General features: G+C 40.1%; 1 protein-coding gene, 1 long non-coding RNA gene and 1 pseudogene across 2 annotated transcripts; 1 reads left to right on the forward strand and 2 right to left on the reverse strand.

Annotated features, from left to right (window-relative positions):
* Positions 1-8,366: 8,366 nt before the first annotated feature.
* Positions 8,367-40,375, reverse strand: LOC149119561 (uncharacterized). The gene is made up of 4 exons (XR_016227784.1): positions 40,106-40,375; positions 37,794-37,870; positions 37,608-37,695; positions 8,367-8,597 (listed from the first exon to the last, which is right to left on the reverse strand). It is a non-coding gene; the product is annotated as an uncharacterized LOC149119561 (long non-coding RNA).
* Positions 40,376-50,112: 9,737 nt separating this feature from the next.
* Positions 50,113-72,182, forward strand: LOC100350780 (fas apoptotic inhibitory molecule 1 pseudogene; annotated as a pseudogene).
* A 44,053-nt stretch (positions 72,183-116,235) lies between these two features.
* Positions 116,236-118,643, reverse strand: LOC100351036 (serine/threonine-protein phosphatase 4 regulatory subunit 3B). The gene has a single exon (XM_051827649.3). The coding sequence runs from the start codon at positions 118,576-118,578 to the stop codon at positions 116,236-116,238; it is 2,343 nt and encodes a 780-aa protein (XP_051683609.1). The 5' UTR covers positions 118,579-118,643.
* Positions 118,644-144,179: the final 25,536 nt, after the last annotated feature.

Here is a 144,179-nt window from a genome sequence, read left to right on the forward strand (position 1 = left end):
CTCATGTCAAGAGTCTCGGGTGATCACTGACATAAAAAATAAGAGTGTTAATTGTTAAATCAACAACAGGAATCACTATGTACTTGCTCCCCATGTTGGACCTCTGTCCTTAGTGAGGTGTACTATGAGAATTAACGGTAAAACTTGTCTTCAAACTGTACTTTATACTTTGTGTGTCTGGGTGCAAACTGTTGAAATCTTAACTTAGTATAGAGTTGGTCTTCTGTATATAAAGATAATTAAAAATGAATCTTAATGAAGAATGGGATGGGAGAGGGAGTAGGAGGTGGGATGTGAGTGGGGGTGGAAGGGTGGGAATGGGGGGAAGAACCACTATATTCCTAAAAGCTATGCATAAGAAATTTGTATTCATTAAATACAGACCTTCTGGAAACAAAAAAAAAATTACATGGAAATAAATCTTTAGGAATGATTATATAACCCAAGTATTATCCTCCAAATAAATTCTTTATTTACAGTAAAAAAAAAAAGTTACATGCTCTATACCCCATTGCAGCTAAAGACTTGATACTAGCAAAAAAAAAAAAAAAATTACTTACTCAGGAAGGATGATGTATTTAACTTTCAACTCATATTCTGTGTCCAGCAAAATTATCCTCCCAAACTGAGAAGGAAATAAGGCATGAACACATAACTGAATCCAAGATAATATGTCATTGGCCAAATCACTTTTTCAATGGCAAATGACTAAAGCAAAATGTTAAGTCATATTGTAGATATAAACTATACAATAAGAACACAAAGGAAAGGGTGAATAGAAGGAATTGTAGTGTTATGAGGTTACATATATAGGAAATGATACCAACTCTGTATACCATGAAAAAGGAAAGAAATTAAATACCAATCCCTTGATTAACCACAAAACCTAATGCAAAAATTACATAATACTCCTATTAGAATTACTGCAAAACCAAATATCAAAAATCTTATTATCCACAGTAATACCCACATTTACTTGTTTGTTTTCCTAATAAATTGACCCTCAATAATATAATCTGTCTTTTGTCCATATTTGGTACATGTGTGAAACATTTATGGAATGAATAAAACAATTACATTGAAAGAAACTTAAAACGTTTTCATATGATTGTATTTGAATTTGCTGGTTAAACAAGTTATCCTTCTCCCTCTTTTCCTTCTTCACCCCTTCCCTCCAGTCTGTAGGGTTTCCCTCAATAAACTCTTTCCCTTAAAAAAAAAAAAAAAAAAAAAAGGAACTGAATAGGAGCAGGTGCTGTGGCATGGCAGGTAAATCCAGTGCTTGCAATTTCAGCATCCCATAATGGGGGTCAGTTCATGTCCCGGCTGTATCCAGCTCCCTGCTAATGCATCTAGGAAAGCACCAGAGGATGACCCAAGTACTTTGGCCCCTGCACCCACGTAGGAGACCCAGAAAAAGCTCTTTGGCTCTTGGCTTCCGACCAGCCCAGTTCCTGCCATTGCGGCCATTTGGGGAGTGAACCAATGGATGTTAGAGTCTCTCTCTCTCTCTCTCTCTCTCTCTCTCTCTCTCTGTAACTCTAACTTTCAAATAAATAAAAATATAATCTTTAAAAAGTGAGAGAATAATGCGTCATCAAAAGCCACAATAATTTGAAATTTAAAAAAAAGGAACAAATGCTGGCAAAAACAGATCCACTTTTTTAAAGGACATTTTCCTGAAAAAATATTGTTGGATATATACTTCATTGAAGAAGCTGACATACTCATCCCTGTATCTTGCCCTGAAAGTGACTAGAAAACATGTGGATGTCACACACAAAACAAATATGAGACTGAAAAGTGGACTACTAGGGACCTCAGGACCCAAATAACATGCTGGAAGTTTTCTCATTTTTAAACATTTTACATTGTTTTTGCTTCATACATCTGACATCTGGAGGTGAAGAATCAGGGAATCCTGAAACACCAAAGAGTATAGACAACAAAATTTGAGGTCAACAAAGCCCACTGTCTTGAGACAAAAACACACAAATACACAAAAACTAGAAAAGACACAAACAGTACAGAGAACATACGGACAATAACTTCTCTACTCTAGCCAAACACCATCCTCTTCCACAGCATTAAAGTTCCAAAGGAGACACTGGATATACTTCACCTCAAGTGCAGTCACCCCAATAGCCCAACTTATTGAGCATGACCATAAAAATTATGATTTGGTTACACCTATGCAATTTAAAATTACAATGAGATACCTTTCTACACCTAAGAGCAGGGTCCAATCAAAACTATGAGCGTACATCAAAAGATTTATGGAAGAATGAAATCAAAAGGTGAGTTTATGTGGGTGCAAAAAATTTGAAACATACACACAGCTTTTATATAATACGCATCTCCACTAATTTAAAAGAAAAGCTTCATATACACAGATTAACATTATCTGTTAATTCCATTCCAATGAACTTTTTGAAATATCCTTGTATTGACCATAACTAGTATTTGCAAGCATATATAAGAACTATGATTCTCATACAATGCTAGGAGAATGGAAAATGGTATAATCACACTGAAAAGCATTTTAACATCTTTTAAATAACTAAAGGTGTATCTATCAGGAGATCCAGCCACCCCATTTCTTCATGCTTATCTAAGAAAAAATTTAATGCATACACTATGGGAAAGAAGGAAGGGCTTTGGTTTATATAGGAAAGATAAATAAAGTTATAAAAGGAAACTTGAGCTCAAGGATGAATATATACATCATTTTCTTCTGATGATTTTGTGTGTGCATTTGTATTCAAGCCTCTATTACTCATTTTAAAGTGTAAAGGTTATTTAAACAATTATTTAAATGTAAATTCAATGAAGATATTAAAGTTTGATATAATAATGTATATATAAAGGAAAATTTGAAGCAATAAATACAAAATATAAAAATACTGAAACTTTGTAATCAGAAAATCCATTTCAAAGGGTCAGTGTTTACTAGATATGTTAAGACATCACATGGGAAACCAGCATCCCAAATCAGAGTGCCTGGTTCAAGTGCTGGTTTTACTTCTGATCCAGTTCTCTGCTAATGTGCATCCTGAGAGGCAGCGGATGATGGTTCAAACACCTGGGCCCTTGCTACCCATGTGCAAGACTGGGATTGAGTTCCAGGTCTTGGCTTTTCTATGGCTCAGCCCTGGCTATATTGAACCAGTAGATGGAATCCCTACCCCCCAAAAAAATTAAAACAGAATTTCAAACAATATCATATATTGTGGTAAATATTGAAAACCTCCCCCTGAAATCAGCAAAGAGCCAATAAGCCACGAACTACCAACAGTTCTAGTCAGCATCTCAGAAAGCTCATAGCCAGGGCAATAAAGCAAGAAAAAAACTTGAAGATTGAAGGGAAGAAATTAAATTACCATTAATCGTAGTTTGCATGTTTATGTTTCCAAATTATATACAAATAACCTATAATATTTTATAATTAAACTGTGAATTCAGTAAGATTGCAGGATTTGGTATACTCTTTAAACAGTGTTTTTTCTAATCAATTGTTATTATTCATTTATAGATATCATAAGAAAGAGCACTAAAATATACACAACAAGGTTATATTTTTAAGCTTTCCTACATAGTTACAAATAAAATTGTGAGATTTAACTGATTACTGTTGTCATCTTTTGTCTTATTATATCAACAGAGGAAACAGAATATAATAAGCGTTACTATCCATTTGACATTTAATTCTACTGGAACAATAAAAAGAGCAACTTCTGTGACAATTTTAATTACGATTTCTAGGTTAATGATCTCATTGACTAATTAGAGGTTAGCTTCTCATAAACGACTCACAGTTAAACTATTTCCTGCTATATCTTATATTATTCTTATTTTACTCCTTTACTTCCTTTCTAAGCTTTCTGTCTCTAGAACTAGCTTCTTATTACATTTTGCATTTTCAAAAGCAAAAGTTATTGGTAACATACCATCATTATGTGATTTTTAAGTATATCTTGTCTTACACAGAAATATTTTGTACACAGTGTAAAATTTTCAAAATAGCTTATATGTATTCCTTTTCAGAAGTAATTACGATTAGCAGTGAAGTGTATATATGATTAGCAGTGAAGTGTATATATAAAAAGATTTAAACATGGACATTTATTTGCATGAATGACATATTTACATAATCATACACACATCTGTCAGTAAATGATAATTCATTTTTTAAAATTAGCAATATATCTTGGAGATGTTGTCTGTAAGTATTTTACATCTACCTGAATGGCTGTAAAACTGCATGACATTTATACTATACACAACATAATTTATGAAAGGATATCTGTTAAAACTTTGTTTTTTTCAAAACTCTATTACCATTTTATACATGCTTGATAACACAGTATTTTGTTATTTAAATAAACTCAAACAAGGTACTCATATTTAAAATATTAATTTCTCACTTATAATTTATATATTATTTGATATATACTGATAAGATCTGTTACATGATCTATCGTTTCATAATTTAAATTCTATACCCAAATTATACATTAACCTTTTACACATATACACACATATTCATGTATTTACATACAAAAAAATTCTTGTTGCTTGTTGTATCATACATATAGGTATCTGCTTATAAGAAAATAGAATATTTCCCTATTTTCCCCTAAATGAAAACTAAAATTTCTGAACATGATAAATAATGTGAACCAAAGATGATTCTGAAAAGTAGAAAGAACAAAGGTGACTGACTAGGAACTTCAGAATCAAGGGAAGAGCACACTAGTGTTTCCATGTTTTCCTAGGTCTATCTAAGACTTAGAGTAGGAAAATCCAACAACTTGAAAACACAAAATGATGCAGAAAAGTCAAAAACCTGCTATCTCTAAACTAGGAATGAAGAAGGGCACTGACATAAAAGACAGAAAACTTGTAGTCCATAATTGCTCTATACCAGACAAACACTATCCTCATCCATACCAGCGGAAGCCCAGTAGCGAAACTAGACTACCACCAAGGGGTGATCCCCAAACTGTTCCTCCCCATGGTATCTACTTTTTCCATGGACTGGGCACCCCTAAAGAAAAAGAGAACTATGACTAGATTGTACTTACACAACAGATATCAGTGAGATACTACCACACATCTATTTGAAAGCTACAATGAAGAATTACAAATGCTGGCAAGGATATAGAGCAATTGAGACTGCTGACAGGATGTAAAACTTTACAATCACCTTACAAAACCCCTTGATGTACTGGGGCTGGCATTGTGGCACAGCAGGTTAGGCTGCCATTCTTGGAAGCTCTGCTTCGGATCCAGTTCCCTATTGATGTGCCTAAGAGTACTTGGGCCCCTGCCACCCATGTGAGAGACCCAGATGGAGTTCCCAGCTTGGCCCAGATCCCACCATTGAAGCCTTTTGTGGAGTGAAACAGCAGATGGACGCTTTCTCTTTTGCCCTCTCTTTCTCTCCCTCACTCTGTAATTGCCTTCCAAAATAATATTTTTAAAAAAACTCTTTGCTGTATTTTGATGGAACCTAAAGGTACTCTTATCATGTTATCTAGCTGTATCATGCATTCAAGCTCATCCAAGAGAATAAAAATATAGGTCCACATGAAAATGCATACAATTATGTACACACTACTCAAAAAGAGGAAATTCTAGGTAGAAACAGTAGGGTGAAATACAAAGTTGTACAAGGAAACTAGAGTGGGGAGACAGATATGTACATCATGTTGCTTCTAGTGAAGTTTCCACAAGGCCACATATCTATGTTAAAACTCATACTGCTCAAGATAAAACTGCAAAATTTACGTAGCATCAGTTATGTTTCAATGAAGCTGCTACAAAATTGGAAATACATGTTTAAAAGAATATCTAGGTGCCGGTGCTGTGGCGTAGTGGGTAAAGCCATCACCTGCACTGCTGGCATCCCATGTGGGTGCTGGTTCAAGTCCCGGCTGCTCCTCTTCCACTCTAGTTCTCTGTTATGGCTTGTGAAAGCAGTGGAAGATGGCCCATGTCCTTGAACCCTGCACCTGCATGGGAGACCCAGAAAATGTTCCTGGATCCTGTTTTCAAATTGGCACAGCTCCAGCCACTGAGGAGTGAACCAGCAGATGGAGGACCGACCTCTCTCTCTGCCTCTCTTTCTCTGTGTAACTCTTTCAAATAACATGCAAAAATGTAAAAAAAAAAAAAAAAAGTTAATGTGAGTACTCGGTACTCGATGAGTACTTTTAGAAAAAAAAGAATATTGATAGCAACAGATGCACAATAGTAAATCCTGAAATTTGTGATAAGAAAATCCATCTCAAAATATCAAACCACTACTAGAAATGCAACAAGAAAATTAAGGTCTATGAGTGATATAAAATTAAAAGAAAAATAAAAAAGGAAGGAATAAGGAGGTTGGGACCAAGGGAGGGAGGAAAGGTAGGGTGGGAAGTATCATTATGTTTTTAAAACTGTATATATGAGGGGCTGGTGCTGTGGCATAGCAGGGAAAGCTGCCGCCTGCAGTGTCGGCATCCCATCTGGGCTCCAGTTTCGAATCCCGGCTACGCCACTTCCTATCCAGCTCTCTACTATGACCTGGGAAAGCAGCAGAAGATGGCTCAAGTCCTTGAGCCCCTGCACCCACGTGGGAGACCGAAAGAAGCTCCTGGCCCCTGGCTTTGGATCAGCGCAGCTCAGCCGTTGTGGCCAACTAGGGAGTGAACCAGTGGATGGAAGACCTCTATAACCCTCTCTCTTCCTCTCCTCTCTCTGTGTAACTCTGACTTTCAAATAAATAAATAAATCTTAAAAAAATACTGTATGTATGAAATTTGCTGTTTATATAAACAAAAATTTTTAAATAATAAATTTAAAAAGCCAGGTGAACCAAAGTATGTGTCATGCACTTTATTACATATGAAATGGAGGAACATATAAACAATAAGCTTCTAAAAACAGGAATACAAAGAGAGCAATGAAAATTTAAAGCATTTTTTTAATTTGGAGAAGAGTTACATAAACCCCTGGAAGTCAGAAGAGGATGAAGAGAGGAGGGAGGGAAAAGAGGAGGCTGGGAGAGGAGCAGGAGGGGGTGGATGAGGAAAATGAGGAAAAGGTAGATGGAGAGGAGGGAGGAGGGAGAAAGGAGAGGAGGAGGAGGGGAACAACAGGATGAAAGAGGGGGAAGCAGAGAAGGAGGAAGGAGAGGAGGAGGAGGAAGAGAATTTCCAAAATAGCACATCATATCATATCCTGGTATCACATAACATTATTTTTTAAATAATTTTATACTAAGAACTTTGATATTATACAAAAAGAAAAAATTTCACTGCAAACACAGTGTAACAACAACAAAACCTAGAGAACCTCAATTGTCCCGTATCTTATAAATAAATAAATAAATTCCTAAAAATGGATCCCATGTGCTTGCACCTAAAGCCATGAAGTTTTTCAAGGCATAGGAGAAATAATAGCAGATTTGCCCAACCCTTTCCTCATAATGAAACCAGGAAAAACACACCCTGAAAACTGTGAGAAACCCATAAAGTTTACATCAAAATAATAAAGAAAATAACAGATCTCTGGCTCAACCAGCCCTGACACCCTCCCCTATGCCCCAAATGCAATCTATGTTTGACAAACAGATTCAAAGTTACTCGAGTTATATTTTATGATCTCTAAGAACATATTCTAATGGTGCAAAATATTGGTATCAAACACCCATAACTAAGTAAAGTGCAAAATCATGTCACCACCATAAGAAACAACCAAAGTTACCATCCAATCATACAGAAAAAAAAAGTCAAAATAAAAACAAAAACTACAGCAAAACCTCTAATGGTAAAATATTTTAAATCTCATGAAGCTCATGTATTGGAATTAAAAAGTAAATTTCAGCTGGCACCGTGGCTCACTTGGCTAATCCTCTGCCTGTAGCGGTGGCACCTCGGGTTCTAGTCACGGTCAGGGTGCCAGTTCTGTCCCGGTTGCTCCTCTTCCAGTCCAGCTCTCTGCTGTGGCCCAGGAAGGTAGTGGAGGATGGCCCAAGTGCTTGGGCCCTGCACCCCATGGGACACCAGGAGGAAGCACCTGGCTCCTGGCTTCGGATCAGCGCGGCACGCCAGCGGTAGCAGCCATTTGGGGGGTGAACCAACGGAAAAGGAAGACCTTTCTCTCTGTCTCTCTCACTGTCTAACTCTGCCTGTCAAAAAAAAAAAAAAAGTAAATTTCACAAGATTGGATTCCACAAAGTGAACTATTAATACATTTTTCTACAAACAACAATCATTATCTTTTAATACACATCATAAGAAATGACACAAAACTGCACTACAAGGTCGTATTTTCCAACTTTTTCATATACTAAGCAAGTAAAACTTGAGTCTTAACTCTTTTTTTTTGAGATTTATTTATTTTTTACTTGAGAGTCAGAGTTACACAGAGAGAGGAGAGGCAGAGAGAGAGGTCTTCCATCCGATGGTTCACTCCCCAATTGGCCGCAACAGCCGGAACTGCACCAATCCGAAACCAGGAACAGGAGCTTCTTCTGGGTCTCCCATGCAGGTGCAGGGGCCCAAGGACCTGGGCCATCTTCTACTGCTATCCCAGGCCACAGCAGAGAGCTGGAAGGGAAGTGGAACAGCTGGGACTAGAACCAACGCCCATATGGGATGCCAGCACAGCAGGCCAGGGCGTTAACCCACTGCACCAAAGCGCTGGCCTGGAGTCTTAACTCTTGTTATTGTTGTTTTTTCTATCATGGTAGCAGAGATCCCAAAATCTAAGAGAAACTTTTATATACACTTGAAATTTAATTCTAGCAGAAAATTTCAAGATGATTCTTTGTACCATTTAACTAATGGCCCCTTGGTTAATAATCTTACTAATTAGGAGTTTAATTTCACAATTCAGTAAATCTCCAAAGCTTTGTCTAACTTCTTATTTAATTGTGAACTATTTTAACTTAAAAAACTAAACTACAAATGTTTTTAAAAATTTACAAATATGTTATTACTGTCTTTTTTTAGTCTATATTTTATTATATTTGGCATATGTAATGTTTAAAAGTTTCAAAAATACTGGAATGCTTACAGTAATTACAATTAACTGTTAATTAGATACATAAACAGTTGCGAACATATAAATATATTTATAAGAATAATATATTGGGGATGATGCTGTGGCATAGCTCATAAAGCTTCTGCTTGCAGTGCTGGCATCCCACATGGGTACTGTCCATTTGAACTTATTTTTTTTTTGATAGGCAGAGTGGACAGTGAGAGAGAGAGAGACAGAGAGAAAGGTCTTCCTTTGCCGTTGGTTCACCCTCCAATGGCCGCCGTGGCCGGCGCGCTGTGGCCGGTGCACCACGCTGATCCAAAGCCAGGAGCCAGGTGCTTCTCCTGGTCTCCCATGTGGGTACAAAGCCCAAGGACCTGGGCCATCCTCCACTGCCTTCCCGGGCCACAGCAGAGAGCTGGACTGGAAGAGGAGTGATCGGGACAGAATCCAGCGCCCCAGCCAGACTAGAACCCAGTGTGCTGGTGCCGCAGGCAGAGGATTAGCTTAGTGAGCCGTGGCGCTGGCCTTAACTTATTTTTGTACATCCTTTTACTGATGGTATTAGTTTCACTTTTAAGTACACTATCATTTAGAAGCTGGCACCATGGCGCAGTAGGTAATCCTCTGCCTGCAGCGCCAGCATCCTATATGGGCGCCAGTTCTAGTTCCAGCTACTCCTCTTCCAATCCAGCTCTCTGCTGTGGCCTGGGAAAGCAGTAGAAGATGGCTCAAGTCCTTGGGCCCCTACACCTATATGAGAGACCGGGAGGAAGCACTTGGCTCCTGGCTTCGGATTGGCACAGCTCCGGCTACTGCGGCCATTTGAGGGTGAACCAATGGATGGAAGACATTTCTCTGTGTTTCTCCCTCTCACTGTAACTCAAACTCTCAAATAAATTTAAAAAATCTTTAAAAAAATAAGTACACTATCACTTAAAATATTTATTAATTTTTCATTTTATTTGAAATACATACACACACAAATACACACAGACAGATATCTTCCATCTGCTAGTTTATTTCCCAAATGTCTGCCACAGTTAAAGTTGGGCCATGATAACACCAGGATCCCAGGACTCTCAGTGCATTTCTCCCACATGGGTGGCAGGGACTCAAGTACTTGAGCCATCACCTGCCACCTCCCAAAGTGAAATTAGCAGGAATTTGAATCGGAAACAGTAGCTAGACTTGAACCAGACACTCCAATATGATATTCAGGTATCCCAAGTGGCAACTGAATTGCTGTGTCACACACCTGCTTAAGTATTCTATCATCTTGTAACTACTTGCAACACCAAAATTATTACAAATTAATCTTATCTATATTTATATATACACACACACACACACACACATATATAAACACATGCGATAAACAGAGATAGATTTATAGCAAGATAGAGATACATAAACGCTCATTGATTTCACTTACGTTCTGTATATTGCAATAAATTCTGTAATTGACTTTGATATTTATTATGTTTGCAATTAAAATACATTTTGCCATTATTTCTTCCTGTATTGTGCATTACAGGAAGCAATACTATATAACTCTAAGTAGAACACAAAAGGTAAACAACCTGAATACCAATCCCTTGAGAAATTCATAAAAATAACATATATAGTATATAGTAACATTCTAACTCCTATTACTGAATAACAAATTACTACAAAATTATCTTCTTTTATATGTTCTATATATAATTATCAATTTTCTCACCAGGTTTTATCTCAATGTAAATGCAGCAAATAAACCACACCTGGCACATGCTGAGAACTGGATGAACATTCATGAGATGAATAAAATAATTAGATTAAAAGAAATTCAACAAAATGATAGCAAAAAGAAATCACTGCTTATGAAGATCATTGTCTATAAAAATTTAGATGCCTATTTCTGGGAAGATGGAGTACATAGACATTTCCTATTTCTCTCTCTAGGAACAGCTAAAAATGTTGTTGTTGGGAGCAGGCACTTAAGCTTGTAGCTTAAGATGCCAACATCCTGGGGTTGTGGTGTTGTGCTGCAGTGGGTTGCTTTAGACGCCTGCATCCCATTATCAAAGTGCCAGTTCGAATATTGGTTGCTCTACTTCTGATCCAACTCCCCACTAGTGTGCCTGGGAAAGCAGCAAAAGATGGCCTCAGTACTTGGATACCTGCCACCCATGTGAAAGACCAGACGGAGTTTTAGGCTCCCTGCTTCTGCCTGGCCCAGTCCTCGCTCTAGCAGCCACTTGCTGTGAGAACAAGCTGACGGAAGATCTCTATCACTCTCTCTCCTTCCCTCTATCCTTCTTTCTCTGTCACTCTACCTTTCAAATAAATAAATAAATATTTAGGGAAAAAATGATGCATGTATCCTACATCACAGTGTTTGATTTCAATTCCTGGTTCTGACTACTGACTCCAGCTTCCTGCCAATGAAGACCCTGGGAGGGAGTGGTGATCACTCAAGTCATCGATCGGGTTCTTGCCATGGAAACCTGAATTGAGTTTACAGCACTCATTTCCAGTATTTGTGGAGTGAACCAATGTGTGACAGCTCTCTCCCATACCCTGCCTCTCAATAAAATAAAAAAAAGCTTGATATTATATATAAAGCAAACATAAGAAAGCCCTGAAAGGTAGAAATGAAATGAAAAACTGATTAGGGACCTCGAGACCAAAGGATGGTGTTTGTCTTGTTTTTTCTTTGTTTGTTTGTTTTGGTTTGGTTAGATTTTGCCTTACACATCCTCTATCTGTAGCTGAAGAATCTGGCAACACAGAAATGTCAGTGTGTCAACCAAAAAAAAAAAAAAAACTCAACAAAAACCTGCTTTCTTTAGGCAAAGAGCTAAGAATGGGACAGTTTGATGCTACAGAAAACTTTTAGGCAATGGTCACAGGACTACAGCCAAACCCATTCCTTGCTCATGTCAACAATTTTCAGTCTAGATTTATTCCCTTCCCATGTTGTACAGTTACCTCAAACTCCCCCTAATGTCACAGACATGTCATTAGACAGGTGACTTTCATCCCTGAGGGATGGGAAAGAGAGCTCCCCTCAACACTGTGTAATGGATGTGCAGCTGAACAGGATATGGGGAAGTTTCACTTTCACCCCTCAAAGTGATGAGATGCCTCTTTCCTTGTTTATGGGGTGGTGTCTGAGAAAGCCAGATGGAGATTAATGATTGCAATGGACTCCTCAAAATTCATGTTAAAACCCCAGCCCCCAATTCGATCGTACTGGGAGATGATATTTTCGGGAGATAATTAGGTCTGGCTGGGTTCATGAGAATGGGGTCCTCATGATGGAATCAGTACCCTTATAAAAAAATAGACACCAGAGAATTAGTTCTCTCTCTCTCCCCCACTCCCTGTGACAGTGAGAAGGCAGCAGCTGTCTGCAAGCCAGAAAAAGAGCCCTCACCAGAACCTGACAATGTCAGTACCCAGATCGTGGCTTCCCAGCCTCCAGCACTGGAAGAAATAAATTTCTGTTGCTTAGGTTACCCAGTCTACAGTATTTTGTTATGGTAGCTTGAGCTAAGATAATGATTTTCACCATGTCCAAAGGAAAGCAGAGAAAGGACAACAGAGAAAGAAAAAAGAACAAACAGAACAAAGTTAAACGGCAGAATTAAACCTAACATTTTGATAATAACATGAATGTAAGTGATGTACATACACCATTTTTAAAAACACACATTGCCAGAGTAGATTTAAAAACCTGACTCAAGGGGCCGGCACCCTGGCTCGCTTGGTTAATCTTCCGCTTGTAGGCCGGCATCCCATATGGGTGCCGGGTTCTAGTCCCGGTTGCTCCTCTTCCAGTCCAGCTCTCTGCTGTGGCCAGGGAAGGCAGTGGAGGATGGCCCAGGTCCTTGGGCCCTGCACCCGCATGGGAGACCAGGAGGAAGCACCTGGCTCCTGGCTTCGGATTGGCGCAGCACTGGCCGTAGCAGCCATTTCGGGGGGTGAACCAATGGAAGGAAGACCTTTCTCTCTGTCTCTCCCTCTCACTGTCTAACTCTGCCTATCCAAAAAAAAAAAAAAAAAAGACTCAATTATTTGCTGTCTATAACAAATACTTTAAATACAATGATATGGGCAGATTGAAACTAAAAGATGAGAACCATCATGTCAATAATAAAGAAAGCAAATGGCTATTTTGATAACAGATAAAGTAGAATTCAGAGTAAAGAAAATTCTGAAATGAAAAGGCACTGTGATATATTAGGCTAAGCCTCAGCCTGTGGCATTGGCATCCCATATGGGTACCGGTTCATGTCCCAGCTGCTCTTCTTCTAATCCGGCTCCCAGCTAATGGACTGGGAAAGCAGTAGAAGATGGCCCAAGTCCTTGGGCCCCTGCACCCACATGGCAGACCCAGAAGAAGCTCCTGGCTCCTGGCTTTGGATCAGCTCAGCTCCGGCCATTGTGGCCATCTGGAGAGTGAACCAGTGGATGGAAGACCTTTCTCTGCCTCTCCTTCTTTCTGTAACTCTACCTCTCAAATAATTTTTTTTAAAAGGGGACATTATATAAGAGTAAAAGGGTCAATCCAATAATAAAACATGGCAATCCTTATTGTGTATACTCCAAATAACCTCTCTGCAAAGTATGTGAAACTAAACTGATACACCTGAAGGGAGAATTTGTATTATAACTCTGGATTTTAACTCCCCTTTCACAACAGCTTATAGAACTTGGTAATACCACCTATCAAAAGGTTCTAATCAATATTAACAGAACAACATTTTTCTTAAATTTATTTGAAAGGAAGAGTTACAGAGAAAGGAGAGACAGAGAGATCTTCCATTGATGGTTCACTCCTCAAATGGCCACAATGGCTGAGACTGGGCAAGGCTGAAGCCAGGATCCAGGAGTCTGAAATACTATCTAGGTCTCCCATGTGGGTGGCTGTGGGGAGCAACTGGGAGCAACTCGGACTAGACTAAGTTACTGGAATTAAGACTTATTCTATGCATCTGCTCTCCCACAATATGGCGCTGAGAAGGGAGAAGCAGCTTCTACACAGCTGCTTCCAGTTCAACCAATAAACAGCAGGACCTGCTCCTGATTGGAGGAGAGCAGCGTACTCGGCGTGTGGGCAGCCGAGTTGGGATTGGCGGAAGAGGACTATAAAGGAGGAGAGAGACAACATGCACCAGGAACATCTAAGGGGAACATCTATCTGAAGGAACACCTGTGCAGCCCCCGAGAGAGCCGGCCGGTGGTGTGCTGCTCCCCCGCGGAAGTGGGGAAAGTGGCCAGGGGGAACCGCCCTTCCACGGAGGTGGAAGGGACGGTAGCCAACCCGGGAAGAACCAGCAGCAAACCCGGGGAGGGCCGAGCAGACAAAAGAACAGCGCAGGGTCTTGTGTCGTTCCTCCACGAAGACGGGGAGCGACATAATGGTGCCGTGACTCGGATATGAAGCCTAGGCAGGGTTTAGTGTCGTTCCTCCACGAAGAGGGGGAGCGACAGGTGGCAAGGGCCTAAACACTTGGGCCATCTTCTGCTGCATTCCCAGGCACATTTACTAAGGAGCTGGATGCGAAGTGAAGCAGCCAGGACTTGAACCAGCACTCATGAGAGATGCTGATACTGCAGGTGGTAGCTTAACCTGCTGTACCACAACATGGGCCCCAACAGAACACTACTGTTGACAGCAACAGAATACTCATACTTTTCAAATGCTCACAAAACACAACAACATAGACCATACTGCAGGACAGAAAGCATATAAAATTTGTTCTCCCATCATCACAGTGTAGTTAAACTGACAATCCCTATCAAAAATGTAAAGGAAAATCCCTCCAAATCTGTAAACAAAATAAACAACTTTAAATAATCTAGGAGGAGCTGTTGTGGCCCAGTGGGTTAGGCTGCTGCTCCTGATGCCAGCATTCTATAATGGAGGGCTGCTAATGCACCTGGAAAGGCAGCAGAAGGCAGCCCAAGTATGTGGACCCCTGCCACCCATGTGGGAGACCCAGACGGAGTCCCTGGCTCCTGGCTTTGGCCTGACCCAGCCCTGGCTATTTCAGACATTTCGGGAGGGAGCCAGCAGAGCAGATGGAAGATATTCTCTCTCTCTCTCTCTCTCTCTCTCTCTCTCTCTTTCTCTCTCTTTCTCTCTCTTTCTCTCTCTTTCTCTCTCTCTCTCCTTCATAAGTAAATCAATAAATAATCTATGCATCAGAGAAGAATTCTGAAGGAAAATAAAAACATGCACTGAAATAGAAGAGTATGGTAAAATTTCAAATTTTAAAGCAGAAATAGAAAATGAACAAATAAAAGAGGAAGAAATACTTCCCAAATAATTTTATGGACCTATTATGAATTTGATAACAAAGTCAAACAAAAAAGTACACACACAAAAAAAGGCAATTACAGACTAAAATCCATGAAGACAGAAACAAAATCCTAATAAAACAATGTGCAAATAGATTTTAGCCATGCAAAAAATACACACCATAGCCAAGTGAATTAATTTCAAAGATACCAGATTGGTTCCATATTTGTACACCCATGTATTCTACCATAACAGACTAAAGAAAAAGAAATCACAGGATTGTCTATCAATAAGAAAAACACAATTCAATATCCATTCACTGATTTAGAGAAAAACTCATAAAACAGGAACATAAGAAAAACTTTTTAGACTTTGTACAGAGCATCTAGAAAAATCTGTAAATGTACTTACAGTAAAACACGCAATGCTTTCCTTCTTAGTCTAAGAACAAGGATTGTATATCTCTAGCCTCTACTCTTTTCCAACATAGCACTGGAAGGTGTGCTAGTGCAGTATGGGCTAAAAATGATATTAAAGGTATACACAAAAACAGAAAGATTAAAAAAAAACATACAAAAAATGAGCCCTATTTGCAGATGACATGGTATCTACACAGAAAATCCTGAGGAATCTAAAAAATATCCCCTAGAGGCAATAACCAAGTTCATCAAGGGCCTACAATACAATATAAACATACAGAGGCAGGCATTTGTCACAGTAGTTAAGCTATTGAGAGGCTCAAAATCCATGTTGGATTACCAGTTCCAAGTCTTGGCTACTCCACTTCCAATTCAGCGTTCTGCTACTATACACCCTGGGTACAGTGGTAGATGATGACTCAAGTACTGAGGTCCCTGCCACCCACATGGGAGATATAGATTGAGTTCTCAGATCTTGGTTTCAGTCTGGCAAAGCCCTGGCCATAGTGGGCATTTGAGAAGTGAGCCAGTGTGTGGGAAACCTCTTTCTCTATTTCAAAGAAATAAAATAAATAAAAATTGAACAAAAATTAAACACACAAAGTCAGTTGTATTTCCATACGCTAGCAAAGAACATGTTAAAAAAATGAAACATTGTGAGGGTAAATCAGATGAAATATGAGTAGTTGTTATATGCTAAATAAATAAAAAATAAATGTAGAGAAACATTGTGTTCATGGATGGGTAGACTGAGTGTAGTTTTCTTCTCCCCAAATTGATATACTGATTTAAATCATTACAAAAAATTTTTTTTTAGATACAGACAGTCTGGATCTAATACAGTATGAAAAACACAGAAGCTAGAATAGAATTTTCTTTTCTTTCTTTCTTTCTTTCTTTTTTTTTTTTTTTTTTTTTTTTGAAAAATAAAGTTGGAGGGATACTCTGCTTCCTGGCTCTGCTCCTAAGAGCAGAAGCCCTCAGGAAGAGACCAGGGAAATGACCAAGGACAAAGATAGGGGATCAAGATGGCTCAACAGAGAGGATCTTCACTTATGTGAGCCACAGAAAAATACCAGAACAAAGGAAAGACTGCTTTCTTGGGAGACTGAGGGAAAACTTCAGTAAAGAAGCAGAGAACTACAGCAATCCCACTACTGGAATTCATTTCCAACAGACATGAAATCATTGTGTTAAAGAGATACCTGCTCCATCATGTTTATTGCAACACTGTTCAAAATAACTAAGATATAGAATCATCCAAGGTGTTCATATTAGATTAACAGATAAAGAAAATGTAGTATACATACACAATGAGATACTATTCATCCATTTAAAATCTGCCGAAATCCTATCATTCCCAGCAAAATGGATGAAACTGGAGAACATCATGTTACATGAAATAAGTCAAACACAGAAAGACAAATACTGCATGTTCTCCCTCAGAAGCAGAAGCTAAAAATAAAAAAAAATAAAAAAAAAACAATCTGAACACAGAATGTTGATGGCTAGAGGATGGGAGTGATACAGCACTTGTATAAAAAGAATTGGGGGAAGCTGGGTGTGGCTCATTAATTGTAACAAACGTTTAGGATTAATATATAATGTTAGTAATAGGGGAAGCTCAGTGTGCTTTACAGATTGCTACATTATATCATACTAACATAAGATATTAACAATAGGGGAAGCTGGGTGTCAACTATAAGGGAACTCTGCAATACTTCACAATTATTGTTTTGTAAATTTAAAACTATTCTGAAATTAAACATTTTAAAAATAGAAATATAACTGAAGAATCATAGTACCCAATTTCAATACTTTATATATATATATATATATATATAGAGAGAGAGAGAGAGAGAGAGAGAGAAATGAAGAATGTGGTATTGGTGGATGGATAGACACACAGAACAAAGGAAAATAAGAACTCAATAGCCCACAGTAAGGCTAACTGATTTTTCATAATACTGCAAAGGCATATTAATGGAGGAAAGTGTAATTTTTTCAATAAGCAGTGCTAAAGTAACGATATCCAAAGGCAAAAATGTCACAACTTATGGAGAAACTAACTCAACAAAGATCATAAATTCAAATGGAAAAATATAAAAAATGAGGAAGTCTATGGAATCAGTACAAGGCAATGAGTCCCTAGACTTAACACCAAAAACATGATCCATAAAGGGAAAAACTGAGGAACTGAGCTTCATAAAAATAAAGAAAGAAATGTGCTAGTCACAACGTTTCATTTCATATTAAGAGAACAAAAAGACAAACTACAGACTGGGAGAAAATATTTTCAAGCCATATATCAAAACCAGCAAGAATTCTCCAAACTTGAGAGTATAAAATAAACGATCCAATTTGAATATGAGAAAAACAAACAGAAACCTCACTGTAGAGGACATGCAGATGGCAGATGAAAACAAAAAGGTGTTCAACATCATAGCAATCATATAAATACAAATTAAAACCACAATGAGATATCATTTCATACACATCTGAATCACAAAAATAGGAAGACAGTGATATCTCTACATGCCAGCAAGGATGTAGGCAAACTGAGTCACTTATACATTGCTGGTGGGAATACAAAACGTTGCATCACTATGGAAAACAGGTTCCTAAAGAAAAACTAAAATTGCTAATATAGCAGTTGTTCTCTCAGACCTTTATCCTAGAGCAATAGACTTTACACACATGGAAACTTGCAAAAAAAATGTTCAGAGAAGATTTATCTACATTAGTCAAAACCTGGAAACAGCCAGAAGTTCCCAACTGTGGAAGTGATTAAACTAAATGTGATGCATCCACACTATGAGACACTATTTAGCAAGAAAATGGTTTAACAAATTATTGAAAAATGCAAAAAAAAATGGATAAATCTCCAGCAAATTTTACAGAGCGAAAATAATAGTACATGTAGTATTATTCCATTATGTAACATTCTTATAAAAAAATATGTATGGAGAATAGATTATTGGCTGCTGGAAATCAGGGGTGTGAGGGAAGCAGCAGGAGTGGTAGCACATGAGCATGCTTTAAAAATGTAATAAAAAGTACCCTTGCAATAATGGAAATGTTATTTATCTTTGACAGACCAATGTTAATACTCTAGTATAAGTATTGCACTATAGTATTGCAAAATGATTTAAAGGAACTGGCAGGAACTGAATAAAGAGTACATGGGAGATCTGTATTATTTTTCATATCTTCAAATGATTGAAGAATTATCACAAGATTAAGAGCAATTAAACTACTTAAATGTATTAATAGATAAATTTATCAAGAATGAGGCAAATAATCTATAAACTAAAACATATTTTTAGAACGTAGTGTTTGTGAAAATATCTTCTAGTAACAGTAAACTAGACACTTCAGTTCAAAGATTATGCTGGAAAAAATAAATGAAAGGAACATGAAAAATTTAACAGCCATCACAAACCCAAAGGAGCTCACATAGTAGGAACAGGAGAAGTCCTAGTGAGGAGACTCAGATCTGGTATCCTTTTACCTCAAATAGTACGCTACCTCCAAGTGAGGATAGGGAATGAAGATACTAAGTAGAATGTGGTAGCTGCAAAGCTACTGCACTGACCCAAGCTTCTAGCAGCTTTATCAGCCTAAAGAAAACAAATTGAAGCTCGTGACCTATCATGGAAAAGGAATTCTGGAAAACATCCCAAGCGTTCATATGACGCCACCAAGGCGCTGGTCTCTAAGTGACAATATGAATAGAACTATCCTCCCAACCTCAAAAGGATTCAGTCTGATTCTGATGAGTTGAACTGCATCCCAATCCCCACATCACCGCTGCCACCAAATAACTGTTATGGAGAAGAAAGAAAATCATCCAAAGTCTTATTAATTCTACAGTAGTCCCTACACAAATTACTGCCTTCAATAAAAAAAAAAAAAAGATCATAGATGCAAAATATGACTAGGAAGGAAAGGACTGGTTTCAGGTCTGTGACCTTTTTTGGCCATTTACTGGGTTGCCTGAAAGTGAAAGAACCATGACTTGATTTCATCCATGCAGTTTAGAGTTACATAGAGAAGCCCCTATCAGAAAGACTACATTATAAAATAATGATCACACATAGTATTGCTAAGGATGTAAAACAAAAGTGACTCTTGCATATTGTTATTAGGGTATAACAGTCAATAAAAAATGTGAACCCTTTGACAATTTCCACATTTAATTGAAAGATACGCTTAATAGGTGATTCATCTAAAAGATCCCTTAGTATTTAGACAAGAAAAATATACACAAGATACATGCTCATATAAGGATGTATAATTAATGTACATATCACCAGAACAAGGGTTTGGGGCAGAAACAAGAGAGGGAAATATAAAATTGTACAAAGAAATTTGAGTGAAGGGATGGATGTGTACATTATTTTCTTTTGCTGATGGTTTCACAAATATGACAGTAACTCAAAAAGTTCAGGGAAAAATGAAGGTAATACATGGGGCTGGCACTGTGCTGTAGTAGGTTAAGCCTCTGCCTGCAGTGCTGACATCTTACATTGGTGCTGGTTTCTGATCCAGCTCTCTGCTTATGGCTTGGAAAAGCAGCAGAGGATGGCCAAAGTGCTTGAACCTCTGTACCCACGTGGGAGACGTGGAAGAAACTCCTAACTCCTGGCCTCAGATTGGCACAGCTCCAGCCAATGCAGCCATTTGGAGAATGAACCAGCGGATTGGAGGACCTCTCTCTCTGTCCCTCTCTGTCTCTCTCTCTGTCTCTCTCTCTGTACCTCTGCCTCTCAAATAAATAAATCTTTAAAAAAGGTAATACACAGTTTCCATTGAGCACATTCATCATGAACCTTTTAAAGATCTGCATATATGTACATATAAACATACAGTGAATCTGCTGTAAAGTATAATATAAACCTAAGTATGTCCTGAAAGTAAAAATGTAAAATGGAATTCCTGGAAACTCATGATCTAATAAAGTACCAAAATAATGAACAGAAAAGTAGTAATTTAATACCAAAGGTTTACACAAATGAAATAATATAGATCTCTAGGTTCTTAAAAAAAGCATTTATTTATTTGGAAGTCAGAGTAACACAGAGAAAGAAAGACAGAGAAAGGTTCACTCCCACAATGGCTGGGGCTGGGGCTGGGTCAGGCTGAAGCCAGGAGTCAGGTGGCTGGTAGGGGCCCAAGCATGTGGGCCATCTTCTGCAGCTTTCCTAGGCACATTAGCAGAGAGCTAGATTAGAAGTGGAGCCGCTGGAAGTCAAACCAGTTCCCATGTGGGATGCTAGCTTCACAGGAGGCAGCTTCACACACTACACCACAATGCCAGGCTTTGACTTCTAGTTTCTAGCTGATATGTAAGGAGTAGAGTTTCCACTCTTATACATATAACAAGAAAAAGTTGAAGAAACTGAAAATCAACAACTGTTGTCAAACTATAAAAAAAAAAAACAAACCTTACATTACAGAGTTAAGTGCATCCCCAAATACTAGCGAGACAGGCAAATACAGAAAATTACAGCTTACTGGAGGAAAAGGCCAGGGGAAGAAATCCACTACTGGGCTAGTATCAAAGTCAATACAATGAAAAGAACTTCACGTATCAGAACTGATTTAAGAAAATATGGTCCATGGAAAAGGCCAAGATGGCGGAATAGTGAGGGCGCGCACCGATAGTCCGGGAAAATTTAGTTTAATAAAAGGGGAGTTACGGTAGCTGCAGAAAATAGAACCAAAAAAATTGCAGGGGAAACCCTTCTGGATGGAGCAGGCGTGAATCGGAGGATCTACTGGGAGAACAAGGTCACCCACCACGCGGAAGCCAAGTCGCGGGACCCAGCCGCAGAAGCCCCAGGGTCTACGCGACAGTGCTCCAAGGGGAGTGCATGCCACACAGACAACAGCGGGGAGACTTGGGACGCTCAGGGCTCCGAGTCCACACATCGGCGCTGGAAGGGGAGGTGAGCTCAATAACCCGAGACATTGGTGGGGAACCGGGGGTCAGAATCTAGAGGGGGGCCGGAAAGTGCAGCAAACTCACTACCAGAAAGAAGGAAAAAAAAAGCTTCGGGGTTTCTCTTCCCCCTAACCTTGCAAAGGTTACAAGGCTGCAAGGCTCAAAGAATTCCCAAGAGACAAAGAGCAGGCCTCCTCTTTGGATTTACATATCAATGGGGGAGAGTTAAGGAACTGAGTCACTACAATTCAGTAGCCTAGGCAACCCAGTGGGAGTCCAGAGGAGCCAAAGACTGGAAGCTAAATACCATCAATTCTGCACAGCCCTGCCCTGCGGTGTTACTTACCCCCTGAATAAATAAAATAAATAAATAAATAAAAAGAGAGAGATTTACCACGCATAACCTGAGGGTGTCACCTTTGCACACCCTTAACCTGGAAGAACCAGGCAGAGCTCTCAGGCCGCACCCATCTCAAGCCTCCAAGGCTCCTCCAACAGCAGGCAGTCCACTTAACACGGACACAGTATAAAAAAAAAAAAGAAAAAAAAAAACGCACAGTGACGCAAGAAGAATTAACTATGCCGAGTAACAAACACAGAAATAGAGGGAGCAAGATCAACGATGACACTATGATGCCTCCAAATAAGCAAAACACCCCAAGCCAAGAGTATGAAGATGATGAGATAGAAGAAATGCAAGATACGGATTTCAAAAAATTTATGATAAGAACATTTAGAAGTTTTCAAAAGCAAATCCTTGAACTACAGAAATCCTTAATGGACAAGATTGAAAATCTCTCTCGTGAAAATGAAATTTTAAGGAAGAGTCAAAATGAAACTCAGAAACTAGTAGAACAGGAAAGTGTAATAGTCAAGAGAAATCAAAATGAAATGAAGAGCTCAATAGATCAAATGACAAACACATTAGAAAGCCTTAAAAACAGAATGGGTGAAGCAGAAGAGAGAATATCGGACTTAGAAGATAGAGCACAGGAAAACATACAGTCAAACCAAAGAAAAGAAGAGGAAATTAGAAACCTAAAAAATATTGTTGGGAATCTACAGGATACTATTAAAAAAACCAACATTCGAGTTCTAGGAGTTCCTGAAGGCATGGAGAGAGAGAAAGGATTGGAAGGCCTTTTTAGTGAGATACTAGCAGAGAACTTTCCAGGTTTGGAGAAGGACAGAGATATCCTAGTACAGGAAGCTCATAGAACCCCCAATAAACATGACCAAAAGAGATCCTCACCACGACACGTGGTAATTAAACTTACCACAGTGAAACATAAAGAAAAGATCCTAAAATGTGCAAGAGAGAAACGTCAGATTACTCTCAGAGGATCTCCAATCAGACTCACAGCTGACTTCTCATCAGAAACCCTACAAGCTAGGAGGGAATGGCGAGACATAGCACAGGTGCTAAGAGAGAAAAATTGCCAGCCCAGAATATTATATCCTGCCAAGCTCTCATTTGTGAATGAAGGTGAAATAAAGACCTTTCATAGCAAACAGAAATTCAAAGACTTTGTGGCCACTCGTCCGGCCCTGCAAAAGATACTTAAAGATGTGCTACACTCAGAAACACAGAAACACGGCCATCAATATGAAAGAAGGGAAAGGAAGAACACCTACCAGTAAAAGAGCATGGGAAGTTCAAAGCATATACTAGAAAATATTTCCGGGAAAATGGCAGGGCAAAGTCACTACGTATCAATAGTCACATTGAACATTAATGGTCTGAATTCTTCAGTTAAAAGACACCGTTTGGCTGACTGGCTCACAGAACACAACCCAACTATTTGTTGCCTACAAGAAACACATCTCTCTAACAAAGAGGCATGCAGACTGAAAGTGAAAGGTTGGAAAAAGATATTCCATGCCAACAGAAACCAAAAAAAAGCAGGTGTAGCCATATTAATATCAGACAAAATAAACTTTAATACAAAAACTGTTAAGAGAGACTAAGAGGGACACTATATAATGATTAAGGGTTCAATTCAACAGGAAGATGTAACTATTATAAATGTATATGCACCTAATTACAGGGCACCGGTCTATTTAAAAGATATGTTAAGGGACTTAAAGGGAGATTTAGATTCCAATACAATAGTACTGGGGGACTTCAATACTCCACTCTCAGAAATAGACAGATCATCCGGACAGAAGATCAACAAGGAAACAGCAGATTTAATCGACACTATTGCCCAAATGGATCTAACAGATATCTACAGAACTTTCAACCCTACATCTACAGACTTCACATTCTTCTCAGCAGCGCATGGAACCTTCTCTAGGATTGATCACATACTAGGCCATAAAGCAAGTCTCAGCAAATTTAAAAGAATTAGAATCATACCATGCAGCTTCTCAGACCACAGCGGGATGAAGCTGGAAATTAGCAACTCAGGAAACCCCAGAAAGTATGCAAACACATGGAGACTGAACAACATGCTCCTGAATGAACACTGGGTCATTCAAGAAATCAAAAGAGAAATCAAAAACTTTCTGGAAGTAAATGAAGACAACAACACAACATATCAAAACTTATGGGATATAGCAAAAGCAGTATTGAGAGGCAAATTTATAGCAATAGGTGCCTATATCAAGAAATTGGAAAGGTACCAAATAAATGAGCTTTCAGCGCACCTCAAGGACCTAGAAAAACTGCAGCAAACCAAACCCAAATCTAGTAGGAGAAGAGAAATAATTAAAACCAGAGAAGAAATTAACAGGATTGAATCCAAAAAAACATTACAAAAAATCAGCCAAGCGAACAGCTGGTTTTTTGAAAAAATAAACAAAATTGACACCCCATTGGCCCAACTAACTAAAAAAAGAAAAGACCCAAATCAATAAAATCAGAGATGAAAAAGGAAACGTAACAACAGACACCACAGAAATAAAAAGAATCATCAGAAATTACTACAAGGACCTGTATGCCAGCAAACAGGAAAACCTATCAGAAATGGATAGATTCCTGGACACATGCAACCTACCTAAATTGAACCAGGAAGACATCGAAAACCTAAATAGACCCATAACTGAAACAGAAATTGAAACAGTAATAAAGGCCCTCCCAACAAAGAAATGCCCAGGACCAGATGGATTCACTGCTGAATTCTACCAGACATTTAAAGAAGAACTAATCCCATTTCTTCTCAAACTATTCAGAACAATCGAAGAAGAGGGAATCCTCCCAAATTCTTTCTATGAAGCCAGCATCACCTTAATCCCTAAGCCAGAGAAAGATGCAGCACTGAAAGAAAATTACAGACCAATATCCCTGATGAACATAGATGCAAAAATCCTCAATAAAATTCTGGCCAATAGAATACAACAACACATCAGGAAAATCATCCACCCAGACCAAGTGGGATTCATCCCTGGTATGCAGGGATGGTTCAACATTCGCAAATCAATCAATGTGATTCACCACATTAACAGACTGCAGAAGAAAAACCATATGGTTATCTCAATTGATGCAGAGAAAGCATTTGATAAAATTCAACACCCTTTCATGATGAAAACTCTAAGCAAATTGGGTATAGAAGGAACATTCCTCAATATAATCAAAGCAATTTATAAAAAACCCACAGCCAGCATCCTATTGAATGGGGAAAAGTTGGAAGCATTTCCACTGAAATCTGGCACCAGGCAGGGATGCCCACTCTCACCACTGCTATTTAACATAGTTCTGGAAGTTTTAGCCAGAGCCATCAGACAAGAAAAAGAAATCAAAGGAATACAAATCAAGAAGGAAGAAGTCAAACTATCCCTCTTTGCAGACGATATGATTCTGTACTTAGAGGATCCAAAGAACTCTACTAAGAGACTATTGGAACTCATAGAGGAGTTTGGCAAAGTGGCAGGATATAAAATCAATGCACAAAAATCAACAGCCTTTGTATACACAAGTAATGCCATGACTGAGAAAGAACTGCTAAGATCAATCCCATTCACAATAGCTACAAAAACAATCAAATACCTTGGAATAAACTTAACCAAGGACGTTAAAGATCTCTACGATGAAAATTACAAAACCTTAAAGAAAGAAATAGAAGAGGATACCAAAAAATGGAAAAATCTTCCATGCTCATGGATTGGAAGAATCAACATCATCAAAATGTCCATTCTCCCAAAAGCAATTTATACATTCAATGAAATCCCAATCAAGATACCAAAGACATTCTTCGCAGATCTAGAAAAAATGATGCTGAAATTCATATGGAGGCACAAGAGACCTCGAATAGCTAAAGCAATCTTGTACATCAAAAACAAAGCCGGAGGCATCACAATACCAGATTTTAGGACATACTACAGGGCAGTTGTAATCAAAACAGCATGGTACTGGTACAGAAACAGATGGATAGACCAATGGAACAGAATTGAAACACCAGAAATCAATCCAAACATCTACAGCCAACTTATATTTGATCAAGGATCTAAAACTAATTCCTGGAGCAAGGACAGTCTATTCAATAAATGGTGCTGGGAAAACTGGATTTCCACGTGCAGAAGCATGAAGCAAGACCCCTACCTTACACCTTACACAAAAATCCACTCAACGTGGATTAAAGACCTAAATCTACGTCCTGACACCATTAAGTTATTAGAGAACATTGGAGAAACCCTTCAAGATATTGGCACAGGCAAAGAATTTCTGGAAAAGACCCGGGAGGCACAGACAGTCAAAGCCAAAATCAACTATTGGGATTGCATCAAATTGAGAAGTTTCTGTACTGCAAAAGAAACAGTCAGGAGAGTGAAGAGACAACCAACAGAATGGGAAAAAATATTTGCAAACTATGCAACAGATAAAGGGTTAATAACCAGAATCTACAAAGAGATCAAGAAACTCCACATAAACAAAACCAACAACCCACTTAACAGATGGGCCAAGGACTTCAACAGACATTTTTCAAAAGAGGAAATCCAAATGGCCAACAGACACATGAAAAAATGTTCAAGGTCACTAGCAATCAGGGAAATGCAAATCAAAAGCACAATGAGGTTTCACCTCACCCCGGTTAGAATGGCTCACATACAGAAATCTACCAACAACAGATGCTGGCGAGGATGTGGGGAAAAAGGGACACTAACCCACTGTTGGTGGGAATGCAAACTGGTCAAGCCACTATGGAAATCAGTCTGTAGATTCCTCAGAAACCTGAATATAACCCTACAGTTCGACCCAGCCATCCCACTCCTTGGAATTTACCCAAAGGAGTTTAAATTGATAAAGAAACAAGCGGTCTGCACCCTAATGTTTATTGCAGCACAATTCACAATAGCCAAGACCTGGAACCAACCTAAATGCCCATCAATGGTAGACTGGATAAAGAAATTATGGGATATGTACTCGTTAGAATACTATACCGCAGTAAGAAACAATGAAATCCAGTCATTTGCAACAAAATGGAGGAATCTGGAACACATCATGCTGAGTGAAGTAAGCCAGTCCCAAAGGGACAAATACCATATGTTCTCCCTGATCGGTGACAACTGACTGAACACCAAAAAGGAAACCTCCTGAAGTGAAATGGACATTATGAGAAATGGTGACTTGATCAGCATAGCCCTGACTGCTAATGGACAACTTAATACATTATCCCTCATAGTATTTTTTTTTGTCTGTTCTACTTAATATGACTGGTTTAATTCTGTAATTATCACACAGTTATTCTTAAGTGTTGAAAATTAACTGAAATGTGATCCCTGTTAATCATAAAAGTGGGAATAAGAGAGGGAAGAGATGTATAATTTGGGGCATGCTCGGGCTGACTTGCCCCAATTGGTAGAGTTGGAAACATACCAGGGGATTCCAATTCAATCCCATCAAGGTGGCATGTGCCAATGCCATCTCACTATTCCAAGTGATCAATTTCAGGTCACAATTGATCATAATGAAAGGACTAAGAGTCAAAGGGAGCACATAAACAAGTCTAGTATCTGCTAACACTAACCGATAGAATAAATAAAGGGGAGAGTGATCCAACATGGGAAGTGAGATACTCAGCAGACTCATAGAATGGCAGATGTCCTAAATAGCACTCTGGCCTCAGAATCAGCCCTAAAGGCACTCGGATCTGCCTGAAAAGCCCATGAGAGTACTTCAGGCATGGAAAGCCAAGACACTCTGGCAAAAAGATCTCTGTGAGTGAGATCCCAGTGGAAAGAACAGGTCTTCAAAGAGGGAGGTGCCTTTCTCTGAAGGGAGGAGAGAACCTCCACTTTGACTATGACCTTGTCTAAACAAGATAAGAATCGGAGAACTCAGAGGGCTTCCATAGCCTTGGAAACTCATGACTGGTGCATAGGGAGATTATTGATGCCATAAACAGGAGTGTCAATTTGTAAAGTCAACAACAGGAGTCACTGTGCACTTACTCCTCATGTAGGATCTCTGTCCTTAATGTGCTGTACACTGAGGCTTAATGCTGTAACGAGTACTCAAACAGTATATTTCACTTTGTGTTTCTATGGGGGTGCAAACGATTGAAATCTTTACTTAATGTACACTAAACTGATCTTCTGTAAAAAAAAGAAAAAAAAAAAAAAAGAAAGAAATTATCAATTCCCAACTTGACTCTCACTGGGATTAAACATGACAATAGGTCTGATCTGATTTCATCATCATTTAAAAGAATCATCTATTATTTTTCACTTTATGTTTCTGTGTGGGAACAAACTGTTGAAATCCTTACTTAAGGTATACTAAGCTGATCTTCTGTATATTAAGATAATCGAAAATGAATCTTGATGTGAATGGAAGGGGAGAGGGAGTGGGAAAGGGGAGGGTTGTGGGTGGGAGGGACGGTATGGGGGAGAAAGCCATTGTAACCCATGAGTCGTACTTTGGAAATTTATATTCATTAAATAAAAGATTAAAAAAAAAAAAGAAAATATGGTGTATGTGTGTACACACACATATACACATGATGGAATATTACTCAGTCATAAAAAGAAATGAAATCTTGACATTTGCAACAAAATGGATGCAAGTGAATATTATGCCAAATGAAATAAGACATACCCAAAAGGAAAAAAATCTGGTAGTTAAATATATACAGGTATACTACTATAGTTATAATGATCTGTTATTATTTTAAAATTTACTACATATGAATGAAATGGACATCTCATTTCATTATTGTTTATAATGCTTGCCTATATTCCTGGTCAACTATGGTCATAACTTTTTACTTGTTGAATTCTTTACTTAGTGGAACACTAAGCCTTTGACTATAACATAAATTAAAATTAAAAATGTTATCTCCAACAATAAGAAAAAAGAAAGACAGGAAAGAGGAAGGAAGGGAAAAAAGGAGGAAGGGAAGTATCATATTCTTAGAATTGTATCTAGGAACTACATTTAATGTGTTCTCACATTAACACAAAATTGATGAGAATTGTGTTATAATTATCATGCAATTGCTGTGACCCGAAGAATCTAATATATTAATAAATTTCTTTTAACAAAAAGAATTCTCTAGGGAAACTCAAAGCAACAAGGGAGAAAAACGAAGAAACTAGAGGAAATTTTGGCCTATGACAACCACAGCTATAGTGAACAGTAAATACAATCTAACACTGAGCCAATAAACATAAAACTTAATTATTTTTACGAAATATACTGTGTCAGGCTTTCAAATATAATATAAGGCATGCCACTATGCTTTGGCTTACATAAAGCATCCCACTCCCAACTAGCTCAAGAGGTTAAACCCCTAATAACCAAAAAAAAGTTTGAGGAGATAAAGCATCAAACCAAACAAAATTAATTTGGTTCAGATATTTGGGAATTTTCCAACTACAAAGTTAAAATAACTATAATTAATACACTAAGAAAATTTTCTCTAATGGAAAACAGAGAATATGAATGAGTAGATGGGTAATGTAAGCAGAAGGACACAGGTTTTAAGTAAGAAGCAAAAGAGGGGCCGGCGCTGTAGCACAGCGGGCTAGGGCCCTGGCCTGGAGTGCCAACATCCCGTATGGGCACCAGTTCTGGTCCCAGCTGCTCCTCTTCCGATCCGGCTCTCTGCTAGGGCCTGGGATAGCAGTGGAAGATAGCCCAAGTCCTTGGGCCCCAGAACCCACATGGGAGACCTGGAGGAGGCTCCTGGCTCCTGGCTTCAGATCGACTCAGCTCCAGCTGTTGTGGCCATCTGGGGAGTGAACCAGCGATGGAAGACCTCTCTCTCTGTCTCTCCTCTCTCTCTAACTCTGTCTTTCAAATAAATAAAATAAATCTTTTAAAAAAAGAAGCAAAAGAAAATGAAATAACATGAGATCAGTGAGGTATTCTTTTTAAAAAATTAAAAAGATGAAATCAATAGATCTAAAAATTTTTATTTTCACAAAGGGTTAAAAAATTTCATCAGCCCCCAGAAAGAATGATCAAAGGAAAAATCAGTATCAGCAAAATCAGCAATGTAAAGGAAATCTTCATATCATGGAGACATTATATAATCATATAGCAAAAATCATGCTAATAAACTTGGTATTGCACAAAATGGATAAGTTCCAAGAAAACCAAAGCTTACGATATCAAGAAAACAGGAATCTCAATTGCACTCCATCTCACAAAATATTGCCTCTGTATTATAAATGCATTATATGCCTTGATGCCTGAAATCCTGAACTTTCCATATGAGAATGAAATAACAAAAAGTAAAATCACTTCGCATGTTTTATATAGCCCTTGTAAACATTACACCACAATGATAGGGCCATTATAAGAGTGTGTAAATCTGACTTTCAAATAAATAAATAAATCTTTAAAAAAAAACTAAAAATGAGAAGAAAAAATTAGCCAGAAAAAGTTAAAAAAAAGATGGCTGTTTTAAAAAAATTAAAACAGCAGAAATAAAGCAGTAACCTTCCAATAGTGAAATTAAAATAAATAAATAAATAAAAACAAAATTCTTTACCCACCAATATTGTCTTTGAAAACAGAGTGAATTAAGACACAGCCATGTTAACCTGACATAGTTTGTCCTTGTCCAAGCAGTAAGATACATTGCTATATGAAGGCTACTTTTTGGTATTTTTTTTAAAAACTAAGTCCCTGAAGTAAAAATGGTAAAAAGTATTTTAGACATAAACTATATAATTTGAGAAATATATAATTGAGAAATAGTAGGTTAAGCCACTACCTGAAATGCCACCATCCTATATGAGCCCCAGTTGCTCCACTTCTGATCCAAGTCCCTGCTAATGTGCCTGGGAAGGCAATACTTGCATCCCTGACACCCAAGAGGGAGAATGAGATGGCTCCTGGCTCCTGCCTTTGGCCTGACCCAGCCCTCGCCCTATGGGAGTAAATCAGTAGATGGGAGATCTTTCTCTCTCACTCTTAAAAATACATAATTTTTTTTTGACAGGCAGAGTGGACAGTGAGAGAGAGAGAGACAGAGAGAAAGGTCTTCCTTTTGCCATTGGTTCACCCTCCAGTGGCCGCTGCGGCTGGTGCACCGCGCTGATCCAAAGCCAGGAGCCAGGTGCTAACGTGCCTGGCTAACCTGCCTGAGAAAGCAGTGGAAGATGGCCCAAGTACTTGGGACCCCGCCAACTACCTGGGAAACTGGACCAGTACAGGCCCAGCCTCGGCCACTGCAGCCTTTTGGGAAGGTTTCTCTGGGTCTCTCCCTCTCCCTGTCACTGAGCTTCTCAAAAAAAAAAAAAATTAAAAAGATAAATTATCTGAACCAACTTAAATTTTTAAATAATATGTGAATAAAACATTTTACGAAAGTGAAAAAGGTAAAGAGACAAAAACGGGTTCATCTTATGGTAAGGTTTCATAAAATGGCACTATTTTAACTGTGAATGGACAAAGATAAGCAAATAACTCATACACTCATCACTAAAGTAACCAGTAAACATCAGATAATCCATAAGAAACCTTATACTTACTACTGCAGTACACACACACAAACATCTTCTTTATTATACTCTATATTTGTTCTCTCTCCATTGTATTGTACCTCAGTAATGAATCTATGTGTGTCTAGCACATGTAGTAAACTCAAGAATCATCTAGACAATAATTTTTAAAAACGGGGTGGACATTTAGCCTAGCACTTAAGTTCCATACCTGAGTACCTGGGTTCAGTAATGGGCTCCAGTTCCTGACTCCAGCTTCCTGCCAGTGAAAACTCCAGGAGGCAGTAATGATGGCTCAAATAACTGGGTTCCAGACACCTATGTAGGGGACAGTTCCTGGCTCCCAGTTTCAGTCTGGTCCAACCCTGGCTATTGCAGGCATTTGGGGAATGACTCATCATCAGATGGGATCACCATCTCTCCCCCACTTCTCTTTTTCTTCTTCTTCGCTCCCCCAACCTCCCTCTGTCTCTCAAATAAAAAAAATAGATTGTTATACACGAAGTAAATGATGACAGAAAAGATTAAATCCTAAGGAAGATTATTTTCCTTAAAAATGTTTTAGTTAAATTGATATGAATGTTGGACTAATTGGCTATAGGAGGAAAAACCACCAAAACTAATGCATTTCAAAAAATACTGTATTTTGAGCTACCTGTTTCTATTAATGGTACAACAGTCATTTCAGTTAAACTATCCTTCTTAGAAACAACAGGAGCCGGCACCATGGCTCAATAGACTAATCCTCCACCTTGCAGTGCCGGCACACCGGGTTCTAGTCCCGGTCGGGGCGCTGGATTCTGTCCCGGTTGCCCCTCTTCCAGGCCAGCTCTCTGCTGTGGCCAGGGAGTGCAGTGGAGGATGGCCCAAGTGCTTGGGCCCTGCATCCGCATGGGAGACCAGGAGAAGCACCGGCTCCTGGCTTCGGATCAGCACAATGCGCCAGCCGCAGCAGCCATTGTTGGGTGAACCCACGGCAAAAGGAAAACCTTTCTCTCTGTCTCTCTTTCTCTCTGTCCACTCTGCCTGTCCAAAAAAAAAAAAAAAAAAGAAACAACAGGAAAGGTCCAAGATATTAAACATACCAAGGTGCTTCAAAAAATAATGGAAAACTAAATTGAAAAATGTTTGGAATAAAAATTTTTGAAATACACGTATATTTTTCATAATACTCATTTTTCATGACTGATGACTCCTCATATTCATGGATTTAAAACTATTGTATGCCTTTTTGTGCCAAATGAAAGAAGTTTTAATTCCATTTTCCATGAACTTTTTGGAGTACTCTAGTATTGTCCTGTTGCATCAAACACAAGGAAGCATGCATTTGGAGAGACTGGGTCTCAGAAGAGCTCAGGTGGTAAAATCCAAATTTGGTATCCCCTTTCCCTGCAAGCCTTTTTCTGACTCAAAAATGATTAAGAACTCAATATGCTTAGTGAAAAGTTAACAGCTGAGAAGCTAAAGCAGCTGATCAGGGATTCCAGCAGTCTGACCAACTCATGGGACACAGTTTGAATTTAGGGACCACCCTGGTAGAGAAGATAAAACAACCCAGAGGTGAACCAGACATCCTCAGGGAACTATACTCTGTCAATAAGAACCCAATACAGAAAACTATTTGCAAAATCTGAGACCCAGCTTCAAAATACTCAATCAACCATGGACTATAAATGAGATAAACTCCACTCTCCCTTAAGTTCCACCCAGAAAACAAAGAAAACAAAAGAAACAAAAGAAAGGTATGATACCTAGAACCTCCAATTACTGCTACAATTGTTCACATCTAAATCCCAACAAGCAATCAAAAATGTCCATGGAAAATATTAATGAAAAGGAAAGGATTAGCATCAGACCTGTGTGTGTTCGGTATGTACTGGGATGCCTAGGACAGAAAAAGCAATAACTTGATTACCGCATTCAATTTAGAGTGATGGTGAGATATTACTCACCAATTAGGAAGTTAAAGTTAAAAATATTGACCTTATCAATTTCTGACAAGGATATAGAGCAATTGTGCTGCTCATAAACAGCTAGTAGGTGTAAACCATATAGTCACATTATAAAATACATTTGCATTTTCTAAAATATTTTAACCAAATACATATCATGTGACCCAACCCATTCCATTCCTTCATGCTTATCTTTGAATAAAGAAAGTACATATGAACACAAAGAACTGTTTAAAAATACTCATGACATGGAAAATGGGAAAAGAATTAGGCAGGACCAGACAGGAGGAAATCTGAGGGTGTGCGTGAAACATGGGTGATTATGTATATTGTCTTCATTGTAATGGTTTCACAAGGTACAGGTACCTCAAAATTTATTTTAAAGTGTAGTTAATTATATCTAAATAAAGATGTCAAAATTGTCACATCTACTAAAATATGTGTCCAAATAAACATTTCAGCATGAAAATCTAAAGAAAAACTAGTAATTTAAGATCTAGTAATCTGCTTGAAAATACTAGAACAAGAAAGTCAATTTAAATTAAACACATCTAAGTAAAAGGGTAAGATTAGGATTAGCTAATAAAACTCAGGGGAAATAACAAAGCCAAAATTGACAAATCCCAAAGTTGGTTTTGTTTTCATTTTTTGTTTCTGTATTTGTTTTGAAAAGATTAAAAAAAAAAAACTAAAACTTCTTACACTATACAGCAAGACACACATTATCAACTCCAGAAATGTAAAGTGGATCATTATTATAGATACTTACACAATATTTGAATTTACCCAAAATAATGAAATTCCAGAAAAATACTACTTAATAAAATAATATACAGAACATTTCAATTATCCTGTACACATTGAGTTTATAATGAAAAACCATTCCTACAAATAGCTTCCACAGCCTAATACCTGATTTTTCAAACTTTCTAATAAGTTTCCAAAACAAATAATGCCAATCATGCATAACCTCTTGTACAAGATAAAAATAAAAATACTGCACAAGGGTTGAGTAAGATTCCTATCAACTTCACACTAAACTGATAACCATATTATAATAAAGGAAAATCAATTGCTATTATACATTATGACAAAATGAGAAAAAAATCCTTGTTTGACAAACGGAATCCAAAACCACTTCCAATTATAACACTCTATAAACAAATGGGATTCAATCCAAGAACGGGTTATTATTGGTTTAACATACTGAAAGCCAAACTCTTTAACAAAACAGAAGACACAAAACATGTCATTATTACAACAAATACAGAGAAACCATGTGGCAAGTTAGACATCTAGTTATGGTTTAAAAAAAACAGAAAAATATAACAAATATCACAATTAGTAATGCAATATTGAAACCCTCACTCACATCAGAACTCAGACCAAGAAGCCTACTATTACCATTTCTAGTTAACATTTTATGGAGAGCAAAGCCAGGGCAATAAAGCAAGAAAAAGAAAAGAAAAATTGCATAATAAGAAAGAAAGAAAACAAGCACACTTTTAGTCATAGATTTTTGTGCTTTATTTTTCTGGAATATCTAAAAGCAACCAACAGGTAATAAATTAGAATTAATAAATATATTTGATAAGATTCCTGGATTCTATATAGTTAAATCTAAACCCATTTTTCTGATAGTAACAACTCTCAAACATTTTATATATATAAGAAACTGCATGAAAACCCTACACAAAAAGGTTGTAGCTTTAAATCTTTTTTCCATATATTAATTAGACAAATACTTAGACTTTAAACCTGGTAGCTGTTTTTTCCTGTTGTCTTTGCAACAGAGGCCTATGGATGTTAGATAAATTCTAGCTTATACCTGTCATTTAATCCTAGTAGAGCAATGAAAGATCATTCTTTGTGACAATTTTTCTTAAGATCTCCATTTGAATGATTTCACTAATTAAATGTCACCTTATAAATATTTCATAATTAAATTACTTTTCCAAATAAATGTTCTCTACTTATTATTTCCTACCTCACAATGCTCTAATTCTGGATTTAAGCATGACTTCATATTTATACTGTACTATATTAAAAACATAAAAGATTATCCAAAAGAATAATTTGTAATGTGCTGTCATGTGGCTATTTTGTTTTCCATTATTAATTAGATATGTACTGGCCGGCGCCATGGCTCACTAGGCTAATCCTCCGCCTAGCGGCGCCGGCACACCGGGTTCTAGTCCCGGTTGGGGTGCCGGATTCTGTCCCGGTTGCCCCTCTTCCAGGCCAGCCCTCTGCTGTGGCCAGGGAGTGCAGTGGAGGATGGCCCAGGTGCTTGGGCCCTGCGCCCCATGGGAGACCAGGAAAAGCACCTGGCTCCTGGCTCCTGCCATCGGATCAGCGCGGTGCGCCGGCCGCAGCGCGCTGGCCGCGGCGGCCGTTGGAGGGTGAACCAACGGCAAAGGAAGACCTTTCTCTCTGTCTCTCTCTCTCACTGTCCACTCTGCCTGTCAAAAAAAAAAAAAAAAAAAAAAAAATTAGATATGTACTCAACATAGAACTTCAAAAATGCAGATGAATACCCTTTCACAGAAAAATCGTGATTAGCATGAATGTGTAATCTAACAAAAATATAAATATGACTATATCAATACACACAAATATAATGTACTTGTGCACACATGGATATATATGAATAAATATAATTTACTTGCATTTTTATTAACAATGTCTTAGAAATATTGTGAAATTATTAAAGATCTATTTAAGTGTAAAATCTGCAAGGTATTTACAGTACAAACATAGCATATTCTGTTAAAAATAGCTGTTTTGCCTTTTTGTATTCATACTTTTATGAACACGTTTACCAAGTTCTATTGGGTACAGTCATATAAGGCAATTACTGTATAAAAGGCCAGTTAAATTTAAAATGCTGTTAAAAAAACTTTTCAAAAATAATACAGTGTTACACTCCCTCTAGTCTACAATCTGTTATCAATGAATAAAGTATGCTATCTTATTTCATGTCTACTAAGTATTAAGGATTTTATATGAATTGTCAATAAATATTTATTATTGTGGATATTATATATGCATTTTAACTATACTTTGAGTTAAAATTATATAATTTTTATTATTTGAATACCAAAATTATTATATAGTATGTATATATAAATACATGCATATGAGTATATATATTCATAAAGTCTGGGGGTATTTTAACTTATATTGTGTTTCTTATTACTGAATTTGTAATGCACTCTATTTATAAATTATTTCACAGGCAGAACACGTTTTCCAAAAGAAAATGTATATGTATATTATTGAAACACTAACTATAGAATATTTTATTATATATAACACAAATGGCACTTCATAATATTTAGCAAGTTTTTATCTTACAATTTCTCATGCTGTTCAACATTAGCATCAGATCAATAGTAACAATTAGTTTTGATACTTTGCTTGTTTATGTGCGTGAACTGTTTTAATGTGTATACATATAATCTACGCAGTTTTTAAAGCATTTTAATGAGAAATAAAAACGGATTTTTGGCAATTGTTATTGTTCATGCATAGTTTCAATCAAATAATCCTTTTATCTTTGTAAATGGTAAAACTTGAATTGCAAAATTTTAAAATATTTTTACTAGTAAGCTAAATATATATTTTTTAAATGTAGGTACACTTTATTTGCAATATAATCTTTTTTTTTTGACAGATAGAGTTATAGACAGTGAGAGAGAGAGACAGAGAGAAAGGTCTTCCTTCCATTGGTTTACCCCCCCACCCCCCAAATGGCTGCTACGGCTGGTGCTAAGCGGATCCGAAGCCAGGAGCCAGGTGCTTCCTCTTGGTCTCCCATGGGGTGCAGGGCCCAAGCACTTGGGCCATCCTCCTCTGCCCTCCCGGGCCACAGCAGAGATCTGGACTGGAAGAGGAGCAACTTGGACTAGAACCCAGTGCCCATATGGGATGCTAGCGCCGCAGGCAGAGGATTAGCCAAGTGAGCCATGGCGCCGGCCCCATAAGCTATATATTTCATATCTACATGAAACATAAAATATATTACTGCAGTATATAAAATCAAAACTGTGTGAGAAATAAAGTCACATTACCTGTGCTGGAACGATGTTTTCAACATGGCTGCCCATCTCAACGGAATCCATGAAGAACCAGAAATAATGGAGCAGTATATTTTCAGTTCTGAATTCAAAAAAATGAAACCGTCAACAGACATTCATATCTAACAAAATTTTCTTCCCACATCAAGAATGAAGTAAAACATATTCACATAAACAAACCTGAGCCATACTGAGCCAGTATTTCCATTGGTACCAGAAGTCCTTCTCCCTTCAAGGAAGTGATGGAAACTGAGAACCTGGGAAAAGCATTAAGTGTTCCAGGTCGCGAGGGCCAAGATGGTGTCCTCCAGCGGTGACAGTTAGTACTAGTGGTTGGCTGGAATTTCAGCTTTGGAATATAACGTAGCATCACAGTTGCTACATTGCTTTGGTTAACCAAAGTTACTAGGGTTGGCCTACAATCCAAGGCAGGTGACATAAACATCACCTCTGGATGTCAAAGAATACATGTATAGCCCAAGACAAAAACCCAAAGGATTGTAAATTGAATTTTTAAAAATCCAAAAAAATGAAAGGCAGAACAGAAAAGTAAAGATGATATAAAAAACAGAAAGCAATTTGAGGAGCTGGTGCTGCAGCATAGCGGGTAAATTTGCCACCTGCAGTGCTGACATCCCATATGGACACTGATTCAAGTCCCGGCTGCTCCACTTCCAATCCAGCTCTGCTATGGCCTGGGAAAGCAGTAGAAGATGGCCCAGGTCCTTGGGCCCCTGCACCCTCGTGGGAGACCCAGAAGAAGCTCCTGGCTTCGGATCGGCGCAGCTCCGGCTTTTGCGGCCAATTGGGGAGTGAACCAGCGGATGAAGGACCTTTCTCTCTCTCCCTCCCCCCACCCCGACCTCTCCTCTCTGTGTGTAACTCTGACTTTCAAATAAATAAATCTTTAAAAAAAAAAGGTTACCTTAATATTGTGACATAATATAAACCAAATTTGATCATTATTACAAAGCAATTACCCAAATGCTTTAGGATCAGTATATACTTAAAGAAACCATAACTCTTTTAAAACTCAGCTGTTTTTAAACAATCAGAACAGAGACATTAAGAGAACATATAGATTACTTCAACAGAATACAAAATCTGTCTCTTTGGTCATGCCAAGAATGAGAAATAGAACCTTAAATGTAAGAGTTAGCACATGGAATTATCCGATAACTCGGAACAATTTTAACAGAGTCAGAACTGGGGAAGAGAAAATAGCTTACTGGGGCTGGCTAGAAAACTGACAGTCACCAAAACAAAAACTATTAAAAGCAGGTGCTGCAATTTTTGTGGCTTTCTTTAAGAGATTTATTTATTTATTTGAAAGGCAGAGGCACAGGCTGGGGGGGTGGGGGGAGGCAGGTCTTTCGTCCACTGGCTCACTCACCCAGATGGCTGCAATGGCCGGAGCTGAGCTGATCCGAAGCCAGGAGCCAGGAACTTCTTCTGGGTCTCCCATATGGGTACAGGGGCCCAAGGACATGCGCCATCTTTCACTGCTTTCCCAGGCTACAGCAGAGAGCTGGATTGGACTGGAGCAGCTGGGACTGAACCGGCACCCATAAGGGATGCCGGCACTACAGGCAGCAGCTTTACCCACTATGCCACGGTGCCGGCCCCAAGTGCTACAGTTTTTAAGCAGATTTTTAAGACTATTTCAAAATATTTACTAAGATATATGCATTGCAAAAACCTCATTGCTTTAACAGAGGATCAGATTCTAGTTCTATGTCAAAGAAAAATAGACTAATGGCTTTTGTATCCATGCCTGTAGCCTAAGCTATATATCTGTCAGCATAGCACATGCAGGGAGTAATCATTTCCCTTACTGGTAGTGTGCTAGACTGGGCCTCTGTCTGGTCAAATATGTACTGTCGCTTTGTTCTTATACGTAAGGAAAAATAGTTGCCCTACGCCTCTTAACCTTGAGTCTTATCTGATGGGCCTGATTTCGACAATGAGCCTCCATGGCAGGAGCCTTAGCAGAGGTGTTTTTAAGCTAGAGTGCCAGCTCTGGTGACCACCTAGGTTGGTGACTAGGCAGGTGAGGTCACAAAGCAGAGTGGGGGAATATAATTCTCCCCAGTAAACTTCCTCTGAGGTTTATACTACATGGGAAGGACCAGACAGAAGTGACCCCAAAAAAGTGACTTGAGAAGGAAGATAGGGATACCAGAGGCATGCTGAGGCTGGTCTACACAAGTTCAGCTCACATGGGAAGCTGCCTCTAATGAAGTCTAGATCGAAAAGCAACCTGTCTGCAAACGGGATAATTAAACTTTCACCCAGAGCTAACGAACAAAATATCTAGTTAATATCCACTAATGGGACCAGGAAATTGAGTTTGTAGGAACTGAGGAGGCCTGTCGAAGTAGAGAGAGCATTTAGAGGGGCAAAGAGGGACGGGATCTGGGGTAAAGGAAAAAACTCATTGAGGCGTGGAGCCTGGAGCCCATGGTCTCATTCCAAGCTGCTCCCAGTCTCACCGACAAATTAATCTCTGAGGAAGTAAGAGCAGAATGCAGTTTTCGATTGACACAGCTGAGTTGCACCAGACCAACATCCCAGAGCTGAGATGACAAGTATGAAGAGTGGAGCCTCTGGCATTACAGCTCGTGAGGATTCCAAAAGAACAGGGAACTCACTCCCTGCAGGAAACTGCATTTCCCGCCCCAACACCATTTCGGCTGCCAGGGCCTTCTCCCAGTCCCAGGTGAAGGGCAGATCCACACCGGAGAAGAGAGGCATTAGGATAGAGTCTCAGCACCAGGGGATTGCTCTGGCCTTAATCAGCAAGCCTGGCCCCCCGAGTCTTAAGCCCGGCAGCTGTGCTGATCGCTTTTAACTGGCTGACAGGGACCCGGTGTTTTTGAGAAAATTAGAGTTGCGAGGGAGGAGTGAAATTCTCCAAAAAAAAAGCAAAAGCCATCTGCATGCTCACCCGTCCAGCGGGATGATCCGACGCTGGGTGGAGTCGAACTCGGGGGGGGGGGGGGGGGGAGCGGCTATCCGAGTCTCTGCTGTGAAAAGGAAGCAGAGAAAATAATATCTAGGTTCCTTGTCTCACATGGAAGAAGAACTTCCAAAGCGGTATAAGCAGACAGATTTAGAAGCAAGATTTATTAGAGTCAAAGACCTCCAGCCAGAATAGCATGGAGAGGAGCTCCAAGAGAAGCAAAACCTGAAGGGGTAGATAGATGGTAGTGGAGTTTTCAAGCACCATGTTGAAAAAAAAAAATGACAATCAGATTGACATGGAGTTACAAGGCAGGGACAAAATCCATCAAAAGACCTGATTTGCAATCTTTTACCCTGTCTGGCTTGCAGCAGGCTGATGGGATACTTAATTAACTTTACAATAAACTGGGAGCTCAGAACCGCCACTCCCTTACTATTCTAGTGATAATATTAGAAACTTTCTAGGAGTGGACAGGCAGGCACTTTTTTTTTTTTTTTTTTTTTTAGTGGGAGGTAGAATAGCAAGGTTTATTAGGGAAGGGACATCCGTAAGGATGGATGGACACCTCTCCAGACAGGATCTGGGAAAGAGTGAAGTCGCTCGGATGGGGGGGGGCGGGGTTACAGGGTTGAGTGAAGTACACCTGGCCAGACCAGGCGGACGGCTCAGAAGAGAGGCAGAGGGCTGAGCGCCAGGCAGGCACTTTTAATCTTGCTAAAAATAACTTTTTCTGGGGGGGGGGGAGAAAGTATTTATACCCTCAATTTCCACTGGGACCACCCTGACTCCACACAATTACAAAACTACATTTCTATCATATTGCAGATCATGTCAAGGTATTCATTAAATAGTTGACTGTACTTTAAGTTTACATTTTCAATGAAATGATATTTACTCTACAAATATCAGTCACGGAGTTCAACTCAGAAATGAGACACAAGTATTAGACATTTGAATTTTAACTGGAGACTGCAAAGCCATGAAATATCAAATTCTTAATAAGGTTAAAATCCAGAATGTAATGTTTATAATTCAAAAGAAAATGTCATCAGTATGTAAATATTTACATTATTTAGGTGAGAATTTTTTGAAGAAATGATATAGAACTATATAAAACTACAATAATATATCATAGAAATCCATATTGTGTCAGGTAAACTGCATAATCCCAAGAAGTACTAACTATTAGATAGTAGGGGTGAGCGTTTAACCTAGAGGTTAAAATGCCAGTTAAGATCCTGCATCTCCTGTCAGAGCACCTGGGTTCAATACCTGGCTCCAGCTCTTGATTCCAGCTTCCTCCTCAGAGACAGTGGTGATGGCTCATGTCGTTGTGTCACTTCCACCCACACTGGAGACCTGCATTGAGTTTTTGGGCAGTAAACCAGCAGGTAAGAACATTCTCTCTTTCTTTCTGTGTCTTAAGTAAGTAAACAAATAAACATATGAACATATAATTTGTATATAATATTTTCTATGATCCAAAGAAAGTCATCACTTGAAATTCTCATTTGGATAATTAATATGGCCCAATGGAAAAATTTATTAATAAAAGTTATTAATAAGTAAACGGCCTTTGTTAGTTGCAGTCTCATCTGTGATATGATCTACACCCTTGACACCATCCTAAGCTCTAGCCCCTGCTGCCATTGCTAGAAGCCAGGTGACCAAATGGCTCAAACAGGTGTCAAACAGGATTTGCTGCTCCTATTTCCCTGCCCCTTGCAAAGGTAAAATAGGACCTGCTTCCTGCACACATGTCCTCTCTCCTGATTCTCTCTCTTACTCTCGCCCTCCGCCCCTCCCCCCCTCAGCCCATCAGGCAATAAACCTTTTCTCCAATTCCAGTGTTTGGTGTATATTATGGCAGCCTTACACTCTTTGTTCTATATTCCTTAAGACTTACACTATCTTCTCTTGAAAAAGGAAAATATTATCAGTTTATTTTACAGGACTTATGGAACCCACTAATACTGTTTAAAAACTATTATTAAAGCTATTATTACTATAAATAGCAAAATCTTGATATCATGGAGAAATAATGTAAATGTACTTTTCAATATATTTAAATTAAAAGACATTAATGAGTAGCAAGGCTTATGAGTTGCTTTAAGAAAGATAGGTGTCTGGTATTGCTTCCTACAAATTAATCCAAGGTTTTATGGCCCAAGCTGGATCTGACATGCACTTAAGTAAACTGTGAGGAAATGCTGAATGCAAGGTTACTTTGGACAACCAGGACAGTTTGGCAGAAATCAGGAGTTTGAAAGTTGAACTGGAATATATGGAGGAACAATTGGAAATAAATAAGAGAATTAACAAGTTAGGCAAAGAAATTGAATAAAAGCTAATTGGAGATATATGATATTTTAAGATATTCACAGAAAAATAAATAACAATGTTCCGTTAAAAAGAAATATTAAATCCAGTCATCAATCTCTACAGCTTCTAATCAAGGCGATGAAAATGAGTGCCTTTAGCAGCTGATTGAGAGAAATGAAAATAAGGACACAAATTTTCTCAAGATTTCATAAGAGATGCATTTGCTTTCTTGCCTCCTGGTTTTCTTCAAATCATAGCTAGGAACTCTGGCAAACTTCCAAATGTCTACTGACCTCAAGTTATGAACATTTCATATAAGTTAGCAGTTTAGTGTTTCTGCTAACATTTTTAAAATGCCTACTTGTTTAGTAACTATTTTGGAAGATGAATAAATAAACCTATGTTGCTATTCCTTGAATCTTAAAATCAGTTTCCTACTAAAGCAATTCAGATAGTAAATCCAAATGCATTTTATAATAATCATGATCTTTGCTTCATTAATGTTATATGAAATCTACTAGTAGTGGACCTATTGTGATTGGGCTATCACATATATTGGCCTGTGATAAAAGTTATTCTTTCTAGCCTTTTCAACTTGAAATAGATGATGATGATGATGATACATTTTCTTTAGTAGTATGCTCACTTTTATCATGTTTACATTTGGTATTAAGGCTCTTGGAAGGGATGGTGTCATAGGGTAGTGGATTAAGCCACCACCTGCAACGCCAGCAGCATTCCACATGGGTGCTGGTTTGAGTCTTGGCTGCTCCACTTCTGATCCAGCTCCCTGCTAATGGGCCTGAGAAAGCAGCAGAGATAGCCCAAGTATTTGGACCCCTGCCACCCACATGAGAGATCCAGATGAAGCTCCTGGCTCATGGCTTCCACCTTGCCCAGCCCCAGCTGTTTCAGCCTTTTAGGAATGAACCAGCAGATGGAAGATCTCTTTCTGCTCTCCCCCTCTCTCTCTATCACTCTCTTTCAAATAAATAAATCATTTTTTTAAAAAAAAAGCTCATGAAAATGCAGATTTAAAAAAAACTACATATAGATCTAAAATATTTTGTATCAAAATAAGTTTATCTGTTTTGAAAGACATTTATTTTTAAAGGCAGAGTGACAAAGAGGGAGAGGCAGAGTCAGAAACAGAGAGAGAGAGAGAGAGAGATCTTTCATCCACTAATTCACTTCCCAACTGGCTGCAACAGCCTGAGTTAGGCCAAGCCTAAGCCAGAAACCTGGAATTCTGTCTGGATCTTCCATGTGCATGGCACAGTCCCAAACACCTGTACCATCATCTGCTGATATACTGCCTCCCAGGAGGCATTAGCAGGAAGCTGGATCAGAATCAGAGTAGCCAGGACTGGAACCTGCACTCTGATATGGGATGCTGGAGTCCCAAGCAGTGACTTCACCTGCTGTACCACAATGGCAGCCTCATTGTTGGGTTCCTGAACCAGGACCCCAACACGTCGAGATGCGCACCCCAAAGACTCAGATTCCAAACCAGTAGATGCAACACGCAAGAGGATTTATTCAACGTCTGCGCAGACGGGCCTCTCGACAGCACAAAGCCATCCAAAGAAGAAGCCCTGAACAGTTGTTAACGAGCATTTTTAAAGGGAAAAACCACACAATTTACTTAATACACACAATTTACACGCCAATTGGAGGGTTTAAATGATACACACACGATTCACACACTGGTTGGAGGATTTAAATGAGGGGGTTAGTGGCGGGAAAATTTTTCTGGCTATCCCAGGAGTCACTTTAAGACTTTAGGGTGGGGTATCTGCTGCTCGCCAGAAGGTGCTCTGCAACTAGGAGTTATCACAAAGCCTGGAGGCAAGGTTCCCACTGCGAACCACATCTCAAGTGACAGCTGGTGCCTAGGGCTCTTTCTAGGAACTAGCACTCTACATGGGGCAAAGGCTACTTCTAAGAATTAACTCTCTAAGTAGGACAAAGGTTACTTCATCTGGGACGGAGGGGAATGGCTCTTCATCATAAACTTATGTTTTAATTTCATTTTCCATGAACTTTTTAAAGTACTATCATTCATGTACATCAATAAAATGTCAAATATTGCTAAGAGATATGAAGAAAAAACATGATTCAACGGGTCAGATGATTCTGAATGTTCGAATGGGGTGAAGACTTAAAATTCTCTTTTGAATTTTGTAATGTGTAAGTCATTGGGTAACTTTAATGAAAGTGATTTCAGTGGCACGGTGAGAATCGAAGTCTGATAGGCATGCATTCTAGAGTAAATGGAAGTAAGGAAGTGGAGAAAGCTCAGATGACTGGAGTTTTCTATAAAGGGAGTAAGAGCACTTAGATAAGAGGATACAAAGTCAAGGAAGGCTTTCTTCTTCCTCTAGATGAAAAATATCTCAGATGTTGGGGCCAGCGCTGTGGCACAGTGTTGGTTAACACTGTGGCCTGAAGCGCCAGCATCCCATATGGGCGCTGGTTCAAGACCCAGCTGCTCCACTTTGGATCCCGCTCTCTGCTATGGCCTGGGAAAGCAATAGAAGATGGCCCTAGTCCTTGGGGCTCTGCACCTGCCTGGGAGACCTGGAAGATGCTCCTGGCTCCTGGCTTCAGATCGGCACAGCTCTGGCCGTTGCAGCCAACTGGGGAGTGAACCAGAGGATGGAAAACCTCTCTCTCTCTGCCTCTCCTCTCTCTGTGTAACTCTGACTTGCAAATAAATAAATAAATCTTTTAAAAAACTCAGATGTTTTAATAGGAAAGATAATATAGAGAATTATAATAATGGCACAGGAAGGATAGGTGATAATTTCAAGAGCAAAGTCCTTAAGAAGACAATAGAGAATGAACTTGACTAGTTAAATGGAGGAGCTGGTGACAGAAAGGATAATTCATCCCTTGTAATGGAAAAGGGACAGTGTGTGGTTTCAAAAGCAGGTGGTTTGATGTAAATGTATCTGAATGGCAGTATTATTCTGATGAGTTTACCTTTTTATGTGAAATAGGATGGAGATGATCTGCTGGTTCTTAAGGAGGAGAGGTTGTTTCAAGGAAAATGATTGACAACACAGTACTTCTGGGTGCCTCAAAAACAGAATCTGAGGCAATAACTTGGTTGCCTGTGTTTATGTGGCAGTTGATCCCAAGAAGCACAAGTGAGAGAGCGGGAAAAGAGCAAGAATTATGAGGGTACTTCAAAAAAGTTCATGGAAAATGCCTATTATGAAATTATGCATGGATTTTAAGAAAATGTTTCTGCCAAAATAAATTTAGCTTTTAATTTCATTTCCATGAAGGTTTTGAAGTTCTCACATATCTCCCTATGCCTTCAATCTTACCGAATTCAGTCAGTAGCTAATGTAATTTAGTAAGTTAATATAAATGAAGTTTTAAAAAGTAACATATACTTGTTTTATCATTTGTGTAAAAATACTCTTAAAAGGCTTATTTTGATTAGGTTTTTACATATACAGACCGATGACACATATTTTATTTCTAGCCTCCTCAAATTAGCACAATATTTAATAACATGAATAGCATTTTAATATATCCATGATAATAAAGGGGACATTAATGTTCTCTCTGGGGGGTACTGAGCCTCCGTACCAGTAGGGCAGATCCTTTGAGAAATCATGTGGAACACACTTCAGAATCATCCTAGCAAAGGCTCTAAATCCTGAGGCACTCATCTATCTGTTGCCATCCTACATGAATTCAGTATCTCCCACTCCTAGCCAAGTGTATTAACCTCCTCTGATGTCCTGTTTGTACCTGCTTACAGCAGAGCAAGTCTCCGTGGTGTCAGAGAAAGCCTTAAGGCAGAAAAGATGTGACATAAAGGCACTAGAAGTGGAATGTTTTCAGAATCCTGGGATTTGTCTTCCTCCTCTCCTAGTGAACTCAGGTGGGCCTAGGGGACACGGAGCAGGACGCCACTAAAATCCGGTACATTGAATAGGAAATATTTGTCTTGAGGACTCAGAGGAAAAATGAATAACTTCATTTAAGAAATAGGATAGGATTTATTTTTTCAAAGATTTATCTATTTATTTGAAAGACAGAGTTACACAGAGAGAGGAGAGGCAGAGAGAAAGAGAGAGAGAGAGAGAGAGAGAGAGAGAGAGGTCTTCCATCTGCTAGTTCACTCCCAAGATGGCCACAACGGCCGGAACTGCGCCGATCTGAAGCCAGGAGCCAGGAGTTTCCTCCGGGTCTCCCATGCAGGTGCAGGGGTCCAAAAACTTGGGCCATCTTCTACTGTTTTCCCAGACAATAGCAGAGAGCTGGATCAGAAGTGGAGCAGCCAGGTCTGGAACCGGCACCCATAAGGGATGCCGGCGCTTCAGGCCAGGGCATTAACCCGCTGTGCCACAGTGGTAGCCTCAGGATAGGATTTCTTAGTAACATAGAGAGTCCATATGAGATTTTTCTCCAATATATAAATTGGGATGAGTATTCCCTGTGTATATGACTGTTCTCCAGACATGTTCAGCTATTAGGTTTAGGCACAGAGAAAGTGGTAACTTGGATGTTGCATTGAATCGAAATTGGAGTTTGCCATATGAGAGGAAGATACAGGCAATGAGTGTAGAATTGGTAATGGAATACAGGATTGAGGAAGATAATGAAAAAATTCTGTCACTTAATTCTTGATAGTTGTCAGAACTAGAAACACTTTTAAGTATCTTTTGGCTTACTGACTTTCCTGAACTATGGCGACGCTTTGCCTAGCTGCCCACCATCACCAGTTTTGCTAATTACCCGTCATCATCAACAACACAGTAAAAGACTATTTTTCTCACTTGCTCTTTTTTTTTAATTATTTTTTTGAAGGCAGAGTGGACAGTGAGAGAGAGAGAGAGAGAGAGAGAGAGAGAGAAAGGTCTTCCTTTGCTGTTGGTTCACCCTCCAATGGCCGCCATGGCTGGTGCGCTGTGGCCGGCGCACCGCGCTGATCCGATGGCAGGAGCCAGGTACTTATCCTGGTCTCCCATGCAGTGCAGGGCCCAAGTACTTGGCCCATCCTCCACTGCACTCCCTGGCCACAGCAGAGAGCTGGCCTGGAAGAGGGGCAACCGGAACAAAATCCAGCGCCCCGACCGGGACTAGAACCCGGTGTGCCGGTGCCGCAAGGCCGAGGATTAGCCTAGTGAGCCGTGGCGCCGGCCCTCACTTGCTCTTAAACTCTCCAAAAAGTCTCTTGTAATGTCACAAGAAGTTTCTATTGATCTGCCACTTTACATCTGTATCTTTAACTTCCACCATGTGACAATTCCATTTTTTAGATTTATTTGAAGGGCACAGTGACAAAGAAGAGAGAGAGAGAGAATCTCCCGACTGCTGGTTTACTCCCCAAATGGATTCAACAGCTGAAATTTGGCCAGGCCAAAACCAAGAACTCAGAACTCCATCCTGGTGTCACATCCACATAGGTGTCAGGGGCATGAGTACTTAACCCATCTTCTGCTGCCTTCTCAGGCCAATTAGCAGTGGGCTGGGTAAAAGAAGCAGAGCACCTGCTAGGTTTCAAATCACTGTTCTGATATGGGATGCCTCAAGACAAATGGTAGTTTAACCCAAAAATTATGTTTGATCCAGCCATATTGAAACATATTAGGGGCCGGTACTGTGGCATAGCAGGTTAACTGCCTGCAGTGCTGGCATCCCACATGGACGCTGGTTCGAGTACCAGCTGCTCCACTTCCTATCCAGTTCTCTGCTGTGGCCTGGGAAGGCAGTAAAGGATGGCCCAGGTCCTTGGGCCCCTGCTCCTACATGGGAGACCTGGAAGAAGCTCTTGGCTCCTGTCTTTGGATTGGTGCAGCTCCAGCCGTTGTGGCCATTTGGGGAGTGAACCAGCAGAAGGAAGACCTCTTTCTGCCTCTGCCTCTCTGTAACTCTGCCTTTCAAATAAATAAATAAAATTTTTAAAAAAAGAAATACATTAAATTTTTCTAGTTTTTACACCACTACAAAATTAGATACTGTGTCAAAATTCCCTCAATCACACTTACGGCTGGATAATTCATAGACATCCTGTAATAAATGAGTATAGCAAAAATGTCTTCCTACCACCTTCCCTGAAACCCCTGACTTAATAGCCAAGAAAATGTTTTCCTAACCCATGGTCACACACGTTTATCAAAGGAGGACTTACTGTTTACATACATGTTTGTATATATTTGAGTCACTTCAGATAGTTTGCGGGAAAATGGAATTAAAAGATTAGATTAGGGGTGAGCACTTAACCCAGTGGTTAAGATTCTGAATAAGACACCCACATCCCACATTGGAATACCTGGGTTCAATTTCTGCCTCTGATTCTTCACTCTAGCTTCCTTCTAATGCAGACCCTTGGAGGCAACATTGATAGTTCAAGTAATTGGGTTCCTGTCATCCCATGGGAAACCTGGATTCTGTTTCCAGCTGCCAGCTTTGGCCCTAGCCGAGCAGGCCCTAGCCGTTGTGAGCATTTGGGGATTGAACTAGCAGTTTAAAGTTTCTTTCCTGGGGCCAGCAACGTGATGTAGCCAGTAAAGCTGCCATCTGTGGCCCCAGCATCCTATATGGGCAACCATTCAAGACTTGGCTGCTCCACTTCCAATTAAGCTCACTGCTAATACACCTGGGAAAGCAGCAGAAAATGGCCCAAGTGCTTGGGCCCCTGCACCCATATGGGAACCCCGGAAAAAGCTCCTGGCTCTTGGCTTTGGATTGGCCCAGTTGCAACCTTTCCGGCCATTTGGGGAGTGAAACAGCAGATAGAAGATCTCTCTCTCTCTCTAACTCTTTCAAATAAATAAATAAATAAACTTTAAAAAAAAAGATTTCTTTCTCTGTTCATCTGTCTCTGTGTGTGTTAAATAAGCCAATCAACCATCTTTTTAAAAAAATTTAGGGATAAGTTTATTTTTGATGCAAAATTTTTGAAATTTGTGTATAGTTATTTATAATACACATTTCATGTGAAAATCTCAAGGACCCCTTGTATATGTATAAATGTATATGTGTAAATTCAAGGGAACTTCAAGAGTTCATGGAAAACGGAGTTAAAAGATAAGTTTATTTTAATGCAAAATAGTATGAATTTTTTTTCCTCATGTGCATTTCCTGGGGCCTTTTTGAAGACCCCTTGTATGTATATGTGAAACAGGCTAGAAAAAGGACTCACTTGAATAAGCCCCTCCCAACCTGAGAAATATCCACCTGCCTAACATGGATCCACCTCTTGGCCTGACTATGTATCCATCTGCAGCTCCAAAGCATCCAGACTCTCATGGCAAAAGATGCCCAACTGCCCTGTTAAGGACTTTGCCAACTTGTGTGCTCGCCCAGAATAGCCCAAGACAACAGATATGTAATCTTCCTGGGGTGGTGGTAGTGAGCAACACCTCCATTTTAAGTATACCCTATGCAAAAACAACAGTAGCACCTGTGCAGAACACTGAGACAGGTGCAAACTGTAAAGTTCCATGCCAAGGGGACAAGCCAGAAAATTCCAGATCAGGTGCAGACTGAAGTGCTATGTGCCAAGGGGGAACCTGCCAATTCCTCTCCACCTGATAAAAAAAAAAACCCTGCCCAGCTCCCTTCATTGAGCTAGTGATGTCTCCCATGTGTTTGAGCATAAGCACCTAGCGAACTCTGTCTGAGTTATATGTTGACCTCCTGTCAATTTCCTTTGCATATGGGTCAAAGAATCTGCAGTGGGTGTCACCCACACACACACGGGTGCACATACACACATACACTTGCATGTGTACCTGGGCACACACTATTAAATATAAGTACATCTGTAATTTTTTGATTTCTGTGAAACAGTGACAATTTTTTCTTCTATGTATCCTCATAGCAATAGAGCACATAGAAGGACCTTGGTACATTTTAGTTATTTAACATTTAGTTATAAAGTTATATAGCTATATAATTTAGGTATTTTTTACACAAAAATACAATTCTGAATCCAAGTATTGGTGACAGAAAACAGATTATTCTAAAATTTGTAGATTATCAATGCAATATAAGCAAAATTTGTAGATACCAATGTAATATAAGCAAAATACTGATTCTATGAAGAATCAGGCCACAATGATACTATCTAGAACTTATAAGAGGACAAAATTTTGATATTCAGTCTTTAAAAACTTGAATTTTAGTATACTATGCAGATGGTAAGTATATATTGAATTAATGAGCGGATGATTGAAAGAATGAACTCTTGTTATCTGTCATATGTGATTAATGTTTTTGATCAAATTATTAAAGAACTTGTTAAATTAATTTTTAAACAATTTATTAAATAGATCCTTTGACATCAGCCTGAGACTGGAAATGGACCTGGGTTTTTCTTTTCCACTTGCTCTGTGAATATACATTTCCTATGCATATAAAGAGTTGCCAGCCTATCACTTTGAAAGCAGCTTTAACCTATGTCAGTATTCAAGATAATTTATGGAATTTATAACAAAGAAATGCAATACAGCATGAGATGTTTCTTGTGTTTGATGGTATGTCACCAGAAACTTTGAAATATCTTTACTGATGAATAGTGGAAACTTCCTGATCAGTTGCCCAAAATGACAAAGAAGAAAAGGAGAACCCGATGTCAACATTGTTGAACATTTGGGGATTAAAAGAATGCAGCACACCTCGAGGGAGAGAAATGATCAGATCACTAGTTTCATGTTCATAGTGCTTGAATATGGGAAAACCTCCTAAGAACCATATTTAAGAGGAAGAAGAGGGGAGTTACAGTATGGGATGTGTGTTGAAGCTTAGTTTGGATCATTGAAATAGTGCATTAGTTAAGAATGGCTGGAAACCAGAGCTTATATCTGATTGTCATATAAAATTACCTTAATTAGAATATACAGCAACCCTTTTGATTGACAGCCTATCTCTTACAATTTTCAACCTTTCATTAACTCATTTATACAGGGCATACTTAATACTTCAGAGACCTAAGTGGAAAAAGCGATGACCTTTGATTATTGGTCAAAATTTCTTCTAACCTTTGAATTACAAATAGCTGTTAAGAAAATCACTTCCATAATTATTAAGATATTTTATGGTCATATCAAGTAATTAAGAGATAATAATCTGTTGAATTATATTTGTCATAAGAAACTATAAAATACAATGAAAATTTTCTTCTGTGAATATATACCACCACAATCGAAGAGAAAAAAACATCAATTTTTAAAATTTGTATTGATTTTTAAAAAATTTTATCTGGCAATGGGGGAGAGAGAGAAACAGGCAGAGAGAGAGCAAGCTCTCATCTGCTGGTTCACTTCCAATGCTATCAGACTGAAGGCCAAAACCAGGAATCAGGAATTCAATCCAGGTCTACCACATGGATGTCAGGGAGCCAACTACTTGAGCACTTATTGCCTCTCAGGGTGCACATTAGCAGGAACAAGAATCAAGAGCAGAACCAGGCATTGAACCCAGACACTCTGATATGGGATGGGGGATCTTATCTGCTAGGCCAAATGCCTGTCCCTATATCAAATCAATTTGTACATGCTAAGACAATAGAACCACATTTGGCTCCATCTGGGAAGAGAAAAAATTTTCATTACCTCATGTTGAAAGAGAGAATGAGAGATCTGATTGTAGTCAGGAGAACTATTTCTAGCTACAACAAACAACCAAGTAAGCAAGAGCTTGGAAGACCATCCTTTTATTATGATCCCTGCAATTTCCAGAAGAGTTTTTGACTATATATATATTTTAAAATATATTTTTAAAAATTATATAAAGTGTTAATACCACATGACAGTTTATCTATAGAAAAGCTGTATATATTATTAACTAGTTAGGACATTATATAATATGGGTCTTGACTAAGGCATCAGTATATAAACCTCTGTCGCACTGGAAATCTATTCTATTTGAGAAGATTTTAGTTGTCAATATGAAAGATAAGTCAGCCTACCCTGTTTATATGCTGACTAAAAAAATGCACTATGTCACCAATCTTGTTGTTTAGCTGTACTGTTTCACACTATGGCATTAATATTTCTACCTAATTTATAATCATCTGAAAAATACTTGGTCACATTTTAAATTTAATGTTACCATATATAATCAAGAAATGAGGATACTCTTGGAAAAAAAAAAAACAAGAAAAGAGGTCTGATGGGAGAGTTACATCCACTAACTCTCACATTGGTTCAGACTTAGCTAAGATATTTACTACAATAAGAAAGTATGCACACATATTTTATAAAACTCAGGAACAGCTGTGATCCAAAATTTCTCTTAAACTGTCTCCAAAGTTTTCTTAATAATCTTTGTGAAGCAAAATAAGACTGAAAATGTCTGCAAATATGAATCATGCCTTTCATTGAAAGAGTTTAACCATAAAGTCAGATCATAAAAAGTCAGTCATGATTTTTACTAAAAAAGAACTTGACCAAGAGGCAAAAAGGTATGTTGTTTAATATTGAGATTTTTAACTAGAACGATGTAAGGGTAATTCAAAAAGTTCACAGAAAAAGGAATTAAAAACGTAAGTTTACATTGACCCCTAATATTTTGAAATCCATGCATATGGAAAGTCTCCAAAAAAAGTCACAGGAAATTTATGTCATAAACAAATAAGGCATGGAATTCATTTTTACACCAAAATAAACTTCTCTTTTAATTTCACTTTCTACAAAATTTTTGAAGTATCTTCATAAATGTATATGCATATGTGTGTATATATCAATAATCTTTTGACCCATTTAACTGACCATTATTTCATCTGTTAATACCTACTAATGACTAAACATATTTTTTCCTGTATTAGCAAATAGCACACAGTAAGGTATGACAGTTTCCAATTAGGAGATAAACAATCTTCATCATACAGCCAGCATATAAATATGGAAAATAAGTAGAAAGTATTTTTCCTGTGCTTTTCATACAGTTTGAACTCTCATCTTTACATGAAATTTTATGAATATTTGAATTAACTATGCTCTTTTTTTCTTATTCTTCAAATATGTGATTTTTCTTTGCCTTGAACACTTTCATTCTGATCTTTCAAGTTCAGTGTTTGTATCACATTGTTTTGAAAATCCTTTCTTGGCTGGCGCCGCGGCTCACTAGGCTAATCCTCCGCCTTGCGGCGCCAGCACACCGGGTTCTAGTCCCGGTCGGGGCGCCGGATTCTGTCCCGGTTGCCCCTCTTCCAGGCCAGCTCTCTGCTGTGGCCAGGGAGTGCAGTGGAGGATGGCCCAAGTGCTTGGGCCCTGCACACCATGGGAGACCAGGATAAGTACCTGGCTCCTGCCATGAGATCAGCGCCGTGCGCTGGCCGCAGTGCGCCGGCTGCGGTGGCCATTGGAGGGTGAACCAACGGCAAAGGAAGACCTTTCTCTCTGTCTCTCTCTCTCACTGTCCACTCTGCCTGTCAAAAAAAAAAAAAATCCTTTCTTGTCCCCTCCTGATCATATTGCAGGTCCTTGGACAGTGCTCCTGGAACACCTGTACCTTTCTATCCCAACATTTACCAAAGGTTGATTTTTAAAATTGTTTCTCTTCTACCTCTTAACCATTCCTCTATTAATGCAGCATCTGAGCTCATCTTACTCACCCTTGTAATCCTTGTCCCTACAATAATGTCTGGTACATAATGAATATCAAATACATGTATTTTGTTATTTAAATAGTACTAAAATAAATATCTAGGAGAATGCCTAGAACACAGTAGTTGCTCAATAAATATTTGTATATAATTTATTAGTTTTAGAATTCTTACCTTCTGTTATAACCATAATTTCACTTGAGAAGTGGTAAGTTAAAGATTTTATTTGAAGCTCCAGATATTTTCAATTGTAAGTGATGAGTGTCTATCTAAATGGAAGAGCTTATGTAGAATTAGATATTATACAAAATAATTATCATGTATCTAGGCATAATAATAACCAAAGCCTATTTCTTGTGACAGAAAATGCATAGAGGCATCCTGAAAATAATTGCATTGAAGCTTTGACAGAACAGATGGTATAATACCCTAATTGGAGCTCATGAAAAGATTTAGGGGTTTATTTTCCTAGGTAGTTTACAGGATCAGGACTGGTAACACAATAGTTTACTTTTAAAATTTTTAGTTATTTATTTTTACACCAATGAATTACTTATTTATTAAGAAAATTTATATGTAAAACACAGCTCATTTACATGGTCACAGTCTCAATAAGGGGAAGTCAAGAATGTAAATTGTATTTCAAGGGAAAAAATACATTCTGAAGAACACAACAAACAATAAGTGCTGGCAGGGATGTGGGGGAAAAGGTACCCTAATCCACTGTTGGTGAGAATGTAAACTGATGCAGCCACTGTGGAAGACAGTATGGAGATACCTCAGAAGTCTGAATATAGACCTACCATAGGACCCAGCCATCCCACTCCTGGGAATTTACCCAAACCAAAAGAGATCAGTCCATGAAAGAGTTATCTGTACCCCCATATTCATTGCAGCACAATTCACAATAGCTAAGATATAGAATCAGACCAGATATCCATCAACTATTGACCAGATAAAGAAATTATGGTATATATACATGATGGAGTACTACTCAGCTGTAAAAAAAAATCCTGTCTTTTGCAACAAGATGGATGCAACTGGAAACCATTGTACTTAGTGAAATAAGTTAGTCCCAAAAAAGACAGGTATCATATGTTTTCCCTGATCAGGGGTAACTAAGAGAGTACCTGAAATATAACGTATTGGAATAAAATGGACATTTTGAGATTCCATGATTGCTTACAGCACTTGTCTCTTCCAATGAGGAACAATATGTTTTTTTTTTCTCTTCATAGTATTTGTTGAACTCTTTTATTTAGTGTAGGTTTTACTTTATGATCATTAAGTAAACTGAAAATAGTTCTTTGTAAAAATTAAGAATGGGAATGGGAGAGGCAAGAGGAAGAAGGGTTAGCACTTGGGTGAGGGAGGGTAGGGTGGGAAGTATCACTGTGTTCCTAAATCTGTATATATGAAATACATGAAACTTGTATAACTTAAATCAATTTTTTTAAAAATTAAAAAAATCATAGCCTATCTCTGTTACATAGGATTATTCTATCATGTGAATTCCCTAATATCTGCTGAAGTGTGATGTCAGAGAGGGACAGAGACAGACAACAAGAGAGCTCGCACCCACCATTTTGCTCCCCAAATGCCCACAAAGACCCAGGGCCAACTGAGCAGGGGGCTGAAGCTGGTAGCAAGGAACTCATCCAGTTTTCCCACATGGCTACAGGAACAAGATTACTGGAGCCATCAATGAGGTGTCCCAGAGTCTGTATTGGTAGGAAGCTCGAGTCAGGAGCCAGAGCTGGATATCGAACCCATGTACTCAGATATGGGAGAAGGGCACCTTTTTTTTTTTTAATAAGATTTATTTATTTATTTATTTGAAAGTCAGAGTTACAGAGAGAGAAGGAGAGGCAGAGAGAGAGAGAGAGGTCTTCCACCCACTGGTTCACTCCCTGACTAGCTGCAATAGCTGGAGCTATGCCAATCCGAAGCCAGGAGCCAGGTGCTTCCGCTGGGTCTCCCACACAGGTGCAAGGGCCCAAGGACTTGGGTCATCTTCTGCTTTCCCAAGCCATATCAGAGAGCTCGATGGGAAGTGGAGCAGCCGGGACTTAAACTAGTGCCTATATGGGATGCCAGCACTGCAGGCAGCAGCTTTACCTACCATGCCACAGCGCTGGTCCCGAGAAGGGCATTTTAACCAATGTTTTAACCACCAGGCTAAATGCCCATCACCATAAATTATTTTTACCTAGAGCTATTCTAGTTTGTGAATGGTGCTCTGAGATATTTCTCAAAATTGAGAAATGTAAGTGAATTTTTAATAGGGTTGAAGTCTCAGTTGAGTTGCTAGAAGCTGATCCATTGCCAACCCCCATTCAGTATGGAATGAATGCTTAATCAAGCAGACTTCTATCTTTACTATATCATTCTTTATGCAAATATACTTACACTATAAAGCAAGATATTTCATTTCTCAAAATCTGTATGAACCCTTAAATCTGAAGTTATGGTGTGTCTTTATATGATCTTGAACATCAAAAGATCGAGATTTACATTTTAAAACTATTTGATAATCTCTTACGGAAAATATAAATTAATTAGTAATTTTTCAAAGAAAAACGTTCTAATGCAAAATTAGGACACTAATTGTTAACTTTTTATAAGACTTTAATTATAAGTTTGATTACGCTATACATTTGAAGGATATATATATATATTTTTTTCTCTTTTTTTTTTTACAGGCAGAGTGGACAGTGAGAGAGAGAGAGACAGAGAGAAAGGTCTTCCTTTTGCCGTTGGTTCACCCTCCAATGGCCGCCGCAGCTGGCGCGCTGCAGCCGGCACTCCGCGCTGATCCGATGGCAGGAGCCAGGTAGTTATCCTGGTCTCCCATGCGGGTGCAGGGCCCAAGCACTTGGGCCATCCTCCACTGCACTCCCTGGCCACAGCAGAGAGCTGGCCTAGAAGAGGGGCAACCGGGACAGAATCCGGCACCCTGACCGGAACTAGAACCCGGTGTGCCGGCGCCGCAGGCGGAGGATTAGCCTAGTGAGCCGCGGCGCCGGCCAAGGATATATATTTTATAACTAAAATAACAATAGACCATGCACAATATAAATTTTATCAATTGTAATTGGCATAATAAATTATATAATTATAATTCTTTTTTTTGATTATATAATTAGTTCACACAATTGATATTTATGAAGTACTAACTATATTACAGAAACTTCCTATATTAGACTTTATGGATTGCAATCTTAAATTCACTTTGTTGGGGACAAGCACTGTGGCACAGCTGATTAAGACATGACTTTAGAAGTTGGCATCCCATATTGGAGTGCCAGTTTGAGGCCCAGCTACTCTGCTTTGGATCCAGCTCCTTGCTAAGGTGCCTGTGAAACAGCGGATGATGGCTCAAGTACCTCGGTTCCTGCTACCTACACGGAATACCTGGATGGATTTCTTGTCCTCTGGCTTCAGCCTGGCTCAGCCCTTGTTTGGTTCTCATTTGAGGAGTGAAGCAGTGAATAAGATATCCTTTCTCTCTCTCAGTCTCGCTCTCTCCCTCTCTTGCCCTCTCTTTGTCAATGTGCCTTTTCAAATAAAATAAGTAAATCTTTTTTCTTAAGTTCACTTTCTCACTCTACAATTTCAATTAATTCTGTCTATTCAAGGACTCTAGAAATAAAATAAATTCATAACTCTAAATTAAGCATATCATGATTCTTAATTTGAGTCTGTCACTCTGCATATTCACTACAGTTTAAAACGATTTACAAAAACTTGTAAAGTCATCACCTATATAATGATAGTTAGATAATGGACAAGGAAAATATATAGCAATTTGAAACATATAATTAGCAGATGTACCATATATCTTTATCCCATTTGCAATTTCATCATTTATAAAACTTATTCATATGAATTATTATATCAAACCAAGAATAAAACAAAACTCTGTGGCCTCTTGATAGACAATATAACTAAACTGTTACTTCAAAATAAGTTCCAACTGAGTCTTAATCAAGAAGAGTAGGTGCTCATATTAACATACTAACAAAAGTAATGCCAGTTAATTAAATTGTAAAAAGATTCAATTTCTGACTGATTCAGTATAATTTATTCAAGTATCTAGAAATATAATTGCTTTTATACTATTGCCAACAACAACTGAAAAATCATCTTTCCTAATTTTATACTTATATACTATAATAACTGTGCAGGGGGGCTTTTTAAAAGGACTCCATTCTTCTAATTATGAAATGATTCCAAAATCAAATCATTTTCCCAAACTAACTGATCACATATAAATTTTTTTAAAGATTTATTTAGTTGAGAGTCAGAGTTAGAGTTAGAGAGAGAGAGAGAGAGATCTTCCACCTGCTGGTTCAATCTCCAGATGGCCACAATAGCCAGGGCAGGGCCAGACTGAAGCCAGGAGACAGGAGCTTCTTCCAGGTACCCTTAGTGAGTAGCAGGGGCACAAGCACTTGGGCAATCTTCCACTGTTTTTCCCAGGGAAAAACATTACCAGGGAATTGTATAAGAAGTGGAGCAGCCGGGTCTTGAACCAGTGCCTATATGGGATGCTGGCATTGCAGGTGGAAGCTTTACCCACTATGCCACAACGCCAGGCCCAAATCACATGTAGTTTTAAAAGCATATATTTATACATATAATTTTCATATATATACAGTTAATTTTATGATCGTCTTTAATTTATTTCTGTTTTCATTGTTGGAGGGCTACAGCAACCAAAATGCTGAAACACCATCTGGGACTGAAGAAGTCAAATCACTATTATAAACTAGCCTCTGTCCTCCCCACTGAACCCCCACCTGGGTGTTCATTGATTAGATTTAAGTCAATCTATTATATGAATAGTTCCCTTGTTGAAGTCACTGTGCAATCTTCATTTTCATTAACAATGGTTATTCATCATTATAATGATTTCATCTCCAGCTCCTGTGGGATTAATAACAGCAGGTACTTGAGAGCTCACTATTTTTAACATTGACTACACTGATAAATAGCAACTTATTCTTTTCATGATAGTCCCTTATTAGCTCTAGCTATTTCCTTAGATAATTGCAAAAAATACTTTTATGTGGATTATTAAATTTTACTCCTTAAACTGCAATGACTTAAAAATAGGACAAAACAATTCCACTGTATCTTTCAATAGGAGTCCTAGTGGTACATTCCTTAATTATTAGGTTATTTTGCTTTATTTTTTCTAGCTTTTATGTAAGAAGAATATTCAAAGCAAAACTGACTTAGGGAGTTGTATAATTATTAGTGGTCTCAAAATTTTGTTTACTCAATTTGACTAGGGAATGGAAAATAAATCTAAGTTTATATTTGTATTTTCCTGGCATTACCAAAATACATGTACAATCTTTTGCTATGGCACAAATGCCCTCAATAAGAAATCCAACAACAGCAGCAGAAAAATAACAGACTGGAATGAATAGAAGTATAGAAGAGCATAAACTAAGTTTCACATTCTCTTATTTCCTTAACATATTCCTTATTTAAACCTCCTTGGGCTGTTGCAAGGTAATGAAGAATATTTTCAAAGTCATACTACAGAAGGCCAGTGCTGCGGCTCACTAGGCTAATCCTCCGACTGCGGCGCTGGCACCCCCGGGTCTAGTCTCAGTTGGGGTGCCAGATTCTGTCCTGGTTGCTCCTCTTCCAGTCCAGCTCTCTGCTGTGGCCTGTGAAGGCAGAGGAGGATGGCCCAAGTGCTTGGGCCCTGCACCCGCATGGGAGACCAGGAGGAAGCACCTGACTCCTGGCTTCGGACTGGCGCAGCTCCGGCCATTGGGGGAGTGAACCAATGGAAGGAAGACCTTTCTCGTTGTCTCTCCCTCTCATTGTAACTCTACCTCTCAAATAAATAAATAAATAAAATCTTTTAAAAAATTGATTGAATTTTGTTTGGGTAAATTCCCAGGAATGGGATTAAATTCAATGATCGTTTACAGCCCTGTCCAGTCTCTACTGTTGAGGAACAGTGTTTTTTCCTTCATACCGTTTGTTAAACTCTTTACTTAGCGTAGGGTTAACCCTATGAGTATAAAGTAAACAGAGAATAGATCTTTCTAAAAATTAAGAGTGGGAATAGGAGAGGGAGAAGGAACAGGAGAGGGAGATGGGAGTGTGGGCAAGAGGGAGAGTAGGATGGGAAGTATCACTATGTTCCTGAATTTGTATATATGAAATACATGAAATTTGTATACCTCAAAAAATTGATTCAATGTCTTTGTTAAGTAACTGTTCAGCAAGTTTGAATACTTTTGCGATTTGTTAATTTTATCTAAATTTCTTAGTTTTCATCAAGTAATCATTCATAATTTCATTTAATTATTTTTTATGTCTCCTGCATTTGAAGGGATTATCCTAACTATATCACTTATAAATATTGTCATTTTTTCTGCTCAACTCTCTGAGAGAACCAACCAATTTTAATTTTGCTTATTATCTCCTATTATATATTACTCCCTTTCTTCTCTTGTTTTTAGATTTAGTATGCATTGAAATGTTCTACTTTTGGCTGGCGCCGTGGCTCACTAGGCTAATCCTCCGCCTTGCGGCGCCAGCACACCGGGTTCTAGTCCCGGTTGGGGCGCCGGATTCTGTCCCGGTTGCCCCTCTTCCAGGCCAGCTCTCTGCTGTGGCCAGGGAGTGCAGTGGAGGATGGCCCAAGTGCTTGGGCCCTGCACCCCATGGGAGACCAGGAGAAGCACCTGGCTCCTGCCATCGGATCAGCGCGGTGCGCCAGCCGTGGCGGCCATTGGAGGGTGAACCAGCAGCAAAGGAAGACCTTTCTCTCTGTCTCTCTCTCTCACTGTCCACTCTGCCTGTCAAAAAAAAAAAAAAGAAAAAGAAATGTTCTACTTTTACTATCATTTCATTATCACCTTATAGTATTAATATAATTTATCATTATATTTATAATAGTTATATACTGATAAGAGAAGAATCTGTTTTTATTTCCATTTATGATCACATAACCACCTTTTATAAACTTTTAATGTGTAATTGAGATGACTGTGTACTCTGAAATTCTCCTCTAAAGTCAATAAACAAATGAAACAATTTTAAAACAGACAAGGAGACAAGGAGGGGCCAGCATTGTGGCATAGCTGATAAAGCCACTGTCTTTGACACTGGCATCCCATATGGGGTCCAATTCTAGTCCCAGCTGTTTCACTTCTGATCCAGCTCCCTGATAATGTGCCTGAGAAAGTGGTGGAGGATGGCCCAAGTGCTTGGGCCCCTGCACCCATTTGGGGGACCTGGAAGAAGCTTCTGGCTCCTGGCTTTGGAACAGCCCAGCTCTGACCATTGTGGCCATTTGGGGATTGAACCAGAGGATGAAAAAATATCTCTGTCTTTCCTTTACTCTCTGTAACTCTGACTTTCAAAATAAGTAAAATAAATCTTATTAAAAAAAAAAAAAAGACATGGGGGCTGGCGCTGTGGCTCACTTGGCTAATCCTCTGCCTGCGGCACTGGCATCCCATATGGGCACCAGGTTCTAGTCCCGGTTGCTCCTCTTCCAGTCCAGCTCTCTGCTGTGGCCCGGAAAGGCAGTGGAGGATGGCCCAAGTGCTTCGGCCCCTGTACCCACATGGGAGACCAGGATGAAGCACCTGGCTCCTGGCTTCGGATCGGTGCAGCACCGGCTGTAGCGGCCATTTGTAGAGTGAACTAACAGAAGGAAGACTTTTCTCTCTGTCTCTCTCTCTCACTGTCTAACTCTGTAAAAAAAAAAAAAAAAGACAAGGAGTGGCATAGGCAATCTGCAAAAGAAGAATGCCAAAAATGCAATAAGTATAAAAGTTTCTAAATATCACTATTACTTGGAGAAAGACACATTAAAATAATAATGGCATACTTCTAATTCTAAACCCCCACTTCAATGGTAAATATAAAAATTCAAGAATAAATAAAACAAAGCATGTGTTGTCATGGACATAAGGGACTTTGATGTATCATTCCATTTTGTTCAAATTTCCATCGTTCCTGTTAAATGAGTTTTCTGTTCGATCATGCTCCTTTCTAAGGTATCTATTCTACTTGAAGAGTTCTTATTAATTTTCAAAACTGATTTTTAAAATGGGCTGCCATTGTCTCTTCAACTAATCCTTTTCCTCTAATATCCCCCCTCTTTGGGACAACAGAATCTGGTGGAAATCATGTGGAAACTTCTTACTCTGTTATTTTTACCTTAACATCTCTTCTGCTTTTTTCTTTCATCTGTCTGATTCTTTTAGTTGTGTTTGGTTTTAGAATTTCCTTTTTTAAAGATTTACTTATTTATTTTGAAAATCAGAGTGAGAGAGAGAGAGAAAGAGAGAGAGAGTCAGAGATCTTCCCGCCGCTGGTTCACTTCCCAAGCATCCACAATGGTCGAGCTGGGCCAGACTGAAGCTAGGAGCCAGGAGTTTCTTCCGGCTCTCCCACATGGTGGCAGGAGCTCCAGCACTTGGGCCATCTTCTACTGCTTTCTCAGGCACATTAACAGGGAGCTGGATCACAAGCGGAGCAACTGGGATGCAAACTGGTTCCCGTAAGGGATTCAGGCATCACCGAAGTGGTGGCTTTACCCACAATGCCACAACACCAGCTGTCGCTCCCCCTCTTCGTGGGGGAACAACACTAAACCCTGCGCTGTTCTTTTGTCTGCTCAGCCCTTCCCGGGTTTGCTGCTGGTTCTTCCCAGGTTGGCTACCGACCCTTCCACCTCCGTGGAAGGGCGGTTCCCCCTGCCACTTTCCCCACTTCCGCGGGGGAGCGGCACACCGCCGGCCGGCTCTCTCGGGGGCTGCACAGGTGTTCCTCTTAGATAGATGTTCCTGTTGCATGTTGTCTCTCTCCTCCTTTATAGTCCTCTTCCACCAATCCCAACTCTGCTACCCACACACCGAGTACGCTGCTCTCCTCCAATCAGGAGCAGGATCAGCTCCTGCAGGTCATCACTCAAGTTGGCGAGAGGCAGCTGCGTAGAAGTTGTTACTCCCTTCTCAGCGCCATATTGTGGGAGAGCAGATGCATAGAATAAGTCTTAATTCCAGTAACAGTCTAGTCCGAGTTGCTCCCCACAACCAGCCCCTATAATTTCCTTTTTAAAAATACACTATTACATTTATGTGGTTTCTAGTTCTCTGTCAGAGAACAGAATACTCTATCTCTTTTAAGAGGAAACCATTTAATTACACAACATCAAATGTACTGAAAAATGATTGACAGTGGTTGAGTAATAGCTGAACATCAAAGCCACAAGTTAATGGCTTACCTTGAGACGGGGTATGTTACACCATGAGATGGGGTGTGTTACAAAACCCAGTTTGGCTCTGGCTCTTGGATATACCTCTCTAGCCATGTGATGTCCAGTGTGCCCTCAGGATTCTGCAGAATCCCCATCAAGAAGACAGTTTTTGCCAGATGCATCCAATTAACCTCCAGCCTTCAAAACTGTGAGCTGAATAAACTTTTATTCTTTAAAAATTTCCAAAGCTTTAGTATTTAATTGTAGGAACAGAAAGTGAAATAAGATGGTAGGCTTTCCTTTTGAGGTGATGGAAATGTAAAGACTATCGTGGTTGCTGTGGCATAGTGGGTGAAGCTGCCTCCTGCAGTGCCGGCATCAAATGTGGACACCAGTTTGAGTCCCGGCTGCCCCACTTCTGATCCGGCTCTCTACTGTAGCCTGGGAAAGCAGTATAGGATGTCCTGAGTCCTTGGGCCCCTGTACCCATATGGGAGACTAGGCGGAGGCTACTGGCTCCTGGCTTCAGATTGGCACAGCTTTGGCCATTGCAGCCTATGGGGGAGTGAACCAGCGGATGGAAGACCTCTATTTCTCTTTCTCTCTGCCTCTTCCTCTCTCTGCGTGTAACTCTGACTTTCAAATAAATAAATAAATATTTTTTTAAAAAATAAATGATCTTTCAAAAAATAGAGCCAAAAACAGATATATGCATTATCTTCATTATTTGAATTTAAAATGATGGCTTCTCAGGGCCTTATGTTAATTTGCACTCGGGTTAATAATTACTTTATGGTATTTAAACCAGAAAACAAATAAAGCGTTCACCATAGATACGGAGGCAGACTGACTTGTCCTTTATAGATAGGTCCATTTCAATTTGTGCCAAACTCATACTGGGAAGTATTCAATAGTTTGACTATGATGGTGCTTAAATGGTGTCCTTCTGTTTAAGTATTTGATAGTTGCAATGATAGGCAAAAATATCACACAGCATAACGATTATCTTTGCTCACTTAATCATTATGATCATGTTTTCAATGAAAACAACTGCCAAAAAAAGCCCTGCACCATCTTATGTTAATTTTACATTTGACTTAATTTCTATAAATTGAGTTTAATTTTATTTTTATTTTAATTCAACATATTTTTGATTCTAAAATAGTAACATCAAAGAATAATATAAAACTCCTGGATCTATCACGTGTCTTTTGTTTATTTAACAGCAATGCTCACATAATAACATAATACACTTCTTTTTTTTAAGAGATTTATTTAACTGAAAGGCAGAGTTTTATATATATATATAGAGAGAGAGAGAGAGAGAGAGAGAGATAGAAAGAGAGAGAGAGAATCGATCTTAAGTCCACTAGTTCACTCCCCAATTGGCTGCAATGGCCCACGGCTGGGCCAAGCTGAAGACAGGAGTGTGAAATTCCAGGCTCCCAAGTGGGTGGCAGAAGCCCAAGTATGTGGGCCATCCTCCACTGCTTTCCCAGGCACATTAGCAGAGAGTTGGATGAGAAGCAGAGCAGCAGGGATTCAAAGGGCATTGTGATATGGGATGCCAATTGAATGCTGGTGGCCCAAACAGTGACTTAACCTGCTATATCACAATGCAGGCTCTGCATAACTTTTATTATTCAGAAACAGTTACTACCCATTCTTGAAATTTGATTTTAGGCCGGCACTGCGGCTCACTTGGCTAATCCTCCACCTTCATCGCCAGCACCCCGGGTTCTAGTCCTAGCTGGGGTGCGGGATTCTGTCCCAGTTGCTCCTCTTCCAGTCCAGCTCTCTGCTGTGGCCCAGGAAGGCAGTGGAGGATGGCCCAGGTGCTTGGGCCCTGCACCTGCATGGGAGACCAGGAGGAAGCACCCGGCTCCTGTCTTCGGATCGGCACAGCACGCCAGCCGTGGCAGCCATTTGGGGGGTGAAGACCTCTGTCTCTCACTGTCTAACTCTGCCTGTCCAAAAAAAAAAAAAAAAAAGAAATTTTATTTTAAACATAACTTATCTATGAAAAAATCTTGGAAGAAGAGCACAGTAAATACAGGTTGATACTTAATTCTAGAAACTTGGATAATTCATATTCAGAAAGAAATGTGATTTTAGGATATTAGCAGAAGACTAAAGAATTTTAGTGCCTATATGAATGTAAGATATTTACAGAAAAGATAAAACAATTGCATTAAAGAAATCTCGAATTATATCAAATGCCCAGTTATAGCGTATGGTACATGTAAAATAGATTCAAATTTTAAATCTTATGCATTAATTAAATGAATTATTCATAGTTTGCCTTGCTAAAATAGAATAGAAAAATTTGTAATAAGAGAGCTAAGTCTATCATGATAGGAATTTATATACAATAAATATTATAATCTATATTTTTGAACCAGTTTTTTATTGTGTTGGTGGTCATCTTATAGCCTTGATGTCCATTCAGTTGACAAAAATAGTATTCATATATATGGCCATACTATATACCACCATCAGAATCAACTGAAATTGTTAGCGCTTTATACTGATTTTTTGCCTTCAAAAAAATAAATTAGCATTTTTCAATTTTGTCACCATAACATATCAGATGGAAAAGATGTCATTGTAGATTTAGGTTAAAATAGGAGGGAAATGGGGGCCGGTGCTGTGGCATAGTGGGTTAAAGCCCTGGCCTGAAGTGCCAGCATCCCATGTGGGCACCGGTTCGAGACCCGACTGCTCCACTTCTGATCCAGCTGTCTGCTGTGGCCTGGGAAAGCAGTAGAAGATGGCCCAAGTCCTTGGGCCCCTGCACCTGTGTGGGAGACCCAGAAGAAGCTCCTGGCTCTCTCTCTGTCTCTGAGGAATGAACAATCAGATGGAAGACCTCTCTCTCTCTCTCTCTTTCTCTCTCTCTCTCGGCCTCTCCTCTCTCTGTGTAACTCAGACTTTCAAATAAATAAATAAATCTTTAAAAAAAAAGAGGGAAATGCATTGGAAAAAAATTTGCACCAGGAACTACTAGTTCTGTTAAATTTATATAGGTACATTAAATGTCACAGTGTGTTTTGACTTTGAGTAAGGTTAATAATACAACTTCATTCTCTGGAGACCATAGTTTGTTAGTTGTTTTGATCCTGATGTTAAAAGAAAACAAGATAAAGTTGCTAACCATAGTATGGATCACAAAATGTGAAAATTTTCAATCCAGTTATTTTACATTGAATAAAGTTGAATAGTATTTATTATAATTATATATTATCATTATAGAATATCCCTGGATAAATTTATTTCAACATGGTTTGAACAGTTACTCTATACCAGGCGTTGTATGAAGTGCTGGTATACAATAAAAACCAAGGAATGATCTTTGTTCTTTAGGAAACAATTTCAAATACATTCAAGTAAATTAAAACTCTGTATTAAAGTATACTGAGTTCTCCATAACTTACATTACAGTAATAATAAAGTAAAATTAATTTGTCTGCTTTTCTGGAATTTTCAGCATGTTCATAAATTACTATTTCTGCGTTTAACACTTTTTCCCCAGCTACTTCAAAGCTAATTGTACTAGCTAGCTACTGTTGAAATAAAACATCTTATGAAAAAATGTATTTTTCTTAGTGGCTTATAGTTTGACTGATGTAGGCTTGACTTAGCTAGTAGCTAGTAGCTCATCTGTACTTGACACCAGGTAATAGACCAAGTTTAAATATGCTCCATGTGTATCATTCTTCAACACAACTTGAAAGGTCAGTGGATATCTGGGGCATTTTTTCTCATGGACATGGCAGGAGTGTCAAGAAGGCCAAGCCAAAATGTGATAAAACATCTCACGTCTTCAGTTACAGCACTTCAGCTAACATCATACTAGCCATGACAAAACATAGGCCCAAGTATCCAATTTTCATCAGGTAAATATTTTAACCACTGAGAGGCTGTGGTCACAGACTGGAATAAATGCTTCCATGAAAAGAAAATAATTTTTCCATTCAATTATTGTTTATAGCTGTTGTCTGTATTCCCACTACACTATGGTCTTTTTGCTTTTTACTTGTTAAACTTTTCATTTGGCTAAATATTAGACCTTTTTATTGTAATATAATTTTAATATATGTTATCTCAAAAGCTAAAAAAAATGAGAAAAAGAAAGAGGGTAGGAAGGAGGAAGGAGAAATATCATTATGTTCTTAGGATTGTATCTACAAATCACATTGAACCTGTTAAAAACTAATTAAAAATTAAAATAAAAACACTGATAAAGTGGATACAATGAAATAAACTAGGTAGCATAAAAAAGGAAGAAAAAAAAGTACAGGATAGCATCAGTAAATCAACTTACCTCATTGCCCCTTCCTGATATTGTTATTTTTTGTCAATGTTGCTCCTTCTGTCATAAGCAGTGATGATCAAGTTTCACCATTATACTACTGAGGTTGCTTATATCTATTGTTAAGTTGCAGTTTTAAGTTAAATTAATGCTTTATAAGATCACTCACTCGAGAAGGTGATTACACGGTTGTGTCCTCCCTTGGGGTTGTAGGGATTTTTATCTTGGCCTACAATTTAGAAAATATTCAATACATAAAGAATATTTCAACCACTAAAATTAGAGTGTTTTTTTTTTACAAAAACAACATATGTATTTATTGAAACATATTTTATTCACTTCCTTAATAATGTTGGCAGTAACATCAATTAATGAGACTTTATAGGAAATTATTATGAATATTGACATTTATTTGAAATAAGATAATGTGTGTAATATTAATTTATTACGCTTCTCCCTATTACATTAAAAATAAATGTATTTTTACTCATAAAAATAAATGTATTTTTACTCACTTCCAATACAAATAATAGCTGGTAAGTAACTTCTAGTAGGCACGAAAAAAAATTGCAAGATTTTCAGAACATTTATTATAAGATTGTAGTTACAATAACAAAGTATTTCTATCTTTCAGTAAGTACTATTAATCAAATTTAAATACATTTACCAAAGTATTTATTACTATATATTCCATATAATACAAAGGAAATAGATTTTAAAGGATGGCTTACTATTACTTTATTTTTTAAAGCTTTCTTTATTTGAAAGGCAGAGTTAAAGGTAGAGGGAGAGACAGAAAGACAGAGAGAAAAACAGAGAGATCTTCCATTCAATGGTTCACTCCCATAATGGCCATAACAGCCAGGGGTGGGCCAGGCCAAAGCCAGGAGCCAGGAGCCAGGAGCCAGGAACTCCATTCAGATGTGCCCTGTGGGCAGTCAGGGCCCAAACACTTGGAGCATCTTCCACTGCCCGACTGGAAGTGAGGCAGGGCATGCTCAAACTGGGACTCATGGGATGCTGGCATCACAGGCAGCAGCTTAGCCGACTGCATCACAATGCCAGCTCAAAATATTCCCACAAAGGAAATATTTTACTCAAAGTATTTAATAACTCCTTCCCATTATCTTTGGAGGTCCTTTCTGTAAAGTTGTACCCAAAGCACAAAATTTGAAATAACTATAACACTTGTCTGGAGACTTCAAAGCAGGTACATCTGTGCAATGTCGATTGAACTGCAATAAGAAATGTGTGTGTGTGCACGTGTGGCTGGGTGTGTGAGAGAGACTTTCCAAATTGAAATTTTTGTAGCGGGACAAAAATGAAATGCATACAAAGAAATCAAACAACCAAATAAGAGTTTATACAAACCAAGAACAATCAATGGTTTTATAAACCTTTCTATGTATCAGTTCAGATGTGGAAGAATTAAGCATTAAATGAGCAAGTGAGCAGATAGGTTCTTTCTTCAAAGTATGAAATGACTAAAATAACTGCCTAAGGTCTATAGGGTACTAACAGTATATAAGCATCTTGCTGAGTATTTTTGCACCTCACTTCTCTCAAGTTTCTACATGCTCGTAAGATACAATTGATACAAATGAAAAACACACTTTTTAATAGTGAAAATCTAGAATCATTTACTGAGTATCTAATACCAAACAGAGACTCTAATTCTGGTAAGCTGTGACCTGCTAAAAACTGATTTTCAATGTTGCTCTATAAGCTTCATAAGGCTTAGCATTCACCAAGCCTGCATACTGGCTAGTATATAAAATGAGTAAGATACTGTCTCAGGTTTCAGTTCCAAGGCCATAGCTCTCTTTTTCTTAATGACAAAGTTGTTTCTAGCATTTCCGAGATGCAAGCACATCTTGGGATGATATTTCCCTAAATACAAAAATTGCTTTCTGTTAAAAGCTGCAAGTTTAGTTTAGGGCAACCAGCACTGGAGCTCTTCCAAGACATGTAAGCATAGCTAACTGCAATACAATAGCTATAACCTTCATGAAATTTCTTGTTTTACAAGCTTCAGGGGTGGGAAACATCCAGCCCATGGACTTAAAAGGCCCACAAAATCATTTGGTCTGGCCCTGACAAGGCAACCATAGGTGGGACTCAAAATTCATTAAATCTATAGCAGGCTGATTTTTAAGTTGACAATTTTGTATGGCTCATGAATGATGTTACAAATATCCAAATGGCCCTTGGCAGGAAGAATTCCCCACCCTCCTGAAGCAGTTATCAGTAATCTGACTGGATGGTGGTATGTCACTGGCAAAAGGGCGGTCCAGATCCTGGAGGCCTTCTTTCATCAAAATGCTAGGGTTATAACTCACTTCACACACTCTTATTGTATTAATGACTATTCTTCCCAAGTTCCTGAAAGAATCTGTTTAAGAAGGCATTGGATGGGTTGTGTGTAATAAGAAATTTTCCATTCCCATATGCATTCTCTATAGGAAGAAGGGAAGATGCATCCCAGTCAAACTGTTGTAATGAAGTTAAAAAATACGGAAAGGACATAAGGGAACAGAAACGTATTTTTAAAATAATCTAGTTGAAATTTTCAGTGAGTTGGCAGTAACAGAAAGTGAAATGAACCTCCAAATAATAAAAAATCAATGTTCCAATTCAGGAGCACTAAGTCAATAGAAAATAGTTGCACTCAGCTTTACCACATCCTGATCAAAATTCTTATAAAATATTCTGCCATTCAGCTCAGCTATTCCATCTCTGGGTTATTCATTCTTACAGGAACTTCTCAAATATTAAAGGCTTTCTGGGGTCCACTGTTCTGCATAGATGTTGGGTTGGACCTGGCAGCAATTCTCACTGTTCCTCAGAAAGTTCATAAACGTGTGACTAAGAACACCAGGCAAATGAGAGATGTGCTCACTTATTAATGAATGTGCCCTATTCAGACAGCCAATCCAGCGATCAGCTCATAGGAAATCATATCACTGGGCAGGCCCAATACCATCTGAACCCAAAGTATGTTTGAAGTGACCTATGTCACAAGCCCTCCTTTTCTCCATTAATTCTCAGAGTAAAAGGCAAAGCCGCTAGTTGCAATCAGGCAATCTTGGCCAAGCAAAGACTAAGAAGAGCAGGGCAGGAATAATGTGACATTGGGTCTATCACAAAGGGTGAGAGGCCACCCATATGCCAGAGCTGTTTGTAAGAAAATGTTTCCTAAGCTCACCCATATAACACTTCAAATGCACAGATCATGTTCCATATTAGTTCAAAGACGCTTTTCTTCCAGTAAATAATAAACAAAAGATAATATTAGGTGTTGCCCTGAATTAACATGACAATGCAATAACCATTTAATAACAAAATAACTGATTGTAGTGTGAACTATTCCTTTGGCACAGCACTGTGTTCTAGGCTGACTTGGAAATCATTCATAGTTGTTTCCCTCATTTGCTACAAAACTCAATGAACCTAAAAATCAAAGTCATTTTTTTGCCCAAGGTAAGAAGGGAATTAGAAAGGGATTGGGAAAGGGCTTGTGAGGAGTAAGAATGGCTCTGGGTAGATGGCGAGAGTGACCCCACCGGCTGAGGCACTGAGCCCTCCGGCGTCCTCCTTATAGTCTGGAAAAAAATAACAGATCATGTAGCCATTTGGAATGTTGCTTCCGGTGACTGAGTCCACAAGATTGAATTTGAACATGACACCACATCAGGCAAATGAGTAGCCTATGTAGGTGGGAAGGAAGAGATAAGAATGGATGTTCATATTAGTGGGCAAAGAAACTTTCTGTGTTGGAACTGCAAAGATGAAAGCAACCATAAATACAGATGCTGTCAGTGGCTTTGCTTATGAATATACTTTGGAAATTAATAGGAAAAGTCTCCAGAAATATACAGAGAACAGATCAAAAGCCACCAACACTTGCATTTTATACTTGGATAGTGAGGACTTTAGAGTTGTTTTGGAAAAAGGCAACTATACATGTATGGTGCAATGGTAAAAAAAAAAAGTATACAGAAGGTGAATTTGTGGACGATGGGACTGAGACACACTTCAGCTCTGGGAATCATGACTGTTACATAAAGGCTGTGAGCGGTGGGAAGTAGAAAGCAGGGATTATTCACATTCTCACTGTGGATAACAGAGAAATCCTGGAGACTCTTGAGTAACTTCATGTTCATGAGTTTTAATCTTCAGAAGTAAGGATCAGGACTTTTTAATTACTGTGGTAATTAAATGTGGTCAATATGTACATACTAGTACATTTAGTCAGCAATGCTTTTATTTTTTACTTGAAACTGAATGTTTCAAGGATTAGGAAAATGTATGTACAATCAAAATAATATATTATTTTACAAATAATGTAAACTCTTTTTAAAGCCAAATGGAAAAGAAGATATAGACCAAAATCACTGATATTATACAGTGGTAGCTTTTTTTTTAAAGATGTATTTATTTATTTGAAAGGCAGAGTTACAGAGAGGCAGAGGTAGAGAAAGAGAGAGAGAGAGAGACATAGAGAGAGAGAGAGAGGTCTTCCATCTGATGGTTCACTCCCCAGATGGCCACAACGGCCAGAGCTGGGCCAATCCGAAGCCAGGAGCCAGGAGCTTCCTCAGAGTCTCCCACGTGAGTGCAGGGGCCCAAGAACTTGAGCCATCTTCTACTGCTTTCCCAGGCCCTAGTAGAGAGCTACATTGGAAGTGGAGCAGCTGGGTCTCGAACCAGCACCCATATGGGATGCCGGCACTGCAGGTGGCGCCTTTACCTGCTACACCACAGCGCCCGCCCCAACAGTAGTAGCTTTTACTCTAATAAAGACTGCAGGGATGGCATTGTGGCACAGCAGGTTAAGGCCCCAACCTGCAGCGCCAGCATCCCATATGAGCACTGATTCGAATCCCAGCTACTCCTCTTCTGATCCAGCTCTCTGCTATGGCCTGGAAAGGCAGTGGAAGATGGTCCAACTCCTTGGGCCCTTGCACCCATGTGGGAGACCCAGAGGATGCTCCTGGCTCCTGGCTTCAGATCAGCTCAGTTCAGCTCAAATCTGGTTGTGCCATCATTTGGGGAGTGAACCAGCAGAATGGAAGACCTTCCTCTCTCTCTGTCTTTCAAATAAATAAAATAAATCTTTTAAAAAGAAAAGACTGCAAACAAAACAGAATGGCTAATTCCCTCTATCTTGGATTAGGAGTTGGGACAAGACAATGTAAATGACCATTGCATTTTCCTAAAAATCCAAAGGTCCAAATGACTCCACCATGTAACCATAGGGGATAAGAAGCTTTAGAGAAATGTTATTATACCCATCTTTGAGAGGAGAAAACTGAGACCATGAGACCAGGGAGGCCTATTCAGGCTGAAGTTCCAACTGCTCCCCATGGACAAAGGCCTAGCCCTCACTGTCCCAGGAATGCGGCAGAGCAGGACACAGGAACATTACAGGAGATCAACAAAGGTTGTGGAAAGGGACTATATGTGGGTACTTCAAAAAGTTCATGGAGAATGGAATTAATAGATGAGTCTATGGGATGCAAAAGTTTCAGAAATCTATGCTTACAAGGGGTCTTCAAAAAGTTCATGGGAAAAGTATCTACTGACTTAAACATTTTTGTACCAAAATAATCTTGTATTTCCATTTCCATGAACTTTTTGATGCGCCAACATACTATATATCTCCTTCTCTGAAATGACATATCCGAGTTAGTAATAGTTAAAAGTACACTACTGAAGAAGCCATTTGTCATTTTTCCTTATATTTTCCTCTATAAATAGGCTTTTTCCTTTTCCACACATTTTAAATAAAAACCTACAACAAAAAATATTCCTTGCAAGATTCTCATTTTTAAATATATGTTGTGAAAGCACATCCACTGTCAGACATGGCACATGACATACTCCCATCTCTTGACTAAAACTCCATGAAATGAAATACATGCATAATGAAATAGTATATTTATAACAGCCTGCAAAAATAAAACAGTGTCATTAATGGGTATGTGTAAAGGGAGACTATAGGATAGACTAGAACAGTAAGCTCCTTCCCTGCTCTTCTATCTTAATCCAATTTTTTTTTTTTTTTTTGACAGGCAGAGTGGACAGTGAGAGAGAGAGACAGAGAGAAAGGTCTTCCTTTGCCGTTGGTTTATCCCCCCAAGTGGCCGCTGCGGCCAGCGCACTGCGCTGATCTGAAGACAGGAGCCAGGTACTTCTCCTGGTCTCCCATGGGGTGCAGGGCCCAAGTGCTTGGGCCATCCTCCACTGCACTCCTGGGCCACAGCAGAGAGCTGGCCTGGAAGAGGGGCAACCGGGACAGAATCCGGCGCCCCGACCAGGACTAGAACCCGGGGTGCCGGCGCCGCAGGTGGAGGATTAGCCCAGTGAGCCGCGGCGCTGGCCCATTGATCCAATCTTAAACTAAGTTTTAAAAATGAAAGATATTTATACCCATAGTAATAACAAACTAGACTCAGTGGAAGGTGTGAATAATTCTGCCTCACATAAGAAGCAGGATGATGTTAGAATAAGGCTTCTCAGAAGTGATATTCAAACACACATGCATTAATTTTCCACCATTTTAATTACAATCCAAGTCTCTGCAATAGTTGTATGTTTTCATCAGAGAAAAGTGCCCACAAAAAAATGGTCACAAGGGGCCAGTGTTGTGGCATAGAGGGTAAAGCCATAGCCTACAGTGCTGGGATACCATATGGGTTCCAGTTCAAGTCCTGCCTGCTCCACCTCGGATCCAGCTCTCTGCTATGGCCTGGGAAAGCAGTAGAAGATGGCACAAGTCCTTGGGGCCCTACACCCACATGGGAGACCGGAAGAAGCTCCTGGCTCCTGGCTCCAGCCTGGCCATTGCAGCCATTTGGGAAGTAAACCAGCAGATAGAAGATCTCTCTTTCTCTCTCTGTGCCTCTGCTTCTCTGTAACGCTACTTTTCAAATAAATAAATAAATCCTTTTAAAAAGGTCATAAATAAAGCCGGTGCCGCGGCTCACTAGGCTAATCCTCCGCCTTGCGGTGCCGGCACACCGGGTTCTAGTCCCGGTCGGGGCGCCGGATTCTGTTCCGGTTGCCCCTCTTCCAGGCCAGCTCTCTGCTGTGGCCAGGGAGTGCAGTGGAGGATGGCCCAAGTGCTTGGGCCCTGCACCCCATGGGAGACCAGGAGAAGTACCTGGCTCCTGCCATCAGATCAGCGCGGTGCGCCGGTGGCAGCGAGCCGGCCGCGGCAGCCATTGGAGGGTGAACCAACGGCAAAGGAAGACCTTTCTCTCTGTCTCTCTCTCTCACTGTCCACTCTGCCTGTCAAAAAATAAAAATAAAAAAATAAATAAATAAAAAAGGTCATAAATAATTAACTTAGAAGGGAGGAAAGATTAGTGAAGAATGCAACATCAAACAAGTTGAATTTAAATACAGATAAGAAGAAATGAGGGGGTAATTATTCAATAACTGTTCCTTGATGCTCTAGGGGAGTAAATAAAATACAATATAACATACTATCTTAAAGTTTTAGCAGCAAAACTACCTAATATAAAAATTTAAAAATTAATTAAAAATTTTAACTATTCAAGGGGTGCTTATATAGAGAAAATTAGATTCTTAATATAATACATTAAATATGAGACACAAAATATACTATGCTTGAAAAAGAGAACTATAAAACTCAGTAGAAATTTTATTTGTGAATTTTTCAGTTATTTTGATAGTTTATTTTAGGTTTGCTTCATGAAAAATAAAGGCTATTCTTTCTTTCCAAATTTAAAAAAATCAAGAAAAGAATAGCCTTATTCTACAAACCAGGATATTGTATATTGCTAATATACTTTAGACATCAGAAAATGCTAATTTTCACATGAAATATTAAATCCTATCCTACCTTATGATTAAGTTTTTATTTGTAAAACATGTTATTAAATAGTGCTTGTTTAAATGAGTTCTAAAATTACATGTTTTATTCCCAATTCCTTTCTAAAAACTTAGCATTTACAGAATTCATCTGTAATACAAACTGTATAAACATAAACTCTGAGAGCTGAAATAATAACAATCTTATCTAGATCATGGAAATGAGGAAAATGATAAGTATGTTTTAAAGCCCTGGATTTAACCATTGAAAACCATTGTCATAAGTTTTTTTTTTTAAATACTACAACACCTCAATTTTTTTTAAAGATTTATTTATTTACTTGAGAGGAAGAGTTACAGATAAAGAGAGGGAAGAGACAGAGAGCGAGGTCTTCCATCCCTTGGTTCACATCCCAAATGGCCTCAGTGGCCAGGGCTGGGTGAGGCTGAAGCCAGGAGCCAGGAGCGTCATCTGGGTCTCCCACATGGGTGCAAAGGCCTAAGTACTTGGGTCATCTCAAGCAGCCGGGACTCAACCAGAGTCCATATGGGATGCTAGCGCTGCATTAATGAGAAAGGAGTCTCATTCACATAAAGCCTGCATATTTTCTGTGAAATTCACATTACCATTTGAAAGTTGGCTATAGATTATACCCAAATCTTAATGTTTGACCAAATCTCTTTCCTTTAGACACTGAAATTCTATTCATGCACTAGTTTGCCATTTGTAAAACTGCAATTCTGAACATGTCTCACAAATATTTGTATTGTACAGATCTGGAGTTATCTCATATCCTATTCTGTTTTTCTCAAATGTCCTAAAAGCCCTTTCACTGAGAGTTGTCTCTAGGGAACTTATCACCTTCTTAAAGAAGTGCAACATTGGGGCCGGTGCTGTGGTGTAGTGGGTGAAGCCTCTGCTTGCGCCACCGGCATTCCTTATGGGCACCAGTTTGTGTTCTGGCTGCTCCTCTTCTGATCCAGCTCCCTGCTAATGGTCTGAGAAAGCAGTGGAAGATGGTCCAAGTCCTTGAGCCCCTGTTCCTGTGTGGGAGACCCGGAAGAAGCTCCTGGCTCCTGGTCTCAGATCCGCCCAGCTCTGGCAGTTGAAGCCATTTGGGGAGTGAATCAGCAGACTGAAGACCTTTCTCTGTCTCTCCCTCTCTCTGTCTCTAACTCTACCTCTCAAATAAATCTTTTTTTTTTTTAAAGAAGTACAATATTAAGGGAGAAACTAGAAGCCATGTTTATTTGAAATGAGAAACAAGTCCTCAACTACCTGTAGATCTTCTTAAAATAATTAATAAGCCGGCGCTGCAGCTCATCCTCTGCCTGTGGCGCCGGCACCCCGGGTTCTAGTCCCGGTCAGGTCGCCGGATTCTGTCCCGGTTGCCCCTCTTCCAGGCCAGCTCTCTGCTGTGGCCCGGGAGTGCAGTGGAGGATGGCCCAAGCACTTGGCCCTGCACCCCATGGGAGACCAGGAGAAGCACCTGGCTCCTGGCTTCGGAACAGCTCGATGCACCGGCCGCAGCGGCCATTGGAGGGTGAACCAACGGCAAAAAGGAAGACCTTTCTCTCTGCTTTCTATATTTCTCCACTCTGAAGTTCCCACTGAATGCCTTGGACAAATAAGCTTCTATTGGGAGGTCATCCATCCCTGGAGGTTAACCAGACTTTTTCTCTAAGTAGGAAAGTATGCATAGAATATTTTTTCAAAATATCTATCTATTTTTTTTTTTTTGAAATGCAGTGTTAGAAAGAGAGAGAGAATCTTCCATCCGACTCATCAAGTGGCCACAACATCCAGGGCTTGGCCAGGCTGAAGCCAGGAGCCAGGAGCTTCTCTGACTCTCCCACGTGGGTGCAGGGGCCCAAGTACTTGGGCCATCTTCCATTGGTTTCCCAGGTGCATTAGCAGGGAGCTGGATTGAGAGTGGGGCAACTGGTACAGGAACCAGTCCCCATATGGGATGCCTGTGCTGCCAGCATCATCTTAACCCACTATGCCGCAACCCGGGGCCCCTGGCTAGAATATTTTAAAAGGCATAAAATCCCAAATGATTGGCTTCTGGTTGTACACTTTTCTGAAGCTGATTTAACTGAGAAAGCTGTGAGTTTACAGGGGAATCCCTCTTTCTTTACAACAGAGTTACAGACTGAGTTTTCTTTGCAATTGTCACTCATCCTTCATCCTACTATAGAGCATTGTCCTAGAATGTGAAAAGCTCCAGGGCACCAACAAAAGTTTAAATTTGAACCAAGGAACCATAAACATGTTAAATTTCCTGGAGTTTCTAGTTTTCTATAGGCTTCAGTTATGAGACATCTGTTGGAAATTCAGTTTAATGCTATGATGAGATATTCTGATTTTGGATATGGGGTAGAGTAGGATGCTAGGAGTAATGATGATTTTTATTTAATGACTTTTTCTCCTCCATCAGACTATTGTTAATGAACACGTCTCCATTGAAGGAGCGTTCTATGAGAGAAAAGTAAAGAAAGATCTTGTAAGAAATAGTGAATACTTAAAATGATGCTTTTCTACACATATAAACATGAGCAATTCTTTTTAGTTTTTCTCAATACTCATCCCCAAGGGTAATTCATTAACCAGAAAGAAATTCACCTTTCAGCAACATTAGTGATTGGTGATCCTAATACTGACATATGGGAACTAGAAGGTTTCAAATGGAAACAAATTAAGACACACTGAATAAAACTCAAAGACAAAAATTTATATGATTTATTTCATATTTAGTATAAGGTTTTGATCATGACATTAAAACTTATGCTATCAATCATATTATTAAATATTTGTTCACTTTATACTCAATTCTCATTTCATCCTATAAAATGTTTAGTATTGTCTACCACCCATTAACATTAATTTCTATCAGATTTTATTTCTTCAGGAAGTGTAATTTCCATAAAAATTTAGTTTTAATAGTTATAAAATTTCATAATGTATAATTTTTCAATTAACTGGACATTAACCATCATTGTAAAAAAATAAATCCACAGGATGAATTTACCCCTTAAATCCTTGTGCTCATAGGCATAAAACACATGCCTATGTGTGCCTATGCATGCCACCTACATACATACAGTACTTTGGTTTTCATGTATAAGATAGGATATTATACAAGAATAACTTCTAAAAGTTAAAGTCATAAAATGAACACATACTGGGTAAGCATTGTGATGTAATGGGTAAAAACACAGCCTGAGATGCGGGCACCCCATGTGGGTGCTGGCTCATGTCCTGGCTGCTTCACTTCCAGTCCAGCTCCTTGCTAATGGCCTGGGAAAAGCACCCCTGTCCATGGCAGCCATTTTGGGGAAGTGAACCAGCAAATAAATGGAAGATCTCTCTCTCTCTCTCTCACTCTCTCTCTGTTACTCTGCCTTTCAAATAAATAAAATAAATCTTAAAAAATTCTTATAGGGAGGATATTAGCAAATACATCTGTGGCCTATCCTTACACAGTATTTTCCTTTGCTCAAATTTTTCCATCTTCTTGAAATTCTTCAAGATATGTAGGAAGTGCAGTTCCTTACTCTGTAAAACTGTAAGAAACAAGAATCAGGGAGAGAATTGCGAGCAAAATAGCTAAGGCACCTATCCTTATAGAGCTTACACTTTAGGAAGAGAAACTAGCATCAAATGATCATACATAAAGTAAACTGGTACCTGAGGCAGATCCTGTGAAATGTGCATATACAAATCCCTGAAAGCGACAGATAAGGGAGATGCATCTTGAAAGAGTGAGCTGAGATCTGAAGGAAAAGTCAACTAGGAACTAAGAGAAGACAAGGGATTGGATCTTCTGGACTGGAGATGCTTTTTTTTTTTTTTTTGGTCATTTCAAAGACTCTTGGATGAGAGGGAAGATACACATACTTGATTTGACTCCCCTTTGCATTTTGTTCGCAATTTTATTGTATATTTATGCCTGACAGTTCTACTTTAACAATTTCAGTGGCAGGGGTTCGGCATACCAGTTAAGATTCTCACATCCCATATCAGAGACGGTGGGTTCAAGTCTTAGCTCTGCTTCCCATTCCCACAGATGACTCAAGTACTTGGGTCCCTGCTGGCTCCTGGCTTATGCTTCACTTAGCCTCAACTGTTGGAGGCATTTGGGAAGTGAACCAGGAGATGGGAGAGATCTCTCTTTCTTTCTCTCTCTCTGCATTTCAAGTAAATAAAAATATATAATTTTATTTTTTAAATATGTATTTATTTATTTTAAAAGAGAGAGAGATCTTCCATTCACTGGTTCATTCTCCAGATGGCAGCAGCAGCCAGAGCTGGGCCAGGCCAAAGCTAGGAGTGACTTCCAGGTCTACCACGTGGGCGGCAGGGGCCCAAACACTTGGGCCATCTTCCACTAGTTTCCCAGGTGTATTAGCAGGGAGCTGGATCAGAAGTGGAGCAGCTGGGACTCCAACAGGCACCCAAATGGGACGGCGGCACCACAGGCAGAGGCTTTTCCCACTATGCCACGGTGCAGGCCCCAAATAAATAAATTTTAAACAACAACAAAAAGCTTCCGTGTAGAACTTTGGACCAAGGTGGAATAGCAGAGGCTGTTATTCATCCTCTCATATGAAGCAAACCAAAACAAATACTAGTTGCAAGACACTGAACACCAGAAAACAAAGGGACAGCAATTCCTGATAAGCTGGAAACAAACAAGTGGAAGTCTAGGTTTTCAGGAGCTTATGCCCTGGGGAGAGGGCAAAGGAGGGAACCCAGGCATGAAATGACCCTGGAGGTGGGTGGAGGGCACTAAAAAAAAAAAAAAAGAAATGACCCTGGAGTCTCCCTGGGATGGAGCTGACAATCCAGGAAGACCAACATGGCTATTGTTCTCAGAGTATTGGAGACAAAGAGCTGTACAGATAGTTTCAGAGGATCATCCTCAAGTATTATTCTAATGTCTGATCAGCAGATTCAGAAGAAAACATACTATCTAAGTCTGAGAAAGAATTACTGAAAAAGATGAAAAAATTGGTGCTTTGTATTTAATCCATGGAGTGCTTGATCAAACTGTTTGTTTTTATTGACCTGGCTTTGAAAGCAGAAGCAGTAAACTGTGTGTGGAAACAGAATGTATGGGGCAGTTTTGTAGGAGCCACAGGTAGAATATATTGCCTCCTTTTCACCTTATTCTTTGTCATTATCCTCATTATATAAGCCTTCTTTATTATTTTCTTCCTTATTGAATTTTTCTTTTAGGAAGAAACAAATTTCTACCTACATACATATATGAGCCATTCCTCTGTATCTACTTTATATTGCTGCTAACCAAAGGTGCACCTTTGAGATATTTTTCTGGGTCCACATATTTAAATCAACTTTACCCTGTAATTTGCTTTTATAATCTTATTCAATAGGATTAAATTGATAAGATTCAATTACTTCCATGGTGCCTTCGACCATGCTTTATGGCCTTTCTTCTCTGTTATGTAAAACTTACAACTTGCTCCAGTTACTTTCTGATAGTGACAGTAATATTTTCTTATCTTTTAGATAGTACACCCATCTCATTTGAGTAATACATTATTTAGTATGATGAACCTTCAAAATGCTGTCTTAGTCTAACTTGGTTCAGTTTCTTATAGGAAAACTGTGACCTACCCTGCAATGTCTGTCTGTGTGTCCATCTCTCTCTTTTTCTCTCCTTTTCTCAGCTAAAGGAGGAATTTAGATTACAGACTTATTCAGCCAGCAATCTCTAGGTTTGGCAGGTGTTCAAGGATAGCTTGTTCTCTCACAGGGTGATTTAAAAGATTTCTGAGAAATTCGTCCTCACGATGTGTGTAATGGCTCTTATGTTCTTTGGTGTCTGGTAGGTTATTTAATAGACTCTCTAGACTGGAGCTCCATCTCTCTTTCAGGTAGCCATTTTGGGCCAGATCCCTGTTAAGATGATTTCTAGCTTTTTTCTTTCTATCACTGTGATCCTGTATCAACATAACAGTTGAGAAAAACAGACTCACAGCCTTGCTCATTCCATAGGTGGTATTTGTTCCTAATATGACCCTGTTTCTCTCAAGATAATTCCTCTTTCCAAGTCTCAGGTAAGAGTCAAACACCATGACACTGTTTCCCAATCTTCGCGGAACAAATTTCAAAATCTTTAGTTGGTTACCTTAAATAAGGGTGCTCTTACTAGACAAGCAATGGAAAATACCATTATCCCCTGTTTCCAAGCAGTAAGTGTAATTTTGAGATAAGAGAAGTGCCAGACTCTTTCCAAGGAAATTTTCTTTACTTAACTTCCATTTAAGCCCTATATATAGGATCACACATTTGGTTTAGTGGTTAAAACACTACATAGGACAATACAACTCATGTTGTAGGGCCCGGGTTCAAATTTTGGCTCTGCTTCCAATTCGAGTTTCCTGCACCCTGTGAGATAGTAAGTTATGGCTCAAATATTGGCACTCATGCTGGAGACCAGGATTAAATTCCAGGCTCCTGACTTCCGCCCAGTCCAGCTTTGTGGTTATAGGCCTTTAGGGAGTGAACCACTGCTTGGAAGACTCTCTCTCTCTCTCTCTCTCTCTTTCTCTCTCCCCATCTCTCCACATTCAAATAAATAAAAATAGATAAATAAACCCAATTTATAGTCTCAGGTGTGGACTAAAGGTCACACAATCTTTTTCTGTAATACATAACTTCTATCTATCTATTTGTTTTTATTTGAAAGAGTTACAGAGAGAGAAAGAGAGAGAAAGAGAGAGAAAGAGAGAGAGAGAGAGAGAGAGAATCTTCCATCTGCTTGTTCACTTCCCAAATGGCCACAATGGCCAGGGCTGGGCCAGGCCAAAGCCAGGAGCCAGGAGCTTATCTGAGTCAAGGACTTGGGCCATCTTCTACTGCTTTCCCAGGCACACTAGCAGAGAGCTGCATTGGAAGTGGAGTGGCTAGGAGTCGAATCAGTGCCTATATGGGATGCTGGCACTGGAGATTGTAGCTTAACCCACTGTGCTACAACACCAGCCTCTACATATAACTTCTTTATGTGAGCTGCATAAATGTACCAGTACCTCACTCTGGAAACTGCTCTTTTGTCTTGTTTTACAATGTTGGAACCTCAGTTTAAACGGAAGGAAATGACCCTCATTTTAAAGAGATTTTGCATATGTGTATACTCTACTACCTTGTAATGCAATTCTAGTCATTGGATGATAGAAAGTTTTCTTCCAAACTTTATTATTCTAAATAATGCTGCAACAAATATCAAGGTACATTTCTGTCTTCATGATTTTCAAATACAACATATGAATCAAAGATTAAGTGCCTATTTCTATGTATACTTAATAACTTCAGCAGAACAGAACAAAAGTACCCCACTCGGGGCAGGCATGTGACACAATGGTTAAGTTACCACTTGGGACACCTGCATTTCATATTGGAGTTCCTGGTTTGAGTTCCTGCTACTCTGCTTCTGATCCAGCTTCCTGCTAATGTAAACCCTAGGAGGTATCAGGAGATGGTTGAAGTACTTGGGACCATGCCACCCACATGGGAGACCCGGATGGAATTCTAGCCTACTGGCTTTCAACTGGCCCAACTCTGGATGTTGCAGGCATTTGAGGAGTGAACCAGCACACAGGAGATCTCTCTCTATCTCTTTGTCTTTCTGCGTTTCAAAATAAAAATGAAAATAAATTAAAAAGTTAAAGTACTCCACTTCCCACTTTCCTTCCTGTACCATATTTCATCAGTTTTATTTTTTTAATTCTAGAACTATCACTATCAAGTATATGTTTATTTATTTGCAAGAAAGCGAGGGAAAGGGAGGGGGAGGGGGAGAGGGAGAGAGAGAGAGAAACACTCCCACCCACTGGTTCAGTCTCTCAATGCCCACAGTGGTAAAGTCTAGGCCCTGTCAAAGCCAGGAGATAGAAACTCAATGCAGGTCTTCCATTTGCAGTCATCATGTCTTCCCCCTAAGTTCACATTTGCAGAAACTGGAATCAGGAGTTGGAGATGGATATCAAACCCTGGCAATTGTGATGTGGGAAACCAGTGTCTTAACTATTAAGCTAAATGTGCACCCCTCATCAAAGTGTTAACAACTCCTGATCCATGATATTAAGTGCAGAATCACATCTCATTTTTATTTTAAATTTTATAGCATGTATTCATTTACTTGGAAATTGTCACAAATTACTACAAACTGGGTAGTTTAAAACATCAACAAATGATTCTTTTACGATTCTTGAGCCCAAACATCGAAAAACCATTACGTTGAGTGGAATTAAAAATACTGGCAGGACCACACGACCTTGAGACTCTGGGGGAGAATTTGTTTCTTTACTCTTCCAGCTTCTGTTGTCTACCAGCATTCCTCATTTTATGGCTACAATACTACAATTTTCAAGGCTAGGAATTCAAATCTCTCTCAGTTCCATCTTTACATTATATTTGCCTTTTTGTGTGTATCAAGTCTCCCTCTGCCTTCCCCTTACAAAAATACATCACTTAAGGGCTGGCATTGTGGCACAGCAGGTTAAGTCATAGGCATTCCATATCAGAGTGCTGATTTCAGTCCCCTTGGTTTTGCTTCTGATTCAGTTTCCTACTAATGTGCCTGGGAAGGCATTTGAGGATGACCCAAGTACTTGGCCTCTAATACCCAGTGGGAGACCCAAAAGGAGTTTCTGGTTCCTGGCTTCAGCCTGGCCCAGCCCTGGCTATTGTGGCCACTTGAAAATTGAAACAGAGGATGGAAGATTCTCTCTCTGTCTTTCCTTCTTTTTTTGTTACTCTGCCTTTAAAATAAGTAAATAAATAAATCTTTAAAAGTTAATACATGTGGGGAGAGCAGCAAGATGGCGGAATAGGAAGGGAGCACACTGATAGTCTGGGAAGAGACAGTTTAATAAAAGTGGAGATACTGCAGGTTCAAGGAAGAGTAGGGGAAGAAACAGCAGAGGAAACTCTTCCAGAACTAGTGATTCACGGTGGACCTGCATGGAGGGTGTGGGAGCCCATGGCTTGGGACACCAGCAGCAGAATCAACGTACCAGCGCTGGAACACGAGATGAGCCAAACCTCAATAGCCCGAGACACCAGCGGGAAGGCGGAAAGAGGAGACTAGAGGGAACGAGGCTTTGAATCACGTGGGGAAAAGTTCACCAGGCTAACTAGAAGAGAGAGGAAAAAAAAAGTGACCGGTATGGACACGAGTTTCTCTCTCTCTGCTTACCTCTCTAAGGCGAGCAAGACAAAGAGCAGGCGCCATCTTGGACATACGTCATAAGCAGAGCGACCTCAGGACTGCACCCGCGCTCAGCCAAGCAGAAAAACCTGACTCTGGGGGGTGTGAAATAACAGGAGATTAGGACCTAGTGAATGCATGGTGCTAATGAACAGAGACTGTGAAGAAAGAGACGGTGGGGGAGAGAACTCAAGGAATTCACGTGAGTACTCTCCAGAGCTGCTAGAATTCGTTAACCTTGGCAACCCAGTGGGAGACTGCAGGAGAATTTGAGCCCACACTGAGGGCAGCACAGATTCCCTGTGTGGTCTTTGGGAAAGAGCTTCCGATCTCTGGCTCCTGTGGGTATATCATACGCCTGCTAACTACCTCCAATTCCGCTCAGCTGTGTGAAATTACTTCCCTTCTGAAAAAGAGAGAGAAAGAGAGAGAGAAAGAGAGAGAGAGAGAGAGATTTACCATGCCTAACCTGGGAGTGTCACCTTTGGCACACCCTTAACCCTGAGGAACCAAACAGAGCTTTCAGGCCACACCCATCTCAAGCCTCTAAGGCTCCATCAAAAGCAGACAGTCCACTTAATACAGTCAGAGTATAACAAGAAAAAAACACCACAGTGAGGGAAGAAGAATCCAAATATCTCCACAATGCCAAGAGCAACAAACCCAGAAACCGAGGAAACAAGAACAAGGAAGACGTTATGACACCCCCAAATGAACAAGACACCCCAAGCCAAGATTTTGAAGATGATGAGATGGAAGAAATGCAAGATATGGATTTCAAGAAAATTACGATAAGAACATTTAGAAGTTTTCAAAAACAAATGCTTGAGCTACGGAAATCCTTACTGTACAGGATAGAAAATCTCCTTCGAGAAAATGAAATCTTAAGGAGGAATCAAAATGAAACACAGAAACTAGTAGAAAAGGAAAGTGTGATAGTGAAGAGAAATCAAAATGAAATTAAGAACGCAATAGATCTAATGACAAACACATTAGAGAGCCTTAAAAACAGAGTCAGTGAAACAAAAGAGAGAATATCGGACTTAGAAGACAGAGCACAGGAAAGGATACAGTCAAACCAAAGAAAAGAAGAGGAAATTAGAAATCTAAAACATATTGTTGGGAATCTACAGGATACTATTAAAAAACCCAACATTCGGGTTCCAGGAGCTCCTGAAGGCATGGAGAGGGAGAAAGTATTAGAAGGCCTTTTTAGTGAGATACTTCCAGAGAACTTCCCGGGTTTGGAGAAGGACAGAGACATCCCAGTACAGGAAGCTCATAGAACCCCTAGTAAACATGACCAAAAGAGATCCTCACCACGACATGTTGTAATCAAACTCACCACAGTGAAACATAAAGAAAAGATTTTAAAATGTGTAAGAGAGAAACATCAGATTACTCTCAGAGGATCTCCAATCAGACTCACAGCAGACTTCTCATCAGAAACCTTACAAGCTAGAAAGGAATGGCGAGACATAGCCCAGGTACTAAGAGAAAAACTGCCAGCCCCTGCAAAGCTCTCATTTGTGAATGAAGATGAAATAAAGACCTTTCATAGCAAACAGAAATTGAAATAATTTGTCGACACTCGTCCAGCCCTGCAAAAGATGCTTAAAGATATGTTACACACAGAAACACAGAAACACGGTCATCAGTATGAAAGAAGGTAAAATAAGGAAACCTCACAGCAAAAGATCACAGAAAGTTCAAAGCATGTATTAAAAAATATCTTTGGGAAATGGCAGGGCAAAGTTACTACTTATCAATATTCACACTGAACGTTAATGGCCTGAACTGTCCAGTTAAAAGACACCGATTGGCTGATTGGGTTAAGGAGCAGAACCCATTTATTTGCTGCTTACAAGAAACACATCTTTCCAACAAAGATGCATACAGAATGAAAGTGAAAGGCTGGAAAATGATACACCAAGCCAACAGAAATGAAAAAAGAGCGGACGTAGCTGTCGCTCCCCCTCTTTGTGGAGGAACGACACTAAACCCTGCCTAGGCTTCATATCTGAGTCACGGCACCATTATGTTGCTCCCCCTCTTCACGGAGGAACGACACAGGACCCTGCGCTGTTCTTTCGTCTGCTCGGCCCTCCCCGGGTTTGCTGCTGGTTCTTCCTGGGTTGGCTACCGTCCCTTCCACCTCCGTGGAAGGGCGGTTCCCCCTAGCCACCTTCCCCACTTCCGCAGGGGAGCGGCACACCGCCGGCCGGCTCTCTCGGGGGCTGCACAGGTGTTCCTTCAGATAGATGTTCCTCTGGTGCATGTTGTCTCTCTCCTCCTTTATAGTCCTCTTCCACCAATCCCAACTCTGCTACCCACATGCCGAGTACGCTGCTCTCCTGCAATCAGGAGCAGGTCCTGCTGTTTATTGGTTGAACTGGAGGCAGCTGTGTAGAAGCTATTTCCTCCTCTCCCAGTGCCATATTGTGGGAGAGCAGATTCATAGAATAAGTCTTAATTCCAGTAACTTAGTCTAGTCTTAGTTGCTCCCCACAGTAGCCATCTTAATATCAGACAAAATAAACTTTAACACAAAAACTGTTAAGAGAGACAAAGAGGGGTACTATATAATGATTAAGGGATCAATTCAACAGGAAGATAAAACGATTATCAATACATATGCACCTAATTACAGGGCACCGGTTTATTTTAAGATTTCCTAAAGGATGTAAAGGGAGACTTAGACCCCAATACAATAGTACTGGGGGACTTCAATACTCCACTCTCAGAAATAGACAGATCACCCGGACAGAAGATCAACAAGCATACAGTAGATTTAAATGACACTATAGCCCAAATGGATCTAACAGATATCTACAGAACTTTTCATCCTACACTTGTAGGATACACATTCTTCTCAGCAGTACATGGAACCTACTCTAGGATTGACCACATAATTGGCCATAAAGCAAGTCTCAGCAAATTCAAAAGAATTAGAATCATACCATGAAGCTTCTAGACCATAGAGGAATGAAGTTGGAAATTAGCAACTCAGGAATCCCTAGAGCATATGCAAACACATGGAGATTGAAAAACATGCTCCTGAATGAACAATGGGTCATAGAAGAAATCAAAAGAGAAATCAAAAACTTTCTGGAAGTAAATGAGGATAACAGCACAACATACCAAAACTTAGGGATACAGCAAAAGCAGCGTTAAGAGGAAAGTTTATATCAATAGGTGCCTACATCAAGAAACTGGAAAGGCACCAAATAGATGAGCTTTCAATTCATCTCAAGGATCTATAAAAACTGCAGCAAACCAGACCCAAATCTAGTAGGAGAAGAGAAATAATTAAAATCAGGGAAGAAATCAACAGGATTGAATCCAAAATAACATTACAAAAAATCAGCCAAAAGAGGAGCTGGTTTTTTTTTTTTTTGAAAAAATAAACAAAATTGACACGCTATTGGCCCAACTAACTAAAACAAGAAAAGACCCAAATCAATAAAATCAGAGATGAAAAAGGAAACATAACAACAGACACCACAGAAATAAAAAGAGTCATCAGAAATTACTACAAGGACTTGTATGCCAGCAAACAGGGAAATCTATCAGAAATGGATAGATTCCTGGACACATGCAACCTACCTACATGGAACCAGGAAGACATCGAAAACCTAAACAGACCCATAACTGAGACAGAAATTGAATCAGTAATAAAGTACCTCCAAACAAAGAAAAGCCCAGGACCAGATGGAGTCACTGCTGAATTCTACCAGACATTTAAAGAAGAACTGACTCCAATTCTTCTCAAACTATTCAGAACAATCGAAGAAGAGGGAATCCTCCCAAATTCTTTCTATGAAGCCAACATCACCTTAATTCCTAAGCCGGAAAAAGATGCAGCACTGAAAGAGAATTACAGACCAATATCCCTGATGAACATAGATGCAAAAATCCTCAATAAAATTCTGGCCAATAGAATGCAACAACACATCAGAAAGATCATCCACCCAGACCAAGTGGGATTTATCCCTGGTATGCAGGGATGGTTCAATGTTCACAAAACAATCAACGTGATACACCACATTAACAGACTGCAGAAGAAAAACCATATGATTTTCTCAATAGACGCAGAGAAAGCATTTGATAAAATACAACAGTCTTTCATGATGAAAACTCTAAGCAAACTGGGTTTGGAAGGCACATTCCTCAATACAATCAAAGCAATCTATGAAAAACCCACGACCAACATCCTATTGGATGGGGAAAAGTTGGAAGCATTTCCACTGAGATCTGGTACCGGAGAGGGATGCCCACTCTCACCACTGCTATTCAACATAGTTCTGGAAGTTTTAGCCAGAGCTATTAGGCAAGAAAAAGAAATTAAAGGATACAAATTGGGAAGGAAGAAGTCAAACTATCCCTCTTTGCAGATGATATGATTCTTTATTTAGGGGATCCAAAGAACTCTACTAAGAGACTATGGGAACTCATAGAAGATTTTGGCAAAGTAGCAGGATATAAAATCAATGCACAAAACTCAACAGCCTTTGTATACACAGGCAATGCCACGGCTGAGGAAGAACTTCTAAGATCAATCCCATTCACAATAGTTACAAAAACAATCAAATACCTTGTAATAAACTTAACTAAGGACATTAAAGATCTCTATGATGAAAATTACAAAACCTTAAAGAAAGAAATAGAAGAAGATACCAAAAAAATGGAAAAATCTTCCATGCTCATGGATTGGAAGAATCAATATCATCAAAATGTCCATTTTCCCAAAAGCAAATTATACATTCAATGCAATAGCAATCAAGATACCGAAGACATTCTTCTCAGATCTGGAAAAAATGGTGCTGAAATTCATATGGAGACACAGGAGACCTCAAATAGCTAAAGCAATTTTGTACAACAAAAACAAAGCCAGAGGCATCACAATACCTGATTTCAGGACATACTACAGGGCAGTTGTTATCAAAACAGCATGGTACTGGTACAGAAACAGATGGATAGACCAATGGAACAGAATAGAAACACCAGAAATCAACCCAAACATCTACAGCCAACTTATATTTGATCAAGGATCCAAAACCAATCCCTGGAGTAAGGACAGTCTATTCAATAAATGGTGCTGGGAAAATTGGATTTCCATGTACAGAATCATGAAGCAAGACCCCTACCTTTCACCTTACACAAAAATCCACTCAACATGGATTAAAGACTTAAATCTATGACCTGACACCATCAAATCATTAAAGAACATTGGAAAAACCCTGAAATATATAGGAACTGGCAAAGACTTCTTGGAACAGACCCTGGAAGCCCAGGCAGTCAAAGCCAAAATTAACATTTGGGATTGCATCAAACTGAGAAGTTTCTGTACTTCAAAAGAAACAGTCAGGAAAGTGAAGAGGCAACCAACAGAATGGGAAAAAATATTTGCAAACTATGCAACAGATAAAGGGCTGATAACCATAATTTACAATGAGATCAAGAAACTTCACAACATCAAAACCAACAACCCACTTAACAGATGGGCCAAGGACCTCAATAGACATTTTTCAAAAGAGGAAATACAAAGGGCCAACAGACACATGAAAAAATGTTCAAGATCACTAGCAATCAGGGAAATGCAAATCAAAACCACAATGGGGTTTCACCTCACCCCGGTTAGAATGGCTCACATAAAGAAATCTACCAACAATAGATGCTGGAGAGGATGTGGGGAAAAAGGGACACTAACCCACTCTTGGTGGGAATGCAAACTGGTTAAGCCACTATGGAAGTCAGTCTGGAGATTCCTCAGAAACCTGAATATAACCCTACCATACAACCCAGCTATCCCACTCCTTGGAATTTACCCAAAGAAAATTAAACTGGCAAACAAAAAAGCTGTCTGCACCTTAATGTTTATTGCAGCTCAATTCACAATAGCTCATACCTGGAACCAACCCAAATGCCCATCAACAGTAGACTGGATAAAGAAATTATGGGACAGGTACTCTATAGAATACTATACAGCAGTCAAAAACAATGAAACCCAGTCATTTGCAACAAGATGGAGGAATTTGGAAAACATCATGCTGAGTGAAATAAGCCAGTCCCAAAGGGACAAATATCATATGTTCTCCCTGATCAGCGACAACTAACTGAGCACCAAAGGGGAAACCTGTTGAGGTGAAATGGACACTATGAGGACCTTGTCCTGACTGTTGATGTACAATGTAATACTTTATCCCATTTATCATTTTTTTGTTCTAGTACTATTGGTTGAACTCTGTAATTAACACACAATTATTCTTAGGTGTTTAAGTTTTAACTGAAAAGTGATCCCTGTTAAATATAAGAGTGGGAATAAGAGAGGGAGGAGATGTACAATTTGGGACATGCTCAATTGGACTTGCCCCAAATGGTGGAGTTAGAAATGTGCCAGGGGATCCCAATACAATCCCATCAAGGTGGCATGTACCAATGCCATCTCACTAGTCCCAGTGATCAATTTCAGTTCACAATTGATCACACTGATAGGTTTAAGAGTCAAAGGGATCACACAAACAGGACTAGTGTCTGCTAATACCAAGTGATAGAATAAAAAAGGGAGAGAATGATCCAACATGGGAAGTGGGATACACAGCAGAGTCATAGAATGGCAGATGTCCTAAACAGCACTCTGGCCTCAGAATCAGCCCTTAAGGCATTCGGATATGGCTGAAGAGCCCGTGAGAGTATTTTAGGCATGGAAAGCCAAGACACTCTGGCAAAAAAAAAAAAAACAAAAAAAAACAAAAACAAAAACAAAAACAAAACAACAACAACTAAATGAAAGATCTCTGTGAGTGAGATCCTAGTAGAAAGAACGGGCCATCAAAGAAGGAGGTACCTTTCTCTGAAGGGAGGAGAGAACTTCCACTTTGGCTATGACCCTGTCGGAATAATATCGAAGTTGGTGAACTCAAAAGGCTTCCATAGCCTTGGAAACTCATGACTAGAGCCTAGGGAGATTACTGACGCCATAAACAAGAGTGTCAAATTGTTAAACCAACAACAGGAGTCACTGTGTACTTACTTCTCATGTGGGATCTGTCCTTAGTGTGTTGTCCAAAGTGAAGTAATGCTATAACTAGTACTGAAATAGTATTTTACACTTTGTGTTTCTGAGTGGCTGCAAACTTATGAAATCTTTACTTAATATATACTAAATCGATCTTCTGTATATAAAGATAATTGAAAATGAATCTTGATGTGAATGGAATGGGAGAGGGAGCGGGAGATGGGAGGGGTGCGAGTGGGAGGGAAGTTATGGGGGCGGGGAGCCATTGTAATCCATAAGCAGCTGTACTTTGGAAATTTATATTTACTAAATAAAAGTTTAAAAAAGTTAATACATGTAATTTTATTTAGGGTTCACTTATATAAATAAAGGCCAATCTCTGATTTTGGAATCCTTAATATATTGGCATCTGCAAAGACTTTGCCATTTCAGGTGATATTCACCTGTTTGAGGGATTAAGATATAGATATCTCTTGGGGAAATATATTTTTTAGTCCACTATAGAGACAAACTGCTTCATTAAGAATGGGGAGTTGAATTTTCTTTTTAGAAATTTAGTAAAACTTTTCAAAGAAAGTGAGGAAAAATGAATAAGGCAAAGAGTAAATGTTCACTAGTGTTACTTAGCAGGGTATACATTTCATGTAAACATACACATATCTAGAATATGAATTTTTTCTGGGTGTATGTATAAAAACCATTAAACACCAAATTCATTTACATCAAATTGATAAGGATGAGATCCTGACCAAATGTAGGGATGATAGATCTTAGATTTTAAGCAACAGAAAAAGAGTATTTTATCTTATTAGTAAGTATTCTTCTTTGCAGTAATATATTCATGTATTAAGCATCTTTTTTATAAATTTCAAGGAAACATAGGAGATATTATCAAAGAAAAATATGTCAATTGTTTTACATTTGAGTTGAGTACATTACAAAGGGAAAATATAGAGAAGTTATTTGAAATTATTGCTTATGGTTTAATTGTAGGGTATTGGTATGCAATTGTATATCTGTAAACTCTGATATAATATCTTGAGAAAAAGTAATGAAACTGTGCATGTTAGCTTTCTAAGAGAAATTGCTACAATGTCAGATTAACTAAATAGAGAATTCATCAGCAGCCTCATGGTATTTTATTTTTATATTTTATCAACTTTTTTTTTTTGACAGGCAGAGTGGACAGTGAGAGAGAGAGACAGAGAGAAAGGTCTTCCTTTGCCGTTGGTTCACCCTCCAATGGCCGCCGCTGCAGCCGGCGCACCGCGCTGATCCGATGGCAGGAGCCAGGAGCCAGGTGCTTTTCCTGGTCTCCCATGGGGTGCAGGGCCCAAGCACCTGGGCCATCCTCCACTGCACTCCCTGGCCACAGCAGAGAGCTGGCCTGGAAGAGGGGCAACCGGGACAGAATCCGGCGCCCCCACCGGGACTAGAACCTGGTGTGCCGGCGCCGCTAGGCGGAGGATTAGCCTAGTGAGCCGCGGCGCCGGCAATATTTTATCAACATTATTATTTATAGCATCAAAATCATTTTATAAATAGGTGCCCCAAGACTCAGGAGGTTATATGAATGATCTAAATCCCAATAGGTAGAAAGTAATTCAATAAGGATATAAACCTAGCCATTCTGGGGGACAGCACTCTGAAATGGAAGGTTAAGCCTCCGCCTGCAGTGCCGGCATCTCATATGGGCTCCAGTTTGAGTCCTGGCTGCTTCACTTCTGATCCAGCTCCCTGTTAAAGGACTTGGGAAGGCAGCGGAAGACGGAACAAGTCTTGGGCCTCTGCACCCATGTGGGAGACCCAAAAGAAGCTCCTGGATCCTGGCTTTGGCCTGGCCCAGCTCTGGCTATTGTGGCTACTTGGGGAGTGAACCAGAGGATGGAAGATCTCTCTCTCTCTCCTTCTCTTTCTGTATTTATACCTTTCAAATAAATAAGTAAATCTTTAAAAAAAAAAAAAAGATTTACTTATTTATTTGAAAGTCAGAGTTACACAGAGAGAGAGGCAAAGAGAGAGAGAGAGAGGTCTTCCATCTGCTGGTTCACTCCCCAATTGGCCTCAATGGCTGGAACTGCACTGATCCGAAGCCAGGACTCAGGAGCTTCTTCCAGGTCTCCCACATGGGTGCAGGGGCCCAAGGACTTGGGCCATCTTCTACTGCTTTCCCAGGCCTTAGCAGAGAGCTGGACTGGAAGTGGAGCTTATATGGTATGCCGGCACTGCAGGCGGCGGCTTTACCCGCTATGCCACAGCACTGGCCCCAAATAAATAAAATCTTTAAAAAACAAAAAAAGAGAGCCGGCGCCGTGGCTCAATAGGCTAATCCTCCACCTTGCGGCGCCGGCACACCGGGTTCTAGTCCCGGTCAGGGCGCCGGATTCTGTCCCGGTTGCCCCTCTTCCAGGCCAGCTCTCTGCTATGGCCAGGGAGTGCAGTGGAGGATGGCCCAGGTGCTTGGGCCCTGCACCCCATGGGAGACCAGGAAAAGCACCTGGCTCCTGGCTCCTGCCATCGGATCAGCGCGGTGCGCCGGCTGCAGCGGCGGCCATTGGATGGTGAACCAACGGCAAAAGGAAGACCTTTCTCTCTGTCTCTCTCTCACACTGTCCACTCTGCCTGTCAAAAAAAAAAAAAACAAAAAAACAAAAAAAAGACAAGGAACTCAGTCATTCTAAATCCATAACCTATACAATAAACTTTTTACCTGTGTATATATTAGTGAAGATACATAAAACCATGTATAACCTTATTATTTATAATGTATTTATCAAAAGGAAGTTACTTTCTAATCTCTAACATAGTGTCATTTCTCCATAATAGGTAATCTTAACTAAGCCACAGAGGCAGCTGTCATTAGGTAATCTATTATATATTTAAAGCATCTCAATATTTAGGGTCAATGGAAATTATACACATGTTAATTACATTTAAAAAGTAGTCCTGAAATCTGAGAAAAAATATGAATAGCTTTCCACAGACTATCATATTTTAGACATGAAATAAATCTACCATTCTTTGATATTTCACAATGTTTGGAAACACACAAAAATACTGTACATTTTCCACTGTCAAATGTGATAGAGTAAAGCACTCGTTGGATTTGGTAGGGTATCTTTGAACACATGTATAGCAGAAACATTCCAATTTTACTGGGTAGCTTAACTGGCCTCTCAGCTCATTCATACATCTTTCTTTTCCATTGATTTGCCTTAGTAACTGTCCAACAGAAGTAGCTTTCTACAGTTTTCTTTAAATAGCATCTACATAATTGCTCAATTTAGTCACTGCAGTAGGACAGGAAATAATGTATCTCAAATTTGGTTTGTTTTAGATTCCAATGGTTTGGAGACCAAAAATCTTCTAGTAAAAACAAATAAGCATGTGAGAGAGATCAAAACAATAACTGCTGAGAATACTATAGAGTGTTGATAGATATAAAATAATTTCCTTTATTAATCAGAAAATAATACATTGACAGAACAAATTTAAACAGTATACGATAAAGTATGCCATTTAAAGGTAACTAACTACCATATTAAAAAGAAAAGTATGGTTTCCAAAATGATGAAAAGAAAAAGGACAGAGCCAGAGTTGTGGTGTAGCAGGTAAAGCCACCGCCTGAGATGCCAGCATCCTATATGGGCACCGCTTTGACTCCTGGATGCTCCAACTCCAAACCAGCTCCCTGTTAATGTACCTGGGAAAGCAGTGGAAGATGGCCCAAGTGCTTGGGCCCCTGCACCCACATGGGAGACCCGGAAGAAGCTCCTGGCTCCTGGGTTTGGATCTCTCTCTCTCTGTAACTCTGCTTTTCAAATAAATAAATTAAAAAAAACCACTACAAATAATAACATTAAAAAAAGGAACACTAAACAGTAGAAGAATCCAATGAAAGAGAGAAACATGTGTTGATGTATGTCCAGTGGCTAGGACACTCAGTTCACACACTTGGAAGTGCAAGATATTTAATTTCAAATTTTATAAAATTGGACATAATTTATTTGAAGCCACCATACTTCAGTGGGATTGGAAATTATGTAAGTATGCCTGTATTCCCAAATATTTTTTCTCTTATTAGCAGCTAAATTCTAGCACAAGGGATACCGAAAAGTGATGACATGGATCTCCATTACTGCTATTAAAGTATCTCATCATACATATCAAATACTTAGTTCAGTGCAGGGCATGAACGAAGGTTAGCTGTCTTCTCTCTCGACTTCAGAGGCAAAACTGAAAATTTCACTAGCTACCTCTTTAGTAACTCCTGTGGTGAGCATGACGCAAAGTACTGTTTTGTGGAGAATTCAAGCAGTGTTAGCTTTAACATGACCTTTGGAAGCATGGCAACACTGTTAGTATTATGTGCTCAGATTGTTCATAGACCTTATATATTGATTTCATATTTCTAATTTATTGCTAAAACATACACACATATGTGTATATGTATATATGTATATTATATATATACATAAATGGTAGCTGCAGGTAACAATTTGAACACAGTGTACTTTTTTTAATAATTTTTTTTGGCAAAGATTTGTTTATTTGAAAGTTTGAGTTACAGAGAAGGAGAGGCAGAGAGAGAAATCGTCCATCTGCTGGCTCACTCTCCAATTGGTTGCAATGGTCAGTGCTGGCCAGACAGAAGCCAGGAGCCACGTTTTATCAGAGACTCCCATGTGAGAGCAGGGACCCAAGGACTTGGGCCATCTGCTGATTTCCCAGTGGCATCAGCAGGGAGCTGGATCAGAAGTACAGAAGCCAGGAATTGAACTGGGACCTATATGGGATTGCTGGCACTTCAGGTGGTGGCTTTACCTGCTACGCCACAGCACTGGCCCCAACACAGCATACTTTCTTTGTGTATTTTGAGACAAGCTGTATGTTGTGCAAAGAACTATACAGGGCAGAAAAGCTGATTTTCTGAAGACATTCTCAGTAGTAGTAATGTAATTTTGGGCATACACTTTTGCAATCTTCTTGTTTCATCAGGAAAATAGTCATAATACATACTGTACATAATCATACTATACAATCCCAGGTTATTCAGGGAGTAGTCATCCTGTGAGGATTTAGCATACAAAGATTTTTTTAGGGAAAATGTCAATGCACATCAATGGGGAGTAAGTGCAGGAGACTGGGAGAGCAATCAAGTGATGATGCACTTTAACCCCAAGTGATGAAGCAAAGGAATGAAACTATGATGGAAATATCCTAGATATTTCAAGATATAAATCAAGATATCAACAGGCGTTGTTTCTTCTGAGGCCTCTCTTCTTGCCTTGCAAATGGCTGCCTTCTCCCTTTCTCTTCATATGGCTTTCCCTCTATGTGTGTCTGTGCCCTAATGTCCTCTAATAAAGACATGTATTGTATTACAGCCTACTCTGTGGTGCTGGCGCTGTGGCATAGAAGGTTAAGCCACCACCTACAGTGCTGGTATCCCATGTGGGCATGGGTTTGAGTCCTGGCAGCTGACCATTGTGGCCATTTGGGGAGTGAATCAGAGATGGAAGATATTTCTCTCTCTCTCTCTCTCTCTCTCTCTCTCTCTCTCTCTCTCTCTCTTTTCCCCTCTGTAACTCTGCCTTTCAAATAAGTAAATAAATCTTTAAGCCTACTCTAATGACTTCATTTCAATTAAATTATCTCTTTAAAGCTATCTCCAAATATAGCCACATTCTGATATACTCGGCGGTTAGGACTTCAACATATGAATTTTTGGAGAAAACAATTCAGCCATGACAGTGTTAATGGCCATATTTTATAAAAAAGAAAACAGAATCACAAGGGTCAAACAAGATGCCACAGTAGCACTTGTAGTGAAAGTCAGAACTGGGATCTCTGTAATTCTAAGAAAGATCCACTCTCTTTTCATGAAAGTGCACTATGTACTTGATCCTTGTATGTACTTGGCCTTACAGACAGACAGCAGAGAGAAGACGATGCAGATTAATAGATTAATAAAGGTGGACACAATATCCACAAAGTAAAAGAAGCCCTTGAGCCAAGCTCTACGAGTCTTTACACCAGTGGTTCACAATTGAAGGTGATTTTACCCATCAAAAATATTTAACATATTCTGGATACATTTTTGATTGTTACAGAGGAGCTCATTCCTGGCATCCAGTGGGTAAAAGTCATGGATGTTGCTAAATATCCTCTAATGCACAGGACATCTCCCATGACAATGAATTATCTGGGCCAAAATATCAGTAATGGCAAAGCTGAGAAAGCCTACATCAGAGTAAGACAATTTGATTGTTAAACAGGGCTATCTGCAGAAATAAAACACTTCCTCTCAGCTATCACCAAAACAGTCATCAGGACTGACAGGGTAGGGAATTTATACAGATTTAGGGGCCCCTGCCACCCACATGGGAGACCTGGATTGAGTTCCAGGATGCTGGCTTCAGCCTATCCTAGCCCTGGCTGTTGCAGGCATTTGGGGAATGAACCAACAGATGGAATATCTCTATCTCTTTTTGTTTCTCTGCCTTTCAAGTAAAATTAAAATAAATAAAAATTTAAATAAAGAAGGAACTATCAAGGTTACAGTTACTGGAATGTGATACTCAAGTATTGTGGAGATGGAAGAAGGACATTAACTGAACATTTAGGGCTACAGGAGAGAGAGGGGCATTTGTCTACCAGAACTGCCTCCGGAGCCTTCCCGTTCAAAGAAAACATTCTGGTGCAGCATTCCTAAAAGTGTTCAAGTGCCTTAATTTTAACATATTGCAAATATGACACTCTCAGATAGATAACTCTTACCACCATTTTCCTTTATCTTATTGAGAGGTACAGCAAAAGCAGCAGAGGATGATTTCTGCTCCTGAACCACACACACACACACACACACATACCACTTCCCTTTGGATGTCATATTCAACCCCAATCTGTTATTCTAAGGAACAGACTAATTCAATGTATCCCAGCCAGGTGGCATGGACAAATAAGCATATTGGATTGACTACCTATTAGCAGACCCTCCAAAACAAGGATGTTGAGAAATGGAGTTAATCAGGCTCCCTCACTGTCATGGCAACTGATAGGTCCAGAAGGCTAATACATTCTGCTGGTCAGTGGGCCCAGAAACTGATACAATTCTGTTATGTAACTCCTTGGCTGCCTGCCACTCTATAAAGCATATATAGGAAACTGAGGGCAGAGCTGGCTGCAGACCTCTTTAGGGTCAAACAAGCAAAGTGGATGTGTTTCCCATATACTCACACCTGTCAGTATGAGAATAAAGAGGTAAGGACCTGCAGAGGCTCTGAGGGTTTTCTTCAGCCTGTCCGAATCTGGACCTAATCCTCCTGAAGCTGAGCTCCTATATTACACTTGTAGTTAGCAGGATTCATCTTGGGAAAAAATGCAGCCTTCTGCACCACCAAAGGGTGGGATTCAGGAGTGTCTCTTCTTGAGTATGTACTACTCAGTGGCCATGGCCTTGTCTTCCTGCTCTCATCCCACTCCACCAAGAGTGGGCTGGAGAGGATGGCTTGCCTACTAGTGTAGAGAAGGCATTGCAGGCTCTTGGAGAAGCTTTAGGTATGAGATGGCTGGGCAGCAGCCAGAGCCACAGGGTGGGTCTTTTTAACTGCCCTGTGGGCAGAAACTAGTGCTAGATTGCCAGCAGAGAACCAAGAATGGGGCCTGCAGCTCACCGTGGATGAACCAAGAGAGGACCAAAGGATGAAGGAAGATATCATCTGTACCCTGGAAGAGGGGTTACCACCCTTCAAGCTACACCTAATGCCAAAGACAACCCAAAGATTGTGGTAGTTGAATCCTCCAGTGACGAGGACAATACTGAGCCCCCAGCACTGTTTGTGGCCTGTCTAGAAGATAAAGACCCAGCAATCAAGGACTGCTCAGGGGGCAACCACAGCCACAGAATCCCCCACCCCCACCCCCCAGTCAGGTGGTGGAACATTCAGTGTTCTGCTGGTATAATCAGGCCAAGTTAGTGGATTAGTGAGCCAAGTTTAGGCAAAAGCCTTCTGATTCCATTGCTGCTTGGCTTTTGATGATGGGATACAGGGGTGGATGGGATTTTGCTCTCTGAGCTAGATATGAAAAAACTGGCAACTGTGAGCATGCATCCAGCCTTGCAGCAGTGGTTTCAGATGCCCATCATCCAGAAGAGAATCACTGTTTTTTGGATTTAGATTATGGCAGCAGTTTTCTTGGTGTGGCATAATGCCGGAGATTTACTTGGGGCCATCAGTAAGTGGCAAACACATGCTGAGTTACAGTAAGTGTTGAGGGAACTGGGCATGCACAATGCCATCTATAATGTTGGGACTCAGGGGCAAGATGAGGAAGTTTCCTTTATAGGGATGTGGGATCTTGTTACAAACCGCTCCATCTGCCCTGTTCCAGTTCCTTGGTGGCAATACTAGTCCCATATGTGGGACAGCCTTTCAACATAATTATCCATACTGTTGCTGATTTGGGATAGGCCCAGACAGTGTGCACTAGCAAGGGGGGAAGGCTGTGACCCTGGAGAAGGGAGAGATGAAAGGACCAATTAAGGTCACTTGAGCCTAGATGTAGGTTGATCTCCTGGCAGCAGGGTCAGATGAGGAAAAGTAAGATATTGCTAGAATTGTGGCAACAATTAAAACCAGATAAACAGTTCTAAGCAGTTAAGAAAGCACCCAGGTAGATCCTCAGTGTTCAAGAAGTACGGTTATAAGACTTTTTCCCAAGCTGTCTGAAATGACCACAGACAATTGGGCATTCAACTTTGATAAAGAAGGAGGCCAAAATATCCACTTAGCAGTGAGTAACTTGGAACATATCATTATGTTTTAGATATAGCTAATACTTTCTTCTCTATTCATATATCTCTTGAGAGTCAAGATCAGTTTGAGAGGCTGGTGTTGAGGCATAGCAGATAAAGCTGCTGCCTTCAATGCCAGCATCCCATATGGGCACTACTTTGAGTTTCAGTTGCTTCACTTCCCATCTGGCTCCATGCTGATGGCCTGGGAAAAGCAGTGAAAGATGGCCCAGGTATTTGGGCCCCTGACACCTATGTGGGAGACCCAGAAGAGGATCCTGGCTCCTGGCTTTGTACTTACCCAGCCCTGGCCAGCCATTTCAAGAGTGGACCAGCAGATAAAACATTTCTCTCTCTCTCTCTCATTAAATATGACTGTCAAATAAATGGATAAATCTAAAAAAAAAAAAAACAGCTCACAGTCACTCAGAACTGCTGGGAATGGACCTTCACCATTTTTCCACAAAGCTATCTACATAGCCCCACTTTGTGTCGTAGTTTGGTTGTGCAGATTTGTCATGGTGGCCTGTACCTTCAACATATGTTCCGTTATGTAGATGATGTGATGTTAACCTGTAACTCTTGTGGATTTGGAAGCACTTTGTTGAGACATCTAAAGTCATGTGGTTGGGAAGTCAATGAATCCAAAATGCAGGGACCAGGACCCTCTGTCAAATTCCTTGAAATTGCTGGGTTGAGTAAGACAAAGGTCATCTGCAAGACAGTCATGAATATGATCCAGGCCTTTCCCACCTCAATGACTCTAAAACAGTTACAAGAGTTTGTAGGGGGGGTGGGGGCTGGAGTTGTGGTACAGGTGTTAAGCTACAGCATGTGATACTGGCATCCTATATGACAGCCAATTAGAATCCTGGCTGCTCCACTTCCAATCCAGTTCCCTGCTAATATGCCTGGGAAAGCAGTGGAAAAGGCCCAGGGATTTGGGGCCCTGCCACCCATATGGGAGACCTGGATGGAGTTCCTGGCTCCTAGCTTTGTCCTGGCCCAGCCCCAGTCATTGCAGCCACTTGGGGAGTGAACCAGCAGATGGAAGATTCTCTCTCTCTCTCTTTCTAACTCTGCCTTTCAAATAAATAAAAGAAATATTTTCAAAAAGTTTGTAGGAATGTTGGGATGCTGAAGAGTGTTTACCCCTATCTGGCATAAATTCTGAGGGCTTTTTATCATTTGGTAAAGAAGGGTGTCAGGTGGGAATGGGGTGAGCAAAAACAAGTGAACTTCACAACAGCTAAGAGGAATGTGCAGGCCACCCAGCCCTCAATGTGTTCGCTTCAATCCACCAATGTGAGCTTGATGAATATGGCCTTTGACAGGGGCATAAAAGTCTAATACAATACAGCCTATTGGGTTTTGTTCAATTGTGGAAAGGAAGAGACTTGGTACTCCTTAACTGAAAAATAGCTCCCTGCAGCTATACCACCTGGATGGCTACTGAAAGCATAGTAGGCACTGCCCCTGTCATTATGCACAACTCTTACCCTATTGCTGGCTGAATATGAGTCTGGGCAGTAAAACCATGTAATGGGACAGTGCAAATGTCCACATTAACAAAGTGGGTAGGCTACTTACAACAAAGAGAAGTCCTAAACATAAGGCCATCGTGGGATGAATTACAAGAAATACTGGAGCCTGTAAGTTATTTGACTGACAGTACACTCCCCAAAGCACTGTACACCATGGAATCACTACCTAGTACATACCAGAATGGGGACCCCACTGATCCCTGCACAGGCCTGGTACACAGATGGGCCCAACAGAGGACATCCTGCATAGTAGACTGTGGTAGCCTTCCAGCCTTCCACCGAGATGATTTGGTGGGAATCAGGTTATCACTAAATTAGTCATGAATAGCCAGGCCATCTACTGGGACCTGTCTGGATAGTAATAGGGCATGCAAAAAATTAGATGATTAAGCATAGGCCCTTGTAGGGCCAAGCCATATGGCAAGAATTGTGGGAGATGGGGTACCAGAACAAAACCATGGTGTACCTTGTGATGGGTCACACACTTCTTGCCCATCCTGAGAGTGATGAGGCTGACATCCTTGCTAATGTACATGTCGCTCCCCCTCTTCGTGGAGGAACGACACAGGACCCTGCGCTGTTCTTTCGTCTGCTCGGCCCTCCCCGGGTTTGCTGCTGGTTCTTCCCGGGTTGGCTACTATCCCTTCCACCTCCGTGGAAGGGCAGTTCCCCCTGGCCACATTCCCCACTTCCGCAGGGGAGCGGCACACAGCCGGCCGGCTTTCTCGGGGGCTGCACAGGTGTTCCCCTTAGATGTTCCCGGTGCATGCCGTCTCTCTCCTCCTTTATAGTCCTCCTCCGCCAATCCCAACTCGGCTGCCCACACGCCGAGTACGCTGCTCTCCTCCAATCAGGAGCGAGTCCTACAGTTTATTGGTTGAACTGGAGGCAGCTGTGCGGAAGCTGTTTACTTCTCTCCCAGCGCCATATTGTGGGAGAGCAGATGCATAGAATAAGTCTCAATTCCAGTAACTCAGTCCAGTCCGGGCTGCTCCCCACAGTACATTAGTTGAAAAAGCCCCCCAGAAAATAGTGTTGCTTAATGGTTACATTAGTGGTCACTACACACAGGACAAAAGAAAATGTGTGCCACAATAAAAGTATGGAATGTGCCTACAATCTACCAAAAGGTTCTGGATGCTTGCAAAGGCTGTCTATTCCCAAGAACATCCCTGCAGAGTACCAGTGGCCACCAGAACTGTGATGCAGGGGTGAGTGTCCCCTAAAAGCTGGACGATAGACTTCACTGGGCCCTTGCCCAAATCTGATTGATACAGATATGCTATGACTTGTGTAGACACTGCCACAGGATTGCTTTTTGCCATTCCTATTAGGCAAGCTGACAAGTGCTCCTGCATGCCTTGGAAAGATATGTGCCATGTAAAGGTGACCACAGGTTATTGAAAGTAGCTGTAGGCCCCATTTTACAGGCTCTGGAATTCAGGATTGGGCTAAGCACCTGGGTATTGACTGGAAGCTTACATGTACCATACAATCCCCAATGATTGAATGGTATAATTTAATTATATTAATTGAATTATTGACCTATTGAAACATGTCTTCAGAGAGAGAGCTGACTCAGGCTTCCTGGTGAGATGTGCAAGAGAATTTGGGCTGTGTTGCAGTTATTGACAAATGGCCCCAGGCAGAAGCACAAGCTCCCAAGGAGGCTTTGCTGCATTATTCAACAGTAAACCACTGACTACCTGTTGAAGCCAGGTTTTAGAAGACAAGACAGTATGTTATTACCTGCTCCCATGGCCCCTTGAGCCAGAGGAATGTGTCACCTAGCAGTGGACATAGAATATACAAAAGGCTAGCAAAGGCTGGTTTACCTTGCTGTCACCATGAGGAGTCAGAAGCAAAGCAGATGTGTTTCCTGTGTATTGTCACCTGCTGCTGTGAGAATAAAGAGGTATAGACCTACAGAAGGCTCCAAAGTTTTTCTTTGGCCTGTCCAAATCCATGCCTAATCATCCTGGAGCAGAATTCCTGCATTACAAAGGACTATTATTTTAAACAAACTGGGAATCTTAAAGTTTACCTGCTATTATTCTCAACCTACTTCCCTGACTAATATAAGTATACCTATCCCCTTTAACAGCTTTCTTTCCAGAGACACTAGGATTGTACTTTGTAGCTGGGAGCCAGGCATTAATAAATATGTCTCTCTCCTGAAAACACTGTGACTTGTATCTAAAGGATGGTAAACTTTCAGCATCTTAGTCCCTTGAACATCCTAAAGGGTAGGGCTTAACTTAACATTCATACCAACTTTGCCTGTTACTTCAATTGTTTTAGGGAAAGCACATTTTGTCTGTCACCTAGGAATATATCCCAGTTGACTGCTCTGTCTATTGGGATGAGGCATGAAGGGAACAGGACCTTGTGACTCTTGTCACTTTTACAAACCTTCAATTTCCTCCCCATATCGCCTCCTACTTATCTATTTTCAGTTTCACCCTTTACTTCTGTCATCTCTCATTCCTTGGTTAACATGCCAGACACCACTCCATCCAAGCACCTACATTGATATGTGAGGGTTTATTTTTCCTTCTACTTTTATGTTTTTATTCTAGTTGGCTCTCAGCATAGCAAAATGCATATACACAGACTTGTCTGCCAACCACAACTGAACTTATTAATTTTTTAATTCATTTGTTGCTGCCAATTTGATCCAGAATATATTATTAATTTATGAGCATAACTTACCATATAAGTGGATATAGCTGGCTTTATCCTTCATCTTAGGATTTATTATGCTTCTGCTGTAGTTGATAATGAGTTTCTTGAGGACCACATATTTTCTAGGTAATTTACACACCATTTCTAATTTTAAAGGCAAGATACAGAAATTGTGGCTAGAGGAGAAAATAAGCAAAATGTAATAGAAATGGTTATGAAACTGTGTCAGAGCATGCAGTATCATCAAGGGATATCTGAACATGAAGTTTTTGCTTTATCAGTTACATCACCTTCCCCTTTTTGTTGTGCTTAAAAGAGTATTAAGCCATAAAAATTATTGGAAGTGGTGTGTTTAAAGTCAAAATTTTGATGAGACTAGGACATCTCTCCAAAAATGTTCCTCTGGGTTTTATTTTTTTAAATAACTGTTTCTTCTTTTCATATTATCTACTTAAATCTATTTAGGGGTCTTTTCAATGTTACTTCTGAAAAACTTAAAGATGAAACTGAACATTCTTGACATGGTACCTTTTCACACACTACAGCTAAAGAGACTGAACGTTTTAGTCAATTTTTCACTGAGAATATAGACAGTTAAGGATTGTTTTTCTATGTTTTGTTGCCCTCTTACATGTTCCCTTAATAGCAGGTTATGCCATCTGACGGGCAATTTGCCTTTGCACCATTTTGCCTGTCATGTTTGTTCCCCTAACATTAAGTAGCTGAGACTAACAAAGGACTTACAAAAGTTACACAGCACAATAGCATGCCTAGTCTTCATATTCTTCTTCATCTTTAGTTATTTATTTTTATACACATGCTTCATCTTTCCTTATCAACTCACTGAGGAAAACACAGGAGGAAGTGCAAGTGTTTTTTTTTCTCCTGCACTGTTATTTTTTCCTATGGCAGATTAAAACTAGCTAATAGGAAAAGAATAAACAGAAATTTTATAACAAGTTTTCTTCTAGTAACTGCTCTGTTAGGAACTAGGTCTACTTCCTCCCAAATAAAGTGTTTTTTATATATATGTATATATATAATTTATATATATGTAAAACAAAAAAACTTGGTGTATATGTGTATTATGCATAACTGTCCCCATGACAGTGAAGCTAAAAAGAAAACATGAAATACTTTTCTAACAAACTATCATTTTTGATGTGTAATCAGAACATGAACAATTCCACTACAACACTGACTTTAACTAGTGTGGCTTGAGGAGTGTGAAAGTGTAGTTTGCCCTCTGTATTATATTCTCTGCAATATTTAATTATATTTCTTTAAGTCATGTCCAAACTTCAGTGGACTTTATACCTGATGTAATAATTTCTGTTGGTTTAGAAATATATTCTTTGCAGCTTTTTAAATAATATTTGTTTATTGAATTATTTATATGGAAGGAAGAGTGACAGAGAAACAGATGTTTCATCTACTGGGTCATTATACAAATACCTACAATAGCCTGGGTTGGGCCAGGCTGAAGCCAGGATCCTGGAACTCCATATAGTTCTTCCACAGGTGTGGTAGGGACTCAAATACTTGAGTTATCTTCTAATGCCTTCTAGAATGCACATTTGCATGAATGCTAGGTCAGAAGCAGAGTAGCTGGGACTCCCAGAACTCTTGATATAGGCTGCAGGATTCTTGCATGGTTATTTAATCAGCTGTGCCGCAATGCCCTTGCTTTGTAGCTTTTACCCAACAGTCTCTTAGTTACGCATAATCTGTGTCTTCTATAGGCACAATAGTAAAATTTAATGTGGTCTCTTTTAGTTTTAGAAATACAGGGTCACATTTTAATTTCTTAATTTCAGTATAAAATCATCAAATGGTATGAAACAAGAGTTCTTTTAAAATACAAAATAAATACCTATTTTATGGAAAACCATACTTCCTATCTACAGATAGCTCATCTCCTCCAAATAATGACCCAAATCAACATTAACTCTAAAATATTCTAAATAAACAAACTGCTTTGAAGTTTAAATGATTCTAGGAAAAGAGACCAAATTAACTTGTTTATCTAACACTAAAATATCTTAACTCTTTGCTAGAACTTATTTTTGGAATTTGTATATATTCTTTATTTTTTAAAGATTTATTTTTATTTATTTGAAAGGCAGAGTTACAGAATGAGAGTGACAGATCTTCCATCCACTGGTTCACTCCTCTAATGACAGCAACAGTCAGGGTTGGGCCAGGCCAAAGCCAGGAGCTGCAACTCCATAGGTATCTCCCACATGAATGGCAGGGGCCCAAGGACTTGGGCCATCTTCTGCTGCTTTCCCAGATGCATCACCAGATAGCTGGATCAGAAGCAGAGCAGCGGGCCAGTGTTGTGGCACATAGTGGGTAAATCTACTACTTGCGATGTCAGCATCCCATAAGGACACCACTTCCCATCCAGCTCCCTGCTAATGTGCCTGGGAAAGCAGCAAAAGTGTTTGGGCTCCTAAACCCATGTGGGAGACCTGAAAGACCTGGCTCCTGGATTCGGACCGGCCCTGCTCCAACCATTGCGGTCATTTGGGAAGTGAACCAAAGGATGGAAGACTGATCTCTCTCTGTCTCTCTTTCTTTCTCTCTAACCTGTAACTCTGCCTTTCAAATAAATAAATAAAAATTTTAAAAAAATTAAAAAGCGGTAGCAGCAGAGCATCCGGGACTTGAACTGTCATTCACACATCACTCATGTGGAATGTCAGCATCACAAGCAGTGGCTTGATCTGCTGTGCCCCTGCACACACTCATTAATTAATAGCATTACCTTTGTTTGTTTACAGACAAAAGTTCATGAGCTGCATGCTCACTGACACGTAACTTTTTCTTAGTTTAAAATGGCTCCTAGATATTAAATATAATTTCATTACTATTTTTCTAAGTATTCTTTTTTATAGATTGCATTTTAAAACTTACCAGCTGCAGGGCTGCATTGTGGTGTAGCAGATAAGGCTGCAGTGCCAGCATCCCACATGAGTGCTGGTTTGAGTCCCAGCTGCTCCACTTCTGATCCTTCCTGATGTGCCTGGGAAAGCATGGGAAGATGGCTTAAGTTACCAGTTGGGGACAAAATCCATCAAAAGACCTGATTTGCAAACTTATTTGCCCTGTCTGGCCTGCTCATAAAATAAAAAGCCACCAGAAGGGTGGGATAGGTAACTTCTTTCCACAACAAGCTGTAAGCTCAGGAGGATGGAATTACAACTCCCTTGCTATTCTCATGGTAAAACTGGGAATTCCTAAAGATTGGGGCAGGTACTTTTGACCTTGTAAAAGTAACTTTTGGGCAAAGCAAGCATTTTGCATTGTAAATTTACACCAGGACCACTCTGACTATCTATTAACCTGTCTGACTCCTCACATTCCCTCTCCCACAAGAATGGACCCTAACTTCTGTTAGGGGAACTGGGAAATGACTATTTTGGCTGCTTCATGCTGAAAAAGGGTGGAGTCAAGACAGGGTTCCAGTAAGAGGTAGCTTCTTGAAGAGGGCACAGTGCCAGCTTGCAGAGACTGCTTCCATCTGAGGTTTCAAGTGCATGACCATCCAGAATTTCACTGTTTCAAGTTTGGGGAAAATGAATCTAACAAGCAGTTCAAACTCACAGGATCTAAAACAAAATACAGAGTTATTGTTAGCGAGCCTAAGAAAGGAGCTACCTAAACCAGGAGGAAGTTTTTCATTGAGAGGCAGATAGAAACTGACAGAAAGGGGCCTGATAATAATCAGGTGGGCTTTAAAGCCTGGCCAGGTATGAGGCCCAGACCTATCTATCTCTTCACATAGGGTACCAGAAGAGACATCATAAGGGAGGTGTGAACCTCCTTTGGGATGGCACCCTGTTGACTTCCATTACCTCGCTGGCCTGGGAGAAGAGCTGGCAGGTGGTAGCTCTAAAAAGCAATTTGCAGTTCTGCCTGCAGTGTTACTGACCCTACCTGGCCGTCCCCTCAACAGTGGTGGTTACTTTGGAAGCTGGGATGAGTGAAAGTCTTTTCAGCTTGGAGCCAACAGGGTCTGTGGCTCTGACCTGGGAGTCCTTCAACCCCTAGGGCAGTTCCTTCTATCTGCCAGGGCTCTTCATAGGCTGACTTCTGCTGAGGCCCTGGCTTTTCACATTGAAAACCAATGCCATTTGCAGTGGATTGGCCAGCCGGGTGTCTTTGATGGCAGATCACTGTGCAAAGCAGCCCTTCATCAGCCTGCCCCCATCTTTACATTGCTTCTGCTGCCTAGCTTGCTCCTCTTCCTCCTGGTTTCTGATAAAGTAGACCAGAGGAAACCTTTAAGAAGATGCAAGTCAAGGGGGTGCTCAGTCCCATTCCTGGTCTTTGGTGGCCTCAGCTAGAAATCTATAGTCACCGTGTGTTCTGAGAGTGGATTTTCTGTGAGGGAGACAATGTTCATGAGGAAAGCTGACCACCTTCTCTATAAAATTTGAAGTCATTAGTAAACCTTCCTCTCCCTTCATTTGGTTTGAAAAGAGAGGTTTTATCTGTTTACTGTGCCCATGGTAAAGTAAATCTAGCTATGAAATCATAATTTAAGCTCTCATTTTGCCTATGTTATTAATACAGAAAAATGTTATCCAGCCCTTTAATAAGGTTTGAAGATTAAACTGTACATCCTGGAGAGTCCTTCAGAATAGAATCAGTTTCCTACCTTGTAAAGAATAGAGAAATGAAAGAACAAGTCAGCCTTCCCAGATTGCTTACTATCAAATAAAAACCAATATCAAATATTAACATTAACAGCAAATTAATATCAAATATTAATATAATAAAATATTAATATGAAAATTAATATCAAATAAAAATTTAGCAAGCAATTTTAACTGCTAAATAACAACTTAAGAAAACATTTACCAGAAGGTCCAATGCCTTCTATAAATTTCAAGACAAGAGTACATGTATTTTGAAAAATTGCTTAAATATCTAACACAAGTGTAACTTGTTTGACCAGCAAACCCAAGTACAAACATGTCAATGACTTAAACATTTTTAGAGTTTCTTTCTACCAACAAATTTAAAACATCTGATACAGAGATTTATGTAGGTTATGTGAATCAAAAAGATATCTTCAATTAACTTAGCAGTTTAAATTAAGAGGAATCTTTTATCTATAAGCCAATTAAAGCAGAGTACTCAATACATTTTTCTCAGGTAGACATACAATATGCACATACATATAATATAACATACAAGATAGAATAAAGCAGTTTCAGTAACAGCTTCTTAAAATCTTTAATCTTTTTTTTAAATTACCATCAATCTATTGGAATTATTTCCTGCTCCTAGCAACCTGAATTAACCACACTTTTTCTCAGTTGGAACTTGCAGTCCATTATTGGCTTGATCTGCTTACCGAATTGTCCCAAAGTACTTAATACAATAGAGGTCAGGGAAAAATAAGTTCTTTGGAACCTAAAAGAAGGCACATTTAAACATAGAACCAACAATGTTTTAACTTCCATGAGTAGTAAATCTGACTTCTAGTGTTTGGAGAATACAAAACTGTTGGTGACAAGATTTAACCATGTTTAAAATTATAAGCTCATTAACCAACAAGAAGAGGTAATTGCTTACTCCACAAAGTATTTTTGAAAGCACTTGTAAGATTTTATAAAACATCCCTCTTAGGCCTCTGGGCCTTTCTCATTAAGGTAACCATCATGTCTGATAACACAAGAACATTAGACTTTTGTAACTTTTGGACATTTGTATCAGTAGAATTTTATATTATCATAACTTAAAATTTAGCACCACTTCACATCTTGACAGTATCTATAATATAATCCAAATAGCCTTATTAGTTGGTGTCTCTTCAAGACGAGAAATATATCCTTTTACAGGGCCCAACTGGAAATATCAAAGCCCAAAGAACTAGGAACTTTGATTTTTTGAATGCCTGTCAAAGATGCTAAGAAGGCTTAAAATATCTGGTAGAAACAGGCTCCCTTAACATCATGACATAATATAATCCAGATCTGATCCCTGTTACAAAGTGATTACTCAAATTCTTTAGAATAAGTATATATTCAAACAAACCATAACTCTTAATAAAAAATTGTTAGCTGTTTTTAAACAATTAGAACTTAACAGAGACATTAACAGAACACAATAGATTACTTCAACAGAACACAAAATCTCTGTTTCTTTGGTCATCCCATGAATCAGAAATAAAACCTTAAATGTAAGAGTTAACACATGGAATCATCCCATAACTTGAAACAATTTTAACAGAAATTCCTTTAAACCCAATGTCCAGTTATGGCCGAACCAAAATTCTCATGCATGAGATTGTTATTTACCAAAGACATCTTTCTAGATTCTAATTGAATTTGAGTCTAGTTTTCCACTGGATATTATTCAGCATTATGTTAGGTTTGGGAAAAGGAATCCATCAGAGTAGATGGGCACCCATTCAGAGATTCCTAAGGAGGAGAATCTGATAAATGATAGAATAAAGGGCAATGACCTACAAAGAGGCTCCTGTAAGAGTCTGTGAAGAGGCAGGCTTAACGAAAAAATGGGAGGCCCTGCAAAGAGACAATAACCTTATACCCTAGACCAAAAGCCAATACTGGAAGTGTCTAATTGTGGGGCTCACTCTCAGTCAAATCAGCCTCAGGGATGAAGAGCGAGCTCAGGAGCTATCTCACGAAGTCCAAAACTTCATCATATGGATTCATCCATATATATTCAATAGCATCTGAGGTTATTGGGCCTAGATTCTTGCCTAGAAACCCCTAGGCAAAATTACAACAATGAGGGCAATGGTCACCTGATAAAAATGGTCTCCTCTGCTGGGAATAAAAGCCTCAAAAATAGTCAAACATGATAACAGAGGGATCCTGGTGGCTCACTAAATTGACCCAAGGGCGCTATGAGACTCTGGAAAAGAATTTAATGCATATTGTAGCATATGCAGGGAAACCGAGGCAAGAGGCCAGTTAGGAGACAGAGTTCCGAGATGTGGAGTTGGAGTAGAGGGGCTAGCACTTTTCATAACTCACTTGGGCTAACTTCTCCATCCTACCCCAGAAGGAAGGCAGGGGACACCACAGACATACTGAGACATGTCTACACAAGTTCAGGTCACATGAGGACTTAATGGGGGTCTAGATCAAAAGCTACCTGTCTGCAAACGAGAAAATTAAATTTTATCCCAGAGCTAAAGAATGAAATATCTAGAAAATACCTGCTAATGAGACTAAGAATCTGAGTTTGTAGGAATTGAGGAGACCCGGTGAGGTATAAAATGAATTTAGAGGAGCAGAGAGAGTGGAGATTCTGTCAGGATCTGGGATAAAGGAAAAACTCATTGAGGCATGGAGCCCAGAGCCCATGGCCTTGCTCCAGGCTGTGCCCAGTCTCGTTGACAAATTAATCTTTGAGGAAGGAAGAAAAGAATGCAGTTTTTCGCCAACACACTAATAGGCTTTTGGGGTCTGCTGTCCAGTCAGGGAGTCCTTGAAAAATGCCAGATCATTCGGATCTGGCTGAAAAGCCCATGAGAGTATTTCAGGCATGGAAAGCCAAGACACTCTGGCAAAAGATCTCTGTGAGTGAGATCCCAGTGGAAAGAACAGGTCTTCAAAGAAGGAGGTACCTTTCTCTGAAGGGAGGAGAGAACCTCCACTTTGACTATGACCTTGTCTAAACAAGATAAGAATCGGAGAACTCAGAGGGCTTCCATAGCCTTGGAAACTCATGACTGGAGCATAGGGAGATTACTGATGCCATAAACAGGTGTGTCAATTGGTAAAGTCAACAACAGGAGTCACTGTGCACTTACTCCTCATGTAGGATCTCTGTCCTTAGTGTGCTGTGCATTGAGATTTAATGCTATAACGAGTACTCAAACAATATATTTCACTTTGTGTTTCTATGGGGGTGCAAACTGTTGAAATCTTTACTTAATGTATATTAAACTGATCCTCTGTAAAAAAAAAAAAAAAAAAAAAAAGAAATTCTCACCTCCCAACTTGACTCTCACTGGGATTAAACATGACAATAGGTCTGATCTGATTTCATCATCATTTAAAAAAAAATCATCTATTATTTTTCACTTTATGTTTCTGTGTGGGAGCAAACTGCTGAAATCCTTACTTAATGTATACTAAGCTGATCTTCTGTATATTAAGATAATCGAAAATGAATCTTGATGTGAATGGAAGGGGAGAGGGAGTGGGAAAGGGGAGGGTTGTGGGTGGGAGGGACGGTATGGGGGGGAAGCCATTGTAATCCATAAATCGTACTTTGGAAATTTATATTCATTAAATAAAAGTTAAAAAAAAAAGAAAAAAAAAAAAGAAAAGAAAAATGCCAGAGAGTGGCCCTGGCCTGAATTTCAAGGTGACTCCAAGCCCTTCTCCCAGTCCTGCATGACAGGCCGATACCCACAAAAGGAAGCTGAGTCAGACCAGAGCTGAGATGAGAAGTATGAAGAGTAGACTCTGGCTTTACAGCTCCCTGCAGGAAAGCGCATTCCCAGACCAACACCATTTCTGCTGTCGGGGTCTGGTGTCCAGCCAAGAGACCTTCTGGAAGCACTGGAGTGTTGCCCCAGCCAGAATGCATCAGTTGTCTCAAGGTCTTCTCTTAGTTCCACACAAGAGGGAGGGAATGTGTTTCACAGCCCAATGCCCACACCGGCTTGTCAGGGACTGGGGTCTGGCCAAGAAATTTTCAGAACACACCAGGGAGTGCCCTGGCCAGAGTCCTTTAGGCATCTTAAGTTCTCTTCCCAGTTCCATCACGAAGAGCCAATCCATACCAAAGAAGAGAGAGAATAGAACAGTCTCTCAGCTCCAGGGGATTGCTCTGGCCTAAGGCTGGCAGCCCCACTAATGCTTTTTAACTGGCTGACAGGGACACGGTGCTTTTGAGAAAAATGAGAGTTGCTATGGAGGACAGTGAAACTCTCTGAAAAAAGTGAGAACAGTTTGCACGCTCACCCATCCGGCGAGATAATCCGACGCTGGCTGGGATCAAACTCGAGTGGAATCCGCTTCAGGTTGGAGCTGCTATTCAAGCCACGGCACCAAAATGTTACAGGTGAAATATGCAGCAGAGAAAATGTTATTACCTTGGTTCTTTGTCTCACATGGAAGAAAAGTTTCCAAGTGGACAAGGCAAAGAGAAAAGAAAGATTTAAAGGTTAAAAAGCAAGATTTAAAAGTCAGGGACCTCCAGCCAGAGTGGCATGGAGGAGGGCTCCAAGAGAGGAAAAAACTCCAAATTTTTTTTTTATTCATGAAAATATATACTCGGCCAGCTCCACAGATCACTAGGCTAATCCTCTGCCTGCGGCGCCTGCACCCTGGGTTCTAGTCCCGGTTGGGACACCAGGTTCTAGTCCCGGTTGCTCCTCTTCCAGTCCAGCTCTCTGCTGTGTGGCCCGGGAAGACAGTGGAGGATGGCCCAAGTGCTTGGGCCCTGCACCCGTATGGGAGACCAGGAGGAAACACCTGGCTCCTGGCTTTGGACTGGCGCAGTGCGCCGGCCGCAACACACCAGCCATAGCGGCCACTTGGGGAGTGAACCAACGGAAAAAGGAAGACCTTTCTCTCTGTCTCCCTCTCTCTCTCACTGTCTAACTCTGCCTGTCAAAAAAAAAATACATACTCAAAACTCAAAGTTTCCTCCCTCCATTCATAAGGCTGAATTTTTATTAAATATTCACAAAAATTTGGGGCTGGTGCTGTGGCATAGTGGGTAAAGCCACCGTCTGCAGTGTGGCATCCCATATAGGAGCTGGTTTGAGACTTCACTGCTCCACTTCCAATCCAACTCTCTGCTATGGCCTGGGAAAGCAGTAGAAGATGGCCCAAGTGCTTGGGACCCTGTACCTGCGTGGGAGACTTGGAGGAAGCTCCTGGATCCTGGCTATGGATCGGCCCAGCAGCAGCCATCATGGCCATTTGGGGAGTGAACTAGCAGATGGAAGATCTCTCTCTCTCTCTGCCTCTACCTCTCTGTAACTCTGCCTTTCAAATAAATAAATCTTGAAAAAATATATATTTACAGAAATTTCTGAACAGCCTAACTTTATTTTTTATTATAGTTGACTTTGCTTTCCATATAAAATTTTTTTCAAAGAATGCAACTGAAGGAAATACCATGGCTAGACTATTACACAAGTGTAATTTTGTAGGCTTTACAATTGAACTGTCAAGTAATTTCCAATATACACCCCTGAAACAAAACTGCATCAATATTATTTTATCAACCTCTTTCCTCCTCCCACACCATTCCCCAAATTGACTGACTAAAAAAAAAAATAACATTCAAGGGGCCAGCACTGTGGCATTAACTGATTAAACTGCTGCCTGCAATGTGGCATCCTATACAGGTGCCAGTTTGAGTCATAGCTGCTCCACTTCCAATACAGCTCCTTGCTAATGCACCTGGGAAAGCAGCAGAAGATGGTCTAAGTCCTTGTGCCCCTACACCCACATGGGAGACCTAGATGCAGCTCCTGGCTCCTGGCTTCAGCTTGGCCTAGCCCTGGCTGTTGTGGTCATTTGGGGAATGGAGCAGTGGATGGAAGACTTCTATCTCTCCCTCCCTCCCCCTTCCTCCCTCTCCTCCTCCCTCCCTCTCCCCCTCCCTCCCTCTCCCCCTTCCTCCCTCTCCTCCCTTCCCCCTCTCCTTCCTCCCCCTTCCTCCCTCTCCTCCCTTCCCCCTCTCCTTCCTCCCCCTCCCCCTCCTTCTTCCCCCTCCCTCCCTCTCTTCCCTCTCCTTTCCTCTCCTCCTCCCCCTCCCTCTCTCCTCCCTCCCCTCCCCTCCCTCTCCTCCTTCTCCCCCTCTCCCTTTCCCTCTCCCTCTTTGTAACCTCTTATGGCCCTTAACATAAATTAAAAAAAAAAAAAGAATACTCAAGTGCTCGCTACATTTTTTAGTGTTTTATGGGAAGTCTTGTTTTACTTCTACAATTAAACCCTCTTAGTTCTTCACATTTGCTTCTTATTGTATAAGTTCATATGAGAAAGCTGTTGTAGTCAGATTTTTCAGCTTATTGGCATTTTATAGAATTTTAGTTGAATCACATGTTGAGGGTCTCCCATAAACATTTTATGAACTACAATGTGGTCTTTTTCTGGGGGTTGCTGTTTCTTCATTGTTTTCATTTTCTTCATTGTTTTCATTTTCTTCAGTGTCAGGATTGTCCAGTACATCAACCACACTGCTTCTGTCTTCGCTACTTGGTCCAACATCAGGATTTGCAGAATGACAGGAAGAAAATTTGAAGCCGCCAGAAGATGTTCTTTTGGGAAGGTTCACCTTGTCTTCATTTTCACTCACTTCAGTCTCCATAAAGGTATCATCATCTGGAAAGTCATTTTCCAGTGGTGGTAAAACTGCATCTTTCATATCTTCATTAAAACCCACTTCTTCCTTCATATCCAAGACACTGACCCCTTGGCAAAGTATTTTACTATATAGCATGGAATGTAAATTCTCCCGTATTTGATTCTGTCTGTGTTTCTCTTGTTCATATTTAATCTTTAGTCCCTTGAATGTCTTCACATACTCAATAGATTGAAGTACATTATAATTCTCAACTACATGTACAACAAGAGACTTGATGTTTTCCACTCTTATGTACTCAAACAACTCAATAATAGCCGAATTCAACATATTGTACCGAGTTCCATTGTCAAGAAGAGCCTTTACCACTGGCTCAAAAAGATTTCCCTGGATGATGTAACGATTATACAGTTCATCTTTAAGGCCAATCATCCTTCTCATAAAACGGATAGCACACAACAGCAGAAAGGTGTGCTTTGATTCAGTCAACATCAAGACTCTTCTTAGCAAATCGTTGCTCAAAATATAGTGCTTTATATAATATGTGTGATGTTGCACACAAAATATGAGTAGTTCCAAAATTAAATTAAGCAGCTGTGCCGTTTGATAATTATTAGAGGAATGTTTGTATTTGTCAGACCCAACTATATTACCTTCACCACATTTGCTTCCTGAAGTGGTGGCCAAAAGTGGTGCTATCAAGTTATGCATACAGTGTTTATAAAAAAAATTGAGAAATTCACTTCTTTCACACGTATTAATTGTTATCAGCATGTTGTCTGGATCAAGGAGACAACGAAGAAGTCCCACCAAATGAAAAGCACCTCCTAGCTCAGGATCAGTATCACCAACAATTTGTTCAATTATCATATTAATAAAAAGGTCTTCATCCTCCCTCTTTTCTGCTTCTTGCATTATAAATGCTCGGATCATGGACGGGCTATACTCCATTAGATAAGTAAATATATCTGTAGCAGCTGTTTTAATTTGCAAATCACTCATGTTCATCACCATTTTAAGAGCAGGAAGAATTCCCAATTGTGTCAATGTTTTGAACAGCATATCCTTACTGTGAGGCTCTAAAGTCTGAGAAAATGCAAAAAAATCCTTGAAAAAAAGCATCAGTTCAAGCCGTTTATCATTATCTGTAGTCTCATCCTTTAACTGTGCAAAAACCTGAAACAAAAACTTCTCATCTTCCTGAAGCATGCTGACTATCTCAACTTTGTTGAAGAAAATGAAAGTTGTAAGAGAAGACAGAAAATTCTCTTCAAACATGGAAGGCGCAGGTAAAAGAATGTCATAAATGTACTGTACTCTGTATGTCTGATGTATTTTTTTTCTAAGTTCAGAGTCTGTTATTGGTACAACTTCCTTGAACTTTGCATTTTGGGTTAAGAATTCCCTATGCTTTTTTGGTTGGGCCAAAGCAGGGTCGTATTCAAGGCATCCAACCACATCCATGATACACTCATCAGAAAATAAAATCTCCAAGAGGGTTGTCTTGTTGAGGGATAAGATTCCTTTAATAATGTCATGCAGATGGTGTAACCCTTGAGTGTTTTGCTGGTCCTCACAAGTGTGGAACAGCTGCAGTAGTTTTTTAATATAATTATCATGTTCCAAGATCCGAGCTAGCCTTTCCCTAAGGATAGGTGAGGCAAGTACCGAAGTAACTAAGTTTGCAATCTGTTCAAGCGTATTGAGTTCACAGACAGGCAGTTTAATTAGAGTACTGGTATCTGCCTTTTCAACCGGCCGTTCTGATTTGTCTAAAGGATCTTTGACAGTGGGGTCTTTACCTTGGACTTGGCAAATGCCCTCCCAGATCTCACGACAGCCTGCGATGTCCTGGAAGCTCAGCGCCATACCATGATTCTCAGCTTCGTACCAAATTATCAGAACCCCTTGCTGTTTCTTATAGAGGGTTTGGGGATTTATCTTTGACTCTAAGAGCAGCGAGCCATCAGTCTCTGATCGAACAAGCAGAGCCATGCCCTGCAGCCGCTCTACGTAACTGATTGAGATTTGCCCGGTTCCTATGTTGTCCCATAAATGGTCGTCACTTAAGACATAAATTCTTACACGGTGCCGCCTATCCGCCATGGCGACCTCCCGCTTACCTTCGCCACAGCAGGGCTCTGTTTTTCGTATCCTTGCCAACAGTAGCGTCTACTTCCGCCACCTCGATGGTGGCCCCGAGGTGGCATTTCAGAAAAATCGCAATAAAAAATGGCCGCTCACTAGTGGTTAGAGGAGTCATGGGGGCTCCTGGGAGTCTGGAGGTCAGCAGAGTGCCCCAGAGCTCCTGCTACCTACCTCTTCCTCCAACTTGGAACACCCCCAGCTACCTTCCTCTATTAGCTCCCCTCCTCCATTCTTACCCAGTGAGTGTCTAGCTCTATTGTATATTGTTTAGGAATGTGTGATTTCTGGCAAGAATCTCGTCCTTCCCCGGGGTTTCTGCCCAAAAAGACTGTGCCTATGCAACAAGTACTAGGCTCTGGTAGAGGGAACTACCACCAAGCTTAATGGAAGTCTAGAAATTAGGGTATGCTCTTTCCATACTCTGATCCAAATAAAATGCAGCAGCAATGCAGCTGCCATTGCGGCAGTTAAGCTGCTGCCTGGGAAGCGGGCATCACATAATCCAATATCAAGACTTGAACTGGGTCCTCTATGTCATGTCTGACTGCTCCTCTTAGGATCCAGCTTCCTGCTAATGGGCCTGGGAGGGTAGCAGAATGGCTCAATTCTCTATCACTTTGCCTTTCACATAAATAAATAAATCTTAAAAAAAAAAGCAGGAGCAAGTGACTTACAGACCATTCGCAAACCACTAATTTATCCATTATTGAGGATTTATCCATTATTTATCCATTTATCCATTTTTCTTATTCTTCCAAGGTGGGCTGACCAACTCCTTAGCTCTCTTCACCTAAATCCAAAGTTCTATTTTCTAGCACAAAGAGTACATTTCCTCAAAATTTTGCAATCTGTAAGCACATCCCTTATTCTTTTTTAAAAAGATTTATTTATTTATTTGAAAGGCAGAGTTACAGAGAAGGAGAGACAAAGAGAGAAACAGAGAGAGAAAGATCTTCCATCCATTGATTCACTTCCCAAGTGGCCGCAAGAGCCACACTGAGCCAGGCTGCAGTGAGGAGCCAGGAGCTTCTTCTGGGTCTCCCATGTGGGTACAGGGGTTCAAAGAGTTGGGCCACCCCCCACTGCTTTCTCAGCCACATTAGCAAGGAGCTGGGTCAAAAATGCAACATCTGGGACTAAAACTGGCACCCAGGGCCAGCGCTGTGCTGTAGTGGGTAGGGTCACTGCCTACAGTGCTAGCATCCCATGTGGGTACCAGTTGGACACTTGGATGCTCCACTTCTTATCCAGCTCTCTGCTGTGGCCTGGGAAAACAGTGGAGGACGGCCCAAGTGCACCTGTGTGGGAGACCTGGAGGAAGCTCCTGGGTCCTGGCTTTGCCATCAGTGTAGCTCCGGCTGTTGGGGCCAACTGGGGAGTGAACCAGCAGATGGAAGATCTCTCTCTCTTTCTGTCTCAGTCTCTCATTCTCTCTCTGTGTGTAACCCTGATTTTCAAATAAATAAATAAATCTTAAAAAAAATAAACCTGGCACCCATATGGGATGACAACATTGTGGGTCAGGGCCTTAACATACTGAGTCACAGAGCTGACCCCACATCCTTTATTCTTAGAGAAGGACTTAGTTAAGGGAAACTGTGAGTTGAAATTATCAAAAGTGAATACTGACCATCACAGATCAATTATTTTTATTTATTTTCTTTTTAAAAAAGATTTATTTACTTATTTGAAAGTCAGAGTTACACAGAGAGAGGAGAGGCAGAGAGAGAGAGAGAGAGAGAGAGAGAGAGGTTTTCCATCCAATGGTTCACTCTCCAATTGGCCACAATGGCCAGAGCTGTGCCAATCCAAAGTGAGGAGCCAGGAGCTTCTTCCAGGTTTCCCATGCGGGTGCAGGGGCCCAAGGATTTGGGCCATCCTCTACTGCCTTCCCAGGTCACAGCAGAGAGTTGGATGGGAAGTGGAGCAGCCAGGTCTCAAACCGGTGCCCAAATAGGATGCTGGCACCTGCAGGCCAGGGTGTTAACCCACTGTGCCACAGCACCAGCCTCTATTTATTTTCTTAACAATAATAACCGTAACAATTAGTAATACTTGGGTACTTACTATTATTATGAAGAAAGATAATAACATAATTGATCAAGTATAATGCTATGGTCAAGACTGTGACAAGAACTTTATATTTTACTAATTTTCATAATCAGTGATACAGAATTAATAGTTCTTTTAGAATTAGGGAACAAACTTAGAAAGTTAAATACATTGTCAAAGGTCACAGAATAAATAAGTTGAAAACTCTGATTTGAACACATGTCTTTCTGGTTTTGAAATTGGTTTTCTCAGCACTGAACTGTTATACACTTCTTTTCTTGGCCTTCGTTGCACTTTTTTTTCACATTCCTTCCATCTATATAATTTGTAATCAGCATAAAATTATCAAGACAAGATGAAAGTCACGCACTTCCTCCTTTAGATCCACATCTGTGTATAGCCAAAGAAAAATAGAAGCTTCGATATGGCAACTCTTTAAATATTTTTTAATTTTAATAGTAACTAAGTTGATTTTTGATGTAGTAGCAATTTCCACAGTTTTCTCTTAAAAATATTTTCCCAAGACATTAACCCTGTTGTTGCAAGGAAAAAACAGAACACTGGGCCACATTAATCTCAGTTGGACTTGAAGAGTCCTATTTGTGATAATCATATCGTGTTACAAAGCAATGGTGATATGTGATAATTCTCCAGTAGAGAATAGGAAAACTTACTCTTGCAATGTCACTTCCAGATTATAGTCTGGAATATTCCTTGGGACAGTGCAGCTAGAGCTCTTGGGGGACTAAATGCATATGACAGTCATTTCATGAGAAAACTTGTCAGTGCCAATAATATTTAGGCATATGAATTCATGACTAATATAAGAACTTACACATGTACTAGTTAAAAAATACCTTATTTCAACAAAAAAGAATGTATAATAATAATAATAATGACACATATGCTAATAGTCCTTTTCTCTGCTGTGTTTACACTAAAGTGTCTCTCAGAATCAATTATAATTACCATCAATTCTCTGAATGTGCCCTCAGGTTCCATTCTCTGAAAGGCATTCAGCACAAATCTCTGTGTCCTCACAATTTTCCCTTAGGCTAGTTAAGTTCCCTTTATCTTAATTGGGTTAACAAGAATCCCTTTAAAATCTCAGAGACTCAAGTCTGCATTTTTTTTTTAAGATTTATTTATTTATTTGAAAGAATTACAGAGAAGCAGAGGCAAAGAGGCCAGTCAGTCTTCCATCTGCTAGTTCACTCTCCAGATGGCAGCAACAGCTAGAGATGCAGTGATCCAAAGCCAGGAGCCAGGAGTGTCTTCGGGGTCTCCCATGCGGGTGCAGGGGCCCAAGGATTTGGGCCATCCTCCACTGCTTTCCCAGGCCATAGCAGAGAGCTGGATCAGAAGTGGAGCAGCTGGGACTCGAACCGGTGCCCATATGGGATGCCAGCACTGCAGGTGGCAGCTTTTACCTGCAATGCCACAGCGCTGGCCCTATGCATTTCTTATTACTGCTTTTGGAGTTGTTTCTTGTAGTTTCTGTTTTATTTGGTTTGAGAAGTAGAGCAATGCCTTTTTTTGCTTCATCACTTATAACTATCTAAGATGATTATTTTTATTGTTTTCTGTTTGTTTTATAGGGCACAAAGTATTATACATAAGAAAATGCAATAGTCTAGGAATGCTCTTTTTTATATGCATTGTTTACTTTTTCATTTAATCCTGATACAAAAATGGCCTGAGGAGCACATTATCACTACCATATTAGAGGAAAAATCTTGAAGTTCCGAAACTGAATCAAGTGTCTGATTTAAACCCATGCAATAAATGATTCCAGGATTTAGAACCAGGCCTTTTATAGTTCCAACTCCTCACTTGGCTCCTCCTAATATGCAGTGTTCTCTTCCAGAGTATACCTAAAGTGCTATAACAGTTGTTTACAACAATGTAGCTAAAGCATTTAAAAAATTTGAGAAGCAGGGAGAGAGAAAGTGAGAGAATGAGACACACTCAGACACACACAAACACACACAGAGGGAAGGGGGAGGGTAAGACAGAGTGACAGAGAGCAAGACCCATCTGCTGGTTTATTCCACATATGCCTGGTCTGAGTCAGAGCTGAGAGCCAGGAACTAAATCCAGCCGTCCTACGTGGGTGGCAGGGACTCAACTACTTGAGCCACCACCTGCCTTCTCCCAAGTTCTGCAGCATTAGAGGAAGATGGAAGCAGGAACCAGAGCCAAGATTAGTGTAGTCAAGACTAGACTAGGTATTCCAATGTGGCACATGGGCATCTTAACTGAAGTCTTAACTATTAGGCAACATGCCTTCCCACAACATGTGAGTTTTATCCCCACTTTCATACTTATTTGATGTTTCTCCCATTTATTTTGTGGAAGAACGGTTTTAGGTCAGTTAAAAACAAAATGGGTAGATTTAACCATAAAACCCTCCTTTCTTCCTAGTGTTTCCTCCCTGTGACCTTAGGGTGATAAGAGATCATTCTTCCTTAAAGATGAATATTTTGACACATAGATCTTGAAATACATCCACATCTTATGACTATTAATTTCTTAATTTTTATAGTTTAGAGTTCTTTTAGAAGATTATAAACGGATGAATTATATATTTCTTCATTTTAGGTATAAGCAATTCAGATAATATGTATGAAAAGAACATTTAGATGTCCAATTATTCTATTTATAAAAGAGTTTTTCATGGTGGGAAAAGCAAAGTGACTTTTAGTTTTATGAAAGAGCATTGACAATAGTTATTGAAATGTAGCTTATCAAAAAATTTCAACTTCAAAATCATTAGGGTAAAACAAACATGCATATTCTCTAACTTATTTCTTTTTCTTTTTTTTTTCTTTTTTTGACAGAGTTAGATAGTGAGAGAGAGAGAGAGAGACGGAGAGAAAGATCTTCCTTTTTCCATTGGTTCATCCCCCAAGTGGCCGCTACAGCCAGCGTGTTGCGCTGATCCAAAGCCAGGAGCCAGGTGCTTCCTCCTGGTCCCCCATGCGGATGCAGGGCCCAATGACCTGGGCCATCCTCCACTGCACTCCTGGGCCACAGCAGAGAGCTGGCCTGGAAGAGGACCAACCGGGACAGAATCTGGCACCCCGACCGGGACTAGAACCTGGGGTGCCGGTGCCACAGGCAGAGGAATAGCCTAGTGAGCCACGACGCCCGCCCTCTAACTTATTTCCATAAAATGTTTCTTTCCACATACGTTTTGGGAATATCTGAAACATAAGACAAGTGGTATTGATTCTTCCCTTTTTATTGCTTGGATAAAAAATATAGAATCACCCCCAACTTTTTCCATTTTCTTATCCTCTATGTTGAGTCTTCTAATGTATATGATCTAACTTTTTTTTAAAAGAATTATTTATTTATTTGAAAGTCAGAGTTACATAGAGAGAAAAGGAGACACACACACACACACAGAGAGAGAGAGAGAGAGAGAGGTCTTCCATCCGCGGGTTCATTCTCCAATTGCCTCCAATGGCTGGAGCTGTGCTGATCTGAAGCCAGGAGCCAGGAGCTTCTTCTGGGTCTCCCATGTGGGTGCAGGGGCTGACAGAATTGGACCATCTTCTACTGCTTTCCCAGGATGCAGCAGAGAGCTGGATGGGAAGTGGAGCAGCTGGGACTTGAACTGGTGCCCATATGGGATGTCAGCACCTTACCCGCTACGCCACAGCACTGGCCCCTGATCTAACTTTTAAAATGTGATCAGGGTTGCACCACTTCTCACTCTGTCGGTCACTTTCACCACCAGTGTAAAAGCCAACATTATCTCTAATTTATAAGTGTGTAATGGTTTCTACCTTTTCCCCTACAAGTATATTCTCAACGTAATAACCACAACGGATTATTTTATAACAGAAGTCATATACTTTTCTCAAAATGAATATATTTCTACCTTACTTAGAAAAAAGCCAAATTGCTAACATATTCAACAAGATCTGAAACCCTTAATCTGAGCTTTTCACCTAATATTCCCTCCCCCCTCCCCCTTATTCTGTTGCAGCCACAATAGCCCTCTCTATGTGTCAGAAGTACATCAGGTACACTACTCTCTCAGGAATTTTATACCTGTCCTTCTTTCTACCCAGAATACTCTAGTTGTTGCTACCTGCATGGCTTATTCTCTCATCTTCTTCAGAAATGTATTCAAGGGGCACGCATTTAGCCTAGTAGTTAAGATGCCAGTTAGCACACCTATATCCCACATTTGAATGCCTGGGCTTCATTCTCAGCTCTGGTTTCTGACTCCAACTTCTTGATAATATAGGCCCTGGGAGGCAGCAGTGATGGCTCAAGTAATTGGGTTCCTGCCACCCATGTGGGAGATCCAGACTGTACTCCCCAATCTTGGCTTTGGTCCTACCCTGTCCCAATCATTTTGGGCATTTGGGGAGTGAACCAGCTGATCGAAGCTCTGTTCATATATATAAAATTTTATGTGTGTGTGTGTATATATATATATATATATAGTTGTTTCTCACTCTGTGCCTTCTTGCCTCTCAAAAAAATTAAAAAGTTTATTCAAATGCCTTTTTTTCCATTGAGATCTTTTCTAACCACCTATTTTTTTTAAAGATATTTACTTATTTTAAAGTCAGAGTTACACAGGAAGAGAAGGAGAGCCAGAGAGAGAGAGAGAGGTCTTCCATCCACTGGTTCACTCCCCAATTGGCCATGATGGCTGATCCTGCCAGGAGCCAGGAGCTCTCCCAGGAGCTCCCCCAGGTCTCCCAAGTGAGTGCAGGGGGGCCCAAGGACTTGGGTCATCTTCTACTGCTTTTCTAGGCCATAGCAGAGAGCTGGATCAGAAGTGGAGCAGCTGGGACTTGAACCAGCACTCATATGGGTTGCTGGCACCACAGGTGGTGGCTTTACCCACTATGCCACAGTGTGGGTCCCCTAACCACCTCTTTAAAATAGTAGGAAATACCCATTCCAACCCACTCATCCCTTTTCTTTGATGTCTATTTTCTCTAGAGCACTTAGCATCATCTGACCATTTTGTACTTTCATTTTTTCTGTATTCTGAAACCAAACTATCAGCTGTATGAGGGTTGTGAATTTTTTTAAAAATTTTCCTTGCTGCTGTGCCAATAACACCTAACACAGGCATGCATAGTAATTTCTCAACAATTCTTTATGGCTTAAAAACATAGTAATAAACATCCTTTCTAAGATGGACTGAAATAGTTTATTTATTTATTCCTCATATCATCATTGAGTGCAGGAACTACATCAGACACTGGTAATGAAATAGTGAATTTGAACTTTATGTCCAGTCCTCTCATATAGGTAATTTTATCAGGAGATATTTATAATTCATAAGATATGGTTGACATTTACCCACCTACCCAATTTCACCCTTTTGAATAGTTTCCTTCTTATTGATTGTTATCAAGGAAATAATATTCTCCTGTCTTAGGTCTTTATGTGCATGAAAAGCTAATATAGTGAATCAACTGGATATTTTCCCTCCATGCTCTGTTAAATATTCCTTTTCCTAGCTGAGTGAAGGGGCCTGTGTCACTGGATCCCATACGGGCGCTGGTTTGTGGTATATGGGAAGCTGACAGTGCAGGTAGCAGCTTTACTCACTACGTCACAATCTCAGCCCCAATTCTGACGTTTAAATAAATAAATAAATCCTTAATAAACATTTGAGTAAAATGTCCAGTAGAAACTAGCTTTTCTATCCACTCTTGAGTATTATAAGAACCTTAATTTTCAAGTATTAAAATGTGTTTCATTGTTTGAGTCATATCTTATCCAAAATAAGTCTTAAACATCTAGGCTAGCTCTGATTTTGGACATATCACTACTTGTGTTAAGAGCTGGTTCATTCTTGTTAAACAACCTTTTGTGTTTTGTTACTGTTAGGTAATCTGCTATTGCTTTCTTAGGAGAGCTGGCATAGTGGTATACAAATATTTTTGAAATACACACTAAAATCATTCTGAAAAATAACACTTGTCTTTACTGTTACATAAGGAAATGTAGGTAGAGTAGAATAGTTGTTTACTCACTAGATGCTATTGTCATCCCATCTCCCAGTTGTGACAACCAAAAGTGTCTCCAGACAATGTCAAATATCCTGGGGGAGAGAGTACAAAATTATCCCTGATTGAGAGTTACTACTAGTAATCATTTTCGGTTGTAAAAATCCAGCTATGCTTTAAAAATGCAAAAGGTAGTTACAAAAGGACATGTTTTGCAGTCGTATTTTCTTGTCTGATAGAGTAAAACCAGCTTATTTGAACTTCTGCCATCCAAGATTTCCATTTAACCAGGATTTCTGCACTTAGAGTAAAACAACAAGTGACATTTATAGGCTTTTCGCCAGGAAAATAATTAAGGAGTGAATTTGTTATTTTGGCAGCCTCCTTTTTGTTCTCCTGCAGCTCTTTCCCTGCAGCACCCGGAGCTTTCATTCTCCTTTCTAAAAATTCACATTTGTGTCCTCCCAGGCTTTGCATCCTCACACTCATCTCTGACTTGTCTCCCCTCCCCTTTCTCTGCTCATTGGCTTTCTTGCATATCTAACGCTCCCCTTCTTGTTCTTTCCACCCATCAGCACTCCATGCTAGTTTATTTTCCCAGGTCCCTTCTATCATTCATGTTTTGTCTAAAAATGCACTCTGTCAAAAATACTTCTGCTCACTCAATCTGAGAGAGCAGCAGCCCCTCACTAACAGCCCTATTTTAGTTTCTCCATAGAACTTTCTCGATCTATAATTACTACGTATTTGTTTACTTTGATTTTCTTATTCTGCCCCTATTTCACTCCTTTATCCAACCAAAGGCAAAGATAGGTCCTGGCCAGTCTTATTCTCCCCTGTTACATTACCTAGAAGAAAATAGATGGGGCAGATGTTGTGGCAAAGTGAATTAGGCCACCATTTGGCATGCACACATCCCCCATGGGAGTTTTTGTTCATGTCCCAGCTCCTCAGTTTCCAATTCAGCTTCCTGTTTATGTGCCTGGGAAGGCAGATGATGATGGCTCAAGTCCTCAGTTCCCTGCCACCCACATGGGAGACCTAAATGGAGCTCCTAGCTTCGGTCTGCCCCATCCCTGCTTGTTGCAGGCATTTCAGGGGTGAACCAGCAATGGAAGATCTCTCTCTCTCTCTCTCTCTCTCTCTTTCTCATTCTGCATTTCAAATAAATAATCTTTAAAATGAGACAATAGGCATTCAGTGAATACTATAAATAAGTGCATGTAAAAATCATTCTACTACAGTCAAGATTATTCTAAGAAGATTTATTGTAAGAAGAAATTCCTCCTCATTTAATTAAAAATCTATTAATCCTGTATATTATTTCATTAATCGTTTTTCTAGGTTCTTTTCTAGAATTTGTTCTGCATGCAAAAAATGAGGTTGAAAATTTGTCTGAGTTTCCATGGTGAGTAAACATTCTGAGCTTAGGTTTGAACCTCAATAGGTAAGATTCAAGAATCTGTGTTTTTGCTAAAAAGCATGACACTGTTCTCTTTCCCTGTTCTTTTTAACAGACACTGAAGTCTGATTTTCATGTTATGAAATAATCAGCTTAGACTCCTAAGTGTTTTGAGGCAGACAAGGCTATGCCTCCATGTATCCCTTCTTTTCCCTCACCTCCATCGCTTCCTCCTTAATGGAAAGAGTGGAGGGGAATTAGACATCAAGTACTTCTGCTGGGGTCTCTGTCTCTCCTATACACATGTGAATGACTTCAATTTGCCTTCAATGTTTCCTTGCCTCTTTGACTTTTTTCAATTTTTTAAATGTATTTTTTCACTCCGAATTCATTAAAGATCTTTATAAACACAGTTTTAATGGCTTTTCATCCCTTTCATTCATCAATATGATCTTTTTTTGGTAATAATTACATTATGGAGCCTACCACTCATTTGCTCACACTATATCTCTTTTAATGTACTTGTATATGGAGACAAACTTTAAATTTTTTCCATTAAGATTATATAACTGATACCTTTTTCTCACCCCCCCCCCCACATACCACCTACAGCTAGTACTGGATTATGTAAACAGGTCTTTTTCTTTTTTTTTATATTGAGCAGTTATCCTTTTTACTTTAATTTTAGACTTCCAGGTAAGGATATATAACAACTTCCATAAACAAAATTGTCTAATATTCAACTTGCACTAGTGGGACACTTTTTTAAAAAATTATTTTTTAAAGATGATTTATTTATTTATTTGAAAGGCAGAGTTACAGAGAGGTAGAGGCAGAGGTAGAGAGAGAGCTATTCCATCCAGTGGTTCACTCCCCAAATGATCACAACAGCTGGAGCTGGGCCAATCTGAAATCAGGAGCTTCTTTCGGGTCTCCCACGCAGGTGCAGGGTCCCAAGGACTTGGGCCATCTTCTACTGCTTTTCCAGACCATAGCAGAGAGCTGGATCAGAAGTGGAGCAGCTGGGACTCGAACTGGTGTCCATATGGGATGTTGGCACTGCCAGTGGCGGCTCTTCTGCTCCTCCACAGCACTGGCCCCATGGAACACTTTTTTGCCTTTTCTTTTGAACAAATCTTGTTTTAACTTCTTCCTATTCTCTTTTCAGTGGCAGAAACAGAGAATGTGGGCTCACATTTTCTAAACTGCTTTCTTTCTTCTGAAGGTAAGTGCCCATCTACTCCAGGCCAAACATACCAGACCTTACCATTGCACTTATGATTTCTTTTGTAAAATCTGCTAATCCCACTTTTCTGGATCGCATTTTCTTTCTTCACAACAACTAACTTCAGTCATTGTAATGTATAGCAATTCTAACTATCTTTAAAGAAATCCTCCCCTATTCTAAAACCGTACATATCTAATTATCCAATCTCCATGTCATGTATACTTATGTTGCCTTCAGCAATATTAGCCTGTTTTTCACTTTAATTCAACAATGGAAATAGGAAGAATATGCCTTTTTTGCAATTTTCTTGAAGTTGCTCTAGGCACATACTTAAGGGACTCTTTGCCATTTATTAACAATAAGCAGCAAAGGAAAGCAAAGAAAAATGATAAGGCATATCCATTCCCTAGGGCTCTAATGTTCAGGCTCAATTGAAGTCCTGAGGGTATTTTAACACCTAAGGCCTTTGACTATAAATCTGTCCCTCGAGTCTTTTCAGTTATTTCAGGGAAGTGTCAGTTGCTCACAGTACAAGAAGCAATTATCCCCACGCAGAAAATAGTTCAAGGAAAGAAAGGAAGAAACCTAGTTAGTGAAACAAGGTACTGAAAGGAGAAAACTTACAAAGAAATGAGAATTAAAGAGCACATGAAAAAAGTGCAATGATGTATATTTACTATTTATTTTATATTCAAAGATAAATATAGATACAGCAGCATAAAGCTATATTCAACAGTATCTACATTTGCATCCATATTTATATCCCACCCACATGCGTACATATCCAGATCCACATTTCTGTCTTTATCTGTGTCTGCGAGAGGAAGCAGGCTTGGTGGTTAGGAGCTCAAACACAAAAATAGACAACTCAAGTTGAAACCCAAGCTCTATCAGGCACTTGTCAGGGACAAGATACCTATTGTGTCTGGGCCTCACTTTCTGCATCTCAGAAGTGGAGCCATTACCTATTTAATTTGCTTGCTGTGGGATTAAAAACACAGTGGTGCCTGGTACAGTTATTTTATTTAAACATATTAACTCATTTTAAAATTTTACACCTGAATAACAACAAAAAGGTATTCTTTAACACATTTCATTCTTTTTTAAAAAATAGCGAAGTTATTTAAAAATATTTATTTGTTGGGCTGGTGCTGTGGCGCAATAGGTTAAAGCCCTGGCCTGAACCACCGGCATCCCATTATGGGCGCTGGTTCTAGTCCCGGCTGCTCCACTTCCCATCCAGCTCTTTGCTATGGCCTGGGAAAGCAGTAGAAGATGGCCCAAATCCTTGGGCCCTTACACCCATATGGGAGACCCGGAAGAAGCTCCTGGCTCCTGGCTTTGGATGGGCGCAGCTCTGGCCTTTGTGGCCAATTGGGGAGTGAACCAGCAGATGGAAGACCTCTCTTTGTCTCTACCTCTCTCTGTAACTCTTGTCTTTCAAATAAATAAATCTTTAAAAAATATTTATTTGTTTATTTTAATGAGAGAGGAAGAGGGAGAGGGAGAGAGAGAGAATCTTCCAACCACTGGTTCACACCCCAAATGGCTATAACAGCCAGGGCTGAGCGAGACTGAAGCTAGGAGCCAGGACCTCCATCTGGGTCTCTCACATAGGTGGCAGGACTCTAAATACTTGGGTCATCATCTGTTGCCTCCCAGGTGCTACTTAGCTGGAAGCTAGATGGGAAGAGCTGGGTAGCCTGAACTTGAACCAGGTACTCTGATAGGGGATGTGCCAAGTGACGACTTAACCTACCATGCCTTGAAGCCTTATCACTCACTACCTTTAAAATGGAATGGACCCAAGAAACTGAAGCTTTTTTGCTTTAGTTGGCTGAGAGACTAGGTGTTAAATACGAATTTATCAACACTTGGATGTGCCTATGATCTGTTTGGTGATCGAGGGAGCTAGGTAAGAAGTCCCCCTCCTTACTTCCCTAGGCTAGGCTCTATTTGAGGTGCAAACAGCAAAAGAGAATCTCAAAGACAGAGACCCTGTGAGGTCTCCCTGCCCAGGAGCGTTTGAGGAGGGCTGGGGTGAGGTGTGTTGTGCAGTGAGAAGGGAAGTGCTGTGTAATAGGAGTTCTCCTCAAGAGCTCTTGGCACTCCAAGTGACCTTGCCATCTCTCAGTACCCTTGATTTTAATTGGTTTTCTTGTGAAAATAGGTCAAGTTGCTTGATTACACTTACAGCTTGGGTCCAGAGCACAGTCAATCTGTGAAGACAAACTTTTCTTGGGTTACTACTTGAACAAAAAGGACGTCAGGTTGCTGAGGACACTAGGATCATGACACCCACTTCCCTGAATGGTGAAATTTCCAACAATGAAATTTTGATCACAAAAGTCAAATTTCACAAATTTTTAATATTTTTGAATTACTAATTTGCTTTTTAAAATTTTCATAGGCTTCCAGGTGTTTCCAGTTTATAGTCCCTTTATATTTGAATACATTTACATGTCTAACAAACAAAAGTAGCATTAATCTCCAAGGATCTAGTAGTTTGCAAAGCATATTCTTCCCCTGTAAAAGTTAAAGAGCACAACTTAGCAGTTAAGCACTCATATGGACTTGGATTTCTCAGAGGTTTAATCTTTGATTTATTTTGAATTTATAAATGAGTCACTTGGGTGGGTTACCCAACTCCTCTTTTGCCTCAATTTCCTTTACAATTTAGTTGGAATAATAATAAGACTCCTGTTTTGAGACCAGACATGGAAAATAAAGTCTCAGTACATTTGCACCTAAATTTTGCCACAAAAATGCTGAAAATATCAGAGACTGTATTTCATGCTCAACTAATAAAATTGATGACAGTAGTGTTTAAATGCAAACCAACACACTGTCAATGATTAGACATTTAAAGCTACAACTGATATTTATGAAAGTTAAATTAAGCTATTTCAAGCATCCAATGAGTGAGTGTGAGGTCCCTCCTATGAGCCAGGAATTTTGCTGGTGACTCAGAGGTGAAAGCTAAGATGAATGTTCGCCCCAGGAGGAGAAACCATGAAATACTTGTAATGTAAACATGTTATAAAGGCACAGAAGACAACCCAGAAGTCTTCCCAGAGAAAATAATGATTAAATCGTGTCTTGAACATAATTAGGATTACAGATGTGTGTGTGGGATGGTGGCAAGGAGACAAGAGGAGAAGGGACCACAGCTAGAGAGAAAAGAAAAATAGGTACTAGATCATGGATATCATGTAGCTAAGAAAATTTGAAAAGATGATCATGGCAGTATCCTATATCTATTACAACTGTGTGGAGAATGGGGAAGAAAAACAAACCACGGATCTTAATAAAGAACATTGCAGAAATCATACAGACAGTTGGGATCTGAACTACGATTTTAGCAATGAGGATTAGGAGAAGTTGCTACATTCTAAAGATATTTAAAGATTTTAATTAACAGAGCTTCCTGATTGATTAGAATGAGTGTGAGAAGGGCAAGTGGAGACACAATAAAAAATAATTACCAACTTGGGAGATGCCGATATCTTTCAATTAGAAAGAAGGGTAGGTTTAGGGGGAAAGATTAATTTAGTTTGGACCAATTGAGGTTGAGGTACTTATAAGATAGACAGAATATCATAATAATAGGCTGTGGTATGATACAATGGTTATTTAATCTTTTCATTCTATTTATGTAGATGTGACACAATGATGATCTCCAGAAAGCAAGGAGGGAATTTAGAAATTATGAACTGAATATTTTTATGCTATAGAGCTGTTGCAGCAGAAAAGCTTATGGTATTCTAAGGCTGAAGAGAGAGATTTCAATGCATGACAATAAAGTTATTGCAAAATTGGCAATAGAGATTAATTTTATTGTCTGTGGTGCTCTTCTTGCAGCATTGTTTTTCTTTTTTTAAAAAAGATTTATTTATTTATTTGAAAGGTAGCATTAGAGAGAGAAAGAGAGAGAGAATCTTCCATCTGCTGCTTCACTCCTTAAATGGTTGCAACCACAGGGTCTGGGCCAGGCTGAAGCCAGGAACCAGGAGCTTCGTCTGGGTCTCCCATGTGGGTGCAGGGGCCCAAGGACTGGGGCATCTGCTGTAGCTTTCCCAGGTGTATTAGCAGGGAGCTCAATTGGAAGTGGAGCAACTGATACTTGCACCAGCACCCACAAGGGAAGCCAGTGTAGCAGGCAGCAGCTTTGCCTCAGCTCTGGCCCCTATTTTTCTTTCTTTTTAGGTTCGTCTCTATTTAATTCCAGACAAACTCTACCGACATATAAATGAATAAAAGTGTGTTGTGTAAGTTGTAGATGGCAGAGATGAGACAGCGGAGACTGCTCCCTTCTTTCTTTCACTGCCTGTGAAGTTACTTCCTAGGATAAGTTGAAGTAGGTGACTCATTGAAAGAAGGATGATCCATTCTGCCTTCATTCTGCAGCTTAAGTTCCTATAAATAAGGGTCAACAAGAGCTGGGATTGTTTCCCTAGCTCTCTTGCAATTCTTTTCCTGAAAGGTGGCAAGTAAAGTACACCTATATAGGGCATAGTCTCCTACTTTTTTTGAATAGACTTTAAATAGGATGATAACTGGTCTCAAGCAGTCTGGAATTTGGATTTCCTTAGTCCGAGGAGTTAACAGGTTTCAGACAAAATGGAGAAACAATAAGCTTACTTTCAGTACTTCAGTGTTTCTTTTTAACTGCTTTACTTGGACTTTCTTTTGATCTCTTCCTGTGCAAGTATTTGCCCAGTGCTCTACTGATGACCAGTACTCTTCTTTTGAATCCTTATTCCCCAAACCATTTTGCCATCAACACCTATATCCTTTTTATATTAGGATATACAATGTATAGTGAAGAGAAGGACCCAATGGACTTTTAGTAAGCAATGTTAAATGAGACAATGTACAATCATTCAAAGACAATGAACAAGGAAAAAATGTTCTTGGTCTTAAGCTTAAAATAAATCTTCCATACTAAATCTTTCAGCTATTTTTAGAACGAAACTGCCTATATGTATTGCTAGCTCACCAAGTAGAAATATGTGACTTGGTTGTGATGACCTATTGATCTGAGTTCACTATCACCTAAGATTTTCAATGAATCTTAGTCTCAATTCTGCTTTATCATTACCTATTTTGGAGGTGGGTATTTTTAGACTTGATATCAAAGAAGGCAGTTCCACTCCCAGTTAAATAGAGAGCCTTAAATACTGTTAACACTATACCTCCAGGTAAGGAAAAAATGGCATACTAAAAGTATTAGCACCAACCTCGTCTTTGAAAAGTAGCAGTCCTAATTATGGGGGAAGTAGAAAATTAAAGATCATTTTGAAATTGTAAATTTTCTCCTCTTGTTTTTAAAGCGTGTAACAGCTATAGAGTACATTTAAGCATTAATAAATGCCTTTTTATTTGCCTGCTGAGAAGAGAACGTTGACTTTTGCTAGGGCCATTTTATTCTTTAAGGGTAATGAAATATCTGAAGGCATCTCTAGTTACTTTCAAGGGAAATAAATATAGGGTGTCTCACCAATAAAGAGTGAGGATTACATTTGCTTCCTTTTGTGTGAAAGACACATAATTCACAAGCTAATGAGCAGTAAAGATTGTCTCAAAAGCAAAATTATATTAGCACTCCCAGGAGTAAGGTAGCCAAACTATTCTGTAATCACCCATTCAAGTTTATTTTATATTAAAATGTTAAATATAATCCCCTCTTTGTAAATGTGCTATTAGAAGAATGCCAAGATACAGAGAAAGTTCGGTGGTACAAGAGCAAAAATGAGAAGAAATCTTAGATGATATTTATATTTTTTGTCTTTTGCTAAAGAGCAAATTTGGTGCTTAAAAATTAGGATGGAAAGCATTGATTGTTTAACAGCTAGACTATAACTATCATTAGGTACCTTACATTTTTCAAGAAGCTTATTGCTTCTGCCATTTGGTGTCATTCCTGTGATAAGAGCCTTCCATAATGAATCTCAGTGATCCTGCTCCTGGTAATTATGCTATTGTCATTAAACAACAGAATCTGGCAAAGGTGAGGGAATGTCACTTTGAAGATGAAGCTATACAAGGTTATGATTTCTGTCTTGCTCTCTCTGTATTGGTCTGTCTCTCCCTCTCACTTGTTCTGGCTCTCTCTCTGGCTTTTCTCTCCTACTTGCTCTGCTGAATCAAGATGTCATACAGTGAGGTCCACATGGCAAGGAGTTGAGGATAGCTTTTCTTCAGTAGCCAGCAAAAGACTGAGGCTGTTAGTTGTTGCAGTGGCCCCTTTGAGGAACTGAATCTTGATTGTGATTGTATGAGTAAATGTGAAGGGAAATCCTCCCCCGGTAGAGCTATCCCATGAGGCTGGCATTGTGATTACATTATTTTGGTCCCTGAGCAATAGGATATCTGGGTTCCTGACCCATAGGTACTATGAGCTAATAAATGTGTGTGTGTGTGTGTGTGTGTGTGTGTTTAAAAGATTTATTTATTTGAAAGACAGAGTTGCAGAGAAGGAGAGAGAAAAAGAGAAAAGAGAAGAGAAGAGAAGAGAAGAGAAGAGAAGAGAAGAGAAGAGAAGAGAAGAGAAGAGAAGAGAGAGAGTGTCTTCCATCTGCTGGTTCACTCTGCAATTGGCCACAACAGCCAGAGCTGGAAGCCAAGAGCCTGGAGTATCTTCCAGGACTCCCACATGGGTGCAGGGGTCCAAGCACTCAGGCTATCCTCCACTGATTTTCCAGGAACATTAACAGGGAGTTGGATCAGAAGTGAAGCAGCTGGCTCTCATATGGGATGCAGACACTGCAGACCAGGGCTTTAACCCACTGTGCCACAGTGCCGGTCCCAAATGTGTGTTAAGATACTAAGTTTTGGGGTCACTTGCTATGGAGAAATAGGCAATCAGTAAAATTTCCAAGTAATTTATCACTACTATATGCATTTTATGTTTTTATTTTGTTGTGTATAAATTTTTCAAAGCTCAGTAACAGCTGTATTTTTAATTAAACATTTTTTATAAAGACTTATATATTTATTTTAAAGTCAGAGTTACACAGAGAGAGGAGAGATAGAAAGAGAGGTCTTCCATCCACTGGTTCACTCCCCAATTGGCCACAACAGCCGGAGCTTCGCCGATCCAAAGTCAGGAGCCAGAAGCTTCCTCTGGGTCTCACATGGTGGTGCAGGGGCCCAAGGACTTGGGCCATCCTCTACTGTCTTCCCAGGCCATAGCAGAGAGCTGGATCAGAAGTGGAGTAGCTGGGACTCGAACCGGTGCCCATATGGGATGCCGGCATTGCAGGCGGCTGCTTTATGTGCTACGCCACAGCACCAGCCCCAATTAAACATTTATAAATCTGAAACTTGTGTGTAGTCCCAGGGACCATTTTAAAATTAAATTGCATAAATGTTGAATTTCTTTGCCACCAAAAAAACAGGAAACAATATTTTGAATTTGATGAACAAATAACTTTTGTCTGCAGCCTATTTTAAATCTGAGGTCTCAGGATTCATGGTGGACATTTCACATAGAATAATATTTCTGTTCAAGAAGTGTATATTATTTGGTTCCCTTCCACTAAATGACAGTAGTGATTACCAGACATTGTGAAAACAAAAATACACCTGGAGTCAGTGTTGTGGCACAGCAAGTAAAGTTGCTGCGTGTGATTCCAACATTTCATATGTGTGGCAGTTCGAGTCCTAGCTGATCCACTTCTAGTCCAGCTCCCTGCTAATGCACCTGGGAAAGCAGTGTAAGATGGCCCAAGTCCTTGGGCCCCTGCACCCACGTGGGAGACCTGGAGGAAGCTCTCGGCTCCTGGCTTCGAATTGGCACAGCTCCAGCACCCCCTTGCTCTTTTTTAGAAAAAGTATTTTCATTTTGTTTGAAAGACAGGCACAGATAAATCTTCCATTCAGTGGTTTGCTTTCCCAATGCCTGCAACAGCAAAGGCTGCTGCACCAGGCCAAAGCCAGGAGCCTGGAACTCAATCAGGATTTCCACACATGGGTGCTAGGTATCTAGATAGTGAGCCTTCACCTGCTGCACATTAGCAGGAAGATGAATGGGAAGTATAGTAACTGGAAGTTGAACCAGGCAGTCCTGTAAGTGATGAGAGTGTCTGTTAACTGGTGTGTCGAATTCCTGCCTCCTCTTGCTCTGTTTCATATTACATGGGATGGTCCTACAAATAAAACTAGTCAGGATCTTTTGCCATCCAGCTTCTTTATGGGATTACCTAATGGAAAATTGGAGACTCTAAGGCAGGTACAAGCCAGTCCAATTTTTCTCTGTGCTTCAGGTGGGTCTCAGCAGTGATTCTGTTTCCTCCTTGGCTCTAGCTTCAATGGGGCAGGTTCTATCTCTGTAGTTCAGGTATACATTTGGTGGTCCAAACTCTTGACATCCATTATTTTTCCTAGACTTTATTCCAACTGTAGTCATTGTAACAAATTCCTATACTTGCAAATCCATAGATGTCTTGTCTGTTTATTCTGTCAACTCATCTAACACCTTCATAATTTGCTTCCTCTATTAAATTACTCAGATGTCCTTTTAGATCCTGGCTGCTGCACTAGGGCACTCAATGTGGTTTACAAAAGGACCATGTCAAGTAGGCATTCCTTAGAGATGTCAGAGTTGTGCTGAAAATGAACATGAATATGTATTATGTATGTCAACATGTGATTAGATAGACAGGAGTGTTTTTCTGGAATAATATGGGCTTGTGATTTTTCAAAACTTCAAGGTCTGTGTTGTTGAGGTTTGGACAGTAATTTGGAGATTAGTATGAGAAGAAATACATAAAATACCAAATGTTACAAGAATTAAAAATTTTAATCCTGGGAGCTGGCGTTGTGGAGCTGTGGGTTTAGCTGTTGCTTGCAACACCAGCATTCCATGTCCAAGTACAGTTAGTGCCCCAGCTGCTCTGCTTCTGATCCAGCTTCCTGCTAATGCACCTGGGAAAGCAGCAGATTGCAGCCCAAGTACTTGGACCCCTGACATCTAACTGGGAGACCTGGATGATATTCCTGACTCCTGGATTCAGCCTACCCCAGCCTAGCTGTTGTGGGTATTTGAGGAATGAACTAGTAGGATGCTCTTCTTCCACTTCCTCCTCCTCCTCCTTCTCTTTCTCCCATCTGTTTCCCTCTATTTCTCCCTCATGCTCTGTCTTAAAATCAATATATCTGCTCTTTATCATAAGAGCAATGGGAAACGATAATTTGGGGGGGGGGGTTAAAATAACCTTTATTTTCTCAAAGCTAGTAAGTGTATTACAGGAAACTTAAAAACACAAGAAGCAAAGAACAAAGTCATCCGCAATCACAAGCAGTTAAGTTCAACATGTCCTTCTGGGTCCCATGCATGCACATACAATATCCACTTTTATGTGACTGAGATATGGAATATATGGATAATGGTTTTTCACACTTCATGAATATTTACCAATTCAAAATCCCAATGTATTTTGATAACCAAAAATATACTACATCAACTCAATCTGTTAGGAAAAAATGTAATTGATTTTCTTGGGAACAAAAATTTTATAAAAGACAAAAATAGCAACAGGTCTCTAAATACAAGTTCTGTCCGAGTTACAATTAAGACACTACATTCCCTTACTGCCTTACACTGACACACACAGCAACACTGCATACTGAGTGTTCTGTTTCTAAGAGAATTCATGACCACATTGGTATTATCAAAATATTAGCAACAAGGCATGTTTGCATTCACTTAATGTACTCCTACAGCACAGCCAAAAGAAATGCACATCCACCAGTGGCTATCCTCAAAATGTAGATAGGCTACCTCTTGCTTTGTACATCCTTCTGCCCCTCTGCTGCTGGCCCAGTGAGGAAGTTCTGATACACGCTGACTGCTCAGAGGTGGTTTAACGAATCCAGGTCCAGGATGCATCTTTTCTATCAATTATAACAAAAAGATACAAACTGTCTAATTCACTAGCTCTACTTTTTATCATACATTGCCACCCCAAGACATCTACAAAGTGTAGCTGTTGTAAAGAATGAACTTTGTCCACAATAAACATGGGTATTTACCAAAAAACACACATATACACCTATTGGTCTAATCTAACAGTATCTTCTAGCTATGGAGGTACTAGTAATGAGCCCTTCCCTTCACCCTCCCCTTCCACCATTCCAGTGACCAAGCCCAGGACCGGAACATCTCCCTCCCAGAGGAGGGCTAGCAAGGGTCATTCCCAGAAGACATCCTCCTCAAAAACTAACGAAAGGGGCATATATATATATAGGGTTTATCTTATTACCTCTGCTTTTAACATACTTTGGGCATTAGGACTTATTTATCTTTAATACACAGAAATAATAACTAAAATGTATGTATATAACAATGGATGGACAATCAAAACAATCTAACAGGAAGGTAACCCTTCCATGCATACCTCCTCATGACCCTCTCTCCACCCACCACCCAGTGACTTCAGCATTCTCTCCAAAGCATTGAGTTTAATGCCATTCCAAAAATGCAACCACTCCTATGAAATAATAAACTACTTTGGGGCTGGCACTGTGGCACAGAGGGTTAAAGCCATGGCCTGAAGCGCCGGCATCCCATATGGGCGCCGGTTCTAGTCCCGACTGCTCCACTTCCAATCCAGCTCTCTGCTATGGACTGGGAAAGCAGTAGAAGATGGCGCAAGTCCTTGGGCTCCTACACCCGTGTGGGAGACCCAGAAGAAGCTCCTGGCTCCTGGCTTTGGATCGGCACAGCTCCGGCCATTGCAGTCATCTGGGGAGTGAACCATTGGATGGAAGACCTTTCTCTCTGTCTCTACCTCTCTGTAACTCTGTCTTTCAAATAAATAAAATAAAACTTTATTAAAAAACTACTTAAACGAGGCCGGCACCGTGGCTCAATAGGCTAATCCTCCACCTTGCGGCGCCGGCACACCGGGTTCTAGTCCCGGTCGGGGCGCCGGATTCTGTCCCGGTTGCCCCTCTTCCAGGCCAGCTCTCTGCTATGGCCAGGGAGTGCAGTGGAGGATGGCCCAGGTGCTTGGGCCCTGCACCCCATGGGAGACCAGGAAAAGCACCTGGATCCTGGCTCCTGCCATCGGATCAGCGTGGTGCGCCGGCTGCAGCGGCGGCCATTGGAGGGTGAACCAACGGCAAAGGAAGACATTTCTCTCTCTGTCTCTCTCTCTCACTGTCCACTCTGCCTGTCAAAAATAAAAAAAATAAAAAAAAAACTACTTAAACGGTTGTTACTTTGGAATTCCTAGAGACCAAATGCTTCCAGTAAGGACTTCAGTTTCCCACTAACCACACAGTAGCCCCTAAAAAACCCACTCATGTAACAAAGGCTCTAATGTGAATGTCTTCTCAACAAGATCATTCTGGCCTAGAAACCTTTCCCTTCCCATCTCTATTAACCCAGTGGACAGGTAGAAGCACCTGTAATGCTTACAGGGAATTTTAACAATTTCACTTCCGTAAGCGTTTGTAACAACAGTCTTTCCTATGAATTTTAACACAGAGCATACACAATGTATTCATTTACTAACTCTACTTTTGTCATACACCAGCAATCTCTTGAACATCTAGGAAGGCTAAATGTTGTAAAGTAGCACTTGTTTGTCCTTTATAGATACATTATATACACAGCAAAGTAAAACAACATGGACAATGGTTAACCTTGTCCTAATGCACTCACACTGGCGAAAAGCCCTTTAGACTTTTTTCTAATGCTTCCTCCCAGGATCAGCACAAACACAGTAGTGTGTACTGCTCAGACAAGGAGTTCATCATTCACCTCCACAAGACACTATTTCATATGAATTTAACAAAAAGATATCAACAAAATGTGTCGCTCCCCCTCTTCGTGGAGGAACGACACAGGACCCTGCGCTGTTCTTTTGTCTGCTCGGCCCTCCCCGGGTTTGCTGCTGGTTCTTCCCGGGTTGGCTACCGACCCTTCCACCTCCGTGGAAGGGCGGTTCCCCCTGCCACTTTCCCCACTTCCTCGGGGGAGCGGCACACTGCCGGCCGGCTCTCTCGGGGGCTGCTCAGATGTTCCTCAGGTGTTCCTCTTAGATGTTCCCTGGTGCATGTTGTCTCTCTCCTCCTTTATAGTCCTCTTCCACCAATCCCAACTCTGCTACCCACACACCGAGTACGCTGCTCTCCTCCAATCAGGAGCAGGTCCTGCTGTTTATTGGTTGAACTGGAGGCAGCTGTGTAGAAGCTGTTTCCTCCTCTTCCAGTGCCATATTGTGGGAGAGCAGATGCATAAAATAAGTCTTAATTCGAGTAACAGTCTAGTCCGAGTTGCTCCCCACAAAAATGTATTATTTACTACCTCTACTTTTAACATACTTTGTGCACTTCTAAACATCAGAAGGACTAGATGTTTCAGATAAGGACTTAAATTTGTCCACTATATACACAGTAGTGTTGAATAAACTCTACACACGGAACTGGCTATATCAGAAAGTATTCTAGATACGAACATTCACGAAGGTCTAGAGAAGCCTTCATTTCTTCTAACTCCTCTCCCCCCAACCAACAGGTAGATGTGGGCACATGAATCACTGCAATGTAATGTTACAATTTCACTTCCAAAAGTCCTTTTCAGAAGACAGTCTTTCTATTAATTTTAACACAATATACAAAATGTATTAGTTTACTAACTCTACTTTTTGTCATACATTGGCAACCTCTTTAATATCTAGAGATTAGATATTGTAATATTAGGACTCCTTTTTCCAGTATATATACAATATATACATCACAGCAAAGTTAAATGAAATGCTTGTAACATAGAGGGCAATACATAAGCTCAAATTTTCTAGCACACACTAGCCAAAACATAATTTGTAATGTCTTTCCTCCTATTTCCCTCAACCCAATGAAGAAAGTGCAACAGTGTATACTGTTCACAAAAGTGGTTTACCAATTCCAATTCCAAACATTTCCTATCATTTTTAAAAGCTATTTACAAAAGTGGTAATCCACTACTCCTACTTTAAATACACCAAGCACTTCTAAACATTTAGATAACTAGATATTTCATATGCAGATCTTCAAAAAGTTCATGGAAAATACTTATTCCCAAAAAGTTTATATGGGCTTCAATTTTTTTGCACCAAAATAAACATTTTTTAATTTCATTTTCCATGAACTTTCTGAAGTACTCTCATGTAAGGACTTGCCCACTAAGAACACAAAACCGTTAAACAAAATTGCACAAAGGTAACAATGGTTATGATCTGAAGTGTGGGGAGCAACTCGGACTAGACTGTTACTGGAATTAAGACTTATTCTATGCATCTGCTCTCCCACAATATGGCGCTGAGAAGGGAGTAACAACTTCTACGCAGCTGCCTCTCGCCAACTTGAGTGATGACCTGCAGGAGCTGATCCTGCTCCTGATTGGAGGAGAGCAGCATACTCGGCGTGTGGGTAGCAGAGTTGGGATTGGTGGAAGAGGACTATAAAGGAGGAGAGAGACAACATGCACCAGGGAACATCTAAGAGGAACACCTGAGAAACATCTGAGCAGCCCCCGAGAGAGCCGGCCGGCAGTGTGCCGCTCCCCCGCGGAAGTGGGGAAAGTGGCAGGGGGAACCGCCCTTCCACGGAGGTGGAAGGGTCGGTAGCCAACCCGGGAAGAACCAGCAGCAAACCTGGGAAGGGCTGAGCAGACAAAAGAACAGCGCAGGGTCCTGTGTCGTTCCTCCACGAAGAGGGGGAGTGACATAATGGTGCTGTGACTCGGATAGGAAACTTAGGAGGCATACTGGTGCCGTGACTCGGATATGAAGCCTAGGCAGGGTTTAGTGTCTTTCCTCCACGAAGAGGGGGAGCGACATAATGGTGCCGTGACTCGGATATGAAGCCTAGGCAGGGTTTAGTGTCTTTCCTCCACGAAGAGGGGGAGCGACATAATGGTGCCGTGACTCAGATAAGGAAATCTAGGAGGGAAGAAGCGGGAAGAAGTGGGAAAATACCAGAGAGAGAGACTAGCAAAGAGCCTAGGGAAAAGCCGGACGGAAAAGGTGCCGGAAGAAGCTATCGAAAGCCTAGGCATAGACTCGGATATGGACTGTGGGAAAGAAGTTAGGATTGGACATTAGGATTGAAAGTGAATGTGAAAGCAAGAAGAAACTTAGACTCGGATGCGGACTATGGCGGGGAAGCTAGGAGATTAAAAGCGAAAGTGAAACCTAGAAGAAACTTAGACTCGGATACGGACTGTGGGGAGAAGCCAGGAGAAATGAGAGGGGAATATTGTTGTTGGAAGAAAAGTTAGGGAAACATACCGGGTAGAGAAAAAAATGTTAGGGAAAATGAAGCCGCGGGGGCAGGCTGAGGTGGAGACGTAAGCCAGGTTGGAATTCTTCAAGTCAGCCCAGGAAGCAAAAGGCGAAAAGCTAAAACCAGAGGCGGAGACGTGTGAGCTAGGTTGGAATCCGTCAGATTAGCCCGGAGAGCAAAAGACGGGAAGCCAAACCGAAAGACGCAGACGTAAGCTAGGTTGAATTCGCCAGGTTAGCCCAGGGAACTTAGACTGAATACCAGTGGCGGAAACGTGAGTTAGGCTGTGTTACTCACGGAAGCCACTGTGTGCAAAGAGAGCGCGCGGGGCACAAACGGGGAGAGCGCACAGGGCGCGAGTAGGAAACGCGGGGCTAGCGCGAAGGCCGTGGTGCGGGCGCAAAGGGCGCGGAGACCGCGGAGCGCGCGAAGCCGGGAAGCCGCGCAGAGCTGGGAAGCTGCCACGGGGCGAGGTGCCAAGAAGCAGCCTCGGGGCAGGCGCCGGGAAGCCGCGGGGATAAGAGAAACAGAAGTTTAGAAGTAAAATGAGAGAAATAGGAATGCTGGCAGATAGAAGTAAAATAAGAGAAATAGGAATGCCCGCAGGTAGAGA

Source organism: Oryctolagus cuniculus, chromosome X (genome assembly GCF_051225735.1).
Source record: "Oryctolagus cuniculus isolate XC-2025 breed Fujian yellow rabbit chromosome X, ASM5122573v1, whole genome shotgun sequence".
In the NCBI taxonomy this organism is placed as follows: domain Eukaryota; kingdom Metazoa; phylum Chordata; class Mammalia; order Lagomorpha; family Leporidae; genus Oryctolagus; species Oryctolagus cuniculus.

Bases quoted from the DNA above. Each gene is read 5' to 3' on its own strand.
- LOC100351036 (XM_051827649.3), bottom strand. From the start codon at position 118,578: ATGGCGGATAGGCGGCACCGTGTAAGAATTTATGTCTTAAGTGACGAC.